Source organism: Crocuta crocuta, unplaced genomic scaffold (genome assembly GCF_008692635.1).
Source record: "Crocuta crocuta isolate KB4526 unplaced genomic scaffold, BGI_CrCroc_1.0 scaffold306, whole genome shotgun sequence".
Taxonomy (NCBI): Eukaryota; Metazoa; Chordata; class Mammalia; order Carnivora; family Hyaenidae; genus Crocuta; species Crocuta crocuta.
In genome coordinates this window covers 2,500,125-2,644,303 of record NW_027529630.1, presented here as the reverse complement: position 1 = coordinate 2,644,303, position 144,179 = coordinate 2,500,125, and the positions used below count along the sequence as shown (strand labels likewise).

General features: G+C 39.5%; 3 protein-coding genes and 1 pseudogene across 5 annotated transcripts; 2 read left to right on the top strand and 2 right to left on the bottom strand.

Annotated features, from left to right (window-relative positions):
- Positions 1 to 2,830: 2,830 nt before the first annotated feature.
- PAAF1 (proteasomal ATPase associated factor 1) lies at positions 2,831 to 48,803 on the bottom strand. The gene is made up of 12 exons (XM_077762256.1): positions 48,741 to 48,803; positions 46,252 to 46,292; positions 44,222 to 44,325; positions 37,577 to 37,666; positions 21,616 to 21,714; positions 20,818 to 20,968; positions 17,905 to 18,099; positions 15,422 to 15,513; positions 13,361 to 13,476; positions 11,276 to 11,358; positions 8,669 to 8,751; positions 2,831 to 4,201 (listed from the first exon to the last, which is right to left on the bottom strand). The coding sequence occupies exons 1-12, from the start codon at positions 48,785 to 48,787 to the stop codon at positions 4,124 to 4,126; spliced, it is 1,179 nt and encodes a 392-aa protein (XP_077618382.1). The 5' UTR covers positions 48,788 to 48,803; the 3' UTR covers positions 2,831 to 4,123.
- On the top strand, positions 5,187 to 5,979 carry LOC144230007 (tetraspanin-3 pseudogene; annotated as a pseudogene).
- Positions 22,941 to 53,121, top strand: COA4 (cytochrome c oxidase assembly factor 4 homolog). Of its 3 annotated transcripts, none has more exons than XM_077762259.1 (2): positions 22,941 to 23,038; positions 50,962 to 53,121. In XM_077762259.1, exon 2 carries the CDS (start codon positions 50,974 to 50,976, stop codon positions 51,226 to 51,228), a length of 255 nt encoding a protein of 84 aa, XP_077618385.1. In that variant the 5' UTR covers positions 22,941 to 23,038; positions 50,962 to 50,973; the 3' UTR covers positions 51,229 to 53,121. The 3 variants fall into 3 exon arrangements, with proteins under 3 accessions (XP_077618385.1, XP_077618384.1, XP_077618383.1); XM_077762258.1 differs by lacking the exon at positions 22,941 to 23,038 and adding an exon at positions 48,983 to 49,079; XM_077762257.1 differs by lacking the exon at positions 22,941 to 23,038 and adding an exon at positions 49,115 to 49,377.
- A 6,052-nt stretch (positions 53,122 to 59,173) lies between these two features.
- MRPL48 (mitochondrial ribosomal protein L48) lies at positions 59,174 to 121,895 on the bottom strand. The gene is made up of 9 exons (XM_077762271.1): positions 121,761 to 121,895; positions 113,012 to 113,125; positions 103,258 to 103,310; positions 100,256 to 100,293; positions 87,839 to 87,927; positions 72,579 to 72,748; positions 63,031 to 63,133; positions 60,635 to 60,724; positions 59,174 to 59,469 (listed from the first exon to the last, which is right to left on the bottom strand). Exons 1-9 carry the CDS (start codon positions 121,893 to 121,895, stop codon positions 59,395 to 59,397), a joined length of 867 nt encoding a protein of 288 aa, XP_077618397.1. The 3' UTR covers positions 59,174 to 59,394.
- Positions 121,896 to 144,179: the final 22,284 nt, after the last annotated feature.

Sequence of the window (144,179 nt, the reverse complement as noted above, 5' to 3'; positions counted from 1 at the left end):
GTGAATGCAGGAGACTCTATCTAAGAGGCACCATGTGTGCAGAGGCTGGGGTGAAAGGGGAGGTGGTCTGTGTGTTTACCAGATTAGTTACTCACAGAGGTATTGGGCAAATAAGTGAAATATTGAGGATTATGAGAGCCAAGTTTCTCACTGTTGGGGGAAGGAGGTATGTATGCACACTAAAACAATCCCAGTGGAGCTGGATTGGAATTGGGAGACATCAGCGTGTACTCATGAACTTTAATGTATCTCTAGAATGATGGATGCGGAAATATATATATGTACTGTCCACTGATGGGGCTAGATGCAATACTACCCCGATTACAAAGGATATACATAGAGTGCCCAGACTTGATATCCAAATCCATTCTCCACTAAAAAGAACTGGGGCTATCTAGACAAATGACCAATTCCAGGACTGGGGTGGGACAGTATAAGATGAAGCTTGAATATCTTGTAGTATCAGAAAATATGGAAGTGCTAAAAGAAAGATAGAAACAAAAGGATATAGGATCCAGCTTTAAGAAGCTACCACTGGCTCAGCTGGAATAATTTAAACACCACAATAAATAATAATAATATTGGATTATAATCCATAGAATAAAATATGAACCCACATGTAGTCCACACTAATAGATCTATGATGAATGAGTGAATTAGTAATTAAATAAGTGGGGGAAAGGAAACCACTACCTTAGAGTAGAAAGCAAATTATAAATGAAAAAGAATGATGAAAATTATAAAATCACCTTTTGGCAATTATAGTAGGAATAACTGACTCAAACAGAAATCATCAACAAATGCTGAAACTAGATGATGCAAGCTGTATGAGGTAGAGGATATTTATAGTCTCAAAGCAGCTCTCCACAAAATACAAAACATGTCTTCACGGACAAACCTGGTAGACATCACTGTAACCAAATGATTATAATAAAAAAGACAGACAAACCAAGTGTTAGCAAGGACATAGAGAAATCAGAACCCTTAAACACCGCTGCTGAGAATGTAATATGGTGCAGCCACTTGGAAAACAGGTGGTAGTCTTAAAATGTTAAACACAGAGTTACCATATCCTTGCCATTTTTCTGAAGGTATGAAATTATTTCAAAGTGAAAAGTAAATTAGGAAAAAAATATATCCACAAAGAGACGTGTTCAAGAAAAAGAAACTTTATGGGGCACCTGGGTGGCTCAGTCAGTTAAGCATCCAATACTTGATTTCAGCTTGGGTCATGATTTCACAGTTTGTGAGACCAGACCTGGCATCATGCTCTTGCATGGACAGCATGGATCCTGCTTGGGATTATATCCCTCTTCCTCTTTCTGTCCTTCTCCAATTGCACTTGCACTCTCTAAGTAAATAAATAAAATTAAAAAAAAAAAAGGAAACCTTTACTGTGCAAGGCTATTGTGTAGACTGTGCCTGGCACCAAGTATTTGCTCAATAACTGATGCTACTGACAGCTTTCCAGATTTCAGAAAGAGGCACTTCTCACAATTATTCACAAGGGGGCATCCGAAAGCCAAGAAACAAGATGTAGCCTCCCTGGGCCAGTACAGCTGCAGAAGAGGGTTGTACACCCGTCCTTAACCAGAATGCACTCTTCAACCCAAAAGGAGAAAAAGAGGGGGAGAAGCTTTGTGGGCAGCATACTGGGGATATTCCATTCAGAAAAGACAAGGCTTCTGGCACCGAGGGCAAGCCTCTGCTCCTTCTGTTTGAATCTGGATTTCAGGGCAGCTATCAAGGATCACTGCATCCATCAACTCTGGAGACCTATGAAAAGGGGCTTATAGATGCGATGCCTGTGAAGAAGAGTGAATCCTGGAACAGGAACTCACAGACACACCTGCTAGGTGAACTCAGCCATATCCTCCCTCATCCAGTCTTCTTCATCTGACTTCTTAGAGGTTTCCTCTGGGCCTCCTCCAATTCAATATTTCTGTGCTCCAGAACAGGTTTGGGTCTACCTGACGTTATCACAAATCATTCCTTATATGAAACTGGTCTAGTCCCAGAGGTCTTGTGACCATGTGGCATAGTAGAGGGAGCATAGGCCTTGAAGACAGACCAAGCAAGGTCCAAAACAAGGGTTTGGTACTTAATTTCTTTCTTTTTTTTTAATGTTTACTTATTTTTGAGACAGACAGAATGTGAGCAAGGAAGGGGCAGAGAGACAGAAGGTGACACAGAATCCAAAGTAGGCTCCAGGCCTTGAGCTTCACCACAGAGCCTGATGCAGGGCTCTAACTCATGAACTATGAGATCATGACCTGAGTCGAAGTCAGATGCTTAACCGACTGAGCCACCCAGGTGCTCCAATACTTAATTTCTTGAGTCTCAATTTCCTTGTCTATAAAAAAAAAATACCATTTCCTTTTTAAGTGTTGTGAGGATTAAATGTATAAATGGTGTCCCCCAAATAGAGTAAATACCCAGTAATATCCAACAAATAACAATATTTTACTTTCACAATTTAGACATACACAACAGGTAGAAAAAATGTATTTAAAGATAAATGGTGTTCAAGTTCCTGTTCTCTATGACCCTTGGCAAATCAATTCATCTGAGTCTATCTTCATGTCTTAGTAAAGTTATAAACACTACATGCTGTGAATCATACTATTATCCAAGCCAGGAATTGGCTTCTTCCCCTTAAATAAATCCAGATCTTAGCCTACATTGCCCAGCTCAAATGTCTAATAATACCTAAAATGTAAATGACAAGGCATTCATATTCTGGAAAGTGTTAAAAAGAACAAAGAAGTTCTAAATGTACTAAGATAGAAAGAACTCAGAGATTCTAAGTGAAAATAAAACACAGAATATATATATTATGACTCCATTTTTATTTTGGAAAAAAGAAAAAGAGGGGACTATGTTATACCTTTGCTTAAAATCCTTCGATGGGTTTCTCGTGAACCAAATGAAATTCAAGCTCCTTACCTGGCATTCAAACCCCTTCACTATCAGGGTCCTGCCAACCTCTGCAGCCTTATCTCCTACAGACCAGCCTCACCATCCTATGAGCACTGTGTTCCAGCTATGACTAAGTGCCCTTCACTATCTCTTCCTCTAGGTCTCAAACTTTAGCATGCATCAGAATCACTGGGTCGGCTCTACCCATAGAATTTCTGATTTGGGCTGAGGTGGGCATAGGAATTTCTATTTCTTTTTTTTTCTTTTTTTTTTTAATGTTTTTTTAAAATTTATTTCTAAGAGAGAGAGAGAGAGACAGCGTGAGCAGGGGAGTATTAGAGAGAGAGGGAGTCACAGAATGAAACAGGCTCCAGGCTCTGAGCTGGCAGTCAGAACAGAGCCCGACGCGGGGCTCGAACCCACGAACCGCGCGAGATCATGACCCAAGCGAAAGTCGGATGCTTAACCGACTAAGCCACCCAGGCGTCCCAGGAATTTCTATTTCTAACAAATTCCCAGATGATACCAATGCAGCTGTTCAAGGGACCACAATTAGACAGCCACTGCCTTTACAATGATAAGATTCAATTTTATCACCTGTATTTGGGATGATCAACCATGTCAGTTTGCCTAGGACTGAAAGTCACATGTAGCAGAAAACTGCTGTCCACACTGAGACAGTTTCCCTATCTGTGTAAGAATCTTTTCCCAGATTGCTGCTTATGGGATATTTACTGCTAACAAGCAGTCTTTCTCTATGTCCAGGCCAACAGGAAGTGCCTAAGACAAGAGCTCAATCAACTTAAATGACTTTCTGGAGTAAATATTTAACAAAGTTTTTCGAATTCAGACTCCTCCAAACATATTTTCTTTGTTTCCTTCAGAGAAAAGGCTCTAGTCCTCTGGTCACTGCAAACATTTAACACAAATGGTATTAAGGTCAAACTGTAAGCATCCATATCCTCGCCCTTGTTGTTGGAGGTGAGCTTATACATGGTTCAAATGTGAGCTTCTTACTCAGTTCACAGTAGGTTTTATCATGGAATGCTAATTCTACATGGGCCAATGTAGCTGATTTTCTGTGATGTCCAAAGGGTGCCCAAGACAATAAAGGGACAATGTCCTTGAGAAGGACTAATGATTATTCTCTTTTGTGGACTAGGGCCAAACTTTTTCATTAACTGGGATTCTTCTTTCCAAGGGGTCAGAGGTCAGAAAGCTGATAGCGTCGCACAAGACCATCTCGACAGCATGTGTAGATCTGCTTCTCCCATGTGGCTACCTGGAACATAAGAATTCACAGCTCAAAGGAAGCCTGGGATTCTTCTATTCCAAAAACACAGAGCCCTGTCACTGACCTGCTTTAGTACAAGTAAGTCTAAGAAGCTCTATTGACTCCAAAGACAAGAGGAGAATTATATCCATGATATAAAAATAGGTGGCCGCTATCCNGAATGAAATCTTGCCATTTGCAACTACATGGATGGAACTAGAGGATATTATGCTAAACAAAATTAGAGAAAGACAAATATCATTTGACTTCATTCATATGAGTAATTTAAGATACTACACAAATGAACATAAGGGAAGGGAAGCAAAGATAATATAAAAACAGGGAGGGGGACAAAACATAAGAGACAAATATAGAGAACAGAGGGCTGCTGAAGGGGTTGTGGGAGGGGGATGGGCTAAATGGGTAAGGGGCATCTGAAATCATTGTTGCACTATATGCTAACTACCTTGGATGTAAATTAAATAAGAAATGAATGGGGGCACCTGGGTGGCTCAGTCGGTTAAGCATCCAACTTCGGCTCAGATCATGATCTCACAGCTCGTGGGTTCGAGTCCTCCATCGGGCTCTGTGCTGACAGCTAGCTCAGAGCTTGGAGACTGCTTCAGATTCTTTGTCTCCCTCTCTCTCTGACCCTCCCTTGCTCACAATGCCTCTCTCTCTCTCAGGAATAAATAAAACCTTAAAAAATTTTTTTTAAAGAAATGAATTAATTGAAATAAAACAAAAATAGGTGGCGAAGGTCCAGGGCACTTATGACTACAGAACAGAGAAAGGAATTATCCAAATAGCATATCTGAGGGCAGAGGGTCTGTACCTAGGAAAGGAGATGACCCACAGATGGGCCAGGGTATCTCTGAACCTTGTAAAATTATATCAAAGAAGTTCTCAGTAAGTGCCTGTCTGATGAGGAGCGAGGCACCGCTGGGGCTGCACAATGGCACCAGGGGCTGTGGTGAGTCCCACTCAGGCATGCAGCCTCCAGTGGGAAGGCTCAGCCACCACTGCCACCTTGCTTGGTGTGTGCATGGTGCCAGTAGGCTGCCGGCACCACAGATGGGCCAGTGCGGCACCTCCTCTAAGACTGAGGAGTTTCTCAACCTCATCTTCAGGGGAAGCTGGCATTTTACACTACGTGGAAGCCAGGTCTTCATCACTTATGATGACTATGATCACTTCTTTGCAGATGTATATCCTCTCTTCCCTGCTGCAGTGATCTCAACCGTGGAGCGCCACTTTTCATTTTTGGTTGATTGGCTGCTGTGCCATAATCTAGGAAAGCTGCTGCAGACTTGCCATATCAGTCATCATCCTACTCCTGGATTTTGTCATAGCAGTTGTAGCCATTTTGGGATACAATTACAAAGCAAAGGTGGAAAATGAGGTTGATCACAGCATTCCGAAAGTCTCTTCTCTACAGTGGAACCAACTCTATACTGGAACCATCTTTTAAGACTGGAGAAATAGAGACTGGTTCAAATAAACCAAAGACAGCCAGCAGCCATAACGGCAGGCTGGCCCACTCCTCCAACCTCCATGCTGAGGGATGTGATGCTCCTGTTGTGAAGAAACTACAAGAAACCATGGTTCATGTTATCTGGGCAGTGCTGGCACCTCCAGCTATTCAGCTGCTAGGCAGGCTGGGTGCATGCATCATATTGTGCAGGAGGAGAGATCTTGCTTATGAGGTCCTCGTCACTGGTGGAACTATGCATAGTAGAAATTGCAAGCCTGAGCTTTTAGTCTTATTGTTCAGATTTGGAAGGTGAATTGAGCAGGTCTACTAATGTTGGCCTCCTGTGTTCATTTAGTTAAACCACACATAACACAGGTGTTGGGATACAGCAGCTTAGTTCTTCATATGCCCACTTATGGCTTTCTTTTCCTCTGTTCTATCTGACTCTCCATGTCCTTAAGTTTTCTTTTTAAGATTTAATAAATTTGTCTAAAAAATTTGTTTAAAAGAGAGTATGTGTGCACACTGTCTGCAAGCAGGGGAGGGGCAGAGAGAGGAAGAAAGAGAATCCCAAGCAGGCTCTGAGCTAAGAGCACAGAGCCCCATGTGGGGCTCAATCCCACAAACCGTGAGATCATGGCCTGAACCGAAATCAAGAGTTGGACACTTGGGGCGCCTGGGTGGCTCAGTCGGTTAAACATCCAACTTCAGCTCAGGTCATGATCTCAGGTTTGTGAGCTCAAGCCCCGTATCAGGTGAACTGGAGCCCCACTTTGTGCTCTGCACTCTCTTTCACACACTCTCTCTCTCTGCCCCTCATGGGTTCTCTCTCTCTTCCTCTCTCTCTGCCCCTTGTACTCTCTCTCTCAAAAATAACAAAAAATATAAAATAAAAGAGTTGGACACTTAACTGTCTGAGCCATCCAAGCACCCCCCACATCCCTAAGTTTTTAAGTACAACAATGAATGTTCTAATTTCAGAACCATTTGTGAGCTGCACAGTGTGGGAGAATTAGAAGAGGACCTGGGCCTTATTTATTTTTTATTTAGATAGAAAGAGAATGCTAGCAGGAGAGGGGCAGAGGGGAAAAGAGAAAGAATCTTAAGCAGGCTTCACACTCAGCATGGAGTCCAATGAGGGGCTCAATCTCATGACCCTGGGATCATGACCTAAGCCACAATCAACAGTCAGATGCTCAATCGACTGAGCCACTCAGGCACTCCCAGTGTCCTTAAAAAAACAAACAAACAAACAAACAAACATATATTGTAGTCCAATAAAATAGCAACTGTACAAAATGGCTAAAATAGATTTTAGAATCATACAGTGTATATCTTGATTCATCTTCTAATTCAGACTGAGCTTTGAAACCAGTGGTTTTTAACCAAAACTGGCCTAATAGGAGGAGCACAACATGTGCTGTTTTAAAACAATATGTGTTTTTTTGTTTTTATATGACTGAGCCCACTCATCATAAATCTAAACTCATTAGGATTAATATACCCAGGCAGACCAGCAAAATAGCATTTACATGTGATCTCAGCTGTAAATAGAAAAATCTAACTCAAAAAGTCTGTATCACCCCCTCAAAAAAAAAAAAAGAAGCAGCCTGAGACTCAACTGTTAAGAACCATTAATTTAGTAGAAGTAGCATGAATTCTGAAAGTAACTTAATCTCAGGTTTGCTGAAGCATAGCTACATGACCTAAGGCAACTTTCTCAACTACTCTGGATCCCATTTTTCTCACTTGTACTCTGGATCTCACTTTTCTCACAAAATGAAAATGGTGTGTTAATTTACAATACAAAACACTACACAGAGATTTTTAAAAATGAAGTGGATCTAGGGGCGCTTGGGTAGCTCAATTAATTGTCTGACTTCAGCTCAGTTCATGATCTTACAGTTCGGGAGTTTGAACCCCACATCAGACTTTGTGCTGACAAACCTGCTTCAGATTCTGTGCTCCCTCTCTCTCTGCCTCTTCCCCACTGATGCTGTCTCTCTCTCTCAAAAATAAATAATAGAACATTTTAAAAAAATGAAGTGAATCTATGTACATTTATCTGAAAAGAGCTGTTAACTAAAGATGTTAACTAAAAGGGGTGCCTGGGTAGCTCAGTTGGTTAAGCCTCTCCTCTGACTTTGGCTCAGGTCATGATCTCACGGTTCGTGGGTTCAAGCCCTGCATCAGGCTCTGTGCAGGCAGCTAGCTCAGAGCCTGGAGCCTGCTTCGGATTCTGTGTCTCCCTCTCTCTCTGACCCTTCCCTGCTCACTCTGTCTCTCTCTCTCTCTCAGAAATAAATAAAACATTAAAAAAAATTTTTTTATTGAAAAAGACATTTAAAAAGGATGTTAACTAAAAAACATCTAACATAACAAGATGTTAACTAAAACAAAAAGTTATAGAACAATACACATAGAATGATCCCAATTATGTACGAACAAAAAATAAACTGCACTATTTACATAAATACATAAACACAGGATGTAAGTGTAGATTGTCCAAAACTAGTTGATACATACCGAACTGTTAATGCTACTTACTTCTGGAAAGAAGAGTGAAACCAAAAAGGTCTTAAAAGGTACCTTTAAGTCTGTATAATTTTGTACTGTTTGAATTTTTACAGGTATGTATTAACTGTATAAAAACAAGAGAAATAATAATACCTATACTTTAAGAATAATAGCAACGAAACAAGATGATACACATAAAACATCCAAACATCCAACAGAATGTCTGGTCAATAGATATTTCTCCTTTCATTTTTCTCTTTCCACTCTAATCAAATGAGTGAATTTTAAATAATAATAATGACAACTAATATTTACAGATTTAAAATTCACATATTTTTCGTATGCATTATCTCATTATCTTTCTGCCTTCTATCTTGCCCCTAAGTGTTTTATCATCCTGAATGCCCACCAAGTAGCTGGATTCGATCCCCTCATAAGCCCCAGATCCCAGGTGAAAATCACCCAGGCTCCTCCCATGCCTGTACCTTGTACACAGGGTCACAGTCGGCCCCAGTGAGCTCAATGAGATAGTCTAGGTCTTGTTGGACAATGAAACAGCTACCATCACCTAAAAGGCAAAAGAAAAATTTAGATAACTGAAGAGAAAGCTGCATGCAAAGGAGTTTTAATAAACTCAATATTTTAGTTTATTTCTGTACATCACTAGCCTAAAGAAGACTGTCCCAAAACTGAGAATGGCAAACAGATCTCATTATGTGAGTCAAACATGAGGACCTACAGTGGCTGCCTAAAATGCTGGGCTAGAGGATTTGAAGGCCAAGTGCAAGCGCAGTGGGAAGAAGGGCTGTCATTGATTAGTAATACCTGCCCAAGGCACGGAGCAAGCAACTGCAGGTTTATATGTTTGATTACCCTAGATAAGGATTTTTAACAGAAAATTTGTCTATATAAATGTTTTTTTTTTTTAATGCTTTATTTATTTCTAGGAGAGAGAGAGAGAGACAGCGTGAGCAGGGGAGGGTCAGAGAGAGAGGGAGTCACAGACTGAAACAGGCTCCAGGCTCTGAGCCGGCAGTGAGCACAGAGCCCGACGCGGGGCTCGAACCCACGAACCGCGAGATCATGACCTAAGCGAAAGTCGGACGCTTAACCAACTAAGCCACCCAGGCGCCCCTCTATACAAATGTTTTAAGGAAAATCTGTGCTCCCAAATTATTCTTCAATCTATAAATTTGACCACACAAAACTAGGCAAAGGAGCAAAGTTGTTATACCAAGAAAATAAAAGCATATGTAATTTTTAAACTTAATTTTCTCAAGAGTATAGACAAAGGAAACCTGAGATGATCTATAAACTGCTGAATAAGGTAATTTTTTTGTTATTTTTTTTACTTAATACAAAAATAGTACATGCTAATTGAAGAAAACTTTAAAAACAAAGAAACAGAAGTAAAAAAAAAACACTCATAATCTACCAAACATAATCACTGTTAATATTTTTATGTATTTTTCTGTCTTTCCTGTGAAAATTTTTATTTTACCCAGTTGACAGCATATTGCATAAAAGAATATCTTTATGTATGATGTTTTTCTGAGTAGCACTGTGACTTTGCATAGAACCCAGGATAAACATTTTTTAATTTAATTAATGTTTTCAAGCTTTTTAAAATTTGAAAAACTGCTGTCCAAAACTATCTGTTAATCAATTTTATTTTAAGTTATCTGTTAAACTAGTGCTCACTTTGGCAAAACATATATTATCTGTTAATCTATATCCCAACCAACAGCATACAGGAAGACTATCTTTTTTTTTTTAATCTTATTTTTGAGAGAGACAGAGACAGAGCACAAGTGGGAGAGGAGCAGAGAGAGGGGGAGACACAGAATCCGAGGCAGGCCCTGGGTTCCAAGCCACCAGCACAGAGCCTGACGTGGTGCTCAAACCCACGAACTGCGAGATCATGACCTGAGCTGAAGTCGGACACCCAACCAACTGAGCCACTCAGGCGCCACAGGCTGTATCCTTTCTTATGCGATTATTAAAAATCATCTTTTCAATAAAATAATTATGTTTTAGAGACACATATATAAATATTGACAGGTGAAATAATACAATGTGATATGTTTCAAAATATTTATAAGAGTTGAAGATTGTATGGGAATGGGCAAAACAAGATGAAACAGGAATAGCCATAAATTGGTAATTAATAAAAATTATTTAATCTGGCAATTTCAATTTCTCTCTAGTGAATCAAAGTATTCCAGAGGACCTCAAAGATCATCTATTTCCAACTTTTTCACTAGCACAGAATTCCCTTCACAGCACCTTACAGAGTAGCCAACCAGACTATGCTTGCCCATCCAAGAGTTAGTGGTACCCACTACAATGCCAGCTTCTCTCTTACAAAACAGAATACTTTTCCTTGAACAAACATATGGCTTCTGGTAACTTTCTTTTATTAGCCTTAGTTTTGTCATTTGAAAACAGAGTTATATTATGATGAATAAGGTAGAGTCATTACTTACTCTCAAGGAGCCTGGATGGAGGAGGATATAGACAATTATAATGTAGTGATAAACACTATGTGATAAACATAATATGCCAAAGAATCATGGAGGACCATGCCCCTAACTCAGGCATTTAAACCTATGTTTATTTATTTATATATTAATTTTTTTAAATGTTTATTCATTTTTGAGAGACAAAGAGAGACAGAGCACGAGCAGGGGAGGGGCAGAGAGAGAGGGAGACACAGAATCTGAAGCAGGCTCAAGGTTCTGAGTTGTCAGCACAGAGCTCGACATAGGGCTCGAGCCCACGAACTGTGAGATCATGCTGTGAGCTGAAATCAGACGCTTAACCAACTAAGCCACCCAAGCACCCCTTTTTATTTATTTTTTAAATGTTAATTTATTTTGGGGGAGAGAGAGAATATGTGTGAGCAGGGTAAAGGCAGAGAGAGAGAGAGAGAGAGACCCAAGCATGGGGCTAGATCCCACAAACCATGGAATCATAACCTGAGCCAAAATTGAGAGTCACACATTCAACTGAGTGAGCCACCCAAGTGCTCTTAAATCCATGTTTAAATGAACTACAGAAAACTATCTCTCTCATCTGGCTACGGGACCCACCTTGACTAGCAATGAATCCATCTCTGAAACTCAGCAGGGACAGAACTGGTGCTCCTGATCTGTGGATGACTTGTACTGGAACCCTAGGGTTCAAAAAAAAGGAGCAATTTCACTTTCTTTCTTCAAAAGCAATGCTTGACTATATTCAACACATAGTACTCACCACACAAAAGCATACGGGACAAATATGGACAGAGATTAAACATTCATATAGTTTCTTTCTTGGCAAGGTACTTAAAGATCATCCACGAAAAACTACCTTCAAGTGAATCTAAATATGTCACTAACTAAATGAGTCATTAGGCTGAATGAAGTCACCACCAATAACTCCAGTTTGTAGGGGAGGCCTGATAACAGTTAACAACAATGTTAACAACATGTTAATTATTTTGCTTATACACAGTATTAAGACAACTGAAAAATATTTAGAATGTCAGGACTATTTAAAATGAAAGAGAAAGGTATGAATCAATTTAATATATGTGTAAGGCTGATTTTCTAATAGTGGTCAGAGATTCCCTATCTCCACAGAGCAGAAATAAGCAAAAAAGTAAAGTACCTTAAATTATGGAAGAAAAGGTACAAGGTGGTCACTCTTTCATTAGAATTTCTTCACTGCTTTTGGAATAAAGTACAAACTCTTCTGGATGGCTTGCTAGTACCTTCTAAACAAACTCCTGCTTTCCTGTCTGGAATCACTTCTCCCGCCTACCCGTCTGTACCATACATATTTCCTGTATTTCAGAGATCCCTGAAAGTGCCATGCATGTCTTCACTCTGCTCTATATGCCATTCTACCAAGGCAGGCCCCTTCTTCTTTATTTGGTAACTTCCTAGTGGACAAAATCCAATTAAAGCTTCATTTCCTTGGAGAAACATGTGCTTTCTCAAATTCGTGTGTAGAGCCCTGTCAGCCCACTGATCACAGCTGCCTCACAACAGTCTTTAACCTGCCCATTTTTACTGTTAGAATCCAAGTGCCTCAAAGGCAGAGTCTATATCTTTTATTTCTGCTTTTCAGAGCCCACAAAAGCCATTCATTCAATGTCAATTGAACAAAGGAAAGAAATGGAAAGAAGAAGGGACAGAATTGCAGAAATTGTTAAATCCTGGGGCGGAGGGGTTGTGCGATTTTCTCTGGCTATCTTTAAGACCAGAATAAGGCCTGTTTCAGATAGGTTATGATCCAAACTAAACAAAGAAACACAGCTGGCTTACATGAACTAAAAATGATCAATCTTGGGCTAACCCAGATTTAATACCACTGAGAAAAGTACTGAGCTCCTTAAAATTACAAGTTCTACACAATCATTTTAAGTGAAATGTTAGTTCATTATTAGATTGCAAAGTAATCACTATAATAAGACAATCATGACAGCATGAATCAAATTACCTTTTTTTAAAAAAATTTTTTTAATGTTTTATTTATCTCTAGGAAAGAGAGAGAGCGAGAGAGAGACAGCGTGAGCAGGGGAGGGTCAGAGAGAGAGGGAGTCACAGACTGAAACAGGCTCCAGGCTCTGAGCTGGCAGTCAGCACAGAGCCCAATGCAGGGCTCGAACCCACGAACCGCGAGATCATGACCTAAGTGAAAGTCGGACGCTTAACCGACTAAGCCACCCAGGCGCCCCTCAAATTACCTTTTATTTTTTATTTTTTTATTTTTTATTTTTTAAAAAAATTTTTTAATGTTTTATTTATTTCTAGGAGAGAGAGAGAGACAGTGTAAGCAGGGGAGGGTCAGAGAGAGAGGGAGTCACAGACTGAAACAGGCTCCAGACTCTGAGCTGGCAGTCAGCACAGAGCCCGATGCGGGGCTCGAACCCACCAACCGCGAGATCATGACCTAAGTGAAAGTCGGACGCTCAACCGACTAAGCCACCCAGGCGCCCCTCAAATTACCTTTTAATATGATTCCAGGTATAATATGAACAATCAGACAACTCACACCGGCAAACCTTTATAAATGGAAAAATATACCTTTGATTCAACAGTCATCTCCACGCTACCCTAAATCAATGTTAAAGCTAATAAAAATTTCCACTCTGTAGAAGACCTGCATCATGCAAATGAGTGATGACTCACCTCGGACTCCTCACGTCCAGCTGATAAATGTTTCCATCCTGCGTCCCAGCCAATAACAAGAAGCCAGAGAGAAAAGTACAGCAGTTGAAGGCATCAGAGCCAACAAAGAGGAACACCTGGGAACAAGCAAGAGCCAAAACTGCTATTTAAAGATTAATTTGTTTTCAGGAATAAACAGACACCAAAAAAAGAAAATTCTATTTTTAGAGAAATTTTCTTTCTTCTCNTCCCCCACCATTTTCCCCCTTCTTCTCCCCCTTGTTCCTCCGTCAGGTTCCTCCTAATCCTCCTATACGTGCAAACATGATACTTGTCTCCCTTTCAGCACTCTTGATCTAAACGAAGTATTCACCAACACTGGAGGAGGAACCACTCTCATGATTTCAGGAACCTGAGGCTCGCTGAGTACTTCAGCAGTGTATGTAATATCATACCCTGAGGTGGCAGTTTTCAAACTATTCCCCCTCAACACATTGACTCATAGGATCCTCAAAACCCCAAATCCTTCTTCTCCCACTTTTTGTTACAACCTTCCATTTAAGAAACACTTGAAATTCAAACATTTAAATTTTGCTTCAAGTCACTTCTAACAACCTTTTGAAGGGAGACACTACATAGGAAAAGAAACAAGCTTAAATGAAGTGACAACTTAAAGAATTAAAGGGGCACCCGGGTGGCCCAACTGGTTGGGTGTCTAGTTCTTGGTTTCAGCTCGGGTCATGGTCTCATAGCTGTGGGATTGAGCCTCGCACTGGGCTCAGTATTGAGCATGGAAACTGCTTGAGATTCTCTCTCTCCCCTCTATCTGCCCCTCCCTTGCTTGTTCTCTCTCTCTCAAAAATAAATAAATGTTTAAAAAAATAAAAAGTAAAAAATTACAATTCTCCCCATGTGCCTGAAAAAAGAAATTATCAGATTTTTATTTATTCTGTACTATTAGCTCAATGTGATCATTTCTCCTTCAAATGTTCTAAAAAGGAAAGAAAAAAAAAAAAACCCAGCCAAGCAAACAAAGCCTGTGATTTCTTGTTGGAAGGAAAAGCCAATGTGGAAATTCAGAGTACAAAAGCAATATGATCAAAACAAGTGATGTTCCTGGAATGTCATTTCTGAAAATGGAAACATCACTAGCACAATGAAGTAATGAGAAGAAATGAAAATACAAAACCTAGGGGAGTCTGGGTGGCATAATCAGGCGTCCGACTTTGGCTCAGGTCATGATCTCACAGTTCATGAGTTTGAGCCCCGCGTTGGGCTCTGACAGCTCAGAGTCTGGAGACTGCTTCAGATTCTGTTTCCTTCTCTCTCTGCCCCTCCCCCACTCATGCTCTGTTTCTTTTTCTCAAAAATTTTTTAAAAATTTAAAAAAAAAGAAGAAAATGCAAAACCTGTCACCAAACTAAATCATTAAAGTTATCTGGGTGATGCTGACAGAGACTGGAAAGAATTTTTTTTTTTTTTTTGGAAAGAAATTTTAAAAATTAAACCCCAGGGAACTCAGAGCTTAATGAAGAGCATATTCTTGCCCAGCAAAACCTCAGAGGCTGAAGGAAAAGAATCAAATTAATTCTTCCATATAAGGCATTCTGGCCATTAATTGATCAAAAGCCCTGAATGCAGGAGTCCTTTACTCAGAATTTCTTCACATTACCTTGGACATAGAACGGAATCTATACAACCTTGTCATTTTACATATAGCACACTAAGGCCCACAGAGAAAGTGACTCAACAAAGATCACAATTCAGTAGAACATTTAATCCTCATCACATAACCCTACGAGGTGAGTACTACTATGCCTAGATTAGTGATGAGGAAACTGGGGCTCAGAATGTTTCAATAACCTACTAAATGTCATAGCTGTTGTGGAGGAGCTAGGATGTGAATGTTGCCCTTACTCCAAAACCCCTGTTGTTAATCCTTACACTTCACTGCTCCTTACTCCTGTAGCTTCCTCAAAAGGTGAACAGAGGGAGCAAACAGAAATGGTCCAAGATAGCATTTCAAAAATCAGAGTGACCCAGGTTGTCCCAGAGTTCAAAAGTCTTAGAGGAACCACTTGCCGGCTGCCTGCTCTGCAGTCCCAAGCACTGAAGTTTCTTATCTTCCCGTGCCAACAGCAGCATTTTCAACTCCGTTCCAACCTCCCGTTCACCTGCATGACAGATGAGCCATGTCAACAGTGGGCTAGGCTGATCAGCTGGCCGTGCCCAGAAAGCACAGATACTGATGGCTGTTTATTGAATTACTGTTAGTGATTAACTTACTAACTTAAAAAAACATTATGTTCTATATCTGGACTTTTGATATTATTTATATGGCTGTACACATTTGTCAAAACTCACAGAACTGACATTTTAAAAAGGGTGACTTTTGGGGCACCTGGCTGGCTCAGTAAGTAGTGCATGTGACTCTTGATCTCGGGGTTGTAAGTTAGAGCTCCATGTTGTGGGTAGAGATTACTTAATAAATAAATAAGTTACTTTTAAAATTAATAAAATTAAAAAATGAAAAGGGTGACTTTCACTACATGTAAAATATATGTCAATAAACCCAACTTAAAAATATTAAGTTCTTTGTAATATGACATACCATTTGAGGGGTACAATGTTGAGCAAAACAGTCTCTATCCTCAAGGCTCTTATGGTCTGTAGTCAATGAAATTTATTCATTCATGAAACAAACCTTTATTGAGGGTCTACAAAGTATCAGCACTATCCTACTAATATACAAATGGTATACACAAACAGTAATATAGTAATAGTAATATACAAACAGACAAGATCCTTACTCTCAAGAATTCTAGTGGTAATAGGAAATAGTAGAATAGGTAAATAAACAAATAGGATATTTTCAGACAGTGATGAGTTCCACAAAGGAAACAGAACAGGAAAGTATGATCAAAAGTGAATAGAGACTGGAAGGAGAGAGTGAGGATGGTAAGATTAAATTTAAACTTTAATTTTAAAAAGACTCCATGGAGGCCACTTTTCAACTGAGACCTGAATAATTACCAAAAGCTAGTCATGCAAAGAACTTTAGGAAGTACATTCCAGACTAAAGAAGAATAAGGCAGAGGCCAAGAGGCTGGCAAAGATGGTAGTGGGGAAAGAACAGACAGAAGGCCTGTGGCTAGAACATGGTAGGCTAGCAGAGGGCAGTACGACATGAGGGTAAAAATGAACGAGGAGGTTAGAAAGTATAAGGATTTATGATAAGGCAAGGGAAGGGGTTAGGATTTTAATTCATGTATAAAAGGAGGCTACTGGAGGAGAGTAGGGACAAAGGAGAGAGACATGACTTATGTTTTTTTAAATGACCACAATGGTTGCTCTGCATGGCTTATAGGAGACTGGTACAGGCAACAGATGATGGAAGACCAGACCATGATGCTAGGAGGAAAGAAGAAGGAGAGGGCAGGTGGAAAAATCAGGAACAATCTGAAGGTGGAGATGACAGAGTTTGGTAATATAGGACATGAGGAAAGGTGCGGTGGATTGTTAATGATCATTCAAACAGGTAGATGGTGGTGCCATTTACTGAGTGGTACACAGATTTGGGGCGGGGGGAAATAAAATACTCCATGCTAGGCAAGGTAAGTTTGAGCTATCAGACATCTAGAGAGTCTGAAACTCAGGTAAGAGGTCTATACTTTAGACCTGGAGCTCGATCTCAGGAAACAAACCATGAGATCATAACCTAAGCCTGCTTGGGATTCCTTGTCTTCCTCTCTCTCTGCCCCTTCCCCATGGATGCTTGCTCTCTCTCTCAAAAATAAAAACTTAAAAAAAAATTTATTTTTAAGTAATCTCTACACCCAATGTGGAGCTTTAACCCACAACCCCATGATCAAAGCTGCACATTCCACTGACTAAGCCAGCCAGGAGCCCCTAAAGACTTTTTAAAGTAATCTCTACACCTAACATGGGGCTCAAACTTACAACTCCCAGATCCAAGAGTCACATGCTCTACCAACTGAGCCAGCCAAGGCTCCCCACTACTACTACTCTTAATCCAACCTCTGGCCCAGCCATGCATATCTTTCTACCCAGTAGTCAATTTTACCTCCAAACCATTTTAATGTGAACTGCCCCTACCCTCCCCCACATCTCCCATTATTCCCATTCTTGTCTGTTCAAATCAAATTCGTCCGTCAAGGCTCAAGTCAACTTCTTTGTGACCCCTATCTATGTACACTAACCTAAAATATAAAATACTTTATTCTTCCAAAAAAACTACTATGTTGCATTAAGAATCATTAAGTTGTTTCAGCTAAAAATTTTTTTGTTCTGTTTTATAGGCATCAGTCTCATCTGCCAAGCTAAACTGCACTCACTCAAATGTAGTTAACAATGGCATACACTTCTTTTGTAGATTCCAAAGCAACAGAAACATAGTAGGTATGCAATAAATATTAATCCTATGGTGAGAATAATCAGATACCTGCCAAAGAACAGGGAAGGAGGAGGAAGAAAAGGAGAAGCTAAGGCAAACACTGAAGATGCCTAAGGAACAAAATAAGCTCAACACATCATCATCAACTTACTGGGCATCTGCTCAGGGGAGCCGAGGTTTATAGAGTTGTCAGCAGCACCCACAGCCATTCCATTGATGGAAGAACCACAGTCCGCAATGACTCCCAGGCAGGCTGAGCGCCCACAGTCCCAAAGTCGTGCTGTCCCGTCTCGAGAACCAGATACCACATTCCTGCCCCGATCAACAATGGCTGTATCCAAAACACCTGGCAAGAAAAAAAAAAAAAAGACGCTATGATGGAGTGGGTAGAAAGGAACTACAAAGGCAGAGAATATGGATCTGCATAAATGACTCCATACCTTCACAAACATATACTGGTGTAACAGATGCTGGGCAAGTTCAAGTGCTACAAAAAGAGAAATAAGTAAGTCCCTGCTTCTCAATGGTTCAAAGATGCCCTTAGAGGGGCGCCTGGGTAGCTTAGACGGTTAAGCGTCCGACTTTCGCTTAGGTCACGATCTCGCGATTCGTGGGTTCGAGCCCCGCGTCGGGCTCTGTGCTGACTGCCAGCTCAGAGCCTGGAGCCTGTTTCAGAGTCTGTGACTCCCTCTCTCTCTGACCCTCCCCTGCTCACACTGTCTCTCTCTCTCTCTCTCTCCTAGAAATAAATAAAACATTAAAAAAAAAAATCAAAGATGCCCTTAGAAACAGACATAGAAAAAGTTTTGGATTTAATTCCTAGTGTAGTATCCTAGAACAGTGGTTTTGAAGTTTTAATTTTGGCTTCAAAACATGTTTTTTAAATAAAAATTAAGAAGACATCTTAGTTCAGTTTGAAAATCATGGTCTTACTGCTTCCATTCAGAACTAACTGAAAGGGATTAGTCTCTCCATTTTAAAAAAAGATGTGACTTCTGGTCTGGACAAGATACAGTAGCCCCATCTTCCCCAGGTCCTTCCTCTTATAACTGAACAAAACCTGGACATAAGACAGAAAGTATAAGAAGACTGAAAGATGGGGTTGCCTGAGTGGCTCAGTAAGTTAAGCATCTGACTTTGGCTCAGGTCATGATCTCATGGTCCATGGGTTCAAGCCCCACATTGGGCACTCTGTTGGCAGCTCAGAGCCTGGAGCCTGTTTTGGATTCTGTGTTTCCCTCTCTCTCTCTGCCCCTCCCCTGCTCTCACTCTTACTCTCTCTCTCAAAAGTAAACAAATATTTAAAAAATTAAAAAAAAAAAAGACTGAAAGATGGGAAGAAGGCAGACCACCTTAGGGACCTATGGTCTTGAAGAACAACAAGGTAACAAATTCCTTGGATTACCTTATTGCTTCCCATATATCCTGGATAGGATACTGCAGAAGTCTCCAACTAGGAATCGATTAAAAAAAAAAACAAATACATCAGGCACAAATTTAAAAAAAACAAAAACAAAAAACTGGAAACGTCTGTTGCAAAAGACTGGGAAAGGGATGGCTTAAGAGAAACTTTCAAATAGCAACAGAAAAACTGCTACCTCCCCTTCCTCAAGGTCAGTAGGGTTAAACACAGAGTGATCTTCTACCCCACCCCCCAGGAGGCAGGAGGCAGCAGTACAATTCCCTTGACCCTTGACATTGACTAGGCCCAGCAAGGTACTGTCAGCAGGGTCCAGGGGTGAGCTGAGCTTCTACCCTGACCTGGCAACAGCAGGTGGAAAGAGGAAAACCAAGGCAGTGGGACTCAGCACTCCACTTTCCTTCAACCCTTCTTTGGCAATGAAGTGGCATCTAGTATGGGTCTCTTCACTCTTAGGTGACAAGAATAAAAGAAAGAAAGGAACAATACAGGAGCTGGAACCTATGACAAATTACATTAGAAACTGTGAAAGTAGTAGGAATGCGCTTGTAAGAGAAGCAGCTATTGCAAAACCTACCAGAACTCACAAAAGCATCATGTATCAAACCAGACTGGATAAGAGTCCTCAACACAAAAACCAAGATAAAAAAGCATTTGCCTTCAATAAAAAATTCAGCTGAATCACATATAAATATCCGAGCCATTGTCTGGGAAATAAGAATGTTAAATGAAACTATGACTGAAATCAGTATTAGTAAGAAAAAGAGCAAAATCCTTATTTCTAGGCATGTTTTTAACAAGTTTACTCTGTTAAAATGATCAGCTTTTAGGGGCACCTGGGTGGTTCAGTTGGTTAAGCAGCTGATTTTGGTTCATGATCTCATGGTTCATTAGTTTCAGCCCCGCATCAGTCTCTGTGCTGACAGCTCAGAGCCTGGAGCCTACTTCAGATTCTCTGTCTCCCTCTCTTTCTCTTTCTCTTCCTCTCCTCCACTCAAACTGTCTCAAAAATAAATAAACGCTAAAAAAAAATATTATATCCCCTTTTTAACATCCTGATTTAGGATAAAACATCTTTAAATTATCATTTTTTCCAACAAACCAACCAGTTACAAGGGGAAAATGTTCTCATTCTGTCTCTATGACTTGATATCAACTGGCTATATGGCTAATCCATTTTTAAAATCTGAACTGTGACTTAAATCCATGGGACCTGACAATCAGCACCAAGCTCTATCTCTGTTGTGGGACCTGACAATCAGTACCAAGCTCTATCTCTGTTGTCTAGTGATGTAGCCATTTGCCACCCAGCTTTTACTATCACCTCAGCCAAAGGGCTAATAATGAGAAAATGCTGGCACACATCTCCCTTTCTCCCAGCACACAATCCAATGACCTCCTGGGGAGGATTTTTTTTTTTCACTTATCCATTGTGGAAAACAACTACCTGTGTAAGGCAGTTAGTAATAACAAGACTCAGTGTCAAAGTGATATCATATAATCCTTGAGGAAATAGCTGATTTAAATGGCCAGTTAGAGGAATTATTTGTGTTTCTGTAGATAACTAGCTTCTATTTCTACTTTTTTGGTGCTTTGTCTCTGGGGATCATTAGAGAAGCCTTTTGGAGAAATCACTTTTCATACCTCCTTTGTGACCTTTGAAGGTCACAACACAGCTACCATCTTCAGCTGACCAGATCTTCAACTGGGCATCCATTCCCCCACTCAGAACCACAAGGCCTGATGGGAAAAACCTGCAACAATTCACATCAAACACATGTCCTTCCAATACTCTCTGGAAAAACAAAAGAAAATTACATGCTAGTTCTCTTGTCCATCCCCTGATATTCTCCTACCTCTTATATCCTCGGTCCCCTTAATACTACATGCTATACCTACATGCTGGGTTTTAGAACTATGGAGGTCGAATGGGAGCTCTTTAGCTCATTTGTATACCAGGTAGTGTTTCTAAGAGCTGCTGACTCCCTTTCCTGTAGCTCTGGCTACAGATGTTGTGGACTTGAACTGAGGTTCTCACAGCCATCCTTAAGTCTACTTGTACATACTTGGAGGCTTAAGCACACTTACTCACCTCTTCTTAAAATCCTCTGTATGGGTTAGAGGGGCTCAGCCATATAATCAGTAATAACAGTCTAGCTACTCTGTCTTAGAAAATGATCACTGAAGGCAGTTCATACCAAGGGACCAGCGATTTAGACATTCACTGGCCTGGCTCTTCCACTCTTCCAGCTCCAATTTGTTCTGGAAAATCACCAAGATTGAGGGTGGTTCCAAAATTAACATATGGGAGAACAAAGATCAACTGAAGTGCCGTGGTCCTACAAATTTAGAATGTGCCACTCTTCCACCCATAACCCAGTCTAAGGTTTCTCAGACCACCCTTTATGCACAAGACCCTGAAAGCATATCCAAAGCCTTTACTCTGAGCTCGCCATTGGAAGCCTGCCAGATCTTCATGCTCCCATCAGTACTAGAAGACACACCAAGGCCGCCTCCACTGGAAACGTCCAGGCACGTTATCTGTTCAAAAAACAAAACAACTGGTGTTATAAGTAATCAAACACTCTTCTTCTCTTGAAATATGTTAAAGTTCTCCCTGTTTAACATTTCCCCAAGACTTCTTCAAGCCTATACTTCCCAGCACAAAGGACATGTATTTTCATGTGAAGGCTGAGGTGTCATCACCTGTCTCCTAACAAGGCTAACGCCAGTAACTTTTGTTTCTCAAAACAAAAAGATGTTCTTCTAATCATCTATAGTCTCCTACTTCAGCTTTTAAAAAAGTTTTTCCTGGGGCACCTGTGTGGCTCAGTTGGTTGAGCATCCGACTTCAGCTCAGTTCATGATCTCACACTCTTGAGGTCAAGCCCCACATCGGGCTCTGCGCTGACAGCTCAGAGTCTGGAGCCTGCTTCGGACTCTGTCTTCCTCTCTCTCTGCCCTTCCTCAACTTGCACTCTGACTCTGTCTCTCTCTCTCAAATAAATAAACATTAAAAAAAGTTTTTCTTATCCCCATATCATTTCCATCATTTCCATCTTTTGCTATTTTAGAATTAAGATACCTAATTTTTAGGAACCTCTTTACACAAACACAGTCAACTAAAATGTACCAGAAGGATTCAAGGAAAAGCAACGATGCTTCCAATTTATTATTTCACATTCTCTCTGTAAAATCCTAATTATGTGTATATGTGTATTTCAAAATAAGTAACAAAAAAATTCTGATTCACTTATAGTTTCAACATTACAATCACTTCATGCATAAGCAATGATCAGACACATGCATATATACATACACTTTTTATTAAGAAACACCCAGCTGCAAACATTCCAGAAATGTAGGACTAAATATATAATCCCAGATATATTCCTGGCAACAGTGATTCCCATATGACCTAAATTGTAGGAGCCCAACAGTGACCATAAGAAAGAATGGTTGGGTGGAGCATGCCTGCATACAGGATGTTCTGCCAAGGGGCCTGCACACAATATCCAAGGTTAACGGTCCGCTCGCAAACGAGGGAATGTGCCCTCCTTGAAAATAGGGAGGAGGCTGGAGTTCTGGGCAGGCTTCTTAGTAAATATGCTGTGGTCACTGTCTCCCTTTGTTCTTCCCATCCTTGGAATGTGCTTGGTTAGAAGAATGCATTTCTTAGATTTTGGTATGTGTCCAGCTACCGGGGTATAAAAATAAACCACACGAAGGCTTGGGGAGATTTTTCTCCTTCTGGCCGGAGTTGTGTCTTTGTCTGTCTTTGTGTGTCTTGTCTTTTTGCCATTTCGTTCACTACATCTGGCGCCCAACGCGAGGAAAGAAACGGAGGGCAAATGAAACCGAAAGGGTGAGTACCCCTTGGGGATTGTAGGTCCAAGGCAGGGGAACTTTTGGGAAAATCATGGGGAACTCCCCATCAGCAAAAGCACAATACATGGAGCTAGTCAAAGGACTTCTCCACTCCATCGGGGTGAAGGCATCTAGTCGCCGTTTATCAGAGTTATTTTGCCTTGTGGAGCAGCATTGTTATGGATTTAAGTGCCAACCCGAAGTACAATTAAACTTAAAGGAATGGAAATTAATACAAAAGGAATTATGGTGACAGCATCAGAAGGGTAACATAATTCCTCTGAAATTGTGGACTCTATGTAGTGCTATCACTCAAGCACTTGCATTGCTTTCTACAGATAGTGAAACTAAAACCATAAAATCTGAGGTGATTTATGAGGAAGTCCCTAATGAGAAACCAAAGGAATCAAATGCTGCCACTTTAAATGACGCTTCTGCGGCCGCCACTTTGCATTCCAGGGATGGGAAATCAGATACTGAATCTGATAGTTCTAATGAGTCCTCCTCGTCGTCTAATGGGAACGACGAGATTGATAAAGTGACCTGACTTTTTCAACAATGATCAAAAACACAAAATGAAAGAACAAATTCTCAAAAATCATGAATGGGTCCCACCAAAAGTAATGAACACCTCACAGATACTGAATGGTCAAAGCTATAATTGTAATTGGTGCTTGTATGATGATGCTACATAAGAATCTTTTTCTATTATGTTTATCTGTGTAACTCTGGTCTCGAGACAAGTCTATATTAAGCGACCAAAAGTGGTTAAGGCGGACGCGCTGGGGGCCACGGTCGCAGGAGACCTGGAAGACGTTCCAGGCACCTTCTGTATCAGAGGGAAAAAATATTCAATGGACTGCCCCTAACCTGTATTCTGTATTAGTTCAAAGGGACAAGGCAAGTTGTGCCCAGGATCCAACCGAAAACCTTCATCCCAGTTTGTTTCTTTTCTGCAGCGCTGCCGTCCTGGTTTCAGTTTCGTTTCCCTGTGCAGCAAACTTTATTATCTGTCTCTCTGTGTATGTCTGTTGGACTTTTATTACTGGGCGACTAAGACTAACAAAATGGGACATACACCCTCTAAACCCCTGGACTTATTGCTCACTCACCTCAAGGATATCAGAGCTCAAATACACAATCTCTCCGTTCTGAGAAATGGGCACAACCCCAGAAGGACCCAACTCCACTGTCCTCCCATTTTCTGTTCCCAGGGGCCTGTTGCCAACTTCCCGCTCTGCATTCGCAAATGACCTTCTGCTTAAACACAGTCTTGTGTATGCACGTAGTCTGTCTTAACCTTGAGTTTGCTACTTGGTCAGCACCCTGGCTCGTTTACAAGCTTAGGATGATCGCGATTGGGAACAATCAGCCTGGGACAAGCCCTTCATTGTCAGCCTGGGACAATAACCCCTTTGTTCCCCAGCAACCCTTAGAAATGACTACTACATCAGGAATAACCAAACCTTTAAGGGTGTCAGATTTACGCTCTGCAACCTCAGGAAGTGCTGCTGCTGACTTGCCTCTCACTGAAAATGTTCTCTTGTCTCCGGGAGGTGGCATTTATAAATTAAGAACAAATATATTTGGCGCATTGCCTAAAGGCACTTTTGGCTTAATATTGGGCCGCAGCAGCGCAGCTTTAAGAGGTCTAACCATAATTCCTGGAGTGATAGACTCTGATTTTGTTGGAGAAATTTTAATCATCGTTTCTACTTCTATTACGCTTTCACTATTAGCTGGAGAACGTATAGCACAAATACTTCTTTTATCTTATCTTCCCTTTTCTGCTCTTCCTAATGAAAGGTCAGGAGGTTTTGGAAGTACTGGGCAACATATATTTTGGGAAATGCTTATCAAGGATTCTCGCCCTGTTCTTTCCTTGACCATACAAGGAAGGAACTTTGAAGGGTTGACACAGGGGCAGATGTCTCAGTCATTTCCTCTCAACAATGGCCCCAGGAATGGAATAAAGAAAAAAGTCATCTAATGCTGACAGGATTAGGCTCTATTGCCACTGTTTGGAAGAGTACTCATCCTTTACAATGCCAGTTTCATCATGGAAAAACAGTTTTTGTCACCTTTTATATTGTTAGTATACCTATTAATATATGGGGAAGAGATCTTCTCTCACCCGTGGGGGCTTCTGTAGCCATTCCGTTGGGAAACTAGTGGCCATTACCAAAAATAAAGCTCGAGGCTTTAGAGCAATTAGTATCAGAGCAACTTCAACTTGGCCATATAGAGCCTTCTACTTCCCCTTGGAATTCTCCTGTATTTGTTATAAAAAAGAAATCTGGAAAATGGAGAATGTTGACTGATTTAAGAAAAGTTAATAAACGTATTGAACCTATGGGAGCCTTACAATTGGGCCTTCCTTCTCCTGCTCTCATTCCTCAAAATTGGTCCTTAATGGTACTAGATCTTAAGGATTTTTTTTTTTTTTTTTACTTTCCTTTACAATTACAAGATAGAGATAAATTTGCTTTCACGGTTCCTGTTCTTAATCATGCTCAACCTGTTAAGCGCTATCAATGGACAGTCTTGCCACAGGGAATGATAAATAGTCCTACCTTATGTCGAGAGTTTGTAGCTCGTTCTTTACAGTCTATCCATCAAACGTATCCTAATTATATTCTCTATCATTATATGGATGATCTCTTATTGGCAGCTCCCAGTATTGCTGAACATGATAAATTTTTCTTAAAGGTACAGGAAGCTTTAAAACAATATAACTTACATATAGCCCCAGAAAAAGTTCAAAAGGATTTTCCCATTTCTTATTTAGGGACAATATTAGACCAACACCGAATCCGGCCTCAAAAATTACAAATTAGAAGGGACCATTTGAAAACTTTAAATGACTTCCAAAAATTATTAGGAGATATTAATTGGTTACGCCCGGTGCTTGGAATTCCTACTTACCAATTACGACACTTATTTTCTACTTTAGAAGGAGACAAAGCCTTAGATAGTCCCCGAATCTTAACCCCTTTGGCTTTGCAAGAACTTCAATTTGTTGAACAAAGATTAAATGATGGTTTTTTAACATATATTTCTGCTTCTCAATCTATTTTATTCATAATATTTCATACCCCTCATTCTCCATCTGGCGCGATTGCTCAAGAAAAAGGATTAATAGAATGGTTTTTTTTTACCCAATAGTTTCTCTAAAAACTTAACTACATATATGGATAAATTAGCATTTCTTATACAAAAAGGTCGCAATCGTATTCTACAATTATCAGGGAAAGAACCACACCAAATTGTTACTCAACTAACAAATGCTCAAATATCTTTATGCTTACAATTTAATGAAAATTGGCAAATTTCCCTTGCTTCATTTCCTGGTTCATTTTCTAATCATTATCCATCATCTAAATTGATTGATTTTCTTCGAACTAATCCCATGATACCTCAATCTCCGATTTCAAATATTCCAGTTCAAGGACCCACTGTTTTCACTGATGCAAATAAAAACACCGCTGGATACTGGACTTTTGAACGTTCTAAAGTCCTTCCCCATTCGTTCTCCTCTGTACAACCTGCTGAGTTGTGGGCTATTTATTTAGTTTTACAAGATTTTCCTCAACTTCCTGTTAACATTGCTTCAGATTCTCGATATGCTATTCTCTCTTGTCTACAGCTTCCTCAGGTTTCATTGCCTATAACTCTTAAGACAGATATTGACAAATTGTTTTATCAAGTACAATAATCGCTTCTACGGCGTTCAAAATCAATTTTCTTTACTCATATCCGTGCACATTCCGCCCTTCCTGGACCCTTATCATTTGGAAATGCTACAATTGATGCATTACTTTATCCTATAGAAGCAGCAAAACAAGAACATCATCTGCAACATACTAACTCTAAAGGCTTAAAAAAAATCTTATGCTATCACTCGCAAACAAGCTCAAAATATTGTTCGCTCTTGTTCCATATGTGCGCCTTTTACCTTACCATTTACCCCACCAGGTGTCAACATAAGAGGATTACAAGCAAATCAGATATGGCAAATGGATGTAATTTTTATTTCATCTTTTGAACAGCAAAAATGTGTTCATCATACTATAGATACATGCACATATTTCCAATGGGCTACTGCATTACATTCTGAAAAAGCTGACGCTGTTATTACTCATTTATTGTCTTGTTTTGCAATTATGGGAGTACCAATTGAATTAAAAATTGATAACGCACCTGCTTACCAATCTGCAAAATTAACTCACTTTTTATCCCAATATCATATAACTCATATTTTTGGCATCCCTTATAACAGTCAAGGACAAGCTATCATTGAAAGAGCTAATCGCACTTTACGTGAATATATTGAAAAAATAAAAAAGGGGAAACAGGAGGGATTTATGAAACCAAAAGACATCTTGAATAAAACTTTACTTACTTTAAATTTTCCGAATATTTGGAGCAAAGAAAATCTATCAGCAGCAGAATTGCATTTTCGAAGGAAAGAAGAGGATAAGAATATCTTGAATACACTCATTTGGTATAAAGATAAAGAGAAAGGTTGGGTTCCAGCATCACTGATATATTTGGGACGAGGTTATGCTTTCATATCTGTTGATAATTTTAGGTTTTGGGCCCCAACTCGATTGATCAAGATTCAGAATGATTGACCGCTTTGTGCGAAAATTTGAAGAGCTTTCTGCACAGCAGAGCTTTACATTCCCTACCCGATATGCGTCCCCTCCAACATGGGGGCAACTGAAGAAGCTTGCACAGGAGGCTGAGAAAACTCTTGTTAATACTGGGCAACCTTTTAATTCTACTAATCTGGTGTTGGCTATGATGGCTGTAATTACCTGTCAGGTAATGTATGCACAAGCAATAGAATATACTTACTGGGCTTATATTCCTAAAAACAAATGACATTCTTAAAGCTCAACTCAGAGCCCTCTTGCTGTTGCACATCTTGCCAGAAGCCATGCCCTTGCTAAATTTCACAACGTGTGGGCACACCCCCAAAGCAGTTAGGAACCAAAACCATCATCTCTTTGACTATCGCCTTCTGGAAAATGAGGCCTGAGACACTGGTTCCTGAGCTCAAAGCAGGCCAGAAACAACGGTGGTTCTGTGGTTCTGTGTTCCTCAGCCCATTCTCCCTTGGGGGAGGGGACGCTTGAATGGGGGTTGGAATGGCCACTTCCCCCAAGTTGGACAGGCTGTTTCTTGCCAGAGTGTGAGAAATGTTCCAGGCAGCTAAAGTGGTCCCCGTTGATCCTGTTGGAGCTGGGGCAAAGGAGTCAACATACACAGACAGAGTAAACATACACAACAATATTCCAGACAGGCACCTACACCACAAGGCACCATATGGCTGGTTACCTAACATGCTTGTTTGCACCACATTTTACTCTACCTATACGGGCTGACTCTTTGGCCTCAGGCAATATGTCTGTGCACCTCATATCCAGTGAAATGTATTTGCTTTCACTATGTATCCTTTGAGGTTATCCATCTCACTATATGGTCGGGAAACTATACTTTGAATATGGCTGACAGTTCAGGCCCCTTTCATGTTAATTTGCATGTTAATAAACCTTATTCTGCTACAGCTTGTATAAAATACCCCTTTGCATTGTTGTACGGGAAATGGATTTGGAATGCTACAGAGGGATCTATATCATATATTCATTGTAATTTAACACAATGTGTAAATCAGTTATGGTGGAAAAATTTTGAAACACAAACCAACAGCACTGATTTTTCATTGGTGGTTGTTAAAACTCCAACTGAAGTATGGCTACCTGTAAATTTGACAAGACCTTGGTCGGACTCTTTTGCTGTATCTCATTTAGTAGCTGCTGTACAGACCTTGCTTCACCGATCCCGACGCATGCTTGGAGTAATCATAGCTTCAGTTCTTGCAGTGGCTTCAGTTACTGCAACCGCTGCCATGGCTAGACTTGCTTTGCATCAAGGAATCCAAACAGCAGACTTTATACGGGAGTGGCATAAAGACTCTCATTTATTGTGGCAACAACAACGAGATCTGGATACACAACTTGGAACTGATGTACTTAATCTTCAATATACTGTTTCTTGGCTTAGGGATCAATTAACTGTTTTATCCACAAAAAGTATGTTAAAATGTGATTGGAACTACTTTCGGGAATACCTTGCTTATAATACTCTTATGCCTGCGTTATTATTGTAGTCTTCCGGTGCTGGCGAAGAAGGCAACAACTAAAAAAGGATAGATAACGCGTTCGTTCGTGCTGCCTTACAGCTTGCTACTGCTTCACAGAAAAAAGGGGGAGATGTAGGAGCCCAACAGTGACCACAAGAAAGAATGGTTGGGCAGAGCATGCCTGCATACAGGATGTTCTGCCAAGGGGCCTGCACACAATATCCAAGGTTAACGGTCCGCTCGCCCTCCTTGAAAATAGGGAGGAGGCTGGAGTTCTGGGCAGGCTTCTTAGTAAATATGCTGTGGTCACTGTCTCCCTTTGTTCTCCCCATCCTTGGAATGTGCTTGGTTAGAAGAATGCGTTTCTTAGATTTTGGTATGTGTCCAGCTACCGGGGTATAAAAATAAACCGCACGAAGGCTCGGGGAGATTTTTCTCCCTCCGGCTGGAGTTGTGTCTTTGTCTGTCTTTATGTGTCTTGTCTTTTTGTCATTTCGTTCGCTACATAAATTATTAAGGAGAAAGTAAGGACTTTGGCTTTAAATATCCAACCTTCCATTTTACTTTTTCTACGCCACTTGAGGCATAATAAGTAAATTTGGCAAGAACGGAAGGGATACATCTACCAACTCTAATACATTATAAGACTTCTTCTTCTTCTTTTTCTTAATGTTTTATTTTGAGAGACTGTGAGTATACGTGCAAGTGGGGGAGGGGCAGAGAGAGAGGGAAAGAGAATCTCAAGCAGGCTCCATGTTCAGTGTGGAGCCTAATACAGGGCTTGATCACGTGACCACAAAACCACGACTTGAGCCAAAACCAAGAGTTGGACATTTAACTGACTGATCCACCCAGATGCCTCTTTTTCTTACTTTGGCTCCTTGGAATAAAAGTACTGTTAACTTAATTGTGGATCCCTTAATTGTAAGGATTATGACAACAACCTTAATATGTTTAACATCTGTAAAACATTTTCAAATACATTATATTATTTGGTATTCATAATAATCCCATTCTGCTCCTAGCTTCCCATTGCTGGGTAATAGAGACACAGAGGTGAATCTGACATAGCCCTGCCTTCACATTCTAGTGCAGGAGACCTATCTCCCAGATCTATGTTTCTTCTTCAAGACCACTGCCACCACCCTAATCTTGGGCCTTAAGCCTGACTACTGGTATTGTCACTTAACTTCCTGTAACTCCATGTCTGGCTCCCCAACTATATGACAAGCTCTTTAAGTGTCCAGAACAATGTCCAGCACTTTCTTTTCTATTTTCTTTTCTTAAAAGTTTTTTTTAATAACTTTTTTCCTAATTTTTTAATGTTTGTTTATTCATTTATTTTTGAGGGGCACCTGGGTGATTCAGTCAGTTAAGTGTCCGACTAGCTCAGGTCTCGATCTCACAGTCCATGAGTTTGAGACCTGCATCAGGCTCTGTGCTGACAGCTCAGAGCCTGAAGCCTGCATGGGNCCCATGCTCGCGCTCTCTCTCCTCTCTCTTTCAAAAATAAGTAAACATTTAAAAACTTTTAAAAAAATAAGTGGAATCAATATTGTTAAAAATAATTTATTAAATTTTAAAAAATTGATTATTTTGTGGGGGGGAGAGAAAGAGAGAATTCCATGAAGGGCAGAGATAGATAGAGAGAGGGAAAGAGAAAGACAGACAGAGAAGCAGGACTAACCTGAAACAAGGCTCATATTCACCTGAAGCGGAGCTTGAGCTCACCCAATGTGGGATTCAAACTCACAAACCATGAGATCATGAGACCTGAGCCAAAGTCAGATGCTTAACCAACTGAGCCACCCAGGCACTATTTATTTATTTATTTTGAGAGGAAGAGAGAGTGCATATGCAGGGGAAGGGCAGAAAGCGAGGATGAGAGAGAATCTCAAGTAGGGTTCGTGCTGTCAGGGCAGAGCCCAACATGGGGCTCAATCTCACAAACTGTGCAATCATGACCTGAGGCGAAATCAAGAGTTGGACACTCAACGGAATGAGCCACTCAGGTGCTCCTGAAGGTTTTATTTTTACCTAATCCCTGCACCCAATGTGGAGCTACAAATTTACAACCCTGAGATCAAGAATTACGTGCTCTGGGGCGCCTGGGTGGCTTAGTCGGTTAAGCGTCCGACTTTGGCTCAGGTCATTAGTGATTTCGAGCTCTGCATCAAGCTCTGTGCTGACAGGTCAGAGCCTGGAACCGGTTTCAAATTCTGTATCTCCCTCCCTTTCTCTGCCTTTTTCCCACTTGTGCTCTTTTCTTTCAAAAATAAACATTAAAAAAAAAATTAAGTACCTCAACAACACTAGGTAGGAAAGTGAAGCCATATGACCTGTATCACTAAGAGCAACTACTGTCCTCATTTGCAGGGCCCCAGAACCAAGACATTTGAACACTCTCCTACTCATTCTGTGAAACAGAATTAATCCCTCAAGCAACAAAGCTCAACCTCTTTCCTGACTCAGGTGGTATCTTTCCAACTGCCAGCCAGGCATCCACCTTTGGCTTTACAGTGGTCACCTTTAACTTCACATGTTCAAAACAGAACTCTCATTTCTCCCTGCTCCACACCAATACAACTACTTGACCTCATTAGTAAATGGCACCACTATTTACCTACTTCTTTGGATATTTTTGGAATCATTCCTTTTCCTCATTTTCTCTCACGTCTCAGATCCAAGTCGTTAGTAAATCATGTCTAATCCCACACCCCAAGAATGTACGCTCTACACCACATTTTATTCACTGCTACAGTCCCAGTGCCCACAGGAGTACCTGGAATATAGTAGGTAATTAACAAATGGAAAAATCACCTACTGATGAACTCAAAAGGAAAGGAGAGTAAGAAATAGAAAAACCAATAATTTTTTAAATGACCTACTTCTCTCAACTATACACAAATAAAAATAAGTAAATTCAGAGTACCTGGCTGGCTGAGTCAGTAAAGCACATGACTCGATCTCAGGGTTGTGAGTTCAAGCTCCATGCTGGGGGTAGAACTTACTTTAAAAATGTTTTTTTTTTTTAAACAAATGTTTTATATTATACGTATTATACACTGAATTCTTACAATAACATAAGCTAGAGAACAGAAAAAAAATGACCTACTTCTCAAAAGGTTCTCCTAACTCTGCCAAAAAGTTTATCATTTCCTCCCTTAGTAAGTCTGCAGCACTATGTTCATATATTGTAGAGGTTCGTTACCCGGTGGTAAATTACCTCATCACATTTGGTGATGTCTAGAGACATTTTTATTTGTCACAATTGGCGAATAGCTCACTACAATAAAGAATATCCAGCTCAGGGGCGCCTAGGTGGCTCAGTCAGTTAAGTGTCTGACTTCGGCTCAGGTCATGATCTCATGGTTTGTGGGTCGAGCCCTGTGTCAGGCTCTGTGCTGACAGCTCAGAGACTGGAGCCTGCTTCAGATTCTGTGTCTCCCTCTCTCTCTGCCCCTCTCCCACTCATGCTCTGTTTCTCTCGGTCTCAATAATAAATAAGCATTAAAAATTTTTAAAAGAATTATCCAGCTCAAAATGTCAATAGTGCATGATGGAGAAACTTAGATATGTTCTATTGTATCTTCTCAGTTAATATACTGTCCCTGCAGGGGACAGGGATATTGTTACCTTATGTGGGTTACATATCTCTGGGGACCTAGTTCCTAGATATAAAAAGAATTGAATTTGAACTACCTGGTTCTTCCAAAATGATTAAACACTAAAGAGTAGATTATAGGTCATACCAGCTTTCTCCTTTCTCCAAACTTTTGTTAAAGAGGAAAGAGAACTAACATTATTGAATAGCTACTAGGTACTAGACATGTAACAGACATTTCCCTCATCTAATACCCTCAAAACTCATTAAGATAGGTATTATTTGTATTTTTCAGTGGAGAAATCTGGGGTTTAAGAAGTGATTAAGTAATATCCCCAAGGTGACACAACAGAGCCAGGATGTATACTTAGGTCAGGGTCTAAAGCTAAAGATCTATTTCTCAGTTACAGCAAAAAAACAGCCAGATGAATGGGATAATTCTAAATATTGCATAAATATGACAATTCAAGCGAGATAAAGGATGGATTACTTTATAGTGCTGTGCTATGTTAATCATTTCAAAAAGAATTAAGATAGATCCCTACTTCAAACTAAGTAACAGAAGCACCTGGCTGGCTCAATCAGTAGAATCTGCAACTCTTGATCTTATGGTCATGAGTTCGAGCCCCGCATTGGGCATGGAGCCTACTTAAAAAAAAATAAATAACAAAAATAAAGTTTGAAATGTAAAAATATATATATTTAAAGAAAATACTATATAATTGTATTTAACACTTACATTGTGCTTACTATGTTTCAGACCGAATTCTGTTTCAATCCTCTTACCACCCCTATATTACTTTTATCCCTATTTTACAAATAAAGCATCTGTGACACCCAGAGTTTAAGTACCTGGCCTAAGGTCACAGTTAGTAAATGGCAGAACCAACATTAAAAGCCAAAGAAGCAAATCCAATGAGTCTATCCCTAGAGTCTGTGCTCTTACCCATTATGCTTACCCATTACACCCAAAGTGAATATATAAAAATCATGGACTACTCTAAGCAGGAACCCAAAAGTGGATAAAGGAATAAATTGTTGGGTTTTATTATCTAAAGATATTAGAGATCTGTATGTCAAAAGATGCCATAAATAACAATAAACAATACGCAAGAAACTATCTGAAAAATATATGGCAAAAGGTCACTACCCTTAATATAAGAGCTCTTATCCTCAACATCATTCATCACCAGGGAAATACAAATCAAAACCACAATGAGATACCACCTCATACCTGTCAGAATGGCTAAAATTAGCAACACAATTAACAGCAGGTAATGGAGAGGATGTGAAGAAAGGGCAACCCTCTTGCACTACTGGTTGGGATGCAAACTGGCATAGCCATTATGAAGAAAAGTATGGAGGTTCCCCCCCCCAAAAAAACCCTAAAAACAGAACTACCCTACAATCCAGCAATTGCACTATTAGGTATTCACCCAAAGGATACAAAAATATAGATTTTAAGGGGTACATGCAACCCAATGTTTATAGTAGCATTATCAACAACAGCCAAACTATGGAGAGAGACCAAATGTCCATAGACTGATGAATGGATAAAGAAGATACATATACAGGGGTGGCTGAGTGACTCAGTTGGTTAAACATTCAACTGTGCCTCAGGTCATGATCCCATGGCTTGTGAGTTCAAGCCCCATATCAGGCTCTGTGCTGACAGCTCAGAGCCTGGAGGCTGCTTTGGATTCTGTGTCTCCTTCTCTCTCTGCCCCTCCCCTGCTTTCACTCTATCTCTCACTGTCTCAAAAATAAATAAACATGAAAAAAAAAATTTTTAAAGATACATATTACACACACACACACACACACACACACACACACACACACACACAGAGGAATATTACTCAGACATCAAAAAGATTCAAATCTTGCTATTTGCAATTGTGTGGATGGAGCTAGAATGTATTATGCTAAGCAAAATAAGTCAATCAGAGAAAGGTAAATACCATATAATTTCATTCATATGTGGAATTTAAGAAACAGATGAACATATGGGAAGGGGGGGTAGAAAAGAGAGGGGAAAAAAACCACAAGAGACTCTTAATGACAGAGAACAAACTGAGAGTTGATGGAGGGAGGTAGGTGGGAGATGGGCTAGGGTGATGGGTATTAAGGAGGGCACTTGTGATGATCACTGAGTGTTGTATGTAAGTGATGTCTCACTGAATTCTCCTGAAACCAATATTGCACGGTATATTAACTAAAATAAAAATAAATACGATCTCTTACCAATACCAAAAAAAAATTCACACTTAGAAAAATGAGCAAATGATATGAAGAATGGCCAAAAATATATGAAAAAGTAGTCAATCCACGATTAATCAAAGGAGCACAATTAAAATAACAATGAGATACCATCTCTCAAACTGGTAAGCAGGTTAAGTGTCTGACTTAGGCTCAGGTCATGATCTCACAGATTGTGAGTTTGAGCCCCACATCAAGCTGTGCTGACAGCTCGAAGCCTGGAGCCAGCTTCGGATGCTGTGCCTCTCTCTCTCTCTCTCTCTCTGCCCCTTCTCTGCTCACATGTGATTTGTCTCTCTCTCAATGTCAAAAATGAATAAACATTAAAAAAATGTGAACGCCCAATATTGGTAGAGAATGTCAAGTCAGATTGTAGAAAAGCAATCCTTTTTAGTCAATGGAAAGGGCCCACTGGTAAGTCAATTACTCAAAAAAATTCAAATAAAGTAGGAAATAATAAAAAACAATGCATAAATATCTACATTTAACTCAATACATAAATGTACATAAAATTCACTAATCTTTTCAATAGTCCACTGATTACTACAAGGAAACTTCACCTTGACTTTGTTGTAATAAACTATTAACCAAAGACATAATTCAAAACTTGATTTCTTTAACGGAAGGCAAATCTTTATTCACACTTATAAAACAATCTGAAAGCAAAAATCCCTCTAGCATCTTTAAAAAAAATTTTTTTAAATGTTAATTTACTTTTGAGAGAGAGACACGGTGCAAGGGGGGAAAAGGCGGAGAGAGAGGAAGACACAGAATGCGAAGTAGGCTCCAGGCTCTGAGCTGTCAGCACAGAACCCGACTTGGGGCTCAAATTCATGAACCACGAGATCATGACCTGAGCCAAAGTGGGGTGCTTAACCAACTGAGCCACCCAGGCACCCCCTTACCTAGGGTTTAAAAAAAAAAATCTTTTCAGGGTGCCTGGGTGGCTCAGTCAGTCAAGCGACCAACTCTTGATTTTGGCTCAGGTCATGATCTTGTGGTTTGTGAGTTCAAGCCCCCTAACAGACTCTGTGCTAATAACATGAAGACTTCTTAGGATCCACTGTCTCTCTTCTCTCTCTCTCTTGCTCTCAAAATAAATAAACTTTATTTTTTTTAAATAAATAAACTTTAAAGACAAATAATTCTTTTTTCCTAACATTGCGTACTTATCTTGCTCACACATATTATAGAAGTTTTTTTTATAAAACCTCTCCTTTATCAAGTCTTTATAATGCAATCATTAGTTTTCAAAGACATAATCACTCTGCTTTTTCAGTCATATTACATTGGTGAACATATTTAATTAACATAATTTCAAAAACAATAAAACTGGTACTATAACTGATCCTTGTAAGCATTCAACTTAACCAGTAGTGTCAGCAGTATGCAGATCTCAGAAAAGAGCTCATAAGCCATGAATGTGCTGTGACATAAGCCATGAATGAGTACTAGTCAATATATTTTATACAGGAAACGCAGAGCAACAGTTAGCTCAATAAATTAGTTCAGTGGAAGTCAGTTAAAACATACCAAAAGTCTTATAATCTGCTTTCTCTTTGACTCAACAACTCTATTTTGATTTCTTCCTATCTTTGTGAGTAAAGGGTTAGCTAAATATACCATCAAAATATGAAATCAGGATATCAAAAATACCTGAAAGTCCAGTAATGTAAAACTGGAGAAAATAAACTGTAGTAAAATCATACAGCAGAATACTATGCAGTTCTTAAAAGAATATGTAAAAAGAAGGCATACAATGAGGAACATAACGTATTATTAAAGAATATAAAGCAAGTTATAAAACAGCATATACTATAAAAACCTATTTTGATAAAATATTTAATGAAAAGACAGGGAGATTACTACTATAATTATTATTAATATAGGCTTTTAACCAAAGTTCACATTAGTTATTTTCAGATGGTAGAACGTGAGTGATTTTTCACTTTTTATATTTCCTAAATTCTCATCACTATATATATCTATGTTGGTTTTGAAATGTGGGAAAAAAATAGCTATTTTAAAAAATGTATCACACAATAAGAAATGGAAGGTTTTAATATAATCAGTTTATCCACATATTTCTCATTTATGCTTCCATGGTAGTTAGAAAGGGCATTCTCACAAAGACCTCTGAAAATTACTCCTCAATATGCTACACTTGGAATTTTGAGAAAATGTCCCTGTCTTGAAGGCAATGAGACAGAAATAAGAGCAATGACAAATTATACAAACAGCTACCGGTGTTATCCAAAAGCCACTAAGTACCTCTGCTAAAACATACATATGTAAACTTCAGATAATTCCTTTCTCTATGATTAACAGTGAGTAGATTTGTGTACATATTCTATGTGGACCTAAATACCGGTTTTGCCAAAATTATCACACTTCAGCTGTGTTATCTTAACAATGCACAGTAAATATAAGACACATTAATTATGAATGTTTACAAGCACTCAAGCATAGAAAATGAAAAAATAACATTCCATTATATTTTCTCCTCACTTTATCAAAATACTTACACTTTCAGCATGAATTCTGGAAAAAGTAGTGTATGGTGCCAAAAACTTTGAGGATGCATTTTCCTCCGGACAAGAAATATGAATGCTTTTCTAAATAGAGAGGGAAAGATAAAATTCATCAATGAAGTTACTCCAATGAAATTAAATCTCTTAAAACATTAGGATGNTGATTATTATTCTAAAATCTTGTTCAGTTATGCTGCTTATATCTGTTTTGAGCAGTTCATTAGCTGTCATTTCTTCTTGGAGTTTCTTTGGAGGAGAGCTCTTTTGTTTCATCATTTTAGTTAGCTTTCTGGCTCTTGTTAGATTTAAAGACTTGTTATGCTCTCTGCACCTATGAGCTCTGCTGTATCCAAGAAGACTCTTTGACTGTCCAGGGCCTATCCTTTCAGAGAGTGTTTTTTGAATGGTATCTCTTGGTCTCTCTTGTTGGGACCATTTGGGACCCTCGACCTTGTGTACTCTGGCTTGTTTCTTGAGGTATCCCTGGAGAAGAAAACAGACAGACACACAGGGAGCAGGAGCACACAAACACACAGACAAATTCAACTAACATGGAAACCAAGAGGGAAAACGAAAAAGTTAAGAGAAAAGACGGACGAGGGAGAGCGAATAATAGAGAGTAAAAAATACATGAAAGAGTCAAAAAGAAGAAAAGAAAAGGAAAAAAGAAGAAAACCAATGGACAAAGAGCGGTTTAAAGCATATAACCGGATTTCCCAGCTACAGTTAAATAGCCGTGTGTATGCAGTGCTAGTTGAAGAGCATAGAGAAAGAGAGAGAAGACAGGGCGGGGATGAGGCAAAAATGGAAATAGAATGAACAGGCAGGAGGGATAAGAAGCTTTTTTAAAAGAGCTAAGGGGTGGAATATGGTTGGACAAGTGAGAGAATGACGCCGGTGTTATCCAGAGAAACTATATAGTCTAATTACTCCTGAGATAAAGAGATGAAAATGTCGGTAGGTGTAGAATTTTCATCTACAGAATGGACTAGTTGTGACTGTTTAAGCAAGCCGGTGACCAAAGTTAAACGGGTCAGTGTTCCGGGAAAAAGGGTCAAAAAAAAAAAAAAAGGGAAGAGGGCAGCTCTCTAGCAGGGAAGGGCATGGTGTGATCCAATGCGTCAGGCGGGAGTTCTGCCTTAGTGGTTGTGGTGAGGAGAGTGGCGGTGCACCAGTCCCTTCTTGCACCAAGCGCTGCACCTAGCTTTTTTGTGTGTGTATACTCCCGTGCCAGGTGGGTCGCGCTCTTTAACCCGGGCCAGCTAGTTTCCAAGTGCAGTCTGAGCGCCTGACTGAAACCGTGGCAGCCACTAGCAGGCAGGCGATCACCTCAGGGCAATTCCACGCCTCTTGCCTAGCCCTGGGGGTGGAGCCAGAAGCCGCTGCTCCTGTTCCCCAGGTAGGGTTGGTGAGCATGGGCCGGGGCTTGTCTGCAGGGCGTGTCTGGCCCGCTGGAGAGAGGGAAATCAGGTCCCTCTGTGTCTCATCACCCGAAATACGAACTCGCAGGCAAATCTCCCAGTTTTAAGCACTTCGCCTTCCCTCTAAAGTTCCAGCCAGCTCGGAGCGCGAAGGTCTGCGCACGGCTCCTCCAGGAATCCAGCAGCGCTGGGAATACAATGGAACAGAGGAGCGGTGCCTGGGAGCTTGCAGCCGCTCTGGGACGAGTTGGCTCGCGCAGCCGCTCTAGGATGATTGAGTGCGCGCCAGGATTTGGCACGCACCGTCCTTCTATGCCTCAAGCAGAGGTTTTTCTGTTTCCCAGCGGCAGGGCCCAGGGCCCGTATCTTGAGTAGTTTCAGACTCTCTATTTTTCCCCTCTCACTCCCCACAGAGGGGGATCGCCCAGTCCCTCCAGTCTCCGATCCCTGCCTGAGTTTATCTTCCCCAGTTCGCACTCACGTTAGAAGGCTTTCTCAGTGGATTCTGCGTCCTTTCTCTCCCAATATCTTGGGATCTGTAAGGTTTCCTATGGCTTCAGATCTTTTCCGTGTGAGATATGGGGGCGAGTGCAATGTATGGAGCTCCCTACTTCTCTGCCATCTTGCCCCCTTCCGGAATTTTCATCTTTTAAATGTACCCACTCTTATCCTCCTTCCCCAGCTCACAACACAATCACTCCCCTATAGATCAGCAGCTCTTCTGCAATGTAATTTTGTAGTGCTTAGATGCCATTATCTTTTTATAGTGAAGTAAACTCCCACAGAAGACAAACCAACAGTAAGATACAAATGACAAACACAAAGGGGAGGGGCGCTTGGGTGGCTCAGTCTCTTATGCTTCTGACTCTTGCTTTTTGGCTCAGGTCATGATCTCGGTTTGTGAGACTGATACCTCTATGGGGCTCTGCACAGACAGCATAGGCGTCTGCTAGGGATTCTCTCTTTCCCTCTCTCTGCCCTTCCCCTGTTCCTGGGCATGTGCGTGTTTTCTCAAAATAAATAAATATACTTACAAAAAAATGACAAACATGAGAGTACTAATTTTTATGAGAAAATCTAATACCAGTACTCTCAGTTAGCAATGGGGCAAGGAACAGGGTTAACAGATAGGAGGAAAGAGCACCAGATTCCAAGTCCAGGGCCTAAACAACCAAACTAAAAGTAAACTTACTGCCTTTAAGAATTTTTAGAAAAAATGTTAGACTACTGACAACTACAGTTACCAGAGAAAATTAGTAAATTATGATATACAATGTGTAATCCTGGTCAGGACTGCAGTGCTCATTACTACCTCGGACTTAAACTGACTACACATGTTCACTGACTGCTGACTGCCCCATAGCTGTATTAATTCCCCATGTGTTTTTGCTTAGTCATTATCACATATCTTTCAGCTATTATAGCAAGAAAGCACTGGTGACATAGCGGGAAACTGTACCTAGAACTAGATGTTAGATTGAGGTGACATAACTTGCAAGGCAGCCTTTGTAGCCATTTAAGATTTCAAGGTAGCATGTATACAGGTATAAGAGGCTTGGGAAACCCTTCGAGGGTTCTTGCAATAGGACAGCCCTTTATTCTAACTGCCAAAATAACACCACAACCACCTAAGTGTGTATCTCCTACAGGACAGCCGAGGAGCTGCACTCACCAAACAGTTCCTAACCTGTTATCTCTTTTGCATCAGTACTTCAAAGTTTCTGGAAATTCTGCTGACAATGAAAACGTCTTCAAAAATCAAGATTTTCTAAACCTCTTTCTAAGGCTAATCTATATACAACAAACACAGGTCCCCACAGTTCATTAGAAAGAAGTTTCAGGGGTGCCTGGATCGTTCATTTGGTTGAAAGCACAACTCGATTTCAGCTCAGGTCATGATCCCATGGTCGTGGGATCAAGCCCTACATCAGGCTCTGTGCTAGAGGTGAGGCCTGCTTAAGATTCTCTCCCTCCCCCTCTCTCTCTCTGTCCCTCTCCCCCACTTGGTGTGTGCTCTCTCTCTCTCCAAAATTAAAAATTAAAAAAATTAAAATAGAAGGGGCGAGAAATAAAATATTTTAAAAAAGAGTTTCAAAGTTACAATATTTTCATCACTAAAAATCAAAACGCTCTCAATTACAAGTATTCTACTCCTTTAAAAAGACAATCAGAATAGCTATCTATACAAACAGATTTTCTTAGCCAGCATATCCATATGTGGCTGCCTGCAGGCTTTTCATAAAATTAGGTTTTGCTTTTAACCACATGACAAAGCCCATACGGCAGCAAGAGAGCTGACCTGGATTTGGAATTGCCTCCTGTACCCAAAATTAAAGTGTCAGCTAAACTCTTCTGGTTTAAATATTCCTACCAGCAAGGATTCAAGGAACTCCAAGAACTTAGTGTTTAGGCATCTGTAAGAACTGGGTTTGCTCTCAGAAGACTTCCTTTCTTTGGGACTAATTATATGAAAGATTTTGCCAACCAGTAGTTTCCTCTTGCTTATCAATCAAGCAATTCAGCCTTTAATCCATAAACAAACTATGGAGGAAAAGAAATACTGAACTATCTTCCAATATCAGCAGTAGAGAATCCATGCTGTTAATAAGAATATTTTAATGAAAAGCTGCAGGATATCAAAACATAAAATTCAGGGCATAAAAAAGTCAAACTTTTTTTTTTTAATCTTCCAGGATTATGTATTTAAGCATAATCTACTGTTTAATAGAACAATGTAGCAACATCAAAAGTTGACCGCAAAGTGACTCACAGCAATTAGGAAACAAATGAACGCTCAACCATAAGCACTTACTGTCTGACCCAGCAGGTACACTGGCAGAAATTAGCAATGATGTTGGAAGAGATAAGGATTGTATCAGGGCCTACGTATGAAGGGAAGAAAGGAAGTCAGAACTGAGGCTGTGGCTGGCAAAACACCTGGGAAAAATGTAGGCTTGCAAGGTGGCGTTCATATTTGGAAGTTTATAGAACTGTTTTCAATCCTGGTGTACAGTCTAACTATAACTAGCTTTGATTGCTAGGGTTAATGAACCTCTCTGAATCTGTTTGCTTATATGCAAAATGAAAATTTAAAAAATCAATCCCATAGGATTGTTATGATAAAAACTCACTCTTGTAATATTTTACAGTTTCATTCATATGCAGTCTCACTCCCCATTAACCAGCCTATAGGTACAATATCATCTCCATTTTCTATGTGAGGAAACTGAGGCTCAGAGAACTAAGTTATCCGTCCAAAATCACATTACTAATAAGTATCAGAGTTAACTAAAACTTGAACTCAGATCTTCAGATAGGTTCTACAATACCATAGCTGTTTATGAAAAATAGAGTATATGTAATAACTGCTAGCCTATTACCTTGCACAGAGGGTAATAAATCAATGTTTAAAATCTTACATAGGGACATGTGGGTGGCTCCGCTGGTTATAATCTGACTCTTGGTTTCAGCTCAGGTCATGATCTCACAGTTCGTGAGACCAAGTCTAGCGTCAGGCTCTGCCCTGACAGCACAGGGACTGCTTAGATTCTTTCTCTCCCTGTCTCTCTGCCCCCTCCCCTGCTCACACACACATTCTCTCTTTCAAAATAAATAAATATTTTTAAAAATTCTTTTTAAAATCTTATGTAAAAAACAAAGTATTATCTATTCTTATCGGTATAACCTGAACTATCTGCCAACTAAAAAAACATTTAATTAAACATTAAAAGACAAAAAAAGAAAGGCTGGCTTCCCCTTTGAGAATCAGGTCACTCACCAGAGCATACTGACTACAGCCATCAGAATAAGTAAGGAAAGTCAGGTTCATGGGTTCTGTAATACAGTAAAACCTTGTCTTGGAACCATAATTTATTCCACAAACATGCTATTAATCCAAAGCATTCATTTATTAAAGCAAATTTCAGTTGTGATCATGTGATATTTGGCATCATATACTACTTGTATTGCAAGACATTATTCATTTAACAAGTTAAAATTTATCAGAAATGATTGGTCATCTTGCAGAATACTCAAAGAACAAGTTACTTGCAGTCCAAAGTTTTACTGTACTTAATTTGGCCATCTACTCACCTCAAAGACCAATGAGAAAAGCTATTAAGTACTATTAACATAGGTCTTCATCAAAGCCTAGACAGATAAAGGCTGTGCTGTCCAATATGGTAGATACTGGCCACGTGAGGTTATCAAGCATTCGAAATAAGGCCAGGGCAAATGAAGAACTGCAATTTTATTTCATTTAAAGTTTAATTTATGGGGCGCCTGGATGGCTCAGTCTGTTAAGCATCCGACTTTGGCTCAGGTCATAAAATAACGGTTAGTGGGTTCAAGCCCTGAGTCGGGCTCTGTGCTGACCGCTAGCTCAGAGCCTGGAGCCTGCTTCAGATTCTGTGTCTCCCTCTCTCTCTGACTCTCCCCTCCTCATGCTGTCTCTGTCTCTGTCTCTCTCTCTCTCTCAGAAATACATAAAACATTTAAAATATGAAAAAATTTAAAAAAATAAAAACTAACACTTGACTCAGTTTTTGGAAAACTTTTTAAGTATATTTAGAATATACTTTTTAAGTATATTTAAGTATATTTAGAATATATATTTAAGTATATATTTAAGTATATTTAGAACTAAGTATATTTAAGTATGTGAAAATGTGTTCTCAACTGTAAATTTTATAGAACCTTAATACATTTATCAAGAATTTTCAATAAAAAATTAGAGTCTGAATTGGGATGTGTGGTTAAGTGTTAAAATATATACAAGATCTCAAAAACTCAGTAAGAAAAAAAGGAACGTGTAATATCTCATTAACAAAATTTTAATATTAATTACAGGTTGAAATATTATTTCAGATTTACTGGGTTAAATAAAATATATTTTAAGAGTTAATTTCACCTGTTTATTTTTACCTTTTTTATGTGGCTCCTAGAATATTTTAAATTACATATGGGATTTACGTTATTTATCTACTGGAAAGCGCTGACATAAGGGAAATAAGAACAAGTATATATAACTAAAAGTATCTAAAAGTATATTTAACTACAAAAGAAAAAATCTCTTGACATTCAAAGGTGTAAAAACTGTGATTACTAAACAAGTAAAGATAATACAAATATACAAATAATAGTATAAATATTTAAAGTAGATATATAGGTACTACCCCAGTTTTGGACTCGGTATCATCTAAAAGATTTAAAAACCTACCTTATTTATTTCATTCACAATAAATCCTTCTGAAGCTGTAACTTCTGGGATGCCATCGAGGCCAATTCCTTGACAAGTCAGGCTACCATACAAAGTTGGTTTCCCTACATAGCACAAAAGAAGTATGTCTCAAGAAAATAATAAGAATTTAACATTGTTCTCCTTGAAGACCCACTTCAGACATCTGTACTTATGGTAGGAAATTGGCTCATGAAAGAAAAGAAGGTACTAGTGTTAAAGTGAGGTGAAGTGGAAAGAGCACTACCATAGGTGAACCTAATTTGGGAGGGAGTACACTCAAGAGCTAAAAAATAGGTACAAATATTTAGAGATATGATACAGCATTTGTAAGAAAGCTACTAGAGTGATCTCGAATTCAGTTTTACTGTGAAATGGAATTCTTTCAGAATGAAAGATGAAGACCAACATGCACATATGTATTTATCTACAGTACATATATATGATACATAGCAAAGAATTAAGCTTCAGTAAACTAGAAAATCTGCTTAAGTGGAACACTGATTTTGCAGTGATGGGGGCTAAATAAGACATCCTACACATAAACATATGCAGAAGGTAGAATGGAGTTAAAAACAGGGGCGCCTGGGGGGCTTAGTCGGTTAAGCGTCCGACTTTCGCTTAGGTCATGATCTCGCGGTTTGTGGGTTCGAGCCCCGCGTCGGGCTCTGGGCTGACTGCCAGCTCAGAGCCTGTAGCCTACTTCAGAGTCTGTGACTCCCTCTCTCTCTGACCCTCCCCTGCTCACACTGTCTCTCTCTCTCTCTCTCCTAGAAATAAATAAAACATTAAAAAGAAATTAAAAAAAAATAAAATAGAATTGGTTTCGTCAGTGGAACATAGGAAACTTGATCTCGAGGTCATGAGTTCAAGTCAAGCTCCACATTAAGGCACAGAGCTTACAGAAAGGAAGGAAGGAAGGAAGAGAAGGAGGAATGGAGGGAGGGAAGGAAGGAGAAAGAAAGAGAAAGGAAGAAAGACACTCTTAAATGTCCATGTCCACACCAATGCATTTATCTACATCTGCAGTTACCCTCACCTTCTTTCATCTTATAGTCTTTTAGACTTAATTGAATCTCCTTCTCTCTCCTTTAAGACACTAGTTTTTTAGTTTGTCCTCTCTCCTCTCCACATAACTTGTATTTTAATTGCTCTCCAATTACTTCTCATCTTTAAAAACAAAACCTTTGACTATGAGACCTATCTACTATCTCCTTTTCTATACAACATCATTTTCCTCAAAAGACTGTTTAAAATTCTATTTCTCAGAGAAATATAATTATGTAATCAAAGGTATCTGAATTTAAAGATAATCAGTAAAACAAAACACAAATTTATTAAAAAGTCTGATTTTTGTTAATAGTATCACAATAACTACAAACAAATGGATCATTCAGAGGAGTAACACGAGGGTCATTCAAAGGAGTATGAGATAGGATCTGGGAGCTATCTGGATGTGACATGGTGAAGTGACTAGATTTTTCATTCTAATGCCTAGAATGGTGGTAACTTAAATTTGAAAATCAAAAAGAAAGCCTGTTTGACAGCACTTAAATTTGAAAATCAAAAAGAAAGCCTGTTTGACAGCAGAAGTGCTCAGCTTGGTTTTAAATTTGATAAAATCAAGAGAACAGTGAGAGCTTCAAGCATAAATGTCTAACATACAACTCTTCACTCTCTGCTTGAACTTGAAGAGAGTTCAGGGCTGGAGACATACATCTAGGAATCATATCAAGAAATCACGAATGTAACTACAGAACTTCTTAGAATACAATAATATATAGCTAAGGGACTTAATCACTGCCTGAATGTCAAGTCTGTGGCTTCCAAATGGAAAACTAATCTGAAGGCCTTCCCGGGAAATGGAGTTGGTGTGACTGGTCAAGAACATTTGAAGACTGTGATATTATGCAAGGAATCTGGGCCAAAAGAAGTATGAAGCTCTCTTCTAGGGGTAGTAAATCCCTTTTCTCTAAAAGCAAGGCATATAGATTTGGGCATATGGACATTACCTGGAGGGTGACAACTCAGCCAGGCTTCCCCTTCATCCTTCCTATGAAGATAAACAAAAGACTAATTAGGCTCATTCAATGCTGAAAAAGTGTCACTGATGCAAGGGAGAAAGAAGATGATATTAATTTTCAGTCTGGACATAGTACTGAGGTATGATCCAGTTTAACATCTCATCCAGGCATAGATTATTCTAAGACAAACTTTATTTGTTGAAGAAATATTCATGGATTAAGCATTTAATGCAGAGGTATCTACTGGATAAATGAATACTCAAATATTTCAACAATAGGAAGTTCACTATTCACACAGCTGAACAGCTTTGAAAAATCAAGAATACTTTACATGCAGATATTTACTGGGATTACTGTAAACTAAGCCTTGTGCTAGGCACTTTACAAACAGTGTAATTAATCTTCACAATTTAACAAAATACCTTTTCTTATTCCTATGTTAAAGATTAAAAAAAAAAAAAAAAAGTGCTCGCTTCGGCAGCACATATACTAAAAAAAAAAGCCTGAAGCTCAGGGGTGCCTGGATAGCTGTCATTTAAACATGTGACTCTTGGGGGGCCTGAGTGACTCAGGCAGTTGAGCATCCAACTTCGGCTCAGGTCATGATCTCGCGGTTCGTTGGTTTGGGCCCGGGGTACTCAGAGCCTGGAACCTGCTTTGGATTCTGTCTCCCTTTCTCTCTGCCCATCCCCCACTCACACTCCTGTCTCTCTCAGCCTCTCAAAAATAAATAAACATTAAAACAAAATTAAACATCTGACTCTTGCTTTCACTCAGATCATGGTCTCCCGGTTCCTGGAATTGAGGCTCACATCCCAGTCCACGCTGACAGCACAGATCCTGCTTGGGATTCTCTCTCTCTCATCTCTTTCTCTCTCTCTGCCCCTCCCCTGCTCTTTCTCTCTCTCTCTCAAAATAAACACACTTAAAAAAAATTTATAGGGGCACCTGGGTGGCTCAGTCAGTTAAGCCTCCAATTTCAGCTCAGGCCATGATCTCACGTTTGTGGGTTTGAGCCCCGCATCGGGGGCCTCAGAGCCTGGAGCCTGCTTCAGATTCTGTATCTCCCTCTCTGCCCCTCCCCTTCTCATGCTCTGTCTCTCTGTCTCAAAAATAAATAAAACATTAAAAAAAATTTATAGGGGCACCTGGGTGGCTCAGTCGGTTGAGCATCTGACTATTGATTTTGGCTGAGGTCATGATCTTATGGTAGTTCATGGGTTCAAGCCCGGCAAGGGGCTCTGCGCTGACAGCACAGAACCTGCTTCGGATTCTCTCTCTCTGCCCCTCTCACACTTGTGCCTGTGCTCTCTCTCTCTAAAGAAATGAAACATTAAAAATTTTTTTAATTAAAAAATAAACATTTATTAAGAAAACTAACTTTAAAAAAACCCTGAAACTCAGGAAAAAGTGACTTGTCCAAGGTCACCCACCTATCTGGAAACTAGGAATTGAAACAAGGGACTAGTATACAATGTCTGCATTCTAACAGCTCACTGAGTTTTTACATGTTTTAGAATGTTCCCCTCTAATCATCCAAATCCTTACCTCATCACTCTTAACACTTTTCGGGTATAATGAAAAAGACTTACACTTTCAAGACCGAAAAATCTAGGTTGACAATAAGTTACTGGCTGCAAAATCTTGAGCAATTTGCTTCTCTCATTCCTCTCCTGCATTCTGTGGTTGGCCCTCAGTAAATGTTAGTGTTCTTTCTTTATTATTTATCACACATTCTGTGTTGTAGTAAGTAATTTAGTCGTCATAGTAAACTGTAAGTTTCTTAAATGCAAAAAGCTATGCTTTATTCATCTTCACCATTGTTTCAATTTGAAAAACTAACAGTTGCCATTCATGGCATTGCTGTACACATCCTGGTGCACAGATTAATAACTTGCACAGTATACCATCAATAAATAGATATTGAATGAATGGTATGCTGTGCACTCCCAATTAAGCTGTCAGCTTCTTGAAGGCAGGAACTACTGTTTAAAACTCCACACGCATAGGGTCTGGACATAGTGGGTATCACACTGTTTCCTGAATAAAACTGCCTAATATGTCTAACAGCACTAGGGGTCCAAGGATACAAGGACTCCATCATACACTCAAAGATAATGTGGAGGTGGCTGAGTACTAGAACTTTTGCAAATAACTGACAACCAGTAAATATTTGCTAAATGATTAGGACTACTTGGCTAAGAGTCTTCTTGCCTCTGAGTTCTGTCTTTCTCCATTCATTGATCTTAATTCTGGTCTGTAATCACACAGCACGTAAGCGTTGCCTTGGCCTCAGGGCAGCTCTTCTGAAAATGAAAACGAATGACCATGTGGGTTTGAGACTTCTTTTTCTACACCCAGTGATCTCTCAACAATCGATGAGGTAATCCCTATCCTGGACTGGGTACAGCGCTCCTTAACGCAAGGACAACATGCGTTACCCTCCTCCTCCAGCTCGGCTCTGGGCCTTGATTCACCTGAGGGATTGGACCCAGTCGCTCTGAATCCTCAAAGGCGCCGCCATCTTAACCGCGCTTTCACCTGCCCTCCTCTTCCGCACCTGCCCGCCTCTTCCGCACCTTCCCGGAAGTGGGTCCCAGAAGGGGATGCTACGAGTTGGAAGGCGGGATTTATACTGAGAGGTCACCAATGGTTATGCGCGGTGGGTCCCTCTTCTCTCACTTCCGCTCTCAGACTCCCCCCCGCCCCCCCCGGCCAGTTTCCGGTCGGAGGGTCGGAAGAGTTCCAACCCTGCCTACGGAACGGACGGTGACGTGAAGGAACGCGCGTCCGAATTTTCGTGTACCATCTGTTCGGTGAGCACTGCGTACCGCGTCTTTGCGCGGTAAGGCGTAGACAGCACAGCGGGGCTGCGGCCGTTCGCCGCGCGCGCGTGCATGCGTCTTCTTAAAGTGGGAGACTTTAAAGTGGAAGTTGCAGATCCCTTGGACACTTCAATTTATCTGCTTTCCCATGAGTTTCTATTCCAGGCCAGCCTCTGCCATCCCGCTGCCGAACATGTAGCTTGCCCTGATCTCCAAGCATGGGTCTTCCTCTTTTTTCTTCAGGGAAGACTGAAGCCAGATGTGGGGAAAGCGTACCTTAGCATTTACTGTGAGCCCTGTTGTCGCTCATGCACTTCTTGTTCCTTATATTAATCCTTACATTAATTTTATGAGTTCAATATTATTAAGGAGGAAGCTAAGAAGATTGTATGGTGAGACGCGGTGTCGGGATTCGAACCTGGATCGTTTGGCTTAGAATCCAGGTCACATTTTCTGTAGAGTAATAAAAACTGTTATTTATTGAACTCTTTGGACATGCCAGGCTTCTTACGTGCATTATCTCATGTAGTCTTTAACAATCTTATGAGGTAGAGGTGATCTCTTTTTCAAAAGAGATTATGAAGTGATTTTCTTAAGGTCACCCAATAAGTCAGTGGCAGCTAGGTTTCCAAGCTTAGCCCCTTTTCAAAGCCCATTACCCCCCTCCTTCCTCAGGTTATACTGCCTCCAAAGCAAATGAGTTTTGGGTAGGCTATGTTGGCTTAACGTGGCCAATAAGACCTGGCTATGATCAGATATTTCCTCATAGTGCCGATTTCATTTGCTGTGCCCTTGTCATACAGAACTTTCAGTTCCTCTCTTGTGTCAAATTCTGTCTCAAACCCTGACCTTGCTCTTCCATTGACTACGAGTATTGTTTGTCCGCATCTCTGGCTAACTGCTATTCATCCTTCAAATATCAGTTTAGAAAACACCTCCTCCAGGAAGCCTACTCAGCCTGTTCCTGCCGTGTCTGAATTAGGTGTTCCTCCAGTGTGTTCCCAATCTTAGCTATTTATACACATTGTGTAGTAACCTGTTTATTGTCTAGACTGTAAACTGTATTAAGGCAGGAACTATATCTGTCTTGGTCATTCCTGTATCTTCAACTCTAGCATAGTGCCTGGTACATGATAGGTACTCAATGATCATTAGCTGAATTAATCAGAGACACAGGAAAGACACTGAGGAGTGCTAGTTCCTTTAAGCCTCTCATGGTGAACTTTGTTCAAAGGCTGAGGTTATTTCCCTTCAAAGGTATCTCAAGTTCCTTCTGTAGGCAACTTTCTGCTGGGTGCTCTGAAGCGGATGATCTTGGGAAGACAGTCTGGGTAAATCCTCCTCACGTTAAGCATTCTCATCTCACAGACTCATCTCTTGCCCTGGCCCATGCACACTCTATGCTGCAGCTAGACTGAACTCTCCATTCCTCCTGTATGTCAAACCCTACCGATATTTGGGTACTTTCCCAAGTGTTAAACTATGTTCTTTTCCAGCCATAGAAAAAGGCTAATAGGAGAAAAGAAGAGAGATTCATTCTTTTGGGGAGACATCTGCTCCAAAAAGGTGACATTTCACCTAATTCAAATTCCGTTAGCAAAATCCATTCAAGCTTATTTAATGCTGTGCTAAACATTCTCACATACTTTATGTCATTCTCTTGAGTTCAAACCATTTTACAGATCTCTCTTGCCAGGCCTAGTGCTGATGGTACCAATGTGAATCAGACCTAGGATCTATTTTCAAATAAGCCTACAGTCTCCAAGGGGAGACAGATGCATAAATAGGCCATAACAGTGCAGTTTGGTCACTGCTGTTTATAATGGAACCTCATAATCACATTCCTACTCTAACTTTGCCTCCATTATTCTAGAGACTGTCAAAGATGTCAACTCAAGGCCATACTTGGGCCCGACAGGTGAAGAAGGAGGATGAGGAAGAGGACCCACTGGACCAGCTGATTTCCCGCTCTGGCTGTGCTGCTTCCCACTATGCCGTACAGGAGTGCATGGCCCAACACCAGGACTGGCGACAGTGTCAGTCACAGGTACAGGCCTTCAGGGACTGCATGAGTGAACATCAGGCAAGGCGGCGAGAGGAGCTGCAGAGGAGGAAAGACCAAAGCAGTGCCCACCACTGAAACCCCAAACCACGTATCCCCAGAGGATGGCCCTGGAGAAACTAGCACCCAGAGATCATAAGAAGAAGTGCTGAACAGTGGAAGTATGGGCTGAGAGGTATAAAACTTGGGGATTGTCTTTGGCCAAGACTGAAATTGAGATCCAGACAGCCATGGTTTGGACATGATTGCTGTAAAGACCTGTCATATTTTCATGGTGCAATCCCACACATCCTCACCTATCATGTTACACCAATATTAAATATTGACTGATATTTGCCAAGTAAAACAAAGAGTGGCATTAAGGGATGCTTTCCTACCCTACATCTTGGGTCAGTGTGCCAGGTACTGAGCCAATTACATGGATGTTTAATTTTAAAAGTAAATTTGCAGTCTAAATGTAATGTGGTTACCTAACTGGGTCTTCATTTACTCCATAAAGTAATTGGTTCAACACAGCAAGTTTTTCTGAAACCTTCTCCTGTGCCAGTTACTGTGTGAATGAATAATATGATCTGATGTCATGAATAATAGGATGTTTTCTTTCATGTTTCTTAGTCTCGTTTGAGAGAGAGAGAGAAATAAATAAAACAACATTAGAACAACTAATTACTGGCCATTATATAAGTGCCTTTATCTTTCATTAGTTGTTCTGATGTTTCATTCCATCTAATGGAAGGAAGAAAACAAATGGGAAAATAAACAACGAGTGCCTCTTATGTACCAGATGGATGCAGTCTGACCTCAGCATGCTTCCAACCCAAGAAACACACAATGTTGCCCTGACATTTAAAAGGTGCATTTAACATAAAATACAGATTTTCAGCTTTTAAAAACTGAAAAGCTGTCAACATGGAGCTTATATTCCTACTTGACAGTAATTTGCTGGAGTTGAATAAGGAGGCCTCTTTTAGGTGGTTATATTCTCCAGTTGGTAACAGTTGCCTTGCTTTTCATTTCCTTCCATGAAACTACATGCCCCATTCTGTTACTTTCTGCCTAGCTCTGTAAGGAATTTGGGAATGGGAAGGGAGTTGGAAGAGTGACTTGCCATAGAAGCTGGAATGCAAAGGGGCATCTGCTCTATCATCATCAGTAACATTTCTTGAGCATCTATGTATTAGAAGCACAAATCTGAAGTATAGTAGCCCTAAAACTACTTTGTTTGTGTTGGTGACTGGGGAGGAAAAGAGAGAAGAGAGGAGAAGATATGAGAAGTACCAGTTTAAAGAACAATAAAATCCAATCAGACAATGGGACGACTGGGCATATATATAGAGATGAATCTCTTTGGGGCTATGTCTGCTCCATGCTGTGGGTCATCAGAGCAAACTGTGGACTGCAGCTATCAGCAAGAATTTCAAGTTGAGGTGAACCTTTAATGATGAAGGAGATGTTACCTATTTGTAACATATGTAATAGAATACCATGGGCAATAAGTAAAAGATACCTAGAAAACCTAGAAATCGTGAGAAAAAGAAACAGCCCCATTGAAACATGAACAAAGTTAAAGTCGTTACTAGTTTTTTCTGTTGACAAAAATTAAAAGTATTTATGTGACCAGTATTGGCAGGGATGATGAACAGACACAATCACACTTGAAGGGATAATAAATTAGTAAAGCTTTTGTAAGACAGTTTGGTGCAATCTAGAAGTACTTTAAATATTCCAATAGCAGGGTACCTGCCTGGCTCATTTGGAAGAGCATGCAACTCTTCATCTTAGGGTCATGATTTCAAGCTCCACTTTGGGTGTAGAGATTACTTAAAATAAATTTTTTTAAAAAAAATTAAAATATTTCAATAGCAATTCCTTTTTTAGGAGCCCTCTTAAATATATTTTTACAAGATGTATATACTTTTATGTTCATTGCAGCATTATATAGTGAATAAATGGTCACAATGTAAAACTTCATCAGTAAGGACTATATTTGCTTATATGTTTAAGTCTTTTACAACAGGAATGTATCTACGTGTTAATTTGTGTATTAAAATAGAAATGGAAAACTGTGGGGAAGGTAGGTGGGATTCTAGAAAAGAGGAAAGGTAGAAGGACCTCCTTAGCAGGAGGAAACCAAACCAGCTAAGTGTAACTATTTTAGGACTCTAGCTCTACCAGAGAACTAACACTGGGTGGGTCACAGAATGTATTTGGGCAAAGAGGGCTCTCTTGCCACCCCAGCCTGTTTCCTCAAAGTAAATGGGGATAATTCCTGTTTAATAGAAATGCTTAGAGAATTAAATGAGAGACAATATATAAATAGCAAATAATAAAAATTACTAGCATATTTTGAACTATTAAAACTCTTATAAATATTGTATTTATATATTATATACATCACATATAATATACATGTTATGTCATATAATATTTACGAAGCGTTTAACCCAGGCTGTTTAGTTCCAATGTTTGCTCTCAATCCCTGTGATACAATGCTTTCAAATCCAACAATGCCATTTACTTGCTGTGTGATTTGGAGCAAATTAGTTAACCTCTCAGGATCTGTTTTTTCTGTAAAAATACAGATCATAGACCTTAAAACTAATAAATGTAGACCTTCCTTATAAAGTTGTTGAAGGAATAAGTTAGAAACAGTGTGTGGCTCATAGGAAGCATTCACTAAAGGTTGCCTATTATTGTGATTATTATTGTGTGCTAGGCACTCTCCTGAGTTACATTTTCTCATTTAATCCCCATAATAATCCCATTAACTCCGCCTTACAGGGGAGGAAGTAAAGGTCAGTTTGGGGGGGAGGGTCTGACTTTCAAGCTTATTCTAAAGTCTCTGCTGTTCTCTGTTCTGTGTTCTCATAGCCATCCAGTGCTTACTATGGTGTTTAACAAATAGTAACTAAATTTACTATGTAAATATTACTTTTTTTTTTTTTTTAAACGTTTTACAAAAAGATTAACCAGTACACATTCCCCACAGGGTTACAGACTGGCATGTTTTTTATGTCTCTCAGCTCTGGAGCCCACAGCCATGGAGGTACAATTTAAAGTGGTCCATGCTTGTCCCTGTATAATCTATACTGACCTCTGTACAGAGGCTTGGTGCCAGGGAGGAGTGGAGAGACCGCTTGGTTTGATGGATGCCCCCCTTGGCTAGGCCTAGGGCAGACTCATGAGTTGGCCCTTCCCTGCAAGGTCTTTGGCTGGGGACTTGGCCTGTGGCCAGTACAAAGGTGCACTGTAATGGCATTTTACTAAATGAGTAATAAGAGATGCCTCCCACACTCCCTTCCTCAGGTAAAGTTGGCAGGCTAAGTCCTTGGGCTGCTGACTAGAAATCCAGAGAGAACTGGAACCAGTCCAGGTTGAAACCTTACACTTTATGCTGTATAGAATGACAGAGCTCCCTACTCTGCTCCAGCAAGGACTTAAAGCCAGCAGAAGTGGGAGGGATTCTTTACTTCTCCAGCAGCTTTCTTCTGAAGAGTTTTCATTCTTTGGAGCTTGGGCATCTTTCAGAGCCTGGGGATTGTCTAAATGGTGGGCGAAACCTGAAATGACTAGGAATGAAAGTTATTCCGGAAGGATTTATAAGAATTAAATGAGTCACTTCAGATTCTCCGGGGAGATGAGACATTTGAAGACAAAAATGGCACAAAGATCAAAATACAGATTAAACCAGCACGAGGCACATTGGCCAATTCTGTGTGCACTGCCTTTCTAGCAGGTCTAGTTCTAGACATACCCAATGCTTGCACAGAGAGCTTTTCTTCCTTAAGTACAATTTACACCCTAGAAATAGGGGTCTCTGAGCATGGCTACAGTGTTTGAATGGCCAGAATGTCCAGATTTCATTTCTTTACCTGCAACCAAATCATACCCTTTCAGAATCCACAGCTGCCAATTTCCACCTTTCTGTGGTAGCAGAACAAGGCATCCTTAGCTGGAAGAAAGGGACTAAAATATAAAGCTGAGGAATTTGCTGGCTTTACCTAGGAAGACTGCCCATTCAATCCAAGCATTCGGTCCTTGAAAGTTACTGATCTACATAGAAAATTCATTTCTCAAAATCTCAGTGATGTTCACTGAATCAGGAATTGAGTAAACTGGAGCTATCTCTGGCTGTCACTGGCTAACTCAGTGACCTTGGACAAGTTGGTTTCCCTCCTAGGCCAATTATCTCATCTTTCAAATGAAGACCAAAAGAGATTATCCCAAAGGTTATGTATTGATGGAGCCAAAACTAGCACCCAGATGTTCTGAATCCCAATCCATTGACCTTCCCTCTAGTCTCTTCTGACTATCCCTCATGTTTTTATGGTGGTTCTAGGCACAGTTTAACCCTAACTGGGACATTCAAAACTAAAAGTATGCTGAAGGGATGAACTATTGATAGACACAACATGAATAAAACAGAGTAAGTGAAGTCAGACAAAAAGGGTATATACTGTGATATTTATATATCTAGAAAGGCAAAACTAATCTGTCACTAGAAATGAGATTAATGGTTGCTTCTGAGGAAGAATGAACAAATGTCAAGGAACTTTCTGGGGTTATGGAAGTATTCTTTATCTTGATAGAAGTGTAGGTTTCATGGGTGAATACATTTTTAAAACTGATCAAATATACACTTAAGACAGGTTGTTTCACTATACATTTTTTAAACAATACTCCAATTAAAAAACTCTTTAAAAAGTATGCTGAAAAAGTTTAGAAGGGAAGGTAATCCAACATTTACTGAGCACTTGTCCATTATATACATTATCTCCATCTCAAACTACCAAAAAGGGATTCTTCCCACTTTACAGATCAGAAAACTGAGGTTTATGAGGTTAAAATAACTCACCAGAGGCGTTAAGACTATTAAGTGTAGAAACTAGGAACAGCCCAGGTTTGTCTGACTCTTTCCTTTATAATAAGTTGTCTCAGGGAAGGTGGGAAAGGTATTTTCAGCCTAGAGCCAAAAGACTTGCATTCCATGTGATTCTAGGAAATGAAGCTCCTAATTGTAACTCTGAGGTCTAGCAATCAGAATACCTCCCATCTTTCTTGCCAGGAGAAGACATTAGGAGCAATTTCCACTTATTTCAGGGCAGACTAATGAGTAACAAAAGCTTTTTGACTCTGGCCAGAGGATAAATCATCAACTAGGTCAGTGACACAAGACTCCAAGGTGACAGAACCCAGCTGCCTCTTATTTAAGAGATAAGCCTGATTCATCCCTCCATGATGTAATGGAAAGGGATGGACTGGGACTCAAGAGATCTGAATCCTGCTCCCAGCTCTGCTAGTGAGGTGCCCTGTGACCTTGGGTAAAGTACTGGCTTTCTTCAGCCCCTAACCACACTTGCTAAAAGAGAGGGTTAAGCTGGCTGGGTCCTAATGTTCTTCAGCTCTAATATCTTGTCAGGGTATGAAATCCTGTGTCCTGCTTCCACAAATCGATAACAAGGAAAAGTGCGAAACTGAAAAGGAATGCTGTTTTCCAGGTTTCTAAATGGAGTCCATATGATATGGAGATTGTGTGTGTGTGTTTGCAAACAAGTGTTTATTCATTTTATCTTCATGTCACTATACATCCCCCAAATTTACAGTCATCCATTATCAACTTCTCTTTTATCTTTCCTAAAAGACTAGGCAATGAGTAACTCTACAGCCAAAATACCAACCCTCACCTGAAAAATCCTGCCAACACTCCCAGTGGGGTTCACTTGGAAGTATTAACCTGCTGAACCTTCAATGGGAATTCAGTGAAGCACTTTAATTGGGGGTACCTGCTGTCTTGACAGCCCTCCCTTAGGGTTATAACTTGGAAGGAAATCTTGAGTTTCCTCTTGTTGCCTTTAGAGACCAAGGCAAAGAAACAATAATAACATCAGGACTAAAACTAGTGAGTTCTGAAAGTACATGCAATGCTAAGAATGCTCTGGGCTCCTACAGAGCTCTGTGTAGGGGTATCCCACAGAAGCAAGGAGAAAGATCTGCCACTTATTACCTCTGTGACCCTTCAGGAAAAGGAAGTCCCTTCATTGCTCCAAACCTCAGATTTTCCATCTATAAAACTGGGATAATACTATCAACCTCAAGGATAATCTTTATAAAACACATAGATATAATGAGGGCTCAGTAAATGTGAGATACACTAATGCATACTCAGATACACCACTCACACATAACCTTTTCACATACACAGACACCCATCCACATGCACACTCCCATATACACTCTAAAAGACTGGTGTAAGGCATAAAGCTCATTTAGTACCTTGAACAGGGTCTAGGTCAATAAGTGACAGTTATGTACAAAAGTATGAACAAACTAATGTTCAAAATATGAAAAACATTAGAGATCACTTAGACTAATAGTTCTCAAAGAAGTAACCCTGGCAGGGGGGCCTGAGTGGCTCAGTCGGTTAAACATCCAACTTCGGCCAAGGTCACTATCTCATGGTTTGTGAATTCAAGCCCTACATCAGGCTTTCTGCTGACAGCTCAGAGCCTGGAGCCTGCTTTAGATTCTGTGTCTTCCTCTCATTCTGCCCCTCTCCCGCTCACACTCAGTCTCTCAAAAAGAAACACTAAAACAAAAAAGGTAACCCTGGACCAGTAGCATCAACATCACCTGGGAATCTCTAAGAAATTCAAATTCTAGGCCCTCATTCAAGATGTATCAAGTCACAAAATCTGGGGGTAGAGTCCAGCAATTTATGTTTAAAAAAAGCCCTTCAGATGATCCTGATACACGCTTAAGTTTGAGAATCAGTGACTTCAATCAGGGATTGACTGTTTTTATAAAGGACACATAATGAATGTTTTGGTTTTACAGTCTGTGTCACAACTAAGCTGCCAGTGTGAAAACAGCCATAGATGATATGTAAATGAGTGACCATGGCTCTGTCCCAATAAACAGGTAATGGGGTTTTAGGTGGTAGTTGTATAACATTGTGAATGTATTAAATACCATTGAATTGTTTGCTTTAAGACAGTTAATTTTGGGCTGCCTGGGTGGCTTAGTTGGTTAAGCATCTGGCTTCGTCTCAGGTCACAATCTGATGGCTTGTGGGTTCGAGCCCCACGATGGCCTCTGTGCTGACAGCTAGCTCAGAGCCTAGAGCCTGTCTTTGGATTCTGTGTCTCCCTCTCTCTCTGACCCTCCCCTACTCACGCTGTCTCGATCTCTCTCTCAAAAATAAATAAAACATTTTTAAAAATTAAAAGATACAATAAAATAAAATCGTTAATTTTTGGTTTGTGAATTTCACCTCAATAAATTACTTAAAAAATAAATAAACATAGGGCACCTGGGTGGCTCAGGCGGTTAAGCATTCAACTCTTGATTTTGGCTCAAGCCATGATCTCACAGTTCATGAGATTGAACCCTTGCATCAGACTCTGCACTCACAGCACAGAGCCTGCTTGGGATTCCCTCTCTCCCTCTCTCTATGCCTCTACCCTATTCATGCTCTCTAAATAAATAAATAAATATTAAAACACACAAACAAGCAAGCAGGCAGTGGGACTTGGCTCACAAGCAGTAGCTTTCTGACCCCTGACCGAAATCAACTTTAAATTTAAAACACATTCCAGGTAACCCTAATTAGCAGTTATGTAACATCTGCCTGAATATGACAAATCAATTACTGCCCCACAAAGCAATTTTTTTCACTATGGACAGACCCTGATTCTATCTGGAGAGTTGTCGTTGTTTTCATAAAAAAAACAAAAACAAAAACAAAAACCCAAGAGCCCCGTCCCTATTCCTTCTACCCAAGTTTACTTATGTTATGATCCTCTGTTTCACTAAAAGACTCAATGCCAGATTGATTTAAAGGATAAGATCACTCTAACTGGAGAAATATTGAAGGAAAACATGGTTCTGAGCTAAAGAGAAAATAGAATCCCTTAAAGATACCCCCAGGGCACCTGGCTGGCTCAGTTGAATGAGCGTATGACTCTTAAAATAAAAAAATAAAAGATACTCCACAGGATGGACTGACTTCTTACATACACACATGTCCCTTAGCTGCAGATTTTTATTAGATTGAGGATGCCTTAGGTTGGCTCAAAGGAAAGTGGAAACTGGCAACACTCCTCCATATAAGAGAGGAGACATTTCTGGGTAATGAGGATGGGTAGTTATGATATCTAAAGGGTCTTCTTAATTTTGACCACCCACGAAGCTCTTCCCCTTGGCACTCAATATCACCAGTCCTGGCTTGAAAGGGTCTATAATGAGCTAGTTCAACTTGGCCAACAGTTCTTCCAGTTCTGGCCGAGCTTTAAACCTTCCCTTAAAGTCTTCTTCAGTGTGCTGGGGAGAAGAAAAAGAAAGTAAGTGGGAATTACTACAGAGATTTCAGTTATTCATACTTGCACAGCATAAAAAAAAAAAATGGGGCATCTGGGTGGCTCACTCAGTTAAGCATCTGACTCTCGATTTGGCTCAGGTCATGATCTCACAGTTTGTGGGATCAAGCCCTGCATCAGGCTCTGTGATGAGCATGGAGCCTACCTGGGATTCTCTGCCACTCCTTCTGTCCCTCTCCCCTGCTTGCACACTCGCTCTCTCTTTCAAAAATAAATAAATACGCATTTAAAAAAATCCATCAGACAGTTCTATAGAGAATGATTCAGATTCAACTTTTATTGAGTATCTACTATATACCAGACTTGTATTAGGTACCAGGGATTCTAAGTTGAATCAGACTTCTTTCCTGCCTTAAATGAACTTATAGTCTGGTGAGAGAAGACAGACGTATAAAGAATTAATGTTAAAATGCTATGAGTATCTCATTAGAAGCACTTAAAGAGAGAGAATGCCCAAATTCTCCATCTACAATAGGAAAGAACAGACATAAGGACTGGAATATTTAAGTCAGCATGACCAGCACATGTTCTCCTGTATATAGATCTGTGTGAAACCTGAATAATAAGAAGAGGATTAACAAGCATGGACTCAAAACAAGGAGAGCTGCATGTAGTCTAAAATGACCTGATGTATAACAAGGTTTGTCTTGGCATATGGAGCCAAATACTCAGTATTTAGGCTGAAGTCCCTAATGTCTTCTAAGTTTTGCAGGCTAAATTTCCTTCTGATTGGCATTCTTTTTTTAGTCGGGCTACAGTCAAGCCTTGAAGGTACAGGAAACTCCTCTTTAAAGTACATTTCCTTATTTGTGTTCTGATTAATTAGACTGTATGTAATCTTAAATCATGTTATTTCTGCACACAACTACAAGCTCACTCCTCACACCAGGATACTGTGATGGAGTTTGGCTCCTGTGGTCCATAAAGCATCATCCTTGATCCACTGGAAGAGGCAGGATAATGACCACAGTAATACCAGTCTGTAAACCTGTCCTGTTTATTCTCTGGGCTAAGTTATCCACATTTCTCTCGTTTCTAAAGCCAGATGCTCTTATCCATATTGAACACAGCTGGGCCACCAGGGAGCCTCTTCTCAAACTAGCACCTACCTCCTTCACTGACAGTTTGACTCCTTCAGGAAGATTGCTTTGGATTATTTCCAAGAAAATCTCTGCAAATGTAGCACTCAAACCGCTGATCTGCAAAAGGAAAGAAGATGCTCTAAGAGAGGGCACTGAAAGCCAGGTGATTGGGCAGACATGGCATGGGCTCAGATGTCAGCTTCAGCAGAGCTACAGGGCCCTTGGGTAGAGGATTAACACTCAGAGCCGCTTTCAGAGCCAGCCTCTACAGGATTTCTCTTGCCATCAAAGTGTCTGCTTGCCGACATAGTAGTCATGGCCAGTATCTGCTCCTGTAGACAACGGATGTCATAAGTGGACCAAGAGGTTATCAAGTCCAGGATGACTTTCTGATTCAACTCAGGTTTACTCACATAGACTGGACTGGTGTTAGACCCTGTGTGGAGAATACAGAGGTGAATCAGATGTGTAGTAGAAGGGCAAGCAGGGGGCTGAAGGAACCCACAAGAGAAATATCTACTAACTTAAGGAGGTCAAAGACAGCTTCCAAAAAAAGGTAACTTCTAGGTGGAGTCTTGAAGAAAAACAGGGGTAAACTAGGAGAATTCAGCAGTAATGTGAGGGTTTTCAAAGCAGAAGAAACAATATTCAGTAAAGTGTGGCTGAGTCGCACAGTACCAGGGAATTAAAACTAGTTCCATGTATGACTGGAATGAATGGGGGAAGAAGAGGAAAAGCAGGAAGAGAATCATAAAAGTATTTAAGGCACTAAAGAGTTCAAACTTCATCCTATGGGCCTTGGTGGCAAGTTAGACCTTTCTTAAAATCTGTATCTCAAATAATTTATTCCTGATAATATTTAAAGAACTAAAGACTGTTACATGTTTAATTGTTTTTAAAGTTAGCATAATAGGGATGCCTGGGTGGCTCAGTTGATTGGGAATCCAACTTCAGCTCAGGTCATGGTCCCATGGATCATGGGTTCGAGCCCCGTATCAGGCTCTGTGCTGACAGCTAGCTCAGAGCCTGGAGCCTGCTTCTGATTCTGTGTCTCCCTCTCTCTCTGACCCTCCCCTGCTCATGCTCTCTCTCTCTCTCAGAAATAAATAAAACATTAAAAAATAAAGTTAGCATAATAGATTTAAGGTGTCACTACCTTAACATTCTGTTCATTATAGGATATACACAACTTGTCGATATACTTCTTGAGTGGATCAGAAAGAGGTGATGTCCATACACTGGAATATTATTTGGCAATAAAAAGGAATGAAGCAGTGATACCTGCTACAACATGGATGAACTTTGAAAACATGCTAAGTGGAAGAAACCAGACAGAAAAGGCCATATATTATATAATTCCATTTAAATGAAATGTCCAGAAGAGGTAAAACCATAAAGGCAGAAACAGATTTCTGGTTGTCAGGAGCTGGGAGGGGTGGGGGGGAGCAGGGAAAGAGGAATGACTGCAAATGGGTAGTTTCCTTTCATGGTAATGAAATGTTCTAAAATTGTGGTGATGGTTACATAACTGTGAATATACTAAAACTCATTTAATTGTACGTTTTAAATGGGTAAATTGTATATATATAAAACTCTCAATGAAGCTGTTATGGGGCACCAGTCAGTTAAGCCTCCAAACTCTTGATTTCGGCTCAGATCATGATGTCACTGTTTGTGAGATCAAGCCCCACACGTCAGGTACTGCATTGACAGCAGGGAGCCTGTTTGGAATTCCCTCTCTCCCTCTCTCTCTCTCTCTCTCAAAGTAAATTTTAAAAAATAAACTTTAAAAAAATTTTAATGTTTATTTTTGAGAGAGAGCGTGAGCAGGGGAGGGGTAGAGAGAGAGGGAGACACAGAATCCAAAGCAGGCTCCAGGCGCAGAGCCCAATATAGGACTCAAACTCCCAAACCATGTGATCATGACCTGAGCCAAAGTCAGAGGCTCAACCAACTGAGCCATCCAGCACCCCTAAAAAAAAAAAAACTTTAAAAAGAAAAACATCAGTTCCTCTACAATTAGTTTTATATACGTTGAGTGTAGGACACCTGTGGAATACCCCAGTGGAGAAGTACAGTAAACAAGTGGGTATCAGGTTTGAAGCTCAACTGAGAGATCAGGACTGGAGATGTATATCTAGGTGTTATCAGTATATAACCCATTAGGACTGGGAGATACATGTCAGGGGGTTGTCAGTATATAATAAAGGTCGCTGAGGCTGGGGAATGAATGAGATTGCATAAAGGGAAGGAATTATATAAGGAGAGATGGAAGGATCAAGAACTAAACCCTGGAGAACATCATTATTTCAAGGGGCAGAGGGTCATCATTTCAAGAGGAAGAGAAGGGCACAGTAGGAGGAGAAAAAAATAGAAGAACCAGGAAAGGCAAATACATTTCAAGTGTCTCCCGGAATGCCTACCTGAACCACTCGCTCATGGGTGGTAAGAACTGAGTCCAGGAACATTTTGCTGCCTTGGTCTTGCAGCCGCAATACCTCCATGGTTTTGGTGGGCATCGCATAACTGTGGGAAAGAAGAGTCAGCCATGAGGAGGGTTCCCTTAAGTCAGCAGCATCACGTGCATCAGGGTGGTCCCCGAGTACAGCCGCTGCTGCAATATAGTGGCTCCTAGAATCTAGGGCTGTTTATCTGCAACCAGGGTAAAGCAACCAGATCCTCTTCAATCTCCTCCAGAAGCTTCTAAACTCCCTAAGTGAACAGAGCATGTGTAATGCCTTTCTGCAGCCCTAGTTCTTGCCTGATAGAACACTGAATAAAATCTGGTGATTAATAACTATTTGCTGCTACTCAAGAAAAGCCAATTCTAAAAGAATCAGTCTCATCACTTTGGAGGCTAACCTTGGGTATTTCATCTCTTCTGGAGAAATGAGGCATGAAACCCAACTGTTTTAAAAGAGCAAGATTTCTCAACCTCAGCACTATTGACATTTTAGACCAAATAATTCTTTGTTGTGAGGGGGACTGGCCTATGTATCCCTAATTTCTACCCACAAGATGCTAACAGTACCCCCTGAAATGGTGACAATAAAAATTATCTCAAACATTATTAAATGTCCCCAACTTGAGAAATATTGTTGTAAACACTATGCTTGCTATAATTAGCTTCAGCAGATCTACATGCTGCAGTGAAAAGAACACTGGATTTAGGGTCAATTCTTGACCCTGTGGCTTATTCACTAAGTTTATTAAGGCAAGTTACTTGTCTCTCTTGGCCTCAGTTTATTCCACAATAAAGGGGATTACAATCTAGGTCTATGTTAATAGATGTGTAAAGATCAGGTGTATGATGAAATAGGATTGATGGCTACATACAAATATGGTATTAGTGCTATGTTCATCTTGTCAAAAACTTCATCAAAATGAAGATAAATGAAATAACTGTAACAGCAGAATGCCTGAATTTTCATGCCACACACAGTTTCATCACTTGATAGTAAAGGGCATGGCCCTCTACAATGAATAATGGAATAATAGAATAATGGAGTGAATAATGGAATAATGGAAGTGGATACAAGACATGATAGTCCTGGATTTAAATGTTGGCCCTGCCACTTATTACCTATTTGACCATGGACAAATTAATTCAGCTTTCTGAGTCTCAGATTCTTTAGCTACAAAATGGGGGTAATAATACCTAGTTCATAGAGTTTTTGCAATGATTAAATAAAATTATATAAGTAATTTACCTGGAATAATATGCCTACAAATACCAGTTCCCTTGCTCTTATAAACAGTAAATGCTAGGTATTGCAAACGCTTCCAGGTAACCTCCTAAATAACATTTCTTACCACTTTCTAGCACAATCTCTGATCTCTTCTTCCAATTCAAATTTGGTAATAACTTCCCCAGATAAAAAAGTTAGGACACATTTATAGACTTTTATGGAAGATCAAATAAAACAGCCTGTAAAAGCTTTCAGGAAAGTAAAAAGCATTCTAAAATGCTAGCTTTCTTTCCTGACATTCTGCAGATAAGACTGATTAAAGTGGGAGTTGTCCATTCCTGCCACTGAGCATGCATTTGATTCTTCAACACCTACTTTTGCAAGATTCCATTGATTTGTTCATTCATTCATTCACTCAACAAACTGAAAAGCCTGTTTTGTGCTAGACACACTGGTGGGCAATATGCAGCCTACAGTTTAAAGGAGCTCACTAAGAGTGTTTTGGAGAGAGAGGTAAGTACACAAACATCTTCACTACAGTAACACAAAGGCAACAACAGTCATGTACTGAATATTACAGGGGCAAGAGAGAGAAAGGGAGCTCAGGGAAGGATTCACAGGTAAGGTGGCATTTTATCAAGATATAAAGAATGAACATATAGTCATTTGCCCTGGTAGGCATTCCAAAAAAGTGAAGCAGTTATTGACAAAGGCAAGGAGGCATACGAGGCCCTCAAAACCAACAGAAAAGCCATAGTTTGACAAAGAAATCCTGGAACTCTGGTCATTTCAAGGTAGAACAGGCCTTTGAGAATATATGTAATTTTTCTTCAGTGTCTACACTTTTCTGTATTTTATAAATTTTCTGCAATAAACATTACTTGGATGATCAGACAGGAAAAGCAGAAGTGAAGAAATGAAATAATTGAATATCAAAAGACAAAATAATGCTACCTTCGGGGAATACTGCCTGGGATGGGATACAAGGGAGCCTGTTGGGGTATTAGGGAACTTAGAATCTGTGGATTCTACTAAATATAAATTATACCTCAATTTTAAACAACGTAAGTGGACTTCAAGAAAAAAAAAAAAAAGGAAGAGTGGCATTATAGAGAGTGATGCTGAGTGATGCTTTTAGTCTCCACAAAGCACAGGGACTACATCAGCTTCAGGCTTGGAAGCTGCTCCCAGATGAATAAGATTTCCATCTCCAGGCAGCTGCTCAGCAAGGGAGACAGGCAGATAAGAGACCTGCAGGACTATCTTCCTCTCCCCTCCTGGGTGAGTTGCAGCTGCAGCAATGCAGAACATTTATAGAACAAAAGCCTGTACTTTGCTCCCCTGCCTAATTCCATCTCAAGGTCAGAGCCCTATCCCACCATTCCCAGAGGAAAAAATGGACCATGATGAAATGAAAATCAGAAGAAAAGAAAACCATTTCATCTCTGAAAAGCTGGGCAGTAAGAATGCCTAACAATACAATGGTCTGAAAACCTCAATCAATGCAGAGAAGGGAGTTGATGAAAATGAACATCTCTTTATGTTCTGTGCTATTTGGAGCAACGAGCTAGAAAAGAGCAAAAAGCAGCAAATTGTTCATTCTGCTGTTCTAGGAATCATGTCCATGAATTGAAACTCAATCCAAGTCAATGGATATTTATTCAGTGCTTACTACGTATCAGGCAGGTACTGGGAAAGGTCTTAAGGTTACACTGGTAATGGAGATTGAAAGTCCTTGCCTTAATAGATCTTAGAGTCTAAGAAGGAAGATCAATAAATAATATAGTCAATTAATTATGAGGGTAAGGTATGAGGGCCATGAAAGGAAGTTATATAATCTTTACTTCTCCCAAATATGTAACATAAAGATTTAATTTAATGAGGTTCTCTGAAGAAGTGACCTCCAATACAAAGCCTAAGAAAAATGCAGGAGTTAGTTAGGTAAAGGGGAAAGCTAAGCTTTGGAGAGCAAGCATATGCACAGGTCCTGAGGTGGAAAGGGATAAAACCAAAAGCCTCTGTTAATTGGAAGGAGAGGAAGACGGAATGGGAAATATAAGTTAAGGCAACAGAAGCAAGCCCAGGCCATAGAGCACCTACCAAGCCATGTGAGGAACTTTCATTTTGACCCTAAAGGAATGGGAAGCTACAGAAGGATTTTAAGCATTGTAGTAATATGATCATATTTCCATTCTAGAAAGAGCACACTAAAAGCCGCGGGGAGAACCAGTTACAAAGAATTGAGAATTTGGGAAAAAACGTGGATTCAAATCCAGACCTTGCCTTTTATTAGGCAAGCTTCTATTATATTAATAATAATTAATAATAATAATAATAGCAGCCAACTGTTGTCGGGAACAGTTATAAGCATTTTAAATATATTATATCCCTTAATTTTCACTAGAGTCTTTTCAGGTAGGAACTTATATTAACTCTATTTTACAGATGAGGAAACCAAGATACAGAGTTTAAGTAAACTGCTCAAGGCCACACAATAAGAATGCTGCAGACCCAGAGTAAAACCCACCCGGTCTGGCCACAGAGTTGATACTTTGATTCACTCTGTGTTAGGTGCTTCTTTGAATTAAGCAACATTATACAAAAAAAGCCAGAGTAGTTGGCTAATAGTAGGTGCTCAATAAATGCTACTGCCTTCCTGCCTTTACTCAAAAGAAGCCAGAGTTTCCACAGCCAGGTTTTAAAAACAGTACCTTTTAAAAAGTCCTTCTAAAAATGTAAAACACTGTTTCAGGGAGCTGACCCACTGTAGGTAGGATAACTTTTGGTAAATGACACTTAATGCCTCTTTGCCACCACAGCCTTTGAGAAGCTACCCCTAATCTCTGCCAGCTAAAAAAAATTCTCAGTAGTTATTAATAACAATATTATTTACAGAGTATTTACAATGTTCCAGTCTCTCTGCTAAGTGCTATTATATACTTTATTTAATTTTCAGAACTTAAAGGAATAAAAAAATTATCGTCCCAGTTATATAAATGAGGAAAATGAGGTTCAGAATTTCCAAAGGTCATACTGCCAACAACTGGTAGAACTAAAATTTGAACATAGGCAGTTTGATTCCAGAGCCTGTACTCTTAACCATTTGTTACTCAAAGTATGGTCCACAGGCAAGTTAAGTTGCTGGTGAACAAACTTCTTGTTATCAGTCTGTTACAAGATAAGAAGCATGCAACAGTCATTAAACACGCCAACATTTAATTCATCCAACATTTTTTTTTCAATAGCGAGACTTTCTTGATGAAGGAAGCAAAGCGCTAATGTACATTTTGGCATTAGCTTCTGATATCTTTGCAGAGTGGCACTTTGAGGAAGCATTGCTCTAAATTATTTGCTGTTCAGCCTCCTTGAACTGACATTGCATTTTATCCTTCACTTACCACCTTCCACATTACGTTGTACACACACACACACACACACACACACACACACACTCCCTAAAATCAGGGAAATTCTTAAGATCCTCCAGTAAGGATGTCTAGTATAATACCTACCATATAGCAGGAAAAAACTCAATCAGTATTTTAATTCATTAATTAAAAACACTTTCATTAAACTTTAGGAAATGTATACCATGTATAGACACACTTGCATTGTGCAGTCACATTCAAGAACCTGTCATTCTTTCAACAATGGCTTTAATGTCCCCCATGTGGCAGGTCCTGTGTTAGATGCTAAAGAAATAAAAAAGAACACAGTTCCCACTAGTCAGTAGGGAGGGCAGCTGACACATGAATAGATTATTACAGCCCAAAGCACTAAGTGACATGATAGAAGTGTGCGTCAAGTGCTGAAAGAGCAACCAACTCTCTGGGGCATCAGGAGAAGATAAAGCACATCTTTAGGCCTAAAACAATTGAAGTACTATTAGCTGTGTGAGCTAAAGTCACAGCTTATTATCCAATCTTCTGAAGAGCATGGTTAGCACAGTTATAATCCAAGTTACAAAGGTTTAAAAGTTCAAATTTAGCTTAAGGATTTAAAATAAAACCTGTATGATTAAAAATACTGGAGTCAGGCAGAAATGAGTTAAATCTAGGCCACTTATTGGTTTTGTGACCTTTGGGCTTTCTGAGCCTTGGTTTCCTCATTTGTAAAATGGGACTATACTACTATATAATGAGTGAGAAAGTATAACTTTTGCCATATCCACACACTGTGCCATGTATTACCTTGCCGTGACAGCAAACCACCCAAATGAGTACTTAATATTTTTCTTTAAATCCATTCATTTAAAAAGTTAATTTAAGAAATAAACTTGAGGGGCACTTGTGTAGCTCAGTGGGTTAAGCATCCAACTCTTTATTTCGGCTCAAGTCATGATCTTACAGCCATGAGACAGCCTTGCGTTTGACTCCATGCTAAGTGTGGAGGCTGCTTGGGGTTTTCTCTCCCCCTCTCCCTCAGCCCCTCCCCTGCTCACATTTCTCTCTCTCTCTCTGAATAAATAAATAAATAAATAAATAAATAAATAAATAAATAAACAAACTTTAAAAAAAATAAAAAAGTAAACGAGATGTAGAGGAACTGGAATTCAAGTTGCTGATGTGAAAGAAAATGGTAAAGCCACTTTGGAAAACAGTTTGGCAGTTTCTTATAAGTTTAAACATCTACTGCACTTACCATTCAACCCAGCAATCACTTTCCTAGAGAAATGAAAACTTATGTTTTCACAGAAACCTGTACATGTTTATAGTGGCTTTATTTATAACTGCCAAAAACTGGAAACCATACATATGTCCTTCAACTGTTGAATGCATAAACAAAAATACACTCAATGAAATGGTAATCAGCAACAAAAAGGAACAAACTACCTGATACAGGCAACAACATAGATAAATCTCAAATACATTATCCTAAGTAAAAGAAGCTAGACTCAAAAGGAAAAATACTGTATAATTCCACTTATATGGCATTCTTGAAAAGGCAAAACTATACAGGTAGAGGGGCACCCGGATAACTCAGTAGGTTAAACATCCAACTTTGGCTAATGTCATGATCTTGCAGTTCATGGTTCAAGCCCTGTGTCGGACTCCGTGCTGACAGCTAAGAGCCTAGAGCTTGCTTTGGATTCTGTGCCTCCCTCTCTCTCTCTCTCTGACCCTCCCCTACATGTGCTCACTTGCTCTCTCTCTCTCTCTCAAAAATAAACATTTTTTTAAAGTCTTTAAAAAAACTATAGGGGGAAAATAAACTATTAAAATAAATAAATAAATAAATAAAAGAATAAAAAAAAAAACTATGGGGCAGAAAACAGATCATTAGTTGTGAGGGACTTGGGGTAAGGGGGGGAAATGACTACAAAGGTGGGAGGGAACTTCTTGGGATAATGTATATGTTCTACATCTTGATGATGGTAATACATACTGCGTGCATTTGTCAAAACTCATAGACATTGTTCACTAAATGGGTGAATTTTACTGAATGTAAATTATATCTCAGTAAGTCTGACTTTACATCACTATTGTAAATGGAAGACCAGTATCGGCTGCCATCAATAAAATTTAAAAAGAAAAATACAATGGGGGTGCCTGGCTGGCTCAATCCATAGAAAATGCAACATTTTTTAAAGTTTATTTATTTATTCTGTGGGGGGAAGGGCAGAGATGGGGGAGAAAGAATCCTAAGCAGGCTTCATGCTGTTAGCACAGAGCCCCACGTGAGGCTCCAACTCATGAATCGTGAGATAATGACCTAAGCTGAAATCAAGAGTTGGACACTCAACCAACTGAACCACCCGGGTGCCCCCGTACACATGACTCTTGATCTCAGTATCATGAGTTCAAGTCCCATGCTGAGCCTAGAGCTTACTTAAAAAAAAAAAAAAAGTACAACAAAAGCAAAATAATGTTATAAAATTCTAGTTAGATACGATTGCAGAGTCTGAGGTCCTTTCTCTGTTATAAAGATTAGGAAGTGCTAGAGTGGTGTAAAGGATATACCAGAACCACAGGAAGAATTTCTCCTTGACATAATTAGGATTAATGAGAGTTAAAAAGGGAAGAAATTTCTCACCATGTGATTTAGTGTTATTTAAAGCAAACTACAGGACATCCCACACCTTCTGAAACCCTGAGATAAGATATGTAAAGTGCCTGGCCTGGAGTAGGTAGCCAGTAAATGTTAGTTCCCCTCCCCCACAGTTTTCCAACAAATCCAAAGAGTAAATGAAAAGCAGAGCAGGCGAAGTAAACTTAAATAAATGGGGAGATATACCTTGTTAAGACATCAGAGGAATCAAAATAGATGTCAATTCTCTTCAAATTGACCTACAGATTCAACACAATCCCAATAAAATTCCATCAGGTTCCTTTCTGTAGAAATCAACAAACTAATTCTAAAAATTTTATGGAAAACAAAAATGACCTAGAATAGTCAAAATAATTTTGAAAAAATAAAGAACAAAGTTGTAGCTTCAGTAATTCAGCAACAGTAATCAAGACAGTCTGGTATTGGCATAAGTATAGATATATATACATTGCTGTAACAGAAGAAAGTCCAGAAATAGACCCACACATAGATGGTTAATTGACTTTCAAAAAGTGCTAAGACAATTTGCTAAAGCTAGAAAAATCTTTTTAACAAATGGTGCTGGAACAACTGGTTATTTATATGGAAAAAAAAAGAATTCTGACCCATATCCCATATCATATACAAAAATAACTCAAAATGGATCGTGGACCTAAATGTAAAACTTGAAAATATAGAACCTTTAGAAGAAAACACAGAATATCTTTGTGATCTTGGGTTAGACAATATTTTCTTAGATATGACACCAAAAGAATGAACAGTAAAAGAAAAAATTATTAAACTGAACTTCATCAAACTTAAAAAAAGTCGGCCTTCGAAAGGGCTCAACTAAGAAGATGACACGGTAAGTCACAGACAGGGAGAAAATATTTGCAAAACACATATTGAAAAAGCACTGATATCTGGGGTGCCTGGGTGGCTTAGTCGGTTAAGAGTCCAACTTCAGCTGGGTCAGGATCTAGCAGTCCGTCAGGCTCTGTGCTGACGGCTAGTTCATAGCCTGGAGACTGCTTGGGAATCTGTGTCTCCCTCTCTCTCTGACCCTCCCCTGCTCATGCTGTCTCATCTCTCTCTCAAAAATAAATAAAACATGGGGCGCCTGGGTGGCTCAGTCGGATAAACGTCCAACTTCGGCTCAGGTCATGATCTCACAGTTCGTGGGTTCCAGCCCTAGGTCGGGCTCTGTGCTGACTGCCAGCTCAGAGTCTGGAGCCTGTTTCGGATTCTGTGTCTCCCTCTCTCTTTGACCCTACCCTGCTCAGCTGTCTCTCTCTCTCAGAAATAAATAAAACATTTAAATAATAATAATAATAATAAATAAATAAAACATTCTAAAAAAAAGAAAAAGAACTGATATCCAAAAATAGATAAAGAATTTTCATAACTTAATAAGAGAACGAACAAAGCAGTTTTAAAAATGGACAAAAGATTTGGATAGTCATCAAAGCAGATATACAGAAGGCAAATTAGCACATGAAAGGATATCAAAATCATTATTTACTAGGGAAATGAAAATTAAAACCACTGTAAGATACCATTATATATCTACTAGATATATCTTTAGGAAAAAATTGGCAATACCAAGTGCTGACCAGGAAAAGGAGTTACTGTAACTCTCATTCATTATTGGTAGGAAAACAAAATAGTGTAGCCACTTTGGGAAACAGATGACAGTTTCTTATGAAGTTAAACATACATTCCCCATACAATCTCCAAATCCCAGACTTAGGTAGCTCTCCAGAAGGAAAGATATATGCCCCATAAAACATACATGAGAATGCTATGACAGCTTTATTTATAATTAACAATAAACTAGAGAACAATGAAAATGTACATCAATTGGTGAATGGATAAGCCAATTAAGGTCCAGATTTAACGGAAAACAACTCAGGAATAAAATACTTGCAAAAACATGGATAAATCTTAAACATTATTCTAAGTGAAAGAGGACAGACACAAAAAGCTATACATTGTATGATTCCATCTACATGATGTTCTGGAGAACTTAAAACAATAGGGACAGAAAATCAACTGTTGGTTGGGATTTGACTACACCTGAGCACTGGGGAAGTTTTGGGGTTAATGGAACTGTTCTACATTCTGATTGTGATACACTATATACCTAAAAAAGGGTGAATTTTACTAAATGTAAATTATGTCTCAAACTTCATTTAACAACAAAGAGAGCATGCCACTCATACCAAAAATATCCCATGCAAAGTCATCCTTCATACCTTTCCTCAACTTTAATGGATAGATGGTTGCAGAGGTTGTGAACATATTGGGCGTAGCTCTCTGCCAGGGTCATGTCGTATGCAGTCAGGTGAATGTTTAAAACCCCATATTCATAATCTGTTCCCAAATTAATGGGTCTCACTTCTACTTTTCCTCTCTTCTTCTTGGGCTGAACCGAAAACAAAAGGAGAAAGAAAATAAATCAAAGTATTATACAAAAAATTCTAATCATCCCATCTTGTTATCAAAGAAATCAATCATTCATATAAATTTGTTTGCCATTTGTCTCTTAGGTTACCCCACCTTCACACTGAAGTTCCTTTGGAAAGGAAAGAGTAGCTTCCCTTGCCAGTTTGGGCTGTGACATCAGCCAACAAAAGGAGAGGGAGTATTGCTGGCATTCCTTTAACACAAATACAAGTGACTATCTTCTGCAATTAACTTGATATGAGACCCACCGCTCATCTCGGGCCCTCAGCTTCCCAATTTTCAAATTGGTGGGGTTTTGATTCTTAATCTAGAACTCATGGAGGAATTTCAAGTGGTCTAACAACCCCAAAATCTTACATGCATGCGTATTTTTCTGAAAGAATCCTTAGCTTTCATCAGAATCTTAAAGAAATCAATTGCAAGGAAACCCCACATTAGTTTTCTTCCAGCTCTCCTAGCTTTGAATTTCTGCAGTCATTTAGTCTTCCTTTTTTTTTTAAGTTTATTTATTTGTTTTGAGAGAGAGAGGGAGAGAGAGAGAGAGAGAGAGAGAGAGAGAGAGAGAGAGAGAGGGAATTCCAAGCAGGCTCTCCACCATCAGTTCAGAGCCCTATGCAGGGCTAGATCTCATGAACTGCGAGATAATGACTTGGGCTGAAACCAAGAGTCAGATGCTTAACCAACTGAGCCACCCAGATGCCCCCAGTCTTCCTTCAAAGAACTGAGCAATAGACAAATTATTTCTTCTTTTAAATTTTCAAAATTTTTAACATTTATTCCTTTTTGAGAGACAGAGACAGAGTGTGAGTGGGGGAGGGGAGGGCACAGAGAAAGGGAGACACAGAATCCAAGCAGGATCCAGGCTCTGAGCTGTCGGCACAGAGCCCAAAGCGGGGCTCAAACCCACTAACCATGAGACCATGACTTAAGCTGAAGTCGGACACTTAACTGACTGAGTCACATAGGCACCCCAAGAAAGAGACATATTTCTACTTTACCCTTTCATATTACTTCACTACATATCAACCTGTACAGGCTGTGGTAAAAAGTTAAAATGAGGCCTGGGAAAATAGATATTTAACCCAACATACATCAGGATCAAGAAAGCTTCTTAACTGGAAATAACCTAACCTAAATGTTCGTCAACGGCGGGGGGACTTGTTAAATAAATCATGGAACATTCATACAATAGTATACATTATGCAGCTTTAAGAAGGGATAGAAATTTATGTGCTATATGGAAAAGTCTTTAAAATAAATGATAAAAGCAACTGTAGAATAACATGCTCAGTATATTACCATACATATAAAAAAAGGATATGTGTGTGTGTGTGTAATTACATACATATTTCATTTGCCATATATTTAAAAAATATGTCTGGGGGTTCCTGGGTGGCTCAGTCGGTTAAGCGTCCAACTTCAGCTCAGGTCATGATCTCACGGTTAATGGATTCGAGCCCCGCATCGGGCTCTGTGCTGACAGCTAGCTCAGAGCCTGGAGCCTGTTTTGGATTCTGTGTCTCCCTCTCTCTCTGACCCTCCCTTGTTCACACACACTCTCTCTCTCAGAAATAAATAAACATTAAAAAAAATTTTTTTAATATGTCTAGAAGGATGCACAAAAATACTAATATCATTCGCTGCCTCTGAGGGAACTGGATAGCTTGGGCTTGGGGTGGGAAGGAGACTTTTTCAGCTATCTCCCTTCTATATTTTTTGAAGTTTTAACAACGTTAATCTTTTGTCAGTTCAAAACTAGAATCTTAAACTCTACTATGTTTTAAAATAAACTTTTTAGTAAAAGTTTTATTGCAATATTATATGCATACTGAAAGGGCACCAGGGCGGCTCAGTCAGTTAAGCATCCAACTTCATTCAGCTCAGGTCATGATCTTATGGTTGGTGAGTTCAAGCCCCAAACTGAGCTCTGTGCTGACAGCAGCTCAGAGCCTGGAGCCTGCTTTGGGTTCTATGTCTCCCTCTCTCTCTGCCCCTCCCCTGCTCGTGCTCGCTCTCTCTCTTTCTCTCTCTCTCTCTCAAAAATGAATAAAACATTAAAAACATTTTTAAGTACACATACTGAAAACAATGCATAAATAATTACAGAACTCAATGAATTTTCACAAAGTGAAAATATCTGTATAATCAGTATCCTGAATAAGGAATGGACCACTACCAGCACCCCAAAAGCTCCCGCCCCTCAAATTAACGACCACTACTCCTACTTCTAAAACCATAGAGTGATTTTGCCTGTTCTTGAAATTCATACAAATGGAACGATACACTATGTTACCTTTTATGTCTGCCTTTTTCATTTATTATATTTGTAAGATTCATCATGTATTTGGTGAAACAGCAGTTCTTTCCTTCTCATTGCTCTAGTAGTCTATTGTATGAATATGCAACAACTTATTTATCCTTTTAACAGTTGATGGAAATTTGGGTTGTTTCTAACATGTGCTCATAATGAATAGTACTGCTACCCGTGTTCTTGTATGTATCTTTCAATGAATACATGTATGCATTTTTGTTGGGGACATACCTAGAACCTGAACTACTGAATAATAAAGTATGCATATGCTCACCTTTAATAAGTACTCTCAAATAGTTTTACAAAGATGTTTTCAACTTATTCTCCCACCAGAATGAATGAGAGTTCTAATAGCTCTACATTCTTACCAACACAAAACTTAATGTAGTTGAGTTTTCTGGTTTGCTTTAGCCATTCTGGTTGATATGGAGTGGTGATGAATTAGGGTTTTAACTTGCAGTTCCTTTAAGTCTGTTGAGCTTGAGCACCTTTCCATTTGGATATTCTCTTTTATAATGTGCCTATTGAAGTATTTTGCCCATTGTTTAGATTGGGTTGTCTGGCTTTCTCTTACTGATTTGTAGATTCTTTCTATATTCTAGATATGATCTTTTGTTAAATATACATGCTGCAAATATCTTCTCCCTCTCTATAGCTTCCCTCTTCATATTTTAATAGTGCATCTTGATGAGTAGAAGTTCTTAATTTTCATGTAATTCAATTTACCCATTCTTCTTTTACGGTTATAGTGATTTGTGTGTTCTGTTTAAGAAATCTCTATCTTAAGATCATGAAGATATGTCATCTTCTAGTAGTGGGTTATTTTAATATTTATATTTAGATCTACAATCCATTTTTAAGTGATTTTTGTGCATTGTGTGAAGTAGGAGTCAAGAGTAATTTTTTTTCACACAGTCGTCTAGTCCAGTTGACTTAGCACCATTGGATGGTAGTGTCACTTTTGTCATATAAGTGCCCACAGATATACGGATCAGTCTGTACTCTTTATTCTGTTCTGTTGGGCTATTTGTCTATCCTTGAGCCAATACCACATGTCTTAATTATTGGAGATTTATAACAAGTCTTGCTATTTGGTAGAAATAGATTTTTTAAGGGGTGCCTGGGTGGCTCAGTAGGTTTAATGTCTGACTTCAGCTCGAGTCATGATCTCACAATTCTTAAGTTCGAGCCCCACATCAGCATCTCTGCTGTCAACATGGAGCCTGCTTGGGATCCTGCCTCTCTCTCTTTCTGCCCCTCCCCCACTCACAGGTGTGCGTGCTTGCATGTGCATGTGCTCTCTCTCTCTCAAAAATATAAACTTTTGGGGCTCCTGGGTGGCTTAGTCGGTTAAGCGTCCGACTTTCGCTTGGGTCATGATCTCGTGGTTCATGGGTTCGAGCCCCGCATCGGGATCTGTGCTGACTGCCAGCTCAGAGCCTGGAGCCTGTTTCAGAGTCTGTGACTCCCTCTCTCTCTGACCCTCCCCTTGCTCATGCTGTCTCTCTCTCTCTCCTAGAAATAAATAAAACATTTAAAAATATATATATAAACTTTTTAAAAAATAGTCTTTTAAAGAAAAAAGTCAAAAATCTATCTCTATTTATATGTCTTAAGTCACCCCTATCTAACAGCCAACAACAGCCTAGTGGCTGCTACAGCAGAACTGTTCCTGGCAGAGCACCTGGAATGGTTCTCTCCCATCACTGCTCCCCAGGCCAGTCAAGATAGCACAGGCCCAATCTAGGGGAGCAGGAGGGAGACCAAGAAATGGTCCTTTCACAAGGCCAGTAATACTAATGACAGACATGATCTTACAGGGACGTTCTGAGAACTGAAGAAAACATTATGTAGAGTGGTTAATACAATCTGTGTCACATAATTAAACACTCAATATATATTAACTTTTATTGCTAATTTCATCTTTATATTCTTATCTAGCACAGGGGCTGCAAAGAGAAAACATGCAATGAATCACAAGTTTAGAATTTAGAACTGGACAGCATTTAGAGGCAATTGTGTCCCAATTCTTCATCTTTGCAGGGGAAGAATATGAAGTCCAGAGAGGTTAAACATGTCCCCCAGAGCCACACAGCCAGACCAGCAGATCCAAGCCACTAAAACCCAGACTCCTGACACCCAATGCAGGGATTTTTCCACTAAAGCCTCTGCACTGCTAAACTTCTTTTTATAGCCTTTATAGTTTCTAGATTTCCTATCTTTATGATGAAAGTCTTCCCCACTCCTTTATTGTGTATATAGTCTCTTATAATTTCTCATTGCTAAAATTCTTAACAGTGGTGGCCACCCCAGGGTCCTAGACTTTGCTATGAGTGAGAAGCCAACCTCTAGAGAGCAACCATCAAAGAACAGGAGCTTGTCTCTCTTTTTCAGAGGCTACCACATTCGTGGCCAAATGCAGTGATCCAGACTTCTCTTCAAGACATTGAGCACTGCAGTCAGAGCTGTGAAGAATGCTAACGTAGGAATGCAATGAGAGGCTGCTAAAATTTTCCAGCAGAGAGGGGAGGAGCTTCTCTGAAGACTTTAGGAGGCTTTTATAGCCAGGGAAAATGCCAGGGCTCTTCAAAGGTGTCGTTTTAGGGGAACAAAACAAAACAAAACAAAACAAAAAGCTGATTCCAGTATCCCTCTTGGCATCTCACTTGCTTTTCTGTGTTGGCCTAGATATGCCTGAACCAATTCACACCAGCAGGAGCCCACTGTGACATTATATTTCAGTTCTGAGCCACAGCACAGCTTAGCCAGCAAGAGCTTGACTTCATATAATATCAGTCACCAGTTCCTATAATTTTACCTGTACAATCTTTCTCATATCCATCCCCTCCTTTCTATCCCTACTGCCTGAGTTCATGCCCTTATGGCCACTATGGGTAGTTATTCAGATATGGTGCAGGGACATCTAGGTGGCTTGCCAGTTGAGTATCCAACTTTGGCTCAGATCATGATCTCACAGTTAGTTCGTGGGTTCCAGCCCCGCATTGGGCTCTGTGCTGACAGCTCAGAGCTTGGAGCCTGCTTCTGATTCAGTGCCTTCCCCTCTCTCTGCCCTTTCCCAACTCATGCTCTGTCTCTGTCTCTCTCTCTCAAACATAAATAAACATTTAAAAATGTTTTTTAAGATAGTGTGCAAAGGATGTACATGAGTAGAGCTGTGTTTGGGGAAGCCCACCCTAAGTGCACATGGAGGAAAGTCAGGCAGGGAAGGAAGGGAAAATAGGAGAGAGGTAGCAGGGACAATGGACTACTACTGTCTACCATCAAACTTCAGCATTCCTGTGACTGACCTGTATACCGTGTGTGGTGGCCCAGGGTGGCCATTCTTAGATCCCTATAGGATTGCACTATGACCCCCCAAATTGGCCATGGGGTATATTATTGAACCGATTTTGTTAAAAAATGTCTACATTATTATCTCTATTTTACAAAGAGAAAACTGAGGTTCTCTGAAAGCACTTTACTTGCCCAAGGTCACTAGGAATCTTTGCTGGGAATGGGCAGATAGAAAAAGGAGTCAGATTAGAATGAGAGGCTACTATAACTGCAAGGGATCTTAGAAATAATATAGTCTCTTTTTTTCCCTCCTTAATTTTACCCCAGGGGAAAGTTGTTGAAACCCAGAAGGAGGAAATAACTTGTTTACAGTAACAAATAGTAAGGAAATGGCAATGGTAACAACTTTATGTCTAACCACAGCTGGAAGATGGGTCTGTGGCCCCAGGCCTAGGCTCTCTCCTCTAGAATCTGTGAAAGTGTTAATATCTGCCTATCACAATAGGTGGCATTTTCCAGGGTGAAAAAATTGGGAAGGGTAGTACCATCCTAATTCTCAAATGAAAAGGCAAGTATGTCTGCAGCATATTTGGCTTCCAGAAATTCTGGTGAAGAAAATTTAGAAATTTACACCTAAGGGGGCACCTGGGTGGCTCAGTTGGTTAAGCGTCCGACTTTGGCTGAGGTCATGATCTCGTAGTTCATGGGTTCAAGCCCCGCGTCGGGCTCTATGCTGACAGCTCCGAGCCTGGAACCTCCTTCAGATTCTGTGTCTCCCTCTCTCTCTGCTCCTACCCCACTTGCGCTTTCTCTCTGTCTCTCAAAAATAAATAAATGTTAAAAAAAAAATGTTTTTTAATTTACACCGGGAGACCTGAATGATTTGGTGATGGTACTCTGAACAGTCCATATTGAGCTTATAAGGTGCACAGAAATCAAGTGACTATGTTTATAACTCAATATGGCACACTCAAGAGACATATATCAGACAGAAGCCCTGACCCTGACTGGGATGGCCAAAAGGCACAGCCTGGTACTGCATAAAGAACACAATACTTAGATGGAAGCCAAAGAAAATCTGGATTCAAATCTTGTCTGCTTAGTCACTGAATGACATTGAATGACCTCTCCAGGTGTCAGTTTCTTCACTTGTAACACCTATGGTTCTTGTGAAGCTCAAAATAGTAAATTTATATGAAATGGAAATAGCATAGACATTATACAGGTTCTAACCACCTTGGTTCAAATGTTGGATCTGGAAATTATTATCCAATTAGGCAAGTTATTTTTTTTCAATTAGGCAAGTTATTTAATTTCTCTGAGTCTTAGAGTCCTCAGACATGACCTTTAATAACTAGGATATCTGAGAATTAAATAAAATATACTATTTGTAATATTATAAAATGCAATAATGCTTTTATTTTATTTTTTTCTTTCTTTTTTTTAATTAAGTTTTTAAATTGCAATTCCAATATAGTTAACATACAGTGTTATGTTAGTTTCAGGTGAACAATGTAGTGATTCAACAATTCTATACATTACTCAGTGCTCATTGTGTTAAGAACTATAATACTATCAAATAGAATAATGCTTTTAAAGCCTGATGCATAGTAGTTAAAGTGGTATACAGCCACTACTCAATAAATGGTATCTTTAAAAAAGGTTGAGTAATGCATACAAATAGAGCATTATTATTACTATAAATTGGAGGTAATCATGCTCTTGATATCCTACTGGCATGCTTTACAGAAGGAAACACTTATTAAGCACCTGCTGTATGCAAAGTACTAATTCAACCACTCTCATGAAAGACACTGACAAACAGAAAACACAGTCCCAGCCCTCAAGGAATTTACAGTTCAGAGAGAGAGAGGAGACACATTAAAGACCAAATCTTCTCAATTTAAACATAAAGAGCAGCTCACCTCCCATGGCAAGCTCAACACAAGCTACTTTGCTGCACCATGCTGATTAACTCCCCAAGGGGAACTCAAGAGCAACCACCTCAGCTGGGTGCAACGGAAAGGGCAGTAAGCAGTCACACTTAAGGATATATAGTAGTTACTTAATAAACGGTATCTTTTTTTAATGTTTACTTATTTTTAGAAAGAGAGAGACCGAGCACGAGTGGAGAAGGGGCAGGGAAAGAAAGACACAGAATCTGAAACAGGCTCCAGGCTCTGAGGTGTCAGCACAGAGCCCAATGCGGGGCTCAAACCCACAAACCATGAGATCACGACCTAAGCCAAAGTCAGCCACTTAACCAACTCTGCCACCCAGGTGCCCCAATAAATGGTATCTTTTAAAAAGGGTTGATCTAGACCTACCTACTTCTCAGGTCTCATAGTCCCTCATTCCCTAGTATCTACTTTAGACCCCAGGATTAAAAATCTCCTAAAAGTTTCCCAATTGTATCTCCAGGGTCAGTGTCTTCCTACCTTCACCCAGGAAGTTTCCCCTCCTTGCAGAGCCTTTGACTCTTCACCCCACATGCTTAATGTGAGCAACTTCTACTTATTTTTAAGACTGGGCTCATGCTCTTCCAGGAAGCCCTCCCTGATTCCTCAGGCTGAATTAGGTACCACTCTTATGTGTTCTCCTAGCAAACCCTCCCCCATATATACAACTTCCAATCACATGCATGCATTTACTCAACAAATACTTACTGACCACTAGGGTGATGAGCAAGACCAGGGTTAGCATTAGGGATATGATAGGAAATAGGACAGCCATTGTCTCTGCTCACTAACACAATCTATCAGAAAAGGCATATACAGAACAAGTAATTTTAAGGAGATGTATGTTTTACGAGCAGAAAATAGAATGCTATGGGATTGTAAAAAGGCAGACTAAGGCTATCATCCTCATCATCACTACTTATGGCCTCTATGTTTTAGACACTGTGCTAAGTACTTAAAATTTTCTCAATTTATTTCTCACAACAACGTTGGGAAGTATAATTCCTATATAAAGCCAAGGAAATGGTGGCTTGCCAAGGACATACAACTAGTAAGAATCAGAGCTGAAGAACTAAGGTCTGCCTAATTCCAAAACATTTCTCTTAACCTCTGTCTTTCCCTTTAGGAAAAGTGTGCAGAACCTGCCAGTTTCTTCAATATCTATTCCCCATTTCTCCTTTAATAAGATAACTGCTGAAACACAACCATGGATAGCAAACTTTATTCATGAAACAATCATTAAAGAAATCAAAGTAAAAAAAATAACAGAACTGCTGGATTTTAGCATGATATATGACCATTTATAATAAATATTACATTTCCCAAGGCACCTGGGTTGCTCAGTTGGTTGGGCATCCGACTTTGGCTCAGGTCATGATTTCGCACTTCCTGAGTTTGAGCATTGCATCGGGCTCTGTGCTGACTACTCAGAGCCTGGAGCCTGCTTTGGATTCTGCGTCTCCCTCTCTCTCTGTCCCTTCCCTGCTCATGATCTCTCTCTCTCCCTCTCAGAAATAAACACTTAAAAATTTTTTAATAAGAAAAGTTACATTTCTCAAGTAATCTTGTAGCTAGGTATGGTTATATGACTTAGTTCTGGCTCGTGGGATAAGAGCTTATGTACAGTACTTTCCCTTCTCCAGCCTGCTTGATGGAATCTGGACATGATGGTTGAAGAGGGAGCTGCCGTCTCAGAACTCTGAGATAAAAGCAGTAGGATAAGTGTGGCAAAGCCAAAAGCTAGAAATCTACTAACACTTTTACGTGAGAGAGAAATAAGCTTCTATCTTGTTTATGCCCCTAGATTAAGTGGATCTCTCTATTATGGCAGCCAAACTACCATCTCAATTCCTATTAAGAAGGTACTATATCTCATTCATTTCTCTGTTCCTAGAGCCCAGCAACCTTAAATGTTGAGGTGAACTGAACTGAATTCTGGTTTTGGTTCCATCATTCACTAGATATATGTCACAGAGAAAACATTTATGCCCCTCAATCAGTTTCCTTTTCCACAGTGCCTATCTCACAGGATAGTTGGTGAATCAAATGGCATGGTTTTCAAATTTGTTGGTTGCAAAGAGCCTAACAAAGTCATGTTTCTCTTTGTGAAACACCATAAAATGCTCATTAAGATACTTTGATCATAGAATCAAGTCAATCAAAGAATGACTTTACTAGCAGAAAATATGGTTATATTATATAAATGGAGTTCTCTGTATCTCAAAGATACGGAAGAAAAGAAAACATATATGAGTTTCTCTGTTAATATTTGTTTTCATCAAGTAAAACTGATGGGAGGAAAACTTGAAATTTAGGGGCATCTGGGTGGCTCAGTTGGTTGAGCATCCGACTTCGGCTCAGGTTATGATCTCATGGTTCGTGGGTTTGAGCCTCGCGGGTTTGAGCCCTGCGTCGGGCCCTGTGCTGATGGCTAGCTCAGAGCCTGGAGCCTGTTTTGGATTCTGTATCTCCCTCTCTGTCTGACCCTCCCCTGCTCATGCTGTCTCTCTCTCAGAATAAATAAAACATTTTTTTAAAAACCCTGAAATTTAGAAAAGAATCTCCCTTAACATAATATCTTTCTAAAATGTGGAAGACTGCCATTAGTAAACTCGAGGAGAGGTTTGGCTCTAGGATCACTAGTGTTCCAAAAGCATATGGCTTGAGAGGCACTGAGATAATGCATGTGAAAGCACTTCGACAATGGAAAGGGATCATTACTATTATTCATATCAAATATATCACCCTCTAAAACTCTGACATTATTATAATTCAGCAGAACAGGTAAGACAGAATGAGACTGGTGGTGGGCTGGAGTCCAGGGCACTCTAATGGCACAGGCTAAGAGTCAGGTCATCATAATAATCACTCTCTGTATATGGAAAAGTTCTGGGGAACTCTATCATGTTCTTTACAGCCCCAGTGTTTCCCAGTGTATCCCAAGCAGCTGTTATTCCTAGGGTTGGTTCACTTTACACACTCAGTATATGATGCAGGTGGTACTTAGTAAACGTTTATAGAGCTGACTTCCATAACATCTTCACTGAGCCTTTCAGGGAGAATTGCTTCCTTAATGTGTTCTCTTGATAGTTCATTCTGCTAGTAAAGTATTTACCATGTACAGTCAGTTAGTTACATTTTTGAGCACTATCTTTCCTAGCTCACTGTATGCTTTGGGTAGGAAGCGACTTGTGTCCCATTCACCCAAGTGTCATTTGTACTCACACAGTGCCTGGCATATAGTAGATGCTCAATGATGGTTTTACCTTCAATGAGCTACAAGAGGCAGACTTGAGGAAAAACATAGATGCTAATTTAAAACAACTCTTCCTGGGGCGCCCGGGTGGCTTAGTCGGTTAAGCGACCGACTTTCACTTAGGTCATGATCTCGCGGTTTGTGGGTTCGAGCCCCGCGTCGGGCTCTGTGCTGACTGCCAGCTCAGAGCCTGGAGCCTATTTCAGAGTCTGTCACTCCCTCTCTCTCTGACCCTCCCCTGTTCACGCTGTCTCTCTCTCTCTCCTAGAAATAAATAAAACATTAAAAAAAAAAAAAATTTAAAACAACTCTTTCTTAGGCCAGTCCTATAATCCAAGTCTAGCCCTACGGTTATTGCACTGGCAAAACCAATCTTGTTGTTCCCAGGAAGCTAGGATTGTCACCATCAAGTGATTCTGATCTACTGATTTTTCTGGGAATGATGCCACAGTTTCCTCACAGCCTTGTGGCTCTGGGAGTTAATCTCTCTATGGGTGTTACAACAAACTAAATAGGTGTCATAAATGACAGACATCTCCTGTATGTCAACAGTGCAAACAGTTTCCAAGAGAAAAGACATCTTGACTCCTAGGGGGCCATTCTAGAAAGAGGAAGTAAATTGCCTACATTACAAAAGATACACATGACTCTTGCCCCAGGGCCTAGAAAAGAGAACACAGAACTATTACAAACTGACAGCAATTTATGTTGCCTCCATTTCATCCTCCCACATCTTCTTCTTAGCAGTTCTCTGATTCTTGGATTATTATTACTCCCAAGTAATAACAGCTGAGGGCAAGTATGTGGTCTTGGGTGAAACAACATAGTGCTATACAAATATGAAGGACTATTATTTCTATTTCATAGAAATAGACACTCCAAACAATCCATAGCCTTTTAAATTCAACAGAGTGATTCAGGGCCCTTGAGGAAATAACTGAGATCTATACATTGAGACACAGTGCTAGGCCTGGAGATTTTCTCTGAATGTGATCCCTCACTGTCACAGTCAAGCTGGGTCTTACAGGATGTGAGATTATACCAGCAGAAATGGGACAAGATCTGGGCACTTTGGGCATGAGAATTAACTCTTGTCTTAGGGATGTGGGGCTCAAGAGAGTAGAGGGCCCAGCCTGGGTACCAGAGAGGGTAAAAAGGGGACTCTGGATGCTTATTGCTTTTTCTAGGGTTCTATGCTTAAGGAAAGAAAGGAGGCCACAAAATCCCTTCTAGCTTTTCTAGTCCAGTTCACCAGGGAGGCAAAACAGACAGGGACCTGGGACACATCCTCTGCAAGTTGGCAGACAAGAGCTTTCATGTGCTGTCCCGTGCAGGAAGCAAGGAGCCTGCAGCAGCAACCACTGCTATCTGGCTAGATACCCAGGGACAATGAATGACATCGGCAAAAAGCCCACAGCACTAACCAAAGAGAGCATCAGTCCCTTCAAGGAACCAAGGTCATCCGGAGCCAGCTGTTTGCAAATAGTGGGTTGTGTTTGCCAGCTTTGATTTATAAAACCTCGGGGCAGTTCCAATAACCACATTTCAGTTCGGCCCAATCAATATTTCCTGTCCTCTACTTGATGCCTGGCCCTCTGCTACACACTGAGGAAACAGAAAAAAATGAGACATGGCCTCTACCCGGAGAGAGCTCACCCTCTAGAAGGAGAGATGGTCATCAAACAGACCATTACAACAGAGCAGTAAGTCCTAGGACAGGGGAAGCACAAGGAATTCTGGTAGCTCATGGGAGGACAAGTAACCCAGGTGCAGGGAATCCAGGAAGGTTTCTCAGAAGGGGAGATTCATTGTTTCCCTCCTCACCCTACTCCCTCACAAGAAATTAAAGGTTTGATGATATATTATAACCAAGTGAAAAGGGGGAAGATCTTCAAGTAGATAAAACAGCCTTGAAATAGTATGATGACGTGGATGAAAAGCAAGAGGCCCAATGCAGTTAAAGCATGGTATTCCTGAGATGGGAGAAGAGAGTAGGGAGAAAGACATGGACAGATGGCATCAATGTGGCATTGAGCTTCCTTTTATACCAAACTAGGGAGCAGGTCAGAGCATGGCACATGCAGAAAATTATCTTTTAGAGGAAAAATCCCAAGAAATTAACAAAAAAAGAAAGAACACACATTCAAACAAAATGAACTTTGTTTCCTACTAATTTACATGGGACTTTTAGAAGAGGAATACCCCAAAATAACACAACTCCAACAACTACTCTAAGGTGCCACAACTCAAAGAGGGTGTAAATCACTCCTTTTAAATTTTAATAGCACTTTCTATCTTCCTTTTAGCACCTGTCACTTTCTGCTTGGGATCATAAGTATGTGTGTGTTATCTCTAATGTTTTATCAGCCCTCTGATCCTGAACTAGGTCTTACTCATCCTATAAAATTTTATTACAACTGAGTCTGAATAGCAAGGCACCCTCAACAATGCCTAGCACATAACAGACATTCAATAATTGTTTCAGAACATCACAGAGTTATATGATATCAGAGCTGACCCTTTTACATTTTTAAAAGTTTATTTATTTACTTTGAGAGAAAGAGAGCGAGCACAAGTTGGGGACGGGCAGAGAGAGAGACAGAATCTCAAGCAGGTTCTGCAACATCAGCACAGAGCCTGATGCGGGGCTTGAACCCACGAACTGCAAGATTCTGACCTGAGCCAAGATCAAAAGTCGGACGCTTAACCAACTATACCACCCAGGCTTCCCTCAGAACTGAAAGAATCTTAAGACAATTCTTTTTTTTTTTTTCCTTAAATAGTTTATTGTCAAGTTGGTTTCCAGATAACACCCAGTGCTCATCCCAACAAGTGCCCTCCTCCATGCCCATCACCCCCCCTTTAAAGACAATTCTAATCAAGTTCCTCAGCCTTATGAAGACTCACAAAAGCTATGGACTCTCTTCCCAGAAAAAAAATCACACACAGAAACATTTTACGTATAATTTCAGGGCCCACAATGCCCAGAGGGCAAGGTTAACTTCTCCAGAGGTGTAATAAGTGTCATAACCAAGCCTAGAACACAAGCTTCCTGGTTCCCAGTTAAATCCTATTCCCACTACAAACTACAAATCAACAATTTTTGTTGAGCTGTTTCCTGCTGGGAGGCTACCAGATGTGGCAATGTTCCTCTGAAATTCCTTACTACAAAGATGATGCTCAGGAGAACATGCAAGTTTAGTGGCTTCTGAGGCTCAAAGAGTGGTACTGGACCTCTGTCAAGGAGAAAGAGGGGCAACAGGAGATGTTAACGGTGACATGGGAGCATTACAATAAACTAAAGAACCAAAAGTGATGTTAAAGTCTCCCCGAATAGAAAAGCAAATCCTTCTTAACTGTATTGTTTACAGGAAGTGCTAGACTCATGACTCAAAGCCAGACTTTCTTTCAGGCCGGTGTTGTGTCCACCTCACCAACAAAATCCTCTGCACATCCACAGAAATGTAACCACCACTGAAGCAATCCTGCTGCCATGGGAATCGTGAGAAATGGGCTCAATAATCTTAGAATGCTTGGAACTAACTCCCAGTTATCTGTGATAATGGATTCAAGGAACATCAACTGTATTTATTTATTTATTTATTTATTTTTTAAATGTTTTATTTATTTCTAGGAGAGAGAGAGAGAGACAGCGTGAACAGGGGAGGGTCACAGAGAAAGGGAGTCACAGACTGAAACAGGCCCCAGGCTCTGAGCTGGCAGTCAGCACAGAGCCCGACGCGGGGCTCGAACCCACGAACCGCGAGATCATGACCTCAGCGAAAGTCGGACGCTTAACCGACTAAGCCACCCAGGCGCCCCAACATCAACATATTTTAAATCTGCAAATACTATAAAACTATTTGGCTGAAAATGTCAATCTGCCTTTACTTGCCACAAATCATTCATTCAAGTCAAGTGCATATATCATTTAATGTGAGGTCCATACTGAAATAAGTACCAAGAAGATATTCTGTGAAAGTATCACAAGTAATTAAACCAAATCATTTGCCTTTCCCTGTGATAACCTGGTGTATGGACAAGATGGAGAGCTGGAAGAAACAGCACCACTGTAGATAATATCGAGACGATATAACTGGAGATGACTAAAGGATGACCGCCCCCATCCTTTCTACCTCCAATATTATCCAGCCAGTATGTGTCTGATCTTCAGATCTTTGCAAAAGCTGTACACTATCCTTTTCTAAAATGGACCCCTGCTCCCTTTACCTCCTGGGCTTTAACTAGGTGCTTATATCTTCCAATGCCATGGGTAGGCTTTGTCTTGTAGTGCCGACTGGTACTCAGCAGAATGCCACCTAAAAGACAGAAAATAAGACAAACTTGTTTCAAAACTCTTCCAGGGCAGACAGCTCACACATGAGGAGAAAAATTCTCCACACAAGACTGGGAATATTTGGGGACTTGCTGATTAAAGGACTAGAGCTATTTTTTGATCCTGGGATGACTCTCCATTTACCCCTTTTTTCTCTCCTTTGGGCCCTGGACTATATCCAATCCCCACTACCTATCTTTCCTTGAGAAATTCTCTCCTGCTACAGCCAGTGGTGGTAGGAGGACACAATACATTCTCACAGTGTTCTTGTTTTCTCTTGTCCCCCACCAAGCAATAATCCTTTTAAAGTTTTCTAATATGGACCACACAGAGAAAGAGATGGGCAGCAAATATAACCAAGTAAGAGGACAATCACAAATTTCCACAAAGTTTTACATACCATCTATTTGATTTGTTTGTGCTAATACAGAACAACCTCCAACACACATTGCTAACTGAATAACAATAAAAACAAAAACCTAAGATACAGAACAGTGTGTATGTCTATACTACTACCAAGTATAAACTAGGATCTCCATATACATAATTATAGTGGTAGGCCCTGAGATGCACCACTTGGATCTACCTTCAAGGAAGCCCTTTAATCCTCATTATTTTTATCCCTGTTTACAAATAAAGAAACTGTAGCTTGACAAATGAAAAGACGTTCAACATCACTCATCATCAGAGAAATGCAAGTCAAAACCTGTCAGAATGGCCAAGATCAAAAAAATGAGAAACAACAAGTGTTGCAAGAATATGGAGAAAAAGGAATCCTCTTGCGCTGTTGGTAGGAATGCAAAATGGTGCAGCCGCTGTGGAAAACAGTATGGAGGCTCCTAAAAAAGTTAAAAATACAGGGCTCCTGGGTGGCTCAGTTGGTTAAGCATCCAACTCTTGATTTTGGCTCAGTCGTGAGATCAAGCCCCACGTCAAGCACTGCACTAGGCATAGAGCTTGCTTAAGATTCTCTCTCTCTCTCTCTCTCTCTCTCTCTCTTTCCCTCCCTCCCACTCCCCACCCTGCCTCTTTCCTGCACATACTCTCTCTCTCTCAAAAATACAATAATTTTTTAAGTTAAAAATAGAACTACCCTACAATCCAATAATAGTACTACTGGGTACTCGCCACCCCCCCCAAAAAAAGAACACCAATTCAAAGAGATACATGCATCCCTGTTTAAAGCTGCATTATTTACAATAACAAATTATGGAAGCAGCCCAAATGTCCATCAACAGACAAATGGAAGTGGTGTATATCTACTAAGGAATATTATTCAGCCATAAAAAAAAAAAAGAATGAAATCCTGCCGTTTGCAACAACATGGATGGATCTAGAGAGTATAATGTTATGTGAAATAAGTCAGAGGAAGACAAATACCATATAATTTTGCTCTATGTAGAATTTCAGAAACAAAACAAATAAGCAAAGAAAAAAGAGACAAAATAAGACACAGATTTTTAACTATAGAGAATAAACTAATGGCTATCAGAGGGGAGGTGCATGGGGGGTGAAATAGGGAACGGGATTAGAAAATATACTTACTATGATGAGCACAGGGTAATGTATGGAATTGTTGAACTATGATATTGTATACCTAAAACTAATATAACACTGTATGGTAGCTATACTGGAATTATTTATTTTTGAGAGAGAAAACACAAGTAGGGGAGGGGGAGATGGACAGAGGTTCTGAAGCAGGCTCTGCACCTGAGAACAGTGAGCCCAATGCCGGGCTAGAACTCATGAACTGTGAGATCATGGCCTGAGCCAAAGTCAGACATTCAACTGACTGAGCCACCAAGGCACCCCTGGAATTAAAGCTAAAAATTTAACTTAAAAAGAAAAAAGAAACTGTAACCCAAAACATACGGTGAATTGGCCAAGGTCATCCAGCAAGTGAAAGGCAGAACTGCAATTTAAACCAAGGTCTTTCTCACTGAACAGCCTGTACTCAGATGGGTTATTATGACATCTGAATTTCTGGAATATAAATTCTGGCTAGATATGATCTTTCCTAGCTCAGATATCAGTTTCTTATCTCTACTCTTTCACTAGAACCAGCCCTCCACAGCTCTTCTCTGTCTATCTCTCTTACTCACTGTCTACATTCTGGAGAAGTGTTAGTCCTAGGTTCTGCTCCCTTTCCTCCCAGTTCCTGTGGTCCTGCCCTCATCTTCCCAGAGCCACCATTCTAAGGGGAGGTTAAACAGAAAATAGTGTGGAGAAATGAAATGTTTCTTAGGCTTCTCTTTTCTAAAATGGGCTTCCAAGCAGGTCTGCTCTATGCCAGGCCAATCACAGATTGGCTTCACAGCCAATCCTGCATTTATACTCCATACTGTTTCATCAAGAGCAATCCTGGTTTCAGAGCCAATCCTGCATTTACAATCCACACTATTTCATCAACACAAACGTTAGATATCACACTTACTACTTACTATTTGCCAAAAACAGTATAGACGCTGGGACAAAGATGACTAGAATATGGCTTTTCCCTGGAGACACTCAATGGGTACCGGAGAAGGATGATAGGAAAGCAGATAACTACCTTATGGTGCACAAATTACTTTAACAGAGATGAGAGCAAGGTAGTGAGTGCCTAGAGGAAGGAACAATGATCCAGCCTTGGTGGGGGTAGGTGGTAAGAGTAGGGAAGGGTAAGGGGAGTAGGTCCAGGAAAGGTAACAAATGCATTCTTTAAAGAGGAGTAAGAGTTTGCCATGCAAGGAGGAATGAGGTGTTTTTGGCAGAGGGTCCAAAGGAACACTGGACACAACTGAGGTATCTTCTTGGCTACTATCCCGATTCTGCCTCTCTGAAACTAAGACTTTGACCCTTTGAGTCTTTGGGTTCTTATGCTGTAGAATGGAACTTACAGTCTAGTGGGAGGAGGGAATCATTAACAGAAAAGTCACAAAATAAATATAAAAGTATAAATTGTGATATATATATCACAATTGTGTATATAATATATAGGACTAAAATTGTATATATTTTACACTGGAAGATCAGAGAAGGCCTCTCTAAAAAAAATGACATGTGAACTGAGACCAGAATTCAGAGGAATATAATGGTTATCCACAGGGAGAAGAAGTGGTTAGAAAGCAGGAGAAGAGGGAGACTTACTGCTTATTTTATACTCTTTTGTATCTTTATTACAAATGAAGATGTACATGTATTATCTATTCAAAAAAATAAATAAATAAAACAAATTGAGACTAGGAATTTATTAGGCAAAAAGAAGGAGGATGAATGTTCCAGAGAGAGGGAACAGCACGTATAAAGGCCCCATTATGGGACACCACTTGGCACATTCAAGGAAAAGAAAGGCTGTCAGTGTGGCTAAAGCAAAGTGAAAAGGGCACACAGTACAGCAGAGACTAGGATAGTGGGTGGGAACACACCACACTAGGCCTCATAAAGGGTTTGGATTTCAAGCTGAATGAACAGCCTTAAGCAGGGAAAGTATACAACTGATATGTTTTTGAAAGATCCTTTTGGTTGATGTCTGGAAGAGGGGGTGGGGAAAGAGAGCATGGGTGGATTAGGAGATTCAAGCAGTAGCCTTGGCTAAGTTGATCTCACTGTATCTACATCTACCTCCTCACCCCATTCCATCCTCTAGAGCTGACAAACTAATCTTTCTAAAACACAAACCTAAACACATTACTCTATTTCATTAATTCAACAATTTATTCATTGTACACAATTTTTAAAAAGTATTTACTATGTGCCAGGCACTACAGAGACATTAATGAATGAGGCAGGGAAGGTCTCTGTCATATTTCAAAATGTTTGCACTCCTTAGGTAAGCACTGAAGAAACTTGATTTTATAATCTAGTTCCAACTACTTCATCTCCTCATTCTCTTTCTCCTCCAAACCTTTAAAAGCTTCCTCCTCAGCCACAAAGATAGCCCTTGCCATTCTGTATAAGCCATGCAGTTGCCATGCCTCTGTGCCATGCTGGGCAGTCCCCCAGCTGGGCCTGCACCTCTCTGACTAGTGAAATCCTAGCCAGCCTCCAGGGCAGCCCAAGTATCACCATCTCCGTGAAACTATCCTGTTGCCCTAAACATACAAAGACCATCGAGTTTACTTCATGGTTATAGTTCTCCCATGCCTCCATTATTTACTGAAACGTTCTGTCTAAATAAAGGAGAAAACTCAGATGCCAACCACCATCTGTAAGTACACAGAAACTCAATCACCCCCACTGGTTTCAAAAAGGTGATCTTTGAGATGGTGATACATCTAAGGGGAAAGCGCCACACGGCCTGCCTCAGCCTCTCGTCTGCTGGAATTCCTTGGTGAGGAAACATTTTCAAATTCAGTTTAGGCCAATTCCTATAATTAGAGCAGCTGGTTAATTAGAAGCTGGTTCAAACTGCTATTAAATTAACCATTTTCCCCCTTAAGAAAGGTTTTGGTCAAATTACCAGTGTTTAAACAGTGTAATTAGCCAGTTGTTTACGTCATAAAATTTACCAACTTGAAAACCTCTGATTTCTAATAAGTTCAAATGAATTCTTTTCCTGCTCCTAGTCCTCAAACTGGGTTTCCTGCTGTTACATTAACATTGCAGCCTCCTAAGAGGAAAGGCAACTCTTTTCACTGAAGACACAGAACACGAGGGTTTCAAAAAGAGGCTCTGAAGATCTTTCAATTAGCACAATTATAGGATATAATCAGTATTGACTTCTCCCACATCACATCCCTTTACTTTATATATGCCAGTGCGACTGTCCTTCAGTGTCCTTGTTTATAAAACTGAGAACTAAACCCACCAATCTAGGATGGGGTAAACAATGTCATTTTACTTATTTCTCCTTCAAAATGAGAACAAGCAATTTTACCAGAACTACATCTGAGAAAAAGAGGAAAATACTGGGGTAGCCCCAGTCAGGATTAATTACTGGATATTCTCTCCATTCAGACCCTTACACAGCACAAGGGAAGGTATATCCCAGCACCCAGGATTTCAATGTGCCATGTTTCTCTGATTCCATCTTTTGGCTCATGCTGTAATGAGAGGCCTCTGGGTCCTCTTTATTTAAGCTCCTCAGACATCTTTTTCTGTATTTACTTCTCCCTCTCTATGTATGTTTAAATCAGTAAGAAAAAGACAATCGCTACAACCATGCCCATCTCTTGGAGAGAGCCGCTGGGATGGTACCCACACCCACAGAGAAAATGACAGGTGAAAGTATTTTTTTGAAAACCATTCTAATTCAATTTTGGAATTTCTGAGTTTAAGGATATCTCAAAGGACTCATGAAAAATGCCAAAAAAACTACATCCTTTCAAGTAGAATTATCCTGGCATGCCAGCACTGGTAAGCTTCTCCGGGCCTTCCAGGCACTAGGATTCCCTGACAACAAATATAAAATAGGCAAAAGAAAAGATAAATGGCAGGTAAATATACGAAAATACAGTCAACCATTGGGCGCCTGTGTGGATCATTTGGTTGAGCGACGGACTTCGGCTCAGGTCATGATCTCACAGCTTTTGAGCCCCAGGTCAGGCTCTGCGCTGACTGCTCAGAGCCTGGAGCCTGCTTCTGATTCTGTGTCTCCCTCTCTCTCTGCCCCTTCCTTGCTCACACTCTGTCTGTCTGTCTCTCTCTCTCTCTCTCAAAAATAAATAAATATTTTAAAAAATGTTTTAAAGAAAATACAGTCAACCAACTAGTAATGAAAGACATGCAAACCACAAATACAAGGGATGGCATTTTTTAACTTATGATATTACCAAATATTAAAAAAATAGTCACATTCAGGGGTGCTTGGGTGGCTTAGTTGGTTGAGTGTCCGACTTCAGCTCAGGTCATGATCTCACAGTTTGTGGGTTCGAGCCCTGCACCGGGCTCTGTGCTGACAGCTAGCTCAGAGCCTGGAGCCTGCTTCAGATTCTGTGTCTCCCTCTCTCTCTGACCCTTCCCTGCTCACGCTTTCTCTCTCTCTCAGAAATTTTAAAAAAACACTTAAATGTTTTTTAAAAACAGGCATTTCCTTTGACCCAACAGTTTGACTTTTATAATTTTTTTTTCCGAGAGAGAGAGACAGAGAGAGAGAGAGACAGCGCGAGCAGGCGAGGGTCAGACAGAGGGGGAGACATAGAATCTGAAACAGGCTCCAGGCTCCGAGCTGTCAGCACAGGGCCTGATGCGGGGTTCAAACCCACGGAACTGTGAGATCATGACCTGAGCCAAAGTCGGGCGCCCAAACGGCTGAGCCACCCAGGAGCCCCAACAGTTTGACTTTTAGAAATTTATCCTAAGTAAATAATCAGACAAGAATACAAATACTGATGTACAAGGATATTTATCATAGTGTTCTTTACATTGTAAAATCCTGGAGACAGCTTAAATTTCTCCAAAAAGAAAAATGTTTGAGTAAATTATGTTTACTCAAAAGGATCTTTACAGGATCTTTTTCAATGGATTTTTAACATGCCCTATTTGAACCTAGCTTTATTTATTTTTTTTTTTTTATGTTTTATTTATTTCTAGGAGAGAGAGAGAGAGACAGCGTGAACAAGGGAGGGTCAGAGAGAGGGAGTCACAGACTGAAACAGGCTCCAGGCTCTGAGCTGGCAGTCAGCACAGAGCCCAACGCGGGGCTCGAACCCACGAACCGCGAGATCATGACCTAAGCGAAAGTCGGACGCTTAACCGACTAAGCCACCCAGGCGCCCCGAACCTAGCTTTAAAAACAAAAGAAAACCCCCAAAATCCCGATTTAACTATCAAATACTAAAGTATACTACAAAACTATAGCAATCAGTAGTATTAAAAAGGGTTAGTAGTAGTATCAAATATACAGCAAATCAATGGAACAAAGTTAAAATAATCCCAGATCTATATGGAAACTTAGTATATGAGTTTCCACCTACTGGGAAAAGATGCATGTTTCAATAAATCTTGAAACAATTTTTTTTAAGTTTTTTAAACATTTATTAATTTTTGAGAGACAGAGCGTGAGCAGGGGAGAGGTAGAGAGAGAGGGAGACAAAGAATCTGAAGCAGGCTCCAAGCTCTGAGCTGTCAGCACAGAACCCAACGTGGGGCTCAAACTCATGAACTGTGAGATCATGACCTGAGCCAAAGCAGGAGGCTTACCAGGAACCCCTAAATGTTGAAACAATTGGCCACCCATTTGGTGGGGGTGGGGAGGAGGATTGCATCCCTACTCACTTCTAATTCCAGATGGATCACATATATAAAGAGGGAAAAAATACTAGAAGATAACATGAAGATTAAACTAATCTTGGAGTAGATATCTTTCTAAGCAAGAATCAAAACCTAGAAATCAAAGATAATAAACTTAGGCATATAAAAACGTAAAACTTCTTTCCAGCAAAAAACACAAAAAGTCAAGAGACAGATAACCAGAAGAATGCAAAGCAGAGATGACAGAAAAATGCTAATTTCCTTAATATATTAAAACTATATAAAACTTCTTGTAAATTAAAAGTGAAAAAGCAAACAACCCAATAGAAAAATGGGCAAAAATATAGATAGGCAGTTCACAAAGAAAGAAATACAAATAGCCAATAAAAATATGGAAAGATGATAAACTCTCTCAGGAAATGTAAATTATGAGGCATAATTTTTTACTATCAAAAAATAAGATTTTTTAAAACCCAGTTTTGACCAGAAAATAGAAATGTAAAATGAATACAACTTCTCTGAAGGGCAATCTGATGATACTTACCAAAAATTTTAATCACTATCCATTGACTCAGCAATTTCAATTCCGGGAATTTATCTTACAAATGTACCGGAACAAGTTCACAAAGAAGTATAAAGATTGTTGCTGCAGCACTTTTTTGAAATAGGAAAAACTAAGAACAACCTAAATGTCCAGCATTTAGATACAGTTGTATGCACGCAAAATATATATGTTCACATATGCATAAAACTTCTTGAAAAATATATAAGAAATTGCCATCAGTAGATATCACTGGGGAGTAAGATAGGAAAGAGAAAATTCAACTTTTCATCTTATACCTTTTTGTACACCTTATGTTTACTTTTATCCCATGTATCCATTTAAGTAGATTTATAATTCTTAACAGTTAATGATTTTAATTGTAATTTTAAAAAATTGTACTCAGAACACATACCAGTTCAAAATGAATTCTGCCTCTAATTGAGGGGTAAGGGAAGAGACCAAAGCTAGGGAATAAGTGTACTTGATCATAATCTCTTTATAAAACAAAAAGAAACAAAATAAAATTAATAGCTAGCAAAATGGTAGTAATTGCCCAATCTGGGTTTATGTGATATATTATCTTTTTCCCCCTCTTCCGTGTTTTTTAATCTTTCAAAATAAAAAGTGTAAGAGAGAAAAACAAAACAAAACAAAACAAAACAAAAACACCTTTCCTGGACCCCACATTCCTCTCCACTTCCAATTCTCTGCTCAAAGGTCATAAAAACATTGTAACACCTTTCTCTAGCTCTCCTAATCCCATTCACTCCTCAACTCACAGTTGACTTCCACAAGAAGCCCCACCCCACCTAAACAACACAGGGCTTTCCTAAGATCACCAGTGACCTCCAAGTTGCTAAAGACAAAGAATGTTAGGGTCTTATCTTTCATGATCTCTCACCAGCACACAGTTCCACCTCCAACACAGTTGACCACTCTTTCCTTCTTGAAACACTCTCCTTATGTCTGACATGAAATTATACTATGCTGGTTTTCTCCTACCATTTTGGCCTCCTTTTTTCAACCTCATTAGCCATCTCCTTCACCCTCTACCCCGTTTTTAAATGTTGGAGTTCCTAACGGTCTGATCCTTGGGCCTCTTCTCTACTTGTTCTCCTCACATGATCCCATTCATTGTCATGACTTCAATTAACATTGACAACATGATAGCTTCCAAATGTACAGTAAGCCAGACCTATATTTTGAATTCAGTGTCAGTGTATCCAATGGCCTACTTAATATATCCTCCCCATAAGCACTCAAATTCAATGTGTTCAAAACCAGACTCAAAATCCTCCCCTTCAGCCACCTGGGTGGCTCAGTCAGTTGAGCGTCCTGACTTTGACTCAGGTCATGATCTTGCTGTTTGTAGGTTCAAGCCCTGCATCCAGGCTCTGTGCTGACCACTCAGAGTTTGGAGCCTGCTTCAGATTCTGTGTCTCCCTCCCTCTCTGCCCCTCCCACACTCAAACTGTCTCTCCCTCAAAAATAAATAAACATTAGGGTGCCTGGGTGGCTCAGTCCGTTAAGGGTCTGGCTTCAGCTCAGGCCATCATCTCACAGTTCGTGGGTTCGAGCCCCGCGTCAGGCTCTGTGCTGACAGCTAGCTCAGAGCCTGGAGCCTGCTTTGCATTCTGTGTCTCCCTCTCTCTCGGACACTCCCCTGCTCCGCTCTCTCTCTCAAAAAAAAAAAATAAAATAAATAAAAACATTTAAATAAATAAACATTAAAAAAAAGGGGGGGGGGCACCCAGGTGGCTTGGTCAGTTAAGAGGCTAACTTTAGCTCAGGTCATAATCTCACCGCTCATGAGTTTGAGCTCTGCGTCAGGCTCTGTGCTGACAGCCAGAGCCTGGAGGCTGCTTCCGATTCGGTGTCTCCTTCCTCTTTCTGCCCCTCTCCTGCTCATGCTCTGTCTCTCTCTTTCATCAATAAACATTAAAAAAATTTTTTTTCATTAAAAAACAAAATCTTCCCCTTCAAACTGTTCCATATAAGGCAGTACATTCAAAATAATTCTATTTATATCATCAATGTAGTAGAAACATATTCACCATGGATTAAGTAAAAAGATTATAAAACATATCATTTGTTCCCATCACTACAAAATAAATGAAATTATCTTTCTATCTACCTATTTACCTATCTATCTATCTCTGGAAAGAGCAGTTTAATGCCTAGAAAAAGACCTGTTAGGAAACTTAACAAAATGTTAAACAATAATCTCTGGATAGTATGATTTTATTTTCTGTCTACTTCAGCTTCTTCTTGTGTGTATGTATGTGTTTATTTCCCATATTCTTTTTTTTTTAATATTTTTATTTATTTCTAGGAGAGAGAGAGAGAGACAGCGTGAGCAGGGGAGGGTCAGAGAGAGAGGGAGACACAGACTGTGAAATCGGCTCCAGGCTCTGAGCTGGCTGTCAGCACAGAGACCGACGCGGGGCTCGAACCCACGAACCGCGAGATCATGAGCTAAGCGAAAGTCGGACGCTTAACCGACTAAGCCACCCAGGCGCCCCAATTTCCCATATTCTTTAAATGAATGTTTTTCAGTTTTATAATTAGATATTCTTGGTTATTTTTTTAAATCTCCTTATAGGATGCCATATGAAGTTCAGGGCATCAGGGCGCCTAGGTGGCTCAATAGGTTAGGCGTCCAACCTGGGCTCAAGTCATGATCTCATGGTTGGTTTGTGAGTTCAAGTCCTACATCTGGCTCTGTGCTGTCAGCAAGGAACCTGCCTCATATCCTCTGGCTCCCTCTCTCTCTACCCTCCCCCATATGTACTCTCTCCCTCTCAAAAATAAACATTTTTTAAAAATGAAGTTCAGCACATTTGTTATAAAATTTTCTTGCTTAAATGGTTTACCTTAAATTAGTCAAGCTTTTAGATCTAACTTCCAGGTTGTAGGAAGGAGACAGAAGAACATGTTCTACAACACCAAAAGGAAATAATCAGACCAATCAAGAAGGGAGGACACTCTATAAGACAAATGGTCTGACCTAATCAAAAAGTTACTGTTATGTAAGTGATGAATCATGGGAATCTACTCCCGAAGCCAAGAGCACACTGTTAGCTAACTTGACAGTAAATTATATATTTTTAAAAACATAACTATTAGGGGGAAATAAAAAAAGTAGAACTGCTCTAGATTAAAAGTGACACAACAGTGAAATACAAAGTAGGAAACTTCATACGCTTCTGGTTATAAACAATGCCCACAAAAGACATTTTGAGGGTAATTATGGAAATGAATAGAGTATTAAGATGATATGGGAGCATTACTATTAATTTTCTTGAGTGAGATGATAGTATTGTGGTTCTTTAACAGAATATAGAGAATGTCCTTATTTCTAGAAATGCTGAGGTATTTAAGGGGAAAGTATCATGATGCCTGATAGAGAAAGCAAAATGTTAACAACAAATGAATCTAAATGGTGGGTACAGGGGTACCTGGGGGGCTCAGTCGGTTAAGCGCCCAACTTCCGCTCAGATCATGATCTCACAGTTCATAGGTTTGAGCCCCACATCAGGATCTGTGCTGACAGCTCAGAGTGTAGAGCCTGCTTCAGATTCTGTGTCTTCCTCTCTCTCTCTCCCCCTCTCCTGTTCACACTCTCTTTCTCTCTCTCAAGAAATGAATAATAACAAAAAAATATAAATAAGTGGTGGGTAGAAAAGTCTTCACTGTAGTGTTCTTGGAGAAAAAATTCTTTCAAGACTGTAAGTTTCCAAATGGCAAGGCCTGTATCCTCTCAATGTTGTATCCCAGCACCTGAAACACATCCTGGTACCATAAGTGTTTGCTGAGAGAATGAATAAATAAAAATAAGCCCATATTTTGAGATGCTGGGTAGTGGGGCTGGCAGAAATGGTGATGCTCTACACACTGCTGCCATCTTCTGAAAAAAAAATAACATGTAAAACCTTTTTACATACTGCCTGACATATGTGACGTGCTCAGTAAACATTAGTTCCCTTCTTTTCTCCCTTTCCTTTCCCTCTAATACTCTTTAGGCAAATGACAGATGTCATTGATTAAAATCAAACAACTACTTTGAAATTTCTTACATAATAGACAAAGCAAAAAGGGCAAGAAATTGCAATGAAACATTGAAATTCATTGAGTTAATCAGATTCAATGGACATTTATTTTGGACAAAATACTGTAAGAAAAGCCCTTGCCTAGTAGATAGATGATAGACATGAAAGATAGGTCTGAAATAGTAGCAATTACAATTAGAATAACTAATTTTATGTATTTTATTTCACTGAATCCTCAGATAATTCACTGTACCTTGTACTATAATTACCCTCATTGTTTTAAGTGAGGAAAGCAAGCTATAGAGAGGTAGTCAAAGGTTGCAGAGCAAGTATGTGGTAAGAGCTGGAATCCAAACTTACTAAAGAGCCCTTGCTCTTAACCACTACTTTAGATTCTTGTCCATTGTCCAATTCCATGTGAGGGTGGAATGTTGTCCCAGCCACTCTTCTCAAAGCTATGTCAGAAATCTTTCTAGACAAAATTATTATAGAGCATTAGAGGGTCACTTAAAGCAGGCAGACAATATCAGGAAATAACCACATACCTGCAGAACAGATGGGATTTCCTCCTGAAGTTCTGAACCTAAAAAGGGGGAAAGAGTATGTTGAATAAAATTAGATTCTCACATTTAATCAACACGTTACCAAAACCTGTATGCTGCTCATTAAGGATAAGTCAATGCTAGAAATTCCCTCGTTCCCTCCTTCCTGTCTTTCCACAAACATTACTAAGTGCCTATTATGTGCCAGACACCCTGACACATAATTACTTTTATAAAATAAAAGTATTATTTTACTTATAAAAAATAAGTCAAACGTCTCTCTCTATAGTCTAGTTGGGAGAGAGACATGTAAACGAATGTGAGCCACAATATAGTGCCGATCCAGAATGAAAACTTATACAAGATTTGGTGGAACACGAAGGAAAATGTGGTCATTCCACTAGCGGGGTAAAACCGTTTGACTGGAGTTTTAAAAATGAAGAACTGTTCTCGACTATTTAGCCTTAGGGAAAAGCTTTCTAGGCAGAGGTAGGAAAGTGGTATATTTGGAGAACAGCAAGCAGCTGGATGTGGATGGAACTTAACCAGCAGGGAAAGGGAGAGTTGGTCAAAGAGGTTCTCGTGGGCCAGGTTAAGGAAGAACTTCATACACTGTGCTAAGGAGTTTGGTCTTTACTCTGTGTAGGCAGTGGGAAGCTCCTAGCAGAGTTTAAGCACAGGAGTGACATGATCAAGTTTTTAAGCTTTGGAAAGTTAACCCTGGCAGCAGGTGAGCAGTGAATGGGAAGAGGTGGACTGAGGCAAGGGAACCAGTGATGTGGTTCTTGCAGTAGCCTTGCATTATTAGAACATGTTCAGGGAGGGTGGAGAGAAAGGACAGCAATGACAGCCAGACTGAATACAGAAGCCAAAGAACATGGAAGAGAATAACACAGCTCTATCAGTTCAGTAGGTTATCAGAGTATTTTAGTTCAGCATTCTGCAAAGTTTTGAAACTAAATTGCGGAACAAGTTGGAGACAAACAGATCTGTGATTAAATGCTGACTCCACCATGTCCAAACTGTGACCTTCAGCAAGTTCTTTTATATCTCTGTAACTCAGTTATCTCATCTTTAAAATGCAGATAATAATAGTATAATCTCATGAGACTGAAAATCTATCTTAAACCCTCTGAGCCAGTTTCCTCTTTTGTAAAATGACAATACTTATATTTGTCCTGTAGTGTTTTTATGAAGATTAGAGAGAGCATGTAAAATGATTCTATACTAAGTAAGTACTTATTGAAGTGTTGACTGATTAATGCTGGAAAAATAGATTAAGATGGAAAGAATAATAAGAGAGAGGCTTCAATAATTGTAAAGGAGTAAAGAAATCATTCAGGCTCACGAATGTCATGTGGTCCGGGGAGATATACAATTCACTGTTTTATATCGTATGGCCGCCACACACGAAACACTCAGTGAACATCTCTACTAAATAGAGAAATAAACTACCAAATGCCATTCATTACCATCTAGAGAAGATGGAGGGTAACAAACTATATATGCAAGGCAGTGAAAAAAGAACTTGGGTTTGAATCCTAACTCCAACTCATTTTAGCTATGTCATCTTAGGGCAATTAACTTACCTCTCTGGACCTATGTTATTTATGTATAAAATTAAGATAATATGACCTGTTTCATGAGATCACTATAAGGATCTATTCATTCATTAAACAAATATTTATTAAATGCCTACTATGTGCCAGACACCATTCTAGGCTCCAAGGAACAAGACAACAAAATCCTGTTCAAGACAACAGGAAACAAGACTAACAAAATCTTTATCTATATGATGCTTATATTCAAGGGGGCAGGGAAGACAATTTAAATATCTGTACACATACATATATATACAATATGTCAGGTGGGGATACCTGCAATGAAGAAAAACAAAGCAAGATAAAGAAATAAAGTCTGACTGGAGTGAAGGGAGCTATTTTACATAGAGTAGTCATTGTTGACCTCTCTGATAAGATGATTTGGGCACAAACCTGAATAAAGTAAGGGGATCAAGCCATATGGAGAGCTAAGGGAAGAATGGGCAAAGATCCTGGGGTAGGAGAGTGCTTAGATCATCAAGGACTAGAAAGGGAGCTGCCAGTATGACTAAAACTGAATAACCAGTAGCATACAGATGAGGGAACAGATTATATAAAGCATTGTAGGATATTGTGAGGAGTGTAGGTTTTATTTTGAGTAAGGTGAGATACCATTGGGAGAGTTCTGACAGACAAACTTGATTTTAAAAAGAGCCACTCTGTGAGCACCTGGGTGGCTCAGTTGGTTAAGCCTCCAACTCTTGGTTTTGGCTCAGGTCATGATTTCACAGGTCATGAGTTCGAGCCCCAGGTCAGGCTCTGCATTGACAACACAGAGCCTGCTTGGAATTCTCTCTGCCTTTCTCTCTCTCCCCCTCTCCAACTCGTGCGCATGCACATTCTCTCTCTCTCTTCCTCTCTCTCAAAATAAATAAAAAAACATTAAATAAATTAATTAATAAAAAGTATCACTCCAATCTTAGTGTGAAGGACAGAAGACAAAACTAAGTTTTCTCAAATATAAACTAAGTTTTTGTCTTCTATCCTTCAGGCTAAAATCAAAAAGAAGGAGGATCAGTTAGGACACAGGATGACGGTAATAAAGATTAGAAGGAATTGGTCCCTAGCAGTTTAGCAAAACAGAAAGCATGAGACCTGAAACTGGAGGTGAGAAATGGTTTGATTTTGTATATATTTCATAAGTAGACCTGGATTTGTTAAGGAATTGGATGTACAGTGAGAGAAATAAGTGTCAAGGATGACTCCAAGGACTTTGGCCTGGGCACCTAGATAAATCAGGTTGTCATTTACTGAGGATGGGGAAAGAGCAAGATGGCCAGGGAGTTAATACTTGAGATGTTTAGTAAACATGCAGGTGGAGATGATGAAAGACAAATGCCGGGTGAACTACCCAGCAGAGTGCAAATATTGGCTATATTTAATCACTGTTATCAATATTCTTACCTTAAGAGAGAAAAGGCTTGCTTAAAAATGGAATCATTCCTTGGACACAGCACCTACAACAAAATAGCCATATTAGGACAATCTTAACTATTCAGAGCCTTCCAAGCACCTCTTCAAAAAGAGGTTAGAAACTCAAAGTACACAAACCAAAAAGAACCCAAAGGCTCTTATCTAGCAAAGAGGATGTCCTTCAGTTAACACCAAATATGTAGGCAAACCAAAGTTATCTTCTTCATTATTCCACCCACTATAGAAAATGCTAAAAACAACAACAACAAAACAAAACAAACAGAACTTCCACTTCCATGCTGCTTTTTTTTGTTTTTTATCTTATTTTCCCTTTCCAATTTGGTCTGTTTTTTTCTAATATCAGTCAACAATTATACATCTGCCAAGCACAGATACCCTGCAACGGACTTTCTTAACTCTTCCCTAATTTCCAAAACACTGCAAGGCAAAGGCCCACAGGGTTTATATTCTAAGAAATGATAGCTAATAAGGGCCTAATAGGACTGTTTTACTCCAAAGTCTATGCCTCTGTTACAAGGCACTGTCTCAATGATGATAATGATACCAATATCAACAAAACAATAATAAAGACAGGAGGCTGTAGCAGTGGCAACTTCCCTGAGTTTCCATCCTCCCCAGTTATTTCAACCCCACTCTGTCCTACTGGTTTCCACTTGAAAGATCAGTGGTGTTACTTTAGTAAGGGAGTGTTTAACATAGAGGTCTTTTTATAAAGTAACTAGATAATAAATACTAAATGTCCTAAGGCCCCATAACAAAAAGAGACAGTCCTGTCCTCTAGGACACGGACACGTTTAAATCCCTTCAACGTGTACATGTTAAAAACCTATTACACAAAGAAATTCTGAGAAACATCATAGATAAGAGAAGCCTAAGGAGACATGATGACTAAATGTAATGACTAAATGTAATATAATATCGTGGATGAAATCCTGGAATGGAAAAATAACATTAGATTAAAAAGATGAAAGAAATAGGAATAAAGTATGGGCTTTAATTAATAATGACGTATCAATATCAGTTCATTAATTATGAAAAGTATACCATACTAATGTAAGATATTAAAAGGGAAAACTGAACATGAAGTATGTGGAAATTCTCTGTACTATCTTTGCAACTTTTCTGTAGTTCTAAAACTATTCTAAAATAAATTTTATTTTGGGGTGCCTGGCAGCTCAGTTGGTTAAGCTTTTGACCCTTGATCTCAGCTCAGGTCATGATCTCATGGCTCGTGAGATTGAGCCCAGCGTCAAGCTCTGTGCTGCCAGCACAGAGCCTGCTTGGGATTCTCTCTCTCCCTCTCTCTCTGTCCCTCCCTTGCTCACACACTCTCTCTCTTTCTCAAAATAAATAATTAAACAACAAAATAGGGTTTTTTAAATAAATAAAACAAATTTTGTTTTTTTAAAAGGCTATTATAGGGGCGCCTGGGTGGCTCAGTCGGTTAAGCGTCCAACTTCAGCTCAGGTCATGATCTCACGGTTCGTGGGTTCGAGCCCCACATCGGGCTCTGTGCTGACAGCTAGCACTCTCTCTGACCCTCCCCTGCTCACACTGTCTCTCTCTCTCTCAGAAATAAATAAAAACATTTAAAAAAATTTTAAGGCTATTATATGCCACCTACTGTGCTGAATATTGAAGGGAACATAAAAACAAAATGTAACAACATACACAAACTTTGAAATTATTACACAAAGTGAAAGAAGTCAGTCACAAAGAGCCAAATATTGTATGACTCCGTTTATATGAAATACTCAGAACAGGCAAACCTATTAAGAGAGAAAGTAGTGGGGCACCTGGGTGGCTCAGTTGGTTAAGCACCTGACTTCGGCTCAGGCCATGATCTTACAGTTTGTGGGTTTGAGCCCCACGTCAGGCTCTGTGCTGACACCTCAGAGCCTGGAGCCTGCTTCAGATTCTGTGTCTCCATCTCTCTCTCTGCCCCTCCACCACTCACGCTCTGTCTCTCTCTCTCAAAAATAAACATTAAAAAACTTTAGAAAAAGAAAGAAAGTAGATTAGTGATTGTCTACAGCTAGAGTCTGAGGTGGTAAGGATGACACCTAAGGGATAGGGGTTTCTTTTTGGGGTGACAAAAATGTTCTAAAATAGATTGTAGTGATGGATGCACACTCTCAATGTGTGTGTGTGTGTGCGTGTGTGCGTGTGTGTGTGTGTGTGTGTTTTAATGTAATCTCTAAACCTAGCATGAGGCTCGGAACACATGACCCTGAGATCAAGTGTTGCATGCTCTTCCATGCTCTACTGGCTGAGCCATCCAGGCACCCCATACTCTGAATATATTAAAAGCCATTGAATTGTACACTTTAAATAGGTGAATTGTATGGTATATGAATTATATCTCAATAAAGCTGCTAAAAAACTGTAAGCACAATCCCGGTCCTGTAGGAGTTCGAATGGCTGGAGATCCAGATATACATCTGTATTTAAACAGCTAAGTGAGGCACCTGGGTGGCTCAGTTGGTTGAGCGTCTGACTTGGACTCAGGACAGGATCTCATGGTTCATGACTTTGTTTTTTTTTTAATTTAAAAGAAAAATGTTTTATTTATTTTTCAGAGAGAAAGATAGAGACAGTATGAGCAGGGGAGGGTCAGAGAGAGAGAGGGAGACACAGAATCCATAGACAGGGTCCAGGCTCTGAGCTAGCTGTCAGTACAGAGCCAGATGCAAGGCTCGAACCCATGAACCGTGAGATCATGACCTGAGCTGATATCGGACACTTAACCTACTGAGCCACCCAGGCACCCCCTCATGGTTCGTGACTTTAAAGCCTGGCATCCAGGTCGTTGTAGTCAGCACAGAGCTCACTTGGGATCCTGTCCTCCTTTCTCTCTGCCCCTCCCCCACTTGTACTCTCTCTTTCTCTCTCTCTCTCTCTCTCAAAAATAAAGCTCAAAATATAAAATAAAAATAAACAGCTAAGCAATATACCGCAAGCATTATATGATTTAATTTAAAATAGGTGGTATGAATAACAAGCACCTCTGGCAGGAAATTCAGGTGGAGATGGTCAGGAGAGGTTCTTAGCATTTGGGGTATTACAGACATTGAGAATCTGCTCAAAGTCATGAACATTCTCCCCAGACAAATACATATAGGCATGGATATATAAAAGTTTATATATACTTCAGGAGATTCACTGAAACTCTTCACATCACCCATACACCACTATGCTAAACTAAGACCTTCTCAGGGGCAAGGGTCATGTTGTATTCTTCTCAGGTATGTTGCAGACATTCAGTCAAGGTTTGTTTTGTGAATAAATAAATGGTTAGAAAGTGAATGAGTGATAATTAATTTTATCACTCATTTATTAAGCACCCCCATCTATTTTGTTGAGTACCTACCATGCATCTAAATAAGTATTATTACCTCATTTTACAGTTGAAGAAATGGAAATTAAGTAACTTACCCAAAGTCAAACAGCCACTATCAGAACTAGCATACGATCTTAGAATTCTTTGACTCTAAAGTCCATAATTTTCCCACCACTCAATACCCTCTCCCATATGTGTTAGTACTTAAGAAATTGGGCTAGAGGGTGATCAAATTTAGGAAAAGTCTCTCAGAGAACGTGAGATCATGAAGACTGGAAAGGATATGAATAGATGGAAGGAAGGGCAAAATGCATAGACGATCCTTAAAACTGCAATTAAGGGGCACCCGGGTGGCTCAGTCAGTTAAGTGTCCAACCCTGGCTCAGGTCATGATCTCACGGTTCATGGGTTTGAGCCCCGCATCGGGATCTGTGCTGACAGCTAGCTCAGAGCCTGGAGACTGTTTCGGATTCTGTGTCTCCCTTTCTCTTTGACCCTCCCCTGCTCCCGCTGTTTCTCTCTCTCAGAAATAAAAAACATTTAAAAAAATACCCTGCAATTAAGTCAGATTCTAAAATGCTTCGTAATTATGTGTGCAATATGCTTAACCTAGTATTAGCCAGCATAAAAAGTAGGTAGGCAACAGGGAGCTTCAGGAGACAGGGGCTCTAGCCACCAGCCATCACACCTTGGCCAGTACTTCCCCTCTCTGGAGTTAGAGCAGATGAGTCTAAGTTCCTTCAGACCCAAGGCCTATAAACCATGACAAACAGAATAGAAATGAGTGAACAGAATATATTCTCAAGGGGGTTACTTCATACAGAAGAATTGGATGGGAAGAAAGATCTAGAGGACACTGATTTTTCCTCACTTTAATCATTCAGATTTCTGAGTCCCTACAAAAGCAAAGGATTTAATTATCTAAAAGACAGGCTTAACGGTTAACAACTTTCTGGAAGACATTCAAACTGTAGCGTGAACTCTCTCTCCCTTTCAGCTCTGGGAAATGTGCTTCCTCTTCCCTGCAATGCTCGGCATTATTTATCAGAACAAAAGTAATCTATTTTGGGACTATATCCACAAATACCCACTCCCCCCAGTGAGCAAACGAAAAGCAGCGATAGCTCTGCAGCAAATGGAAGAGGAGGGTGGTGATGCTACTGAATGAATGAATGAATGAATGAGGACACAGCTGCTACAGTGGGTTACAAAAATACTTGTGCCATGAGCTCGGGAGCCAAGAACCAGGGGACTGCACAGCTACAAAGAACTGAAGTCATGGAGCAAAGTCTATACTGTATGAGTAGCTTTACACACCAGAACTCCAGGGTGAGTAGTGACAACAGTGAGTCAGGGGCCCATGAAAGCAACTTAAAGGTGTTTTATAAATATTAACAGAATACATTTCTGTATCAACAACTATTTAAGTAGCAGTTACATTGCTTATTGAGTACAACCTCTGTGCTAAGCCCTTTGCATGTACTATTTCAGTTCATCTTTACACTAATCCTCCGATAGGGGCATAATTGAGATAACTGCCTCTATTTTATAGAGGAAAAAAACAAAGGCTTAGGAAAATTCCCCAAAGTTATAGGTTTCATAAGAGGTACCAAGAATTCAAACCCAAATGAAACTGAATCCAAAGCTCATGTCTTCCATTCTACCACACTACCTCTCAAAAGAGTAATGCTAACTTATATTAGTATGAAATTCATATGCTAATAATAATAGCATCAATAATCCCACCATTCGTGGAGCACCTGCTATATGTCAACATCATTTCCCTTAATTCTCACAACCATTCTGTGAGGTAGGTATCTCTACCCCCATTTAACTGTGAAGAAACCAAAGTTCAGAAAGGTGAATTCATATGCCTAAAGCACCCAGCTAGCAAGTGGTGTTCTAGTCGACTTTTCCCTAAATTCTTTCAAAATTGCTTTTGTTTGTAGTTTTCCCTGTGACGAAGTCTCTGCCTCATATGTTTAATATGTTGACTGCCAACCCCATCTTTGCACTGAGTCTTTATGGCAGGTAGGAACACAGATTATAGATTCACACAAACCTGGGTTTAAATACCGAAACTTCCATTTTAATAACTAGCTCTCTGATCTTTGGCAAGTCACTTAAGAAATACTTGGCCTCTGAGGAATCTGGGTGTCCAACTTCAGCTCAGGTCATGATCTCATGGTTCGTGGGTTCGAGCCCTGCGTAGGGCTCCATGCTGCTAGTTTGGAGCCTAGAGCCTGCTTTGGATTCTGTGTATCCCTCTCTCTCTGCCCCTCCCCTGCTTGTGCTCACTCTCTCTTTCTCTCTCAAAAATAAACAAATAAGTGTTAAAAAAAAAATTAAGCCCTGCATACCTATGATTTACTTATGTGAAATGACCAGAACAGACAAATCCATACGGACAGAAAGCAGATTCGTGGTTACATGGGGATGGGCAGAAAGGTGAATGAGGAATGACTATTTAAGGATACAGGGTTTCTTCTTGGAGTGAAGAAAATATTCTGGAACTAGATATTGATGATAGCTGCACAACTCTGTAACTATACCTAACACCACTGAATTGCCCGTCTTTAAAGGGGGAATATTATGTTATATGAATTATATCTCAATTTTTTTTAAAGAAAAAAAAAAAAGAAATATCTGGCCTTCTACCATAGTTAACTACTAGATGGTACCTCTAGGCCACAGTTGAACTTTATTAAGCCAAATTTCCTACTTCCTCCAGGGCTAAACTGTTTCAAAATACCTGTGGTTACCTGAAATTTAAGTCCAATCTCCTACCATCTCCCCAAGTCTCATTCCTACATTTCTCTGCACACTCTCCTTTGACTCAAGCCTCACTGCTTCTCTCCATCCCAATTTCCTCTGGGCCCTCGGGGACTCCAAATGTGTTCTCATTTCAGGGCCTTTGCACATGCTCTCCCTGTCTGAATTCTAGCATTCTTTAAATCTTAGTCATGTAAGAATGAATCAAGATTTACTCATCCTCAAGAAAACTTTCCTTACTGCTCAGATGTGCCTAGATCCTGCTGTTATACACTCACATAGCACCCAGAATCTTTCTTTTGGGGCATTTATCACAATTAGTTAAGTAGTTATATGTTTCATTAGCCTGTCTGTTTTGCTAAGTATATAAGCTCCATGAAGAAAGGAAACTGCTACATCCCAACATCTACCATACTCTCTGGCACATTGTGGGTGGTCAGTAAATATCTGCTGATTAAATTAATAAATCCATCCAAACCTCACTTCCTTATCTTTAAAGAGGTTATAAAAATATTTATTTAATAAGAGTTATTGATACTACTAAATTAGATGATATATAAAAAGGACCTAGCAAGTGCAGTCACATTGTTAATGATCAAATTGGTATCAGTGATGATAATGGTGGTGATTGTTCAGCTCCTCATTTATCAAACAATATGTACCTTAGTGTATGACTGGTGCTGAGGATAAGACCATGAACAAAATAGTAAAATATCCCTGTCCTGCAGAGCTTACAGTCTAATAGTAACCAGAAAATAGCCAACTTCTTGACCACTTTCCTGGGCTTTGGGACTCCCTGCCTTTCTAGGCACCCTGAAACTTTTGCTCTCCTATTTCACATCTTATGTCCTTCTCATTCATGTCTGTTGGTTTGTCATTTGCTTCAGTCCTCACTGCTATTTGTTTACATAAACTGTACTCCATGTTAGACTTCAATGTTTTCACTTGAAAACATCTTACTATGAGATTAGTACCCAAAGCTGCTCCTCTGGCATGCCTTTTGTGATCACCACCCCTCGCCTAACCACATCTTTGTGGTACAGAGGATTGGTAACCCTAGAGGGAAGAATAATAATCTCTGGGTGAGTGACATTCAGACCTAAGCTTGATACTCCAGGACCATCCATTTTATGTGTAAAAATAACTCAGCAGGTGAGTCATTACTCATTCCCTGGTACATTCCGACTTCTACACACATCATCCTGCCATTTTGGTCAATCAGTATGTTTTCTGGGGTTTGATGAATACCAGCATTATGGTCTTAATGCTACTTCTACTTACTACTTCTACTGACCCAAAGAGTATGTGATTCCACTCAGTTTTATTCCAGTAAACAGGGCTTTTCACTCATCTAAAATGTGAGAGGACTGTAAGCTAAAAACTTCTTGAGCTCCTAAGGAAAGAACACTGAGCTAAGAGTCTGAAGTTCTAGTCCCAGCTCTATCACTTGCTTGCATGTAATGTCACTTTTGTTGTCACTCATTCACTCAATATTTATAAAGAGCTACTTTAGGTCAAGTACACTATAGGCTAGATACATGTAGACATAACAAAATACAGTTGACTACTCTCGAATCTTTCTAGTGAAGACAGGAGATGTGCAAATTATTTATTACATTGCAATGTGAAAGCAGTATAATGGGCTCTACAGGTCACAAAGATGGGAAGGACTGGGAAGGTCAAGGAAGGTTTTCATTCCTCATTTCACAGATGAGGAAAACCGAGATTATTGTCAAATTGGGGACACGTGAAATACTCAAAAAAAGGAAAGCCAGTTGGTTCTTAGCAGAGGTAGAAAATCTTGGCTCCGGTCTCAGCTCTATCATTTAAATGGCTGTTGACCTATAAAAAAATAGCATTCATTCATTCAGACATTCAGTAGAATACTTGAGAACTATTATGTACCAGACATTGTGCCAGTAGCTTGCTGACATTTCCTCATTTGTTGTGCCTGCCAAGATTATCTCATAATATTGTGAAAATCAAATGAAATTATGCAAATGAAAGCAGTATATAAACTGTGGAATAATATCAATATTCCTGCATATATAGTCCTTCACATCTTACAAACTACTCTTATTTATATCATCTTTTATAATCTTTACAACAATGCCATGTGGTGGGCATTATCATCTGCATTCTACAGATATGAAACTGAAGCACAGAGAGGTCAAATAAGCCACCTCAGGTCATATGCCTTGCAAGAGATAGAATGCAAGTCTACTGCAAGTCTCATGGGTTTTCTTTATAAATGTAAAGTATTAACTAACACGTCCAGGCTGAGACAAAGATGGTCACAAGACTGCATGTGATTAGATGCCAAAAGATAACACCGGCTAGTGCAGGCATTTTAGACAAAGTGGTCAGAAAGGTTTAATGGAAAAGATGAGACCTGAGCTGGGTACTGAGGGATGGAGCATTTGGATGGATGGTGAGAAGGTGAGGACACTCCAAGTGAGACTCTCTGGCCAAAGCAGTAGAACACAGCAGAAGAATAAAATCAGTAACAAAGGTGTCTACAAGGTAACAGTGGCATCAGACTTGGAGAGGTCCTATCTGCCCTTGAATCTTAAGGTGATGCCCTAATGACAGATTTCCATGGGCTCTCCTGTAGTACAGAATAGTAGAAAACAGTGTTCCTTGAAAAATTAATTATCCCTCCATTTCTGCAGTCTTCAGAATCTAAAGCAATCGAGCAGGAGCACAGAATCACCAATCTGCCCATCTTTAATAATGGAATTCTGAAGCTTTCTTATTTTTTTTCTATTATCCTCTCATCAGACCTGGCCAAATTCTCACAATTAGGCTGAGGTGAACATCAGTGAGTTATTTCACAAAGCTGTAAGGTCTGCACCATTAAGGAAACAAGCCTAATGACATCCAGGTCCCACCCTTAAGATAACTACTGGTAGATCCATGAACAGGAAAGATCATGCTGATTGGTTCATCATGGAGACTTAATCTCTACAATTAACGTCTAAAATAAAATTTTAACATAAATTGCTAAAAGAAAGGCATCATTCTAAGCAGCATGATATATCTAAAAGAACACAACTGAAATCTGTTCATCTGTTAAAATGGCAAGGAAAAACCAAGGACTGTCTTTACCATGATTTGGACGGTTTTACTGAAGTCATTTAAATAAGGTTTTGGTAAGAAATATTTTAGTTTACTGCCCTTTTCTTATCGTCAAGTAGCCTCACATCCCAATCAGGTCACCAAGTCATAACGGCATACTCAGAAAACACTGTAGAAATTAATTACTTAACACAAAAATAAGATGACCTGCTCAAGGTCGCAGAGATTGTCAGAACCTATCCCAGTTCCGACAATCTGTAAGATTTTTCCACTGTGGGGCTCTTGCGTTTCCAGGCCAATGGGCGGCGAGGGTTGTTAGCGGAGGGGGCGTGGCCCACGGGTAATCGCCGCGGAGTTCGCCCGGAGAGGAGTGGATTGAACACAAGGCGCCGCGGGTACTGCCGGGAGAACCTTGTTTTCTCCAGTGTTTCATACCCGGATGTCTGCAGAGGCGGTGGTAGCCTGGCGGCCACCACCCAGCTCTAGCCTCCCTACCACCTTCGCTGCGCCCAGCGTGCGTGGAACCTACGTTACCTTTCTTAGAGCTGCGTTCATCCTTTGCTGCTGCGGCCGGTAATGTGCAAACTGAAGACCCGCCCAAGCTGCAGCGATCCCCCGGCGTCTGCAAACACTGACGAAACGCCTCGCCTGTGTCCCGTAACAATATCCGACCGAGATTCACTCAATCCCCGCAGCACCTTGGTTCCGGTAGCTTCTGAGACTCAGTAGCTAGAAATCCCTTCAGGACTCTGCCCTAAGTACGGCTTAAGTGTCACCTTCCCTGCAATTTTTCCAGGCAGAATTCATTACCACCTCTGCGTTGTCCCAGTGTTTTGCGCACATTTCTGCTATTTCATCCACCATACAATGTATTAATTAATTGTTACTGTCTCTTTCACGTATTTGTGAGTTCCTCAAGGACTGAGATCCCGAATGATTAATTCATTCCAGTGGCTAGCACAGGACATGAAACTCTGACTTCTAACCTTGATTTAAAAGCTGATTGGCCCTACGCGACTAGTTCTGACATTCAACTGCCTCATAATTAATAATAACTACTTTCTTTTTTATTACTTTTAAAAGAATTTTTAGTGTTTATTGATTTTTGAGAGAGAGAGAGAGAGAAAGAGAGAACAGAGTGTGAGCAGAGGAAGGGCAGAGGAGGGAAACAGAATCCAAAGCAAGTTCCAGACTCTGAGCTGTCAGCACAGAGCCCTACTCAGGGCAGGAACCCCTGAACCGTGAGATCATGACCTGAGCCAGCGCTCAATAGACTGAGCCACCCAGGCACCAGGATAATAATTACTTTCTATTGAGTGACAGTTATGTGCAATGCATCGTGCTCAGAGCACCACTTAATTTATTCCTTACAAGCCAGTTAGTGAAATATTATCACCATTTTTTTTTAGATATTTTATTTATTTCTAGCAGAGAGAGAGAGACAGCGTGAGCAGGGGAGGGTCAGAGAGAGAGAGGGAGTCACAGACTGAAACAGGCTCCAGGCTCTGAGCTGGCAGTCAGCACAGAGCCCGACGCGAGGCTCGAACCCACGAACCGCGAGATCATGACCTAAGCGAAAGTCGGACGCTTAACCGACTAAGCCACCCAGGCGCCCCTATTATCACCATTTTAGATATAAGAATATTCCAAGAGGTTAAGAGACCTCTCCCAAGCTAACCAACTGAAGCAGAGCGGAGTTTCAAACTCAGTCTTCTTATGCAAAGTGTTTTCCCCTCTTACATACGGCTTCTCACATGATATAATAATGACATTGCACATTCATTTATTTACTTTACACACATTAACCATTTACTTAGCATGACAGTGCCAGTACTTTGAATCTTGGGAATACAGAAATGAATAATATTACATGGTCCCTGACCTTAAGTAGCTCAGAGATTTTCATTAACCTAAAAAGCTTCTGTGCAGCAAACAACAGAATGAGGAGACAACCTACAGAATGGGAGACAACATTTGCAAACCATGTATCTGCTAAGGGGTTAAAGTCTAAAGTATACAAGGAATTCAACTCAATAGCACTCAATATTATTTTTTTAAGTTTACTTATTTATTTTGAGAGAAAGTTTGTGTGCACACATGCACGTGCCCGAGCAGGGGAGGGACAGAGAGAGGGGGAGAGAGGGAAAATCCCTATCTGGCTCAGCACTGTCAGGGCACTGCTGGACATGGGGCTTGATCCCACGAACCATGAGCTCATGACCTCAGCTGAAATCAAGAGCCAACACTCAACCAAATGAGCCATCCAGGCACCCCAGTAGTACTCTATTTTAAATGGGCAAAGGTAATTGCTGCAACATGGATGGGCCTAGAGGATATTATGTTAAGTGAAATAAGTCAGAAAGAGAAAGACAATACCATATGTTGTATGTAGAATCTAAAAAAAACCCAAAATAAACAGATTCTTAAATACAGAGAACAAATCAGTGGTCCAGAGGGGAGATGGGGAGGGGTGGGCAAAATAAATGAGGATTAACAGGTACAAACTTAAGTTATAAAATAAGTCATGGAGATGAAAAGTACAGCATAGGGAACATAGTCAATAATATTGTAATAACCTTGTATGGTGACAGATGGTAATTACACTTACCATAGTGACCACTGAATAATATATAGAAGTGTTAAATCAATATATATGTTGTACACTTGAAACTATTATAACATGGTATGTCAATTATAAATCAATAATTTTAAAAATGGGCAAAGGACCTGAATAGACATTTCTCAGAAGATGACACAAAAATGGCCAACAGTAAATGAAAAGATGCTGAACATCACTACCCATCAGGGAAATGCAAGACAAAACCACAATGAGATATTACCTCACACCTGTTAGAATGCCTATTATCAAAAAGACAAAAGCTAAGTTTTGGCAAGGATGTGGAAAAAAGGAAAAAAAGGAAACCCTTGCACACTGTTGGTGGGAATGTAAATTGTTACATATATCCACAATGGAAAACAGTAGAAATAGCAAATATATAATGAAATGTTATACCAGCCTTAAAAAGAAGAAAATCCTGTCACTTGTTACCACACAGATAAAATTGGAAGGCCCCTCCCATGCTCTCTCTCTCAAAATAAATAAATAAACTTTAAAAAAAAAAACAAAAAAAAGAAATGATTGAAGCAGGGCACCTAGGTAGCTCAGTCGGTTAAGCATCTGATTCATTCTTTGAGCTAGGGTCATGATCTTAAGGTTCCTGAGTTTGAGCCCTACCTTAGGCTTTGTGCTGGCAATGCAGAGCCTGCTTGGGGTTTTCTCTTTCTCTCTCTCTGCCCCTCCCTGCTCTCTCTCTCTCAAAACAAACAAACAAACAAACAAACAAACTTTAAGAAAATTATTGGGGCATCTGGGTGGCTCAGTCGGTTAAACCTCCAATTCTTGGTTTATGCTCAGCTCATGATCTTTCAGGTTTGTGAGATCAACCCCCACACTGGGCTATGCATGGTCAGCAAGGAGCCTGCTTGGGATTCTCTTTCTCTCCTCTCCCTCAGCCCCTCCCCCACATTGAGGTCACTCTCTCAACACACTATTTGCCCACTTATATATCTTTCCCACTAGATTGTGAGCATTTTTAAAGGAGTAATTTTTTCACCTCAAAGATTAACAGAGATATTATTGTGTTTATTGTTTTGTACTTTTCAAGCAACTTACATGGACATTATGCAATTTTATCAAAGTTATGATAGGTAAGTTTTCTCACTTTGTAGATAAAAAACCAAAGGGAAGAAGATAGGTGGCTTGCTTAAACTTGAACAACTTGTACATGGCCCAAAACAGGGTAATGACAATATATTTCTTGTTCCTTCTAATGGTCGACTACATTAAAAGCAAACTAGAAGTGCTGAGATGCTCCCATTGCCAACCCTAAATCTCAAACAACACTTGGCAAACTGGCATTTACAGTACACATGAATTCGGGCCACAAGCAACTTTAGTGAGGAACTCACAGTGAGGTCTTTTCCCAGATAAGAATGGAGGCTAAGTGCACTGAAGCACCAACTTCTTTAGCCTTATAAATTTCCCCTCCCCCTCCAGGAGTCTCCATCTCCCAATATTTGTCTACTTTATCTTTTTTTAAGATTTTTTAATGTTTTATTTATTTCTGAGAGAGAGAGAGAGAGACAGCGTGAGCAGGGGAGGGTCAGAGAGAGAGGAAGACACAGAATCTGAAACAGACTCCAGGTTCTGAGCTGGCTGTCGACACAGAAGCTGATGTGCGGCTCGAACCCACGAACTGCAAGATCATGCCCTGAGCCGAAGTCGGACGCTTAACTGACTGAGCCACCCAGGTGCCCCAAGATTTTTTTTAATTTTTAAGCAATCTCTATACCCAGTGTGGGGCAGGAACTCACAACCCAGAGATCAAGAGCCACATGCTCTACCCATTGGGCCAGCCAAGAGACCCAACTTCACCTTATACTTAGTCTTGAACAGTATAGTCTTAAAGGAGTATTCTTCATTTTTCTTTGAATCCCAATAATTTAGCACAGGTCATAGAACATAAAGAGGCTCCAATAAATATTGAATGAAATAATGAATGAAAGAATATTTAAAAGTTCTTAGAGATAATTATGGAGTTTAGATTTCTCCAAGATGTTGCACCACCAAAAAAACACGGAAGAACTTTGCCTTTCTGGCTTTATTTTTACGAGTCAATCTTCTATAAAAGCTTAAAAAAACAAAAGAGAAAACAAAAAAAAAAAAAACCCTGCTCCAGTCCTCAGCACAACCACATCAGAGAAAGTCTTAGGAAAGAAGATAGAATAAAGGGAGGCCCTTTTGAAGAATACGTTTGATCTCAGATTAAACTTCCTTTAAAGTAGTAATTCTATGGTACCTGTTAATGAAAAATTTCTCAAGTTGCCGAATAGCTCTAGTTTATGGCTAAAGTAAAACTATATGCATTAAGCTACCTCCAATTGAGAACTATTTTAGCTTCAGGAGAACTTCTCAGCTTCTATTCTTCGGGATTGTTTTGTACAAAGAAAATCATACAAGAAAAAAAAAAAAAGATAAAAGGCCAGAGGTAAAAGAGAGCTGGTTACCAAAGAAAAGCCAGAAGGGAATGATGCTGACTCACCAGCCTACACTTTAACAGGAATTTTCTGCTTGTGCAGGGCAGGGCCCAGTGAGCAGGAATTACCTAACCCTGGATAAAGGGAGAAAGGATGATGAAAGAGCCTGCAAGAGTGAAGCTTGGGTGCTTAGTGAAATCATAGAAGGCTGTAAGAAGGAAGGGTACAAAGAAACACTTACAAGGCAGCTAGGTGTGCAATCCATTCAGTCTTTGCAGAATCCAAAGACAGGCTCCAGGCTCTGAGCTAGCTGTCAGCACAGAACCCGACACAGAGCTCAACCCATGAACAGTGAGATCATTAACTGAGCTGAAGTTGGACGCTTAACCGACTGAGCCACCCAGGCACCCTATTCTATTTCTCTTTTATCCATATCTCTGAAAACAGTTTTAGAGGTGCCTGGGGTGGCTCAGTCCATTGGACATCTGACTTTGGCTCAGGTCATGAGCTCATGGTTCATGAGTTCAAGCCCCACATTGGGCTCTGTGCTGATAGCTCAGAGCCTGGAGCCTGCTTTGGATTCTGTGTCTCCCTCTCTCTGCCCCTCCTCCACTCACACTCTGTCTCTATCTCTTAAAAATAAATAAAAATTTAAAAAAATAGTTTTATACAGTCTGCATACAATTTGAGGCAATTTTGTTTCCAGTATATTTTGACATAAACATTTCCCTAGTTCATTAAAAACTCATTGCAGGGGCACCTGCCTGGCTCTGTCAGTGGAGCATGGGACTCTTGATCTCAGAGTTGAGTTCAAGTCCCACGTTGGGTGTAGAGATTACTTAAAAATAAAATCCTAAAGGGGAGTCTGGGTGGCTCAGTCAGTTGAGCATCTGACTTTGGCTTAGGCCACGATCTCACAGTTTGTGAGTTCAAGCTCCACATCAGGCCCATCTCTGTCAGCACAGAGCCTGCCTCAGATCCTCTGTCCCACCCTTTCTCTGCCATCCTCTGCTCATTCTCTCTCTTTTAAAAATAAACATTTAAAATAAATAAATAAAATCCAAAAAAATTAAAAATTAAAAACTCATTGCAAATTCACTTTGTAGCTGCATAAGATTCTATTATAAAAATGTATCATTGGGGGTACCTGGTCGGTTAACGTCTAACTTCAGCTCAGGTCATGGTCTTATCATTCATGAGTGGAGACCCACATTGGGCTCTCTGCTGTCAGCACAGAGACTGCTTCAGATCCCCTTCTCTTTATCCCCTCTTCTGCTTGCATTGTCTCACTTAAAATGAATCAATAAACTTAAGAAAAGAAAAAGAAAATGAGTATCTTTAAAAAAAATGTATCCTTGGATCCTAAATTGTTTACTTTCAATACTGCAGATTATTATTATTTATTTAAGTTTATTTATTTATTTTGAGAGAGAGAGAGCACAAACACGCAAACAGAGGCAGAGAGAGAGAGAGAGGGAGAGACAGAATCCCAAGCAGGCTCCATGCTGGCAGAGCCCTATGCAGGACTTGATCCCAGGAACCGTGAGATCATGACCACAGCCAAAATCAAGCGTCCAATGCTTAACCAACTGAGTCACTCAGGTGTCCCAGTATTGCAGATTATACTAAATGTTCATATTTAAGATTACTTTTATATGATAGTTATCATGAAAAGCAGAATTAGTTCTAGATAGATTCATTTTGAGACTTTTGAAAGTATTGCCAAACTTTAGTTCACAGGCACCAAATCCTGTTTTTGCCACATCTTCATAATCATTGAATATTAATATATTTGAAAACTTTCCAAATTTGGTTAAGTAAAAATCTAAATTCTTTGTTAATGTATATTTTGTGAAAGTATATCAAAAATCTTTGTGAATGGGGGTGCCCATTTGCTGCTCTGCTGATAGCACAGAGCCTGCCTGGGATTCTCTCTCTCCCTTCTCTGCTCCTCCCCCACTAGTGCAGGAGCATATACATATACACTTTCTCTCAAAATATATAAATAAACATTTAAAAAACCCTCTAGTTCCAAAACGAGTAAGTCCTAGGGATGTAATGTATAGCCTGGTAACTATAGTTAATAATGCTATCAGTATATTTAAAGTTGCTATGATAGTGTATCTTAAAAGTTCTCATCACATGGGGCGCCTGGGTGGCTTAGTCGGTTGAGTGTTCGACTTTCGCTTAGGTCATGATCTCGCGGTTCGTGGGTTCGAGCGCCCGTCGGGCTCTGTGCTGACTGCCAGCTCAGAGCCTGAAGCCTGTTTCAGAGTCTGTGACTCCCTCTCTCTCTGACCCTCCCCTGCTCACGCTGTCTCTCTCTCTCTCTCTCTCTCCTAGAAATAAAAAAAAAAAAGTTCTCATCACAAGGAAAAAAATTTATAATTATGTGCGGTGATGGATGTTAACTAAACTTACGGTGATCATTTCACAATATATGCATATATTGAATCATTATGTTATATATCTGAAACTAATATAATGTTATTTATCAGTTATATCTCAATAAAATTAAATCTTTGAGAATTGGTAGTTCATAAATTGTGTTTTCTTTTTCGGCTTCTAGTATGGTTGAACCTTTCCCCCATGCTTTGTTATTTAATTGTATTTTCTTTGCGAATTGCCTGTTCATGTCTGTTACCTACTTATCCTTTGGTGTTAATGATTTTTTTCCTGCAATCTCAGCCTTTTATATACACTCTTATATTTTAGGTTCAAGGAAAGACCACCATTCTGGAGATCATGAAAAACTAGGGGTGCCTGGGTGGCTCAGTTGGTTAAGTGTCCATCTTCAGCTCAAGTCATTATCTCATGGTATGTCAATTCAAGCCCCACATCAGGCTCTGGGCTGTCAGTACAGAGCCTGTTTTAGATACTCTGTCTCTTACTTTCTCAAAAATAAATAAACATTAAGAAAAATTACCAATATGTGACATAGAGAAAGTAATTTCTATTGTATACACCTCAAATCTGTACCCAAATATGTATCAAAATCTATAAAAGGAGAGTGATACATTAGTAGCTCTAAGATTGAGGAAAAGGCCAAGTGAATGGGGCTACCCTCCCAAACTCTTATCTTCTTTATCTAGAAGTGGTTCTTTTTTATCCAGTTATACATATAATTCAATAAATATATTCATTGTTATACATATATTCAATAAAAATATGTAAACGTGTGTGTGTGTAAATTCCTAAGTCCTTTCATCTCTAATGGCCATGGATTCCTTTATTCTGCCACAGTAGACTGTAACCAGTTAAAGAACAATTCTGTGGTTGTTATTTTCATTTTATAGATGAAGAAACTAAGGCTCAGTCCAAGTGAATAAATTATTCAAGTCTGGCTAAGAGAAAGCCAGGCCTTCCAACTCTGGATACTCCTACCTTTGGTGAAAGTTTCGATTTGTTTCTTCAGAACCCTTACCACTCTGAGATTTAATGATTCTGAGTTTCTCAAGACTGTAATACTCTAGAACCCCAAGACTATAAAATCTCAGAAGTCTCTAAAATCGAATTTTTGTGGAACAACTTACAAAGGGAAGAAAGATGAATTTGTAGACTAGCCAGCTCTTAGCTATGTCTCCTCTACCTGCCCCACCTCCAATTGGCTATTCAGTTAAAGTTCCAAGTGTTTAAAAAGCCATTGGGGAATGAGTGCCTGGGTGGCTCAGAGCCTGGAGCCTGCTTAGGATTAGGTCTCCCTCTCTTTGCCTCTGCCCGCTCACGCTCTGTCTCTCTCTCTGTCAAAAATAAATAAACATTTTTAAAAACTGAAAAAAGTTCGTTGGGGAAATATGAAAATTACGGCTCATTCATCCATAGAATAGTTTATATTATGCATTAATTAAAATGACAAAGAAAAATACTTAGAACGTAACAAGCCGTAGATAATTTTATGCAGCATTGTTCCAATTGTGTTAAAACACAATTTGAAAAAAAAAAAGCGACAAACTCTAACCTTGATCGATTCTGGTTGATGGAGTAATGTCATTTTTGTTTTATCACAATCTTTTAAATTATGCATATATTTTTATAATCCAGGAAAAAAATATTTTAAGTTAAAAAGCGTCAGGCCACACCTGGAGTCGTCAATTTGTCTCAGAGTTGGCATGTTGAGATAAATCATCTTATAGAAGTGGGAGGGACAGCTGGGCTTTGACTAGGGCGGGCTTTGAAGAGGAGAGTCAATCACTGAATAGGGTGGAGACTGATCAACTCAGCTGGAGTTCAAACCGGAAGCGCTGACGATAGCATCCAACAGGGCAAAATCCGGCAGCAAAAGCTGGGGATAACGTGGCAGCGACAACAGGCGCTCAAGGCCAGCCTGGCCCAAGAAACCGCCGCTGCCCTCCACCGACGCCCTCGCTAGTTCCGGCTCCATGTCTCTCCCCACTGGTCCGCTGAAAACCCTTTGGTTTCCGGGGCCCGCCCCTCTGGGGCCTGAGAGAGGTGGGACGCTCCCTCGCCCACTTCCACAGGGGCAGCCATGCTGAGAGTGGCGGGGTGGAGGAGGGTGGGGCCGTTGGCTCTATCCACCAGTGCTCTACTCTCCCGGTGTTTCTCCGCCGTGCGCTTTGGGAACCCAAAGGAAAAAGTGATCGACCACTTGGGAGCTGGGCGCTCGTATGAAGTGCCCACGTCTCCTGCGCTGCCTCCAGTTCCCCGGAGGCCGGTGGGTTTTAGTTTTCTAGAGATTATGTCATCACAGAAACCTTTCCAAGGTCCTAATGCCCGTCGTTAGATCTCAGAACCATTGAAAATTAGAGATCCTTAGAGATAGGATGACAGTATAATTTATTATCAAAACTAGACAGCTTTCAGAGCGTAAGAGGATACCATTAATAATTAACGATGGGTACAACGGTTATAATTGTGGGTTGTTCTGGGACTTACATAGCCGCCCTTCTTAGAGATTAACTGATTTTAGGACCAGCTCTTTTTTTTTTCCTTAGTTGTGGAAAAATGTAAATAACAAAGTTTTCCATTTTAACTAGTTTTTTAGAAGATTTTATTCTTATGTAATCCCTACACCAAATGTAGGGCTTGAATTCACAACCTAGAGATCGAGAGTTTCATGCGCCACTGACTGAGTCTGCCAGGCATCCCCCATTTTAACCATTTTTATGTGTAAAATACAGTGGCATTAAGTTAATGACGTTCATAATGTTGTGCAATCTTCACTACTATCTATTTATAAAATTTGGCATCACCCTAAAGGGAAATTACCTGTTAGGTGATAACTCCCCATTACCCTCTCCTATTAATCTGTTTTTTGTTTCTTGAATTCACCTATTCTTGGTATTTCCCATGTCATAAATGGAATTAAGCACTTTTGTCCTTTGGGTGTTTGGCTTTTTTTAGCATAATGGTTTCAAGTTTCACCCATGTTGTAGCTCATATAATTGCTTCTTTCTGTTTCATGGCTGAATAATACTGTACTGTATGGATATAGCACAATTTGTTTATTCATTCATCAGTTGATGGGCACTTGAGTTGTTCCTACCTTTTGGCTATTATGAATTCAACTATAAACACTTTCATTCATGTATTTGTCTTTGTGCTTTAAGTACTTTTGAGTATATATGTGGGAGTGGAATTGATGGATCATGTGGTAATTCTATGCTTCAAACTTTTGAGGAACTGCCATGCTGTTTTCTATGGTAGCTGGACCACTTTATATTACCACCAGCAATGTATGAGGGTTCTGATTTTTCCATATCTTCACCAACACTTCTTACTTTCAGATCTTTGTCTTTAGTTTATATGGCTATCCTGGTAGGTGTCAAATATTATCTTATTGTAGTTTTGTTTTGCATTTACCTTATGATCGAGGATGTTGAGCATCTTTTCATGTGCTTATTGGTCATTTTTTATATATTTTCTGAAGAAATTTCCATTCAAGTCCTTTGCCATTAAAAAAATTTTTTTTAAATGTTTTATTTATTTTTGAGAGACAGATAGAGATAGCATGAGCAGGGGAGGATCAAAGAGGGAGGGAGACACAGACTCCAAAGCAAGCTCCAGGCTCTGAGCTAGCTGTCAGCACAGAGCCTGACGTGGGGCTCGAACCCACGAACTGTGAGAACATAACCTGAGCGGAGTTAGACGCTTAACCGACTGAGCCACCCAGGCTCCCCCTTTGCCCATTTTTGAACTGTTGAGTTGTAGGAGTTTTTAAACATTTTTTAAAAATTTATTTATTATTATTATTGAAGTGTATATAGGACTTCTTTATATACTCTGGATATATGATTAGCAAATATTTTCTCCTATTCTGCATATTGTCTTTTTACTCATTTGATGGTGTGTTTTTAATGCACAAAAGTTTTTAATTTTAGTCAAGTCCAGTTTGTCTATTTAGTCTTTTCTTGTCTGTGCTTTTGGTGTCATATTTAAGAAACTATTGCCGGGACGCCTAGGTGGCTCAGTCAGTTGAGCAGTTGAGCATCTGACTTCAGCTCAGGTCATGATCTCATGGTTCGTGGGTTCGAGCCCCACGTTGGGATCTGTGCTGATGGCTAGCTCAGAGCGTAGAGCCTATTTCAGATTCTTTGTCTCCCTCTCTCTCTGACCCTCCCCTGCTCACACTGCCTCTCTCTCTCAGAAATAAGTAAAACATTAAAAAATTAAAAAAAAAAGAAACGATTGCTAAATGCAAGGTCATGTGACCCATCTTATTTACAGATGGAGAAAATTGAAGTGTGTAGGGGGAAAAGCTGGAGCATGCAAGGTCACTGGAAGTTAATAACAACTGGGCCTGAACTCTAGAGTTCTGTTCACAACCAGTGATAAATAAAAGAAAACACACACTTAAAGTCATTGAGTGGAGTTTTGCCTTCAATAATAAAACAATATAATAGATTAGAATCTTCAGAACAACTTTGCTCCTAGTCTAAACAGAGACGGCTGTATATAAAGACCAAAATATGATAGTAGACAACTCTGAGTAGATAATATAGGGGTCAGTATTAAACAAATGAAAGTTGATGTCTTTGAAGAAACAAATAGGATCCTGGCTCACTTCAGGACATAGCATCTATAGAATAGCACTTTACTACATGGCCTGGAATACCAGGATTTTAGAAATCTAAATCTTTCCTGGCTGAGCTACCTGAGGGGCTTCCTACTGAAACCAAAAGCCAAAATGTCAATTTCACTTTAAGTTTTTCACTAGTGTATATTAAAAGAAATTCCCTTCCAAAAGTTGGCGTTTTATTTTTTAAGTTTATTTATTTATTTTCAAGAGAGAGAGAGAGAATGAGAATGAGACTGAGACTGGAGATCTCATGAACTGTTGAGATCATGACCTGAGCAGAAATCAAGAGTCTGATGGGGGTGCCTGGGTGGCTCAGTGGGTTAAGTGTCCAACTTTGGCTCAGGTCATGATCTCACGGTTTGTGGGTTTGAGCCCCGTGTTGCGCTCTGTGCTGACAGCTAGCTCAGAGCCTGGAGGCTGCTTTGGATTCTGTGTCTCCCTCTCTCTCTGACCCTCCCGTGCTCGCTCTCTGTCTCTCTCTCTCTCTCTCTCTCTCTCTCACTCTCTCTCAAATAAATAAAACACTAAAAAAATTAAAGAAAAAAAGTCTGATGTTTGACTGATCACCCAGGTGTTCCCAAAAGTTGTCTTTTTAAAAGTATTGGGCACACATGTCTGGAGTTTAAATTCCTTTTATTCAACAAATATCTACAGACCACTTTACATCTATTAGGTTCTTTATTCTTATATTATCCATTAATTTGTAAAGTACACATTGAGAATTTCTCTTTCTTTGACATTTACATTGTATACTCTTAAAGTTTTTTTAATTTTTTTTTTCCTGAGAGAGAAAGAGAGACAGCATGAGCAGGGGCGGGTCAGAGAGGAAGATACAGAACTGAAACAGGCTCCAGGCTCTGAGCTGGCTGTCAGAACAGAGCCCAATGTGGGGCTTGAACCCACGAACCATGAGATCATGACCTGAGCCGAAGTTGGACACTTAACCCACTGAGCCACCCAGGTGCCCTACATTGTATACTCTTCAGAATTTGAACAAGGCTGGTCCTATCATATATCCAAGTCAGGATGAATGTGGTATATATGTAATACCAATGCTTCCCCATAGCATTCATTTCTGGTCATTTTTAAATAGCATCATTATTTTTCCTTCAAGACTATAAGGTTTGGTAGAAAGAACAATTAATTAGAAATCACAAAGGTAGGAGGGAGGAATTCTCAGGACCCATTCTAATCAAAGTAAGTGGTAATAGTGGTGGGGTCATTGACATATTATGTTGTACTTTTAAAAAGAATATGGAAATTTTTATTTTTGGAACTTAAAAAATAATTTCTGTCCAAAACAGAAGCTGCACTCACCCAGCATTTAATTTTATAAGTGGAGAAATTACCAATAGTAATATTTTCCTCTTTTAAATCTACCAATCTTCCCATCTCTTGGAATCAGCTTTAAAAATAAACAAATCTGAAAGAAAAGTGTGTATAAATATGATTTTTATACCTGCAGAGCATATCTCTTCTCAGGAACATAGAAAGTCATGATAATTCTCTCCTTTGCTCCCTCCCAAATTTTTCTGCAGAGAATTATAGGGAGTATTTTACTCTATCCTCTCTATAAAATGAGACCATTATAGTATAACATGTTTTCTGGTTCAGTCTCTCTGATGACCATGTGGGATCCCTTGGTTTTCAGACTAGAGCAGTTTCACTGCTAAGGAGAGAAGCCCTTAGCTAGTCTGTGTGGCTGCAAAATCTTATTTCTTACTAAAGGTTTGTTAAAAACAAGACAACAGGCCTCAGTGGAGTCACTTATGCTGAGCTCCATGCCACCAAACTGAGGCTTAACTTAGTGTTGGCTCTCCCAAAACTGGAATCTTAAACCAGTCAGTCAGACATTGCCTAATCAGCAGTCGTTGAGTGATCTACCTGATAGACCCTTTCCATCCCTTAAAGGAAAGTGATCTTGCCATAACCAATCCTCTTTTTTGTCTAGTATAACTTCCTTTTCCCCACTCTTTCATTTTGTACAACTCCTCAGAGCTACTTTCTGTCTCCTGGATAGGATGCATCATGGAATAAAGCCATAAGGTCTTTAAAATTTACTCAGTAAAATTTTGTTTTTCAACAGGTAACATAACAGGCAACATAATTAGAGTTGCCAGAATTAGCAAATAAAAATAGGGATGTCCAGTTAAATTTGAATATAAAATTTTAAGTCAAGTTTAATTTGGCATCTTATATTCTATCTGGCAATGCAATCCATAATATACCAATATTGCACATTTATTATTTCAGTGTCTTTATTGAGAGCCACTACAGTAAAACATTGGACTAGGCTTTGCAGGTCAAATGAAGGTAAAATTTGTGTCCTCAAAAATGTACAATTATTGGAAGATATAAATTAGGACACTGAAATTATATATAAGCGAACAAAAACTACACATATAATAATATTTCTACAAAGTGCTGTCAATCTGTGTCTAGTTTGTTTCTTTGAATTTTGAATACTGATCCCTTCCAACCTTTGTATTTATAAGAGCAAGAGAGTACTCCCTCCGTAGTCAAACTTTGTCTTGGAATCAGCATGGCTTTTGCCTGTTCCTTGCTATCAAAGCATGAATATCTGGTAATAAAGAGGACTGATCAATAATTTAATTCTCTATATAGTAAAATGGAAAATTAGAAAACTATACATTTTATAGTTCTTTTTTCATTTAAATTTCAAATGTGCTTTATCTTAATTCATGACTGATATTTAGTCAATAGTAGTTTGTTATACTCACACTTTTGTTTTTCCTTTGGGTAGAAATTTAATGGAATTTAATGATCCCTAAACAAATACTTGAGAAGATGGTGCTTAAAGAAACCTTGTTAAAATCTTTTGGGGGGCATTTCTGTGCTCTCTCTCTCTCAAAAATAATAAACATTAAACATTTTTTAACTTAAAAAATCTTTTTGCTTTTAATATGTACTTTTAAAGTTTATTTATTTTGAGAGAGAGAGCACAAGTGGGGAAAGGGCAAAGAAAGGAGAGAGAGAATCTCAAGCAGGCTCAGTGCAGTCACCACAGAGCATAATGTTGGGCTCCAACTCACCACAAGATTGTGACCTGAGCTGAAACCAAGAGGGGGACACTTAACTGAGCCACCCAGGCACCCCATAACCTTGTTAAAAGTCTTAAAGGGGCATCTGGGTGTCTCAGTTGGTTAAATGTCTGACTTTTGACATCAGCTCAGATCATGATCTCACAGTTGGTTTCATGAAATCAAGCCTTGGGTGGGGTTCTGTGCTGATGGCATGGAGCCTGCTTGAGATTCTCTCTCTCCCTCTCTCTCTCTGCCCCTCCTCAATTCACACGTGTGGGTATGTGTGTATGCTCTCTCTCTCTCTCTCAAAATAAATAAATGAACATGCAAAAAAAAAATATTAGGAAAAAGCAGCGGGAAGCGAGCATCTGGATGATTCAGTAGGTAGAGTGTGACTCAAAAATCGGGGTTGTGAATTTGAGACCCAGGTTGAGTGTAGAGATTACTTGAAAATAAAATCTTGGGGCACCCGAGTGGCTCAATAGGTTAAGCATTGGACTTTGGCTCAGGTCATGATCTCATTGCTCATGAGTTCAAGCCCCACATCAGGCAATTGGGCTCTGTGCTGACTTCTAGGAGCCTGGAGCCTGCTTCAGATTCTGTGTCTCCCTCTTTCTGCCCCTCCCCTGCTTGCATTCAGTTTCTTTCTGTCTCTCTCAAAAAATAAATATTTAAAAATAATAATAAAAAATAGAGGCGTCTTGGTGGCTCAGTTGGTTAAGCATCCAACTTCTGCTCAGGTCACCATCTTACAGTTTGTGAGTTTAAGCCCTGTGTCAGGCTCTGTGCTGACAGCTCAGAGCTTGGAGCCTGCTTTGGATTCTGTGTCTCCCTCTCTCTCCCCCTCCCCACTTGCACTCTCTCTCTCAAAAATAAATAAACATTAAAAAAATAATAATAATAAATAAAATTCTTAAGGGGTGCCTGGGTGACTCAGTCAGTAAGGTGTCAACTCTTGATTTCAGCTCAGGTCATGATCTCACAATTTGTGAGTTTGAGCCCCTCATTGGGCCCTGTGCTGACAGTGAGGAGCCTGGTTGAAATTCTTTCTCTGTCCCTCACCCCCACATGCATGCTTTCTGTCTCTCTCTCATAAATAAAGAAAGCAAGAAACATTTTTAAAAATGTAAAAATAGAATCTTAAAAAAAAGAAATCTTATAACTCCTTGGCAAATGATCAATTGTTTTGAAATGTGAGTGATTTTTTTTAAAATATAATTTATTGTGAAATTGGTTTCCATACAACACTCAGTGCTCTTCCCAAGAAGTGCTCTCTTCAATGCCCATCACCCACTTTCCCCTGAAATATGAGTAATTTAATTCCCTAATTTGTGAGTTTATAAGGAAAATGGGTTAATAGTTCAGATACTAATGTTAAGTTTTCCATAAGATACTATAAAAGGGATGGTATTCCAAGGTGGGAGAGAGTGACATCTCTAATTTTTTTTCATTATTTTTTTCATATCTCTCCTCCAAATGATAATAATTATCTATTGAGGGTTTTTTTTTCCTCTATAGGATAAATGCTCTATAGGCATTACTTACTTTAATTCTTATGGAGAAAACGAGGCTAGAGAGATTAGAGATGTGACCTCATATTTTCAGAGGATACCTGGTGACCTTGTAAACATTGACAACAGAAAGCACAACAGCACACTTTTTTTCTTAGATGAACAGTTTTATTTTTTAGTATTTATTTTTGAGAGAGAGAGAGTGAGTGAACAGGGGAGAGGCACAGAGAGAGGAGACAGATCTGAAGCCAGCTCTGCGAGACCAGACAGAGCTTGACACATGGCATGAACCCACAAGTCATGAGTTCATGACCTGAGCCGAAGTCAGAGGCTCAAACAACTGAGCCACCCAGGATCCCCCTTAGATGAACAGTTTTAAGGCACTCAATTATGAATGGAGAGATTTGGGTTAAATATTAGGAAAAACTTCCTGATACTGAGGAAGTGGAATGAGAGTGGAGAGATTTTTTTCACTATATATGCTGAAAAATCAGTTGCATCATATATGCCTAGAAGCTGATAGAGATGAAAAAGCCCTACAGATACTCTCCTGGCTCGGTAATTCTGGGAAAAGGAGTTTGCCTAGAGGCCAAAGAGGGGAACTTTATCCTCCATGTGTTGCTTTCTTTGTAGCTTCAGCCCCACATCCACTTACTGTGGAAGCTTGTACTAACCAATTTATTTAAATTCCTGCTTCTAAAACAAAAAGTAGTAATTATTTACCTATAATTACTTGGATTCTTACTTCAAATGGAACATGTCTAAAACTAAACTCACTATCTTTCTCTTTTTCTTCATCTGTATGCCTCTTTAGTTGCTACTTTTTTATTTTCTTTCTCTTAAGAGCCAAATTCCTTCAATGAGCCTTCACTTCTTGCTTTTATTACTTAATCTCCCATTTCCTCATGAATCCAAATCTGATTTTTGTCTTTCTCACACAATTGAAACTTCTTTGACTCAGGCCACTGGTGACCTTAAAAAAAAAAAACCCACTTTACTGACATAAAATTTACATACAATAAAAATCACTCATGTTAAGTGTAATCCATTGATTTTTAATCAATTTAAAGACTTGTATTATCATCATCACAATCCAGTTTTAGTACATTAGTACATATGATAAAAATCATTCACGTTGAGTATAATCCATTGATTTTTAGTCAATTTAAAGAATTGTACAATCATCATCACAATCCAATTTTAGTACATTTTTATCACCCCAAAAAGATTCCTGTGCCCATTTGCAGCCATTCACCTTTTTAAAAAATTTTTTTTAATATTTTATTTATTTCTGAGAGAGAGAGACAGCATGAACAGGGGAGGGTCAGAGAGAGAGGGAGACACAGAATCTGAAACAGGCTCCAGGCTCTGAGCTAGCTGTCAGCACAGAGCTCGAAGCAGGGCTCGAACCCATGAACCGTGAGATCATGAACTGAGCTGAAGTTGGACGCTTAACTGACTGAACCACCCAGGCGCCCCAGCCATTTACCTTTTGAGAGCAGATTCAAAGAATGATTTTCAGTCTACAACACATGTTTTTGCTCTGATGCATATGGTACTGCTGACCACATCTTTCCTTTTGCAACTTTCTCTTCCCTTCTTTCTGATCACTACTCTCTCCTGATTTTCCTCCTAACTTTCTGTTATTTCTTCACAGATTACTTTCTCTGACTTTATTTTTTATTTTTAAAGTTTTTAGTTATTTTTGAGAGAGAGAGAGAGACAGAAACAGAAATAGAGAGAGACAGAACATGAGCGAGGGAGGGGCAGAGAGAGAGGGAGATAACAGAATCTGAAGGAGGCTTCAGGCTCTGAACTATCAGCACAGAGCCCCATGTGGGACTCGGAATCATGAACCTGAGCCTAAGTCAGATGCTTAACCGACTGAGCCACCCAGGCGCCTTATTTTTCTCTGCCTTTAAATACTGATATTCAGGAGGGTTCTGTCCTGTTCTATCAGTGTATACTTCACTTAGATAATCACATCCATCCTCATGACTACTATTGGCACCTGTAAAGTGATGACTCCTAAATCTCTATTTCTAGTTCAGACTTGGGTTCTGAGCTCCAGACTAGTATAGTATAGTAGTAAAAAGACTTATCGCCAACAGTGGGTCTTTTCTTGGGCTCTGATTATAATTCAATGTAAATAGAAAACTCATCAAAATAGGACATAAATCCTATCCTTCTTGGAGGAGGAAATTACAATTCACCCATATTTAATTAAGTTTCAAAGTGGTCAATGAAATATGAAATATATATGATCTCTGAAGTCTATAAACTGTAATACACTCTTCTCAGCAGATCTTGTAAATTAGACTTTTAACATAGCTACATCTTTATTACTTACTTTATTCTAACATTTTTTATTTTATTTTATTTTTACATAGCTTTTTCACCAGGAGATTGATATAAACCTAGGAGCAGGGACCAAATCTTTTTCTGCTTTGTCCTTCCAGTAGGAAAACACAGTGCTTGGTACATAGTAGGCAAAAGTGTTTGAAATATAAATAAATGAACAAATGAATGTGTGGGGGATGAGCATACCTGAAACTGAACTGATGTGTTAGTGGAGTGAACATTGGTGGTGGGCTGCCAGATGTCATTTGCAATCTATTTCCCCATCTAACAAAATTACAGTTTTATTACAATAATCTGTCTCCTTCCACAAAGTCATATGCTTTTGTATTTGTCATAGTAATCTCATTTCTCTTGCCAGTGACAGATTTAGGATAGGTATATGAAGACATTCTGGTCAGTGAGCTGTAATACGGAGTCTGCTGGGGGGATTCTGGAGAGATACATCAAGCTGTGTTCTCTCTTTGGACTTTATAGTGTCTAGATGTGTCAACCTGAACTTTGACAGCCATCTTGTCATTATTGGGGAAGCTAGTATCTAAAGAAAAAGTCAATATCCTGAGGAAAGCAGAGCAAAGACAGAAAAACCTGGTCATTGCAGACATCACTAGGCAGAAATTAACCAACTTTGAAGCTTCTCTAGCTTTGAAACTCTTAATGTGATTTGCCCTATTATTTAAGCTGTTTAGAGTTGGATTTTCTTTCAGTTGAAAGATTCTAACTGATAATGTTAGTAAATGAATAACAAAGCAAACAACCTATGCTTTTTTCTCCCCCCCTCTCATCAGACTACAGTGGAGTGTGGACAAAGGGCACATAACAACCCTGTTGTCTGTATTGGAATACAGCTGCAGTGTAGATGTTCTTGCAAGCCTCTTCTGGAAAGACTGTTTATATGCTATATTCTCAGATTTGGGCAACAAAAACAGCAATTTAGGATCTTGCCTTTACTGATGAAAATAATGAGACTTTTCAGCCTGGCTCTAGTACTACCCAATGCTGGCATTTTCAACAGCCTTAATAGTAATAATTTTCAGGAGACTGAAGATATATATAGACACTGGTTATATATGTATGTATATATATATAATTATATATGTCTATATATAAAAGAGAATTGTATATAATATGTAATATTATTATAATGTTTTTATATAAATTTCAGAACTTTCACCTTTTCTCCTACCTTTCCATCTACTCAAATTGTGCTATTATGCTGAGATGCAGCTGAAATTTCATCTTTGTCATAAATATAATACATCATGAGGTAACCTCTCTCTTCTCTAATCTCTTAATTGCCTTAATGCTTTACGCTTTATTTGGACATGCAATGCTTTGTGAGATCTCTATATTGTTTTAAAATGTTGTTCAAGGAGTGCCTAGGTGGCTCAGTCAGTTGGGCAACTGACTTCAGTTCAATGGTCATGATCTCACCATTCATCAGTTCAAGCACTGCATCAGGCTCTGTGCTGATAGTTCAGAGCCAGGAGCCTGCTTGGGATTTTTTGTCTTTCTCTGTCTCTCCCTCTTCCCTGCTTGTACATGCTCTCTCTCTCTCTCAAAAATAAACATTTAAAAAATATATATGTTGTTCGAATCGTTATTAAACTTTTATTTTTTTAAAAATTGAAATTTAAAAAACTATCTTATTTTATTTTTATTTTAATTCCAGTATAGTTAACATTTAAGCTTTTCATATGTCTTTCCTTTTCAACTACATTTTAAGTTTCACAATGGCTGAATACACGTCAAAATATCCTCACACAAATACCTCATTTATTAGATAATAAACTGTCAACTTATTGTTTTATTTTATTCTTAATATTTATTTATTTTTGAGGAAGACAGAGACAGAAAGACAGAGACAGATCACAAGTGGGGGAGGACAGAGAGACACAGAATCTGAAGTAGGCTCCAGGCTCTGAACTGTCTGCCCAGAGCCTGATGTGGGACTCGAACTCACAAACTGTGAGATCGTGACCTGAACCAAAGTCAGATGCTTAACCGATTGAGCCACTCAGCTGCCCCTAAATTGTCAATTTATTAAATTATTAAATAAACAAAATGATTGTTTATTTTTATTGTCAATTTTTAATTTAAAATGTCAGGAATGTGTAGAGGGAAGAGATTTGGCAAAGGAGTTAGAAATCTCATTAGAAATGTTCTTTGTATTTTGTTGCTGAGAGCTAAAAGATTTTTTTGATGACAAAAATGTTCTTCATTTACCTCCTAAAGTATATAATAATTCAGTGGTAATAGGTATGGGGAATCAAATAAAAATAGGATTTGTTTAATTTTTTTTGTAAGTTTTAAAGAGTTTTTATTTATGACAGAGAGAGAGAGTAGGAGAGAGGCAGAGAGAGAGGGACAGAGAGAGAATCCCAAGCAGTCTCTGCACTATCAGTGCAGAACCCAGTGTGAGGCTTGAACTCATGAACCGTGAGATCATGACCTGAGCCAAAACTAAAAGCTGGATGCTTAACTAACTGAGCCACCCAGGTGCCCCTGTTTCAATGTTTACATGCAGTTGATGCCCAAACTTTGTTTTCTCTCCCCTTTCCTCAGTACAAAGCACATTGCTTTGTGTTTCATTTGTACATAGTAATTGAAACACGTTAAACAATGTGTAGAGACTTGGGAATAAGTTCATGGGCATTTATTGTACTGTTATTTTTTTAATAGATTTTATTTTTTAGAGCACTTTTATGTTCATAGCAAAAGTGAGAGGAAGATACAAAAGCTCTTCAAATATTTCCTGCCCTGACACATGCATAGCTTCCCCCATTATCAATACCCTCCACTAGAATGGTACATATGTTAGCATTGATGAACCCACATTGACTCATTATTGTCACCCAAAGACCATAGTTTATATTAGGTTCACTCTTGGTTTTGTACATTTTCTGGATTTGGACAAATGTATAATGGCATATATCTACCATTATAGTATCATACAGAAGAGTTTCAGGGCCCTAGAAGTCACCTCTTCAACCTTTCGTCTCTCTGAACCCCTAACAACAACTGATCCTTTTACTGTCTCCATAGTTTTGATTTTTCCAGAAACAGGATCCTTTAACATAAACATCCAGTTAACATGAACATTAAAACCCCTTTTTCATCCTACTTTCAGTCAGGATAAAGAAGGGTTACCTAGCTGGTTTAGTCAGTGGAGCATGTGACTCTTGATCTTGGGGTTGTGAATTTGAGCACCCTGTTGGGTATAGAGATTACTTAAAAATAAAGAAATGAAAAATAAAGAAGAAACCATACCTGGGACAATGCTTCTATATAACATAAACTATTGTATTTATGTTTACTTTTTTAATTGAAATATGATTCACATATCATAACATTCAACCTTCTAAAGTGTATAGTTCAGTGGTTTGTATTGATTCACAATGTTGCACCACCATCACCACTATCTAATTCCAGATCTTTTCATCATCCAAAAAAAGAAAGGTTAATATGGGGTCTTTTGTATCCAAGTTCTTAGCATAATGTTTTCAAGGTTTATGCATGTTGTTTTATGTATGAGCATTTCATTCTTTTTTTATGGCTAAATAATACTCCATTGTATGGATATACCTGATTTTGTTTACCCATTCATCAGCTGATAGAAATTTGAATTGTTTCTGCTTTTTGGATATTAAAAATAATGCTCCTGTGAACATTAGTGTATAAGTTTTTGTGTGGACATATGTTTCCAGTTCTCTTGAATGCATACCTAGAAGTACATTGCTGAGTCATATGGTATCCATATGTTTAAGACTGATGGAAAATACAAACTGATTTCCAAAGTGGTTGCACCCTTTGATGTTCCCAACACCAATGCATGCAGGTTTAAATTCCTCTACATTCATTCTAATAATTGTTATTTTCCGTTTTTTAAAAATTGTAGCCACTTGTGAATTGGTATCTCATTGTGTTTTTTATTTTGCATTTTCCCAATAGCTAATTATATTGAGCATATTTTCATGTGGTTATTTGCCATTTATGTCTTCTTTGGAGAAGTGTTTGTTCAATTCTTTGTCTATTTTTAATTGGGCTGTCTGTTTATTGTTGAGTTCTAAAAGTTCTTTATATATCCTTGGGGCAGGCACCTGGATGGCTCAGTCAGTGGAGCATACAATCTTGATCTTGGGATTGTGAGTTCTAGCCCCACGTTGGGTATAGAAATTACTTAAAAAATAAAATAAAATCTTAAAAATATTTTCTTAATGTTTACTTATTTTTGAGAGAGAGAGAGAAAGAGAGAGAGCGCATGAGTGAGAGAGCAGAGAGAGAGGGAGACATAGAATCTGAAGCAGGTTCCAGGCTCTGAACTGCCAGCTCAGAGCCCAACACAGGATTTAGACTCACAAACCATGAGGTCATGACCTGAGCCGAAGTCTGACACTCAGGCTGGGCTACCCAGACCCTCCTAAAATCTTTTTTTTTTAAAAACGTTCTTTATATATTCTCAATACTAGATCTTTATCAGATCTATGATTTGTAAGTATTTTCTCCATTCTGAATGTTGTCTTTTCACTTTCGTGATAGTACCCTTTGGTGCGTAAAAGTTTTAAATTTTAATGCTAATTTATCTATTCTTTCTTCATGGCTTGTGCTTTTGGTGTCATATCTAAAATACCATTGCTTAGGGGTGCCTAGGTGGCTCAGTCGGTTAAGCGTCTGATTTTGACCCAGGTCGTGATCTCACGGCTTGTGGGTTCAAGCCCCACATCAGGTTCTGTGCTGACAGCTCAGAGCTTGGAGCCTGTTTCAGATTCTGTGTCTCCCTCTCTCTCTGGCCCTCCCGTGTTCATGTTGTCTGTTTCTCTCTCTCTCAGAAATAAATAAAACATTAAAAAAAAATCATTGCTTAATCAAAGGTCATACAGACTTACACGTGTATTTTCTTCTAAGAGTTTTATAATTTTAGCTCTTACTTTGATCCATTTTGAAGTAGTCAATTATTTTTTTGTTTATTTTACAGTAATCTCGGGGCGCCTGGGTGGCTCAGTTGGTTGAGTGTCTGATTTCAGTTCAGGTCATGATCTTACAGTTCATGGGTTCGAGCCCCATGTCTGGCTCTGTGCTGTCAGCTTAGAGTCTGGAGCCTGCTTCAGATTGTGTCTCCCTCTCTCTCTGCCCCTCCCCCGCTCAAACTCTGTCTCTGTCTCAAAAATAAGCATTAAAATATTTTTTTAAAAAGTAATCTCCACTCCCAACATGGAGCTTGAACTCATAATCCTGAGATTAAGAGTCACATGGTCTACCAACTGAACCAGAGAGGAGACTTTTTTAAATTTTTTGATTATATATAATTTTGATTATATATATATTGGATATACAGATACATATATATATAGGATATACAGATGTCCAAGCACCAGTTATTGAAAAGACCATGCCTTTTCCTGTAAATTATCTTGGCACCATGTTGAAAATCAATTGACCAGAAATGTGTGGGTTTATTTCTAGATTCTCAATTTGATTCCATTGATTCATAATTTCCAATGATTTCCATTGATTTTATATAAATTTATGCTAGTACTACAGTCTTGATTGTTTTGGCTATTCTAGGTCCTTTGAATTTCTCTGTGAGTTGCAGAATTAGCTTCTCAATTTCTACCAAAAAACCCAGCTAATATTTGGCTAGGGAATGCATTGAATCTGTAGATCAATTTGGAGAGTATTTCCATCTTAACAATATTAAGTATTTCAATCCATGAACATGGAAACTCTTTCCATTTATTTAAGTATTCTTTAATTTCTTTCAATTCTTTAATTATTTCATAGTTTTCAGTGTAAATATCTGGCACTTCTTTTGTAAATTTATCTCTAAATATTTTATCCTTTTTGGTGCTGTTATAAGTAGAATTGTTTTCTTAAGTTCAGTTTCTATTGCTCATTCCTATCTATAGAAATACAATTTATTTTTGTATATTTATTTTGTATTTTGCAACCTTATGGAACTAATTTATTATTAGCTCTAGTTGTGTGTGTATGTGTGAAGCCTTAGGATTCTATATATACAAGATCATGTCATCTGCAAAAAGGGATAATTTTTCCTTTCCAATATGTATGCTTTTATGTGTTTTCCTTCTCTAACTGGTCTGACCAGAACCTCAAGTACAAAGTTGAATACAAGTGGTGAGAGTGGATACCCTTGCTCCTGATCTTAGGTGGAAAGCATTCCATTTTTCAGTATGTATGATGTTGGCTTTGGGGTTTTCATAAATAAGCTTTGCCAGGTTGCAGAAGTTCCTTCCTATTTCTAGTTGAGTATTTTTTTCATGACAGGGTGTTGGATTTTGTTCAGTGTTTTTTCTGGCTCTGTTGAGATGAGAATGCATTTTTGTGTTTTGTTCAGTTCATATGATATAATATATTCATTGATTTTCATATGTTGACACAACCTGCCTTGTTTTCCTAGGATAAATATCACTTAGTCATGATGCATAATCTTTTTAACATGTTTCTGGATTAGGTATGTTAGTATAGTCTTGAGGAATTTTGTGTCTGTATTCATAAGGAGTATTGGTCTATAGTTTCCTTTTTTTTCTTTTGGTGTCTTTGTGTAGTTTCAGTCACAGGTTAATACTGGCCTCATAGAATAAGTTGGGGAGTGTTACCCCATCTACTTTTTGGAAGACTTTTAAAAGGATTAGTATTAATTCAAATTTAAATGTTTCATAGAACTCACCAGTGTAGCCATCCAGTTCCTGGAAAGCTTTTTTTTTTTTAATTATATTTTTATTTTGGATAAATGATAATCAGTTTTACTAAATTTTTTTAATTTTAATTTTTTATTTTAAAAAGATTTTTTTTAATGTTTATTTTTGAGAGACAGAGCATGAGTGGGAGAGGGGCAGATAGAGAGGGAGACACAGAATCTGAAGCAGGCTCCAGTCTCTGAGCTGTCAGCACAGAGACCGATGCGGGGCTCCAACTCACAACTGTCAGATCATGACCTGAGCTGAAGTCAGACACTCAACCAACTGAGCCACCCAGGCACCTTACTAAAAATTTTTAATGTTTATTTATTTTGAGAATGCTTATTTGGTTTGAGAGAGAGAGAAAGAAAGACAGAGCAACAGCTGGGGAGGGGCAGAATGAGTTGGAGACACAGAATCTGAAGCAGACTCCAGGCTCTGAGCTGTCAACACAGACCCCAACTTGGGGCTGGAACTCATACACTGTGAGATCATGACCTGAGCCGACCTCAGACACTTAACCAGCTGAGTCCCCTGCACCCTGATAATCAAGTATTTTTAATCAAATACACAATTCTTTTTTTAAAATGTTTATTTATTTATTTTGCAAGAAAGAGAAAGAGAGAGAGAGCGTAAGGGAGAGGCAGAGAGAGAGGGAAAGAGAAAATCTCAGGCAGGTTCTACACCGCCAGTGCAGAGCCCAATGTGGGGCTTAACCCCAAGAACTGTGAGATCATGACTCAAGCCAAAACCAAGAGTCTAATGCTTAACCAACTGTGCCACCCAGGTGCCCCTGGAAAGTTTTTTGATTACCAATTCTTTCTTTTTACTTGTTATAGATGTATTCAGATTTCTTTTTGGGTCAGTTTTAGTAGTTTATGGGTTTTTTTGTTTGGTTTTTGTTGTTTTTTCTGGAATTTGATCATTTCATCTGGGTTATCTCATTCGTAGTCATATAACTGTTCATAGTATTCCTGTATAATCACTTTTATTTCTGTATTATTGTATTATATCCCCTTTTACCCTAATTTTAGTAATTTGAGTCTTTTCTTTCTCTCCCTCTCCCCCCCCCCAGCCTCTCTCTTTCTGGATCAAAATAGCTGAAGGTTTGTAAATTTTGTGTTAAACTTTTCAAATGTTAACTTTTGGTTTATATTGATTTTCTCTATGGTTTTTATATTCTTTATTTCATATGTTTCTTCTCTAATCTTTGTTATATTCTTTCTTCTGCTTTTTTGTTTGTATGTTTAGTTTCTTAAGGTGGAAGTTTAGATTATTGATTTGTGGTTCTCTTTCTTTTTAACACAGGCATTTATAGTTATAAACTTTTCTTTAAGTACTGCTTTTGCTGCATCCCCAAATATTTAGTGTGTTGTGCTTTTCTTTAATTCATTTGAAAATATTTTCTAATTTCCCTTGTGATTTCTACTTTGACCTATTGATTACCTGGGAGTGTGTTGTTTAATTTCCACATATGTGTGGATTTCCCAAATTTCCTTCTGTTATTGATGTTCAAAGTTTTTTTTAAGTTTATTTATTTATTTAACAATCTCTACAACCATGATGAAGCTTGAAACTCGTGACTCAGATATGAAGAGTCCCACACTCTTCCTACTGAGCCACCAGGCAAACCGGTTATTGATTTTTAATTTAATTACATTTTAGTTAAAGAACATATTTTATATGATTTCAATACTTTCAATTTATTGAGACTTGTTCTATGGCCTAAGAGATGGTCTATCATCAAGAATATTCCATGTGCACTTGAGTTATTACACACTTTGCTTTTATAAGATGGAATGTTCTCTAGATGTCTGTTAGGTCTACTTGGTGAACAATATTCTCAAGTCCTCTATTTCTTTGTTGATCCTCTGTATATTTGTTGTATCCATGATGAAAGTAGGGTATTAAAAGCTCCAACTATTATCATTGAATTGTCTTATTTCTCCCTTCAATTCTGTCAGTTTTTGCTTCATATATTATTAAATCTTCATGTATTGCTGGGTCATAGGGGAGTTCTACTGTTAATTTTTGAGGAACCTTCACACTGTTTTCTAGAGGGGCTGCACCAGTTTACATTCCCACCAAAAGTGTAGGAGGGTGCCCATTTCTCCACATCCTCGCCAGCATCTATAGTCTCCTGATTTATTCATTTTAGCCAATCTGACCAGCGTGAGGTGGTATCTCAGTGTGGTTTTGATTTGTATTTCCCTGATGAGGAGGGATGCTGGGCATCATTTCATGTACCGGTTGGCCATCTGGATGTCCTCTTTGGAGAGCTGCTAGGAATTTACCCAAGGGATATAGGAGTGCTGATGCATAGGGGCACATGTGCCCCAATGTTCACAGCAGCACTTTTAACAATAGCCAAATCATGGAAAGAACCTAAATGTCCATCAACTGATGAATGGATCAAGAAGATGTGGTTTATCTATATAATGGAATACTACATGGCAACGAGAAAGAATGAAATCTGGCCATGTGTAGCAACATGGATGAAACTTGAGGGTGTTATGCTGAGTGAAATAAGTCAGGCAGAGAAGGACAGATACCATATGTTTGTATGTATTATAGGTGGATTAGGAGGAACTTAACAGAGGACCATGGGGGAGAAGAAGAGGAAAAATAGTTGGGGAGAGGGAGGGAGGTGAACCATGAGAGAGTCTTAAATGCTGAGAACAAACTGAGGGCTGATGGGGGTGGGGGAGAGGGGAAGGGAGATGATGGGCATGGAGGAGGGCACTTGTTGGGACGAGCACTGGTTATTATACGGACACCAACTTGACAATAAACTATTTAAAAGAATCTTCATGTATTATTAGGTCCATATATCTTTATTAGCATTATGTCTTCTTGATGGGCTGGTGCTTTTACCATTATTAAATATGTTTCTTTGTCTCTAGTAATAATTTTTATCTTAATTAGTAATAACTTATGTACATATGTAATATACATTCAACCCTACACTTAAATGTGTGCACTCTTAATATAGGAGTAAATGATGCAGTCAAGTAAAATTTTGAGAGAGAAAACAAGCAGGGGAGGGCAGAGAGAGAGAGAGAGAGAATCTAAGCAGACTCCACATTGTCTGTACAGAGCCCTACATGGGGCTCCATCTCATGAACTGTGGGATCACAATTGAGCTGAAATCAAGAGTTGAGTGCTTAACTGTCTGAGCCACTCAGGTGCCCCCAAAATTATAAGTGCTAAAGATTGTTTGTGGTATTTGCTTATTTTATTATTTTTATGCATTTATATTTTTTATTTTTAAATATTTATTTATTTTGAGAGAGAGAGAAAGAGAGGGCAAGCAGGGGAGGGTCAGAGAGAAAGGGAGAGAGAATCCGAAGCAGGCTCTACACCACCAGCACAGAGCTCGATGTGGGGCTTCATCTCACGAACCATGAGATCAGGACCCAAGCCAAATTCAAGTTGGACACTCAACCAGATGAGCCACCCAGGCCCCCCTTGCTTAACTTATTTTATATATATTGCCATGCACATAGATTTCAGTATTCTGTTCTTAGCATAGTTTTTCTGAGCACCAAATATATGTAAGACCTAGGAAGTGCATTATATGCATAGGGCACACTCCTACCTTGAACAGCTTACAGTCAAATTGACAAACCAGGACATAAAGAAAAGTGTGGAATAATAGACTGATTCTCAAACTTAAAGTGCATAAAATTTCACTTGTTATACCTGTTAAAAATCACTTTCCAAAGACATACTTTCAGAGATTTTTGACTCAGTAGCTTCAGTTTAGGGCTCTATAATCTTAATTTAAAATAATTTTTTTAAATGTTTTTTATTTATTTCTGAGAGAGAGAGACAGCGTGAGTAGCGGAGGGTCAGAGACAGAGGGAGACACAGAATCTGAAGCAGGCTCCAGCCTCTGAGCTGTCAGCACAGGGCCCGACGCGGGGCTCAAAGCCATGATCCGTGAGATCATGACCTGAGCCAAAGCTGGATGCTTACCTGACTGAGCCACCCAGGCGCCCCTCTATAATCTTTGACAAGTTCTTCAATTGATTTCGATCGTAGATACAATGAAAGTCTCTATCGGAGAACATTGTGGAGTGCAGAGAGTGACATTTTTGTGTCTCTTTGGACTCTAGTGCCATGTGACATGGGCCTGTGGTAGGAGCATGAAAGTCCAGATTCATTCAAATTACCCTACTAACGGTAACAGTGAATATGGAGACAATTAAATAGAGAGATATTCAAGAGTAGTTTTCATAGGGTTTGGTGACTGATTAGATGTGGATGATACGGAAGAAGAAAAGGTCAAGGACGACAGTAATTTTCCTGATTTAGATGATTCCCATCTCCTGTTAGCTGTATGACTGATTTTCTTATTTCTGCATTTTTTAAGTGAAGATAATGGTATCTAACTCATTGCATTGTTCTGAAGTGTAAATAAGTTAGGCCACTTAACAGATACTCGATAAATACTTAGTTTTCTTTTTTTTTTTTTAATGTTTTATTTAGAGACAGCATGAGCGGGGGAGGGTCAGAGAGAGAGGGAGTCACAGACTGAAACAGGCTCCAGGCTCTGAGCTGGCAGTCAGCCCAGAGCCCGACGCGGGGCTCGAACCCGCGAACCGCGAGATCATGACCTAAGCGAAAGTCAGACGCTTAACCGACTAAGCCACCCAGGCGCCCCTAAATACTTAGTTTTCTAAAAGAAGTTTAACAGCAATAGAAAGTAGCATATGGTTAGTGTTTAATGAAGGATTGGCAAACTATAAGAGAAGTGCTTTAAAACTTTAAAATAATTATGTTTAATCAAAAAAAATATATATTTGTATTTATACATATATATGTGTATACGTGGCTCGTTTAAGAAAGTCTTAAAAGGGGGNCTAGGAGGCGTGCCTTGGTGGCTCAGTCAGTTAAGTGTTTGACTCTTGATCTCAGCTCAAGTCTTTTTTTTTTTTTTTTTTTATCTCAGCTCAAGTCTTGATCTCAGGGTCGTGAGTTCAAACCCTTTATTCAAACGCTGAGTGTGAAGCCTACTTAAAACAAACAAACAAATAAAATTAAAAAAAGAAAGTCTAATAGTGCTTCGGCACCTGGCTGGCTCAGTTGGTAGAATATGCGACCCCCTTTTTTTTTTTAATGTTTACTTATTTTTGAGAGAGAGAGAGAGACAGAGCGTGAGCAGGGGAGGGGCAGAGAGAGAGGGAGACACAGAATCTGAAGCAGTCTCCAGGCTCTGAGCTGTCAACACAGAGCCTGACCTGGGGCTCGAAATCACGAGCCATGAGTTCATGACCTGAGGTGAAGTCGGACGCTTAACTGACTGAGCCACCCAGGCGCCCCTAGAATATGTGACTCTTGGTCTCAGGTTTGTTAGTTCAAGTCCCATACTGCTCTAGAGATTACTTTAAAATACAATCTTAAAAAATAAAAAGTCTGATGGTGTTAGGATGCTATTTTCATTTGCCTAGTTTTTGTTGCACTTGGTGGCAGCTTTTCCTCTAGTTGTCTCAACTCTATTTCCTATGTGGTTAAATTTAACTTACACTTCTCTGTTCCATCTGGACTGGTTACTCTCTAGGCCTGCTGCACAATTGTTGCCCTGTGACAAACTCTTTGCATTTCCTTAGACTACCTTTTACTTCTTTCCTGTATAAGATTTACGATTCCTGGATCTGTGCCTTCCTTTTCTTTCATTTAGCTCCTTGTTTGGCTCCTCCGATAGCTTTCTGGAAAAATGTGAATTTTTGAGACCTTGCATATCTGGGGAAATCCTTTCACTTAGAAGAAACTGCTTCATTGTTTACTAATTTCCAGTGTTACTGTTGAAAAGGTTGATGCCATTCTGGTTTTCAATGTTTTCAATATCTCCTGTTTTTAATTTCTGGGAACTTTTTAAGATCTTCTTTTGTCTTTGATGTTGTGGAATTTCATGATGGCGTAATCTGATGTGGTCTTCTTTTATTTTTGTTGGGCATCTGACATATGCTTTCAGTCTGTAAACTCATGCCCCTCCTCCCCCAAGTGTGAGAAATT

Bases quoted from the DNA above. Each gene is read 5' to 3' on its own strand.
- MRPL48 (XM_077762271.1), bottom strand. From the start codon at position 121,895: ATGGAGCCGGAACTAGCGAGGGCGTCGGTGGAGGGCAGCGGCGGTTTC. The intron at 100,294-103,257 runs GTAAGAATATTG...CCCCCTTTTTAG, and splicing joins CAAGCCTTTTCTCTCTTAAG to GTTCAGAACTTCAGGAGGAA. The intron at 59,470-60,634 runs GTAGGTGCTAGT...TCTTCTCCCCAG, and splicing joins TCAAACTGTCAGTGAAGGAG to CACACTGAAGAAGACTTTAA.
- PAAF1 (XM_077762256.1), bottom strand. From the start codon at position 48,787: ATGGCGGCGCCTTTGAGGATTCAGAGCGACTGGGTCCAATCCCTCAG. The intron at 46,293-48,740 runs GTGAATCAAGGC...TTATCTTCATAG, and splicing joins GACTGGGTCCAATCCCTCAG to GAAGGATGAAGGGGAAGCCT. The intron at 8,752-11,275 runs GTGGGTCCCGTA...TTTGCCTTTTAG, and splicing joins TGGATTCATTGCTAGTCAAG to GTGATGGTAGCTGTTTCATT.
- COA4 (XM_077762257.1), top strand. From the start codon at position 49,348: ATGTGGGGAAAGCGTACCTTAGCATTTACT. The intron at 49,378-50,961 runs GTGAGCCCTGTT...CCATTATTCTAG, and splicing joins AGCGTACCTTAGCATTTACT to AGACTGTCAAAGATGTCAAC.